This window comes from Diabrotica virgifera, chromosome 2 (assembly GCF_917563875.1).
Source record: "Diabrotica virgifera virgifera chromosome 2, PGI_DIABVI_V3a".
NCBI classification, from domain to species: Eukaryota; Metazoa; Arthropoda; class Insecta; order Coleoptera; family Chrysomelidae; genus Diabrotica; species Diabrotica virgifera.
In genome coordinates this window covers 65,390,228-65,534,406 of record NC_065444.1, presented here as the reverse complement: position 1 = coordinate 65,534,406, position 144,179 = coordinate 65,390,228, and the positions used below count along the sequence as shown (strand labels likewise).

Sequence of the window (144,179 nt, the reverse complement as noted above, 5' to 3'; positions counted from 1 at the left end):
CTGCTATTGCATTACTTTACAAGTAACTCTTAAACGCATAATTTGAGAAGTGTTATAAATAGGGCAGTATGTCTTCTTTTGAATTCGGATAAAAAAAACTATATGATCAAGTATGAAGTAATGTCAGATGAAGATTGTGATTTATCAGATTCAGATGATTTTTCAAATGATTACGTTGTTTCTGATGGAAGTTATTCCAGTGAATGTGACATGGTGCCAAGAAAAAAATTAGGAAGGATAAATATCGTCGGTCTAATGAGCAAATTGCCTAAGTCATAAATTGAAAATTTTACAGGAGAGACAAAGTACTTTTGAACAAAAGTAAAAAAAGAGAAAATTGCTTAACTCCATGCAATACATAATTGACCAAAATTATTTATTTATTAGACGGGAAGCCCCCATTACAAAAAAATAATAGTACATTTTTGATTAAAGGCTATATCAAAACTAGTCTAAATAGCATCCTATTAAGAAAAGCTTAAAAGATACATATAGGTACATATATATATACTCATACAAAATTAACAAAAAGTTACTTAAATAATAAATCCATTATGTATGTAAGTTATCACTAGTAAACTGGCACATACAGTTGAGTCCGCGAGTCTTTACCCGTGCGTCATCATTTAAAGCATACGAAATAAGTCGGAAATCTATTTCACGCAACAACAAGTGACAGAAAGTGGCTGCTGTTCCGATTACGGGTTTTATTATAAAATTTGACGTTATCAAATATATAGAATGTCAAATGTAAGTTTTGCTTCAAAATTTTTGTGCAGAATTACAGCTATGTTTGAAGTAGCTTAATAAATTTTTTATTATTATTGAGTAATAAATAAATAAACAATTTATAAAAAAATTCAATAACATATTTTATTTTTGTTATTTTATTCACTTTGACGGAAATCTAAACACAATCATTTCTTTACTGTGTGAATGACGTTAGCTTTGTATGTTTTAAATATTAATTGCCAAAATATAATTATTTACCTTAAAAGTTCAAAGCCCAATATAAAATTAGTTGTGAAAACAACTGTTTGTGTAATATAAAGAAACTTCAAAACGCAAAAATTCGACAAAAACCGCAAAAAATTCAACTGACTGACAGCCATAAAAGTAAACAAAGCAGAAATGTCAAACAAATTGTGCTTAAAATATGAAAACATACCGAATCATCTTTTTTTGTACCTATCTCTTTTCAATGCACTGAGTCTAGATGGCTCATAAAAATAACATGTGTTTTTACTTAATAACAAACGGCAGCTGGTTTGTCATGAGTTTCATGCGTGGAAGAGAATGATGCTAGATAAAAAGTATGTGTTTTATCTCGCCAGGTATTAATGACGCACGGGTAAAGACTCGCGGACTCAACTGTATGTAATAGCAATATAACATTAACATATTTCCAAAAGAGTTCTCTTAAATGACTGCAAAGAGTTATTAAACACATCCAATCTATCTTCTCTATTCGTAAAACTCTAGGGATCGATCCATGAATGAGTGTCTACCATAATTTGTTGCATGAAAGCCAATAAAAAATAAGTTATTTTGTCGAAGCATTCTCTGTGGAACAGCAAATTTGATTTGTGAAAGAATTTCTGGACATGATATAATTCCATTCAATAGTTTGAAAACAAAGCAAATATCAAACATGGTTCTTCTCTTCTCCAATGTATCCAGTTTAAGATACTTTAAAATATGAGAATAGTTGTGGTCAGAAATCATATTCAGTTTGAACATATAATTATAATATCGTAGAAATTTATGTTGCACACTCTCCAGTAATGACTTATAGACATTATACTGAGGAGATCATATAATTGACCCATATTCAAGCTGTGATCTGACATCATCCTAACCTAACATCCTGCTCGCTTTTACTGTTAATCTATCTATATGATCACTAAAATTCAGTTTGGAGTCAAATGATATACCCAAGTCTTTAGCTACCTCATTTGTTTTAAGATTTTGCCCATTTATAGAATAAAATGATGGTATTCTATTTTTTTTCCTATGAAATGAAATCTGAAAGCATTTATCAATATTAAGATCTAAGAGATTATGTTCACACCACTGAGAAAGGCTATGCAGATCTTTTTGTAGTAAACTAATGTCAAGTTCATTACGTATAGTTAAAAATAATTTGATATCATCAGCAAACATCAGAAAGTCACAATACTTCAAGACATTTCTGAGGAACCCCTGAACATACCTCAATTACTCTAGATATAAAGTTACCGATTTTAACTACTAGCCTTCTATCGCTCAAAAAACTACGCAACCATTCCACCAATTTATCAGAGAAACCTATATTTCTTAGCTTCTCAACCAATAATAAGTGATTGACCTTATCAAATGCCTTGGAGAAGTCAGTATACACAGCCTCAACTTGATACCCCCTCTCCAAGGCATCCAACAACCTACCATGGTATAGAAGCAAGTTGGTCATTGTGGAATGACCTTCTCTAAAACCATGCTGTTCATCAATAATGATCTGTTTGCAATGCCAGTTCAAATAACTATACATGAGACTATCAAATAATTTTGGGATAGATGATTGTATGGATACACTTCGATTAAAAATTAAAATTAAATTAGTTAAACAAAATATTTAAACAAACTTTCTACTTATACAGTGCGGTGGAATAAGTGTTGCCCCCCCTGTTAACTTGTTTATTTTAAGAATATAAGCAAAACGCTCGGACAGGTCGATTTTTAAACTAACCATAGTATATTATAGCATCAACGTTTCGAACTTTACGCGATCCCTCTTCAGGTGACAGCCATAACTTTGATTTTTTTTAATGGGAAAGTACATCATGTGACAGCTCATGTGATTTAAAAGCTCTTAAAATACTGAGTTCAAAAATGTATAATACTTTAATCCTGTTTGAGAGCGTAGGCGAAAAATTTCTGTCGAATTCTTTCTAAATGCAATCATTTTTTCTAATCCTGAAAAAACCAATAAATATTTTTGAAAAATTTAAGCGCAGAATGAAATATTACAGTATTCTCGATGGTCCAAAGTCCCTGAGAACTCCTATAATGTTTATTTTAATAAGTCACAGTGGTGGAAAAAAGAAAAAATTTAGTGTGATTTTTAATTTCAAATATATCATTCAAAAGAAACTTGTTGTTTATTCTAAGGGAGTGTCAGCCCTTGGTAATAATCTAATCTTTCATTCTGCGTTTAAATTTTTCAAAAATACTTATTAGTTTTCTCAGAATTCGAAAAAAATAAATGCGTTTAAAAAGAGTTCGACCGAAATTTTGGGACTGCGATCTCAAAAAGGATTAAAGTATTATACATTTTTGAAATCAGTATTTTAAAAGCTGTTAAATGAGGTGTCACATGATGTACTTTACCATTTAAAAAAATCAAAGTTATGCCTGTCACCTGAAGAGGTATCGCGTAAAGTTCGAAACGTTGATGCTATAATATACTATGGTTAGTTTAAAAATCGACCTGTCCGAGCGTTTTGCTTATATTTTTAAAATAAACAAGTTAACAGGGGGGGCAACACTTATTCCACCGCACTGTATACTATATCCATATTAATAATAATAGTCAAAATATATTTATTTACTTACATTTTCTTACTTTTTCAATCAAAACAACTTTAGAAACACTGACATAGGTAATATTCGTCTGAATGGGAAAGAACGTTTGGACTTCAGCAAAATTCGTTTAGCAAAATTGGCGCGAAATAAAAAAAATAATGGCGCTTGTGGGAATTCTCAGGCGGTAGCTTTTACCGTCTACTACTAGATAATAAATGGACTTAGGCAATTTGCTCATTAGACCGACGATATGCTACATATGGCTGCTTTTTTTATTCGTAACTTGATATCAAATTATCCTGTTTTGAAACCGCAAACACTGAAATGTTCCCTTAGACCGGCATTATTCATTGCTATAATACATAATATTGCACCATATCTCTTAACCGGCTCACGCGGTCTGATGTAAAATTTAGCTGTGAGACACACCCGTAAGCTCACCTGGTCCGGCAAGATCACAACACTGTGAGCAGCATTTGTCTCACGTGGGGCTGAACGTGTTAATAGTTTCTGTACTCTTAATTCCAACCTCTTTTTCACCTATATGCAGTTTTTTTTTTCGATTAGTGACTGCTATTAACTGATCAATCAGTTTTGGATCAATCCATTTCCTTCGCAGGCGTCCAATATCTCTCTATGACTAATCTGCTTGTTCAATTTATATTCTCTGTTTTGTCCTCGTTATTTATAATTTCAACTAAGCACTTTCTTATAGGTACCTTGTTCTCATTTTATTCTATTCATTCTTCTTCTTATGGTTACTGTCCGTTTGGGATATTAGTGATCTTCTTTGAGTGCCACAGCATGAAACAGGATCAGTAATAATATCTCAGAATCCACGAGCTGATTTATAGTGGCCACAATCAGTGATATTTCCTCTATTCTGTAGCTGTAGAGCATAACTGTGAACAAATGTATATATCATTTCAGTAGACAGCATTGTTTTAAATGATACAACCCAGCTCCCATTTTTTGTGTTGCAGATTTGGATTCTTCATAAAAAAATATGTAACTTACTTTAAGGAACATTTTTAAACGCTTTTCTTTAGTTCAATCGTTTGGGTCAAATCTTTAGACGTTAATTTGACTGCCTTTTCTTCAATGCAAATAAATGAAAATTTACAGACATATGCATTAGCGGGAACAATACACGAATAGTCAATAAAAATTTTTTATGTTTATTAATTGTTTAAATAAAAAAAAACGATTTTAATGGAAAATGCTTATACCCTATTCCACGAATATACGTCTGTTTTGGATTATTTTGACAACGAATATTTTATTGTGCAAAATATGAAGAACAAAAATAAATTGCAAATTACATTGCTGTTTATTGGAATAATTATTAGAGCCATTTACTTTCGTACTTCTTATGTTGCACACTGAAATATTCGTTGTCGCGATAATCCAAAACAGACGTATGTTGGTGGAATGAACCATAAATTCTCTTGTTTTTTACAATGTAGAAACTTGAAACTTTTACAGATTGTAGCTAATTATATGAACTATACATAATTTCACTTTTTATGTTACATCCGAGCAGCACTTTCTATTCTGGAACTTATTTCAGTTTCTTCAGTTCCTCTGCTCTCTATTTGTACTCCCAAGTATTTGTAAGTATCGACTTGTTTGTAAGTGTATTTCCGTTAATTGTTATCTTCGTTTGTTTTCTATTTTTTCCACATACCATTACTTTCGTCTTCTCATTATTGATCCTCAGATTTCGTTTAATTAGTGCAGCGTTCCATACTTGTAAATTTCGATTGAGTGCTTCTTCATTTTTCCCAAATATCACTAGATCGTCTGCGTATGCACACTCTGAGATCCACACTGCTTCTAAATTTCTATGTCCGGCATATAACTTCAATGTTTCTGCTCTAGTTTCTTTAATTATGTCATCCAAGACAATGTTAAACAGTATGGGACCTAGGACTCCTCCTTGACGTAGACCCTCATTTACTATGAACTCTTCGGATTCCATATCATCGGTTCTGATTCTGTTCTTTGTATGTCTATATATACTCATAATGGCTTACCTGAGTTTGATTTTCACACCTTTCTTTTTTAAACATATGTCAATCACCTTCCTTGAAGTACTATCAAATGCCTTTTCTAAGTCTATAAAGGCTTGGTATAACTCGGTGTTTGAGTTCCGTGCATTTTGTATTAATTTTTTAACGAATGTGTGAGATTTTTGTATATTTAATCTGTCTTAACAGTTTTTTTCGAATAATCCTTCGAGTTTGAATTTTTTTATTTTTTGCTTTTTGGTTGATTTTTTTATAATATTTTTAATTTTAGTCACTCGTAACTAAAGAAAAGCGTTTCTTAAAATTTTTTTCATATTTTTTTATTTATCATTGTTGATAGATGACGCTATAATCGGAAAAAACGATTTATCATCATACCTAAATCATCTTGGAGGAGATTACTAACTCAGTGAGCTTTATTAGTGGACTGTTTAGCATAGGGTGAATTTAAAATAGAATAAAAAAAATAACAGTAAAAAAACCAGACCTTAAAGTAAATTGTAATAAAAATATTTCCTACCTTGTCATTTCTCGTTGCACAAGCTGGAGCAGGCCTGCTATTTTTCGTACTGCTATTGCTGAGTAGTATAAAGTATAAATCACTCGCGAGGACTATATTGAGTTTCTATACACTTTTCGGAATGATTGTAAGTGACTGTTAACCAAGAGAGTTGGTTGGCGAATTGTCTTTTTAAAATGAGGCGAGTAGGCAGGTAATTACATACAAAAAACTTTAAGGTTTTTACTTGAAAATAATGATAAAAATTAATACATACTCACTGAATTAGGTATTGGCCTACTCGTATATACGGGGTGTCCCATAATATTGAAAAGAAAATGAATTAAAATATTCTTTACAAAAACAAGAAAATTAAAAATTGTTATTCCTACTTATGTGGACGAACCACAACCGCCCACCACAATACGCAGTATTGTTACGGCTCAAAAGGCAAAGGACATAATTTTACTATAGAGCGTTTATATATACCACTATTAGTTTTCACTGTGGCCACTCTAACTATACCATCAGATCCAGGATGAACCTCAATTATACGGCCCAAAGGCCATTGTAGCGGGGGAATATTATTTTGGCGGATTACCACTAAGGTACCTAGTTGGACGTTTGGAGACGGAGAATTCCATTTAGCCCTTTGATGAAGAGTTTGGAGGTACTCCTTAGACCACCGTTCCCAAATCTGTTGGTGCAACTTATTTAATAATTGCCAACGATTCAACCGATTGTGCGGAACATCGAGCAACGTTTCTTCGGGCGGAGCACTCAAAGGCTCCATGGTCAAAAAATGTCCTGGAGTTAACGCACTAAGATCGTTTGGGTCTGAACTTAACGGGCATATTGGCCTCGAATTCATGATGGCCTCAATTTGAGAAAAAATAGTATGTAACTCTTCAAAAGTTAGTACTTGTTCTCCAATTGTGCGAATTAAATGACCCTTTACCGTCTTAATATTAGATTCCCATAAACCTCCAAAGTGTGGAGAAGAAGGGGGAATGAGATGCCATTGAATAGATTCATGAGAAGCAGCTTGTGATGCCAATCTGTTAAGTTCTGCTCTGGCTCCAACAAAGTTAGTGCCATTGTCACTATAAACATGTTGACATCGGCCTCTACGACTGACAAATCGCTTAAACGCAGCTAAAAACGCGTCAGTGGATAAATCAGATACGAGCTCTAAATGAAGAGCTTTTGTTGAGAAACAAATAAAAAGCGACAAATACGCTTTAAGAGTTTGAGACTTTCGAAGTTTGGAAGCTCTTATAGGAAAAGGGCCCGCAAAATCAACTCCAACATTACTGAAAGGTTTTAGTTGAGATATTCGAGCTAGCGGTAAATTTCCCATTAACGGAACTGGGGACAAAGGATTCACCTTAAAACATTTAACACATTTAGACAGTACTCTACGAATGGCTCGTTTGGAAGATATAATCCAAAAACGCTGAGAAATTAGGTATTGAACAGTTTGAAGCCCGGCGTGTAGATATTGCAGATGAGTAGATTCAATAATCATATCAGTTAATTTACAACTGTTAGGAAGTAATGCCGGAAATTTGCGATCATACGAAATGGGCGCATTAGCTAGGCGACTACCTACACGTAGAATTCCCTTTGCATCGATAAAAGGTGAAAGCTTTCTTAAATTTTTTGGAAGCAGCTGTTTATCTTGGATAAAATTTATTAAAGTATTAAAAAAGATCTGCTGTGTTCGTTTAACAAAAACCAGTAAGGAGTTATGTTGCTCCAATAAACTTAAACAACCTATTTCCAGATTACCATATCGGTTTTTGGTTACATAATGGAAAAAACGAATAATGTAACACAAACATCGAACACACCTATTTAAAGACGAATGACGATCCAATAAAATATCTAAAAAATTATTGGGAATTTCAGCAATCAATGCGACAGTCCGCACTTCCAAATTTACATTAGTAGACTCCTTTGAATTAAGTTCAAAGAACGTTAGCGGATCAGATTGTAAGAAGGTTGGCCCCGCCCACCATTTGGAACAGTTAATTAACTCAGAGGGTAAGCAACCCCTTGAACCAATGTCAGCAGGATTTTCTTCAGAAGGAACATAGTGCCAACATGAAGAAGTTACTCGTTCCTGCACATAAGCTACTCTATTGCTCACAAAAGTTTTCCACTGATAAGGGGAAGATTGTAACCAACGTAATGTAACAGCAGAATCAGAATAACAGTATATTTCCTTGATTTCTACTTTATCTTTAATAACAGAAGAAACAAAGGAGACTAGTCGAGCCACTAAAACCGCAGCAGACAATTCTAATCTGGGAATAGTAAGTCCCTTATTAATGGGTGCGACCTTAGATTTAGCTATAACAAAAGAAACAAAAGGTTGGCCTGAAGGTGATAAGCATCGAAAGTACAAGACAGCGCAGTAACCTTTCTCGCTAGCGTCACCAAAACAGTGAACTTCTAAGCGTAAAATATCGTCAATTAATAAACGACGAGGTAAATTTAATTTACTCAAATATGCTACATCATCAATGTATTTTTTCCACAAACGGATAATTTCTTTTGATGGAGCATCATCCCAACCAATCTTTTGAGTCCATATTCTTTGAATAAGGTGTTTAATTAGAAATGTTATTGGAGATAAAAATCCAAGAGGATCAAATATTTTTGCTAAATTGGACAAAAGATGACGTTTTGTACAAGAAGAGTCTAAAACTTGAACTTTAAAAGCAAATGTATCCGAAGAAGCGTCCCATTCCAACCCTAATACTTTAAGTGTTTTGGACGAAATATCATCATTAAATGTAAGAGGTTTTATTGCTAAATCTGATACAGCTAATCCTTTCAATAAATCGGGTACATTACTGGACCATTTTTTCAACTCAAAACCTCCTTTGGCAAGTAAGGCAATAAGTTCGTCTCTTAGTGCTAAGGCATTTTCGAAACTAGGACAGGAAGAAATGATATCATCAACGTAGGTTCCAGTTTTAAGTGCCTCGGCTGCTAGAGGAAACGAATCCCCGTCATCATTAGCCAACTGATGTAGACATCTAATAGCAAGATAAGGAGAACAAGAGAGACCATAAACAACTCTGTTGATACGAAGATCTCGAACAGGTTCAGAATTATTAGAACGCCAAAGGACTCTTTGATAATCTGTTTGAGTAGGATTAATTAAAATTTGCCTATACATTTTAGAAATATCGGCCGTAATTACATAACCATGCAATCGAAAATTAATCAAAATTGTACAGATGTCAGTCTGAAGCTTAGGACCAGTGAATAATTTGTCATTGAGTGAGGGTTGATTTGGAAGATGCCCGGAACCATTAAAAACGACCCTTAATTTACTTGTTAGACTTTCAGGTCTTAAAACACAATGATGCGATAAATAGTAAACATAAGGTGAATCGAAGTTATTCAATGGGACAGGTTCCATGTGACCGAGCTCAACAAATTCCTTCATAAAGGTGCGGTATTGGTCATAAAGTTCAGGAGATTTTTGAAGCCTTCTTTCTAATGAATAAAACCTACTAAGAGCAAGTGATCTAATATTAGGAAAGACAGGATTTTCTTCCTTAAAAGGTAGATCTACTACAAAGCGTCCTGATTGTTCACGCTTATAAGTATTCATAAACATATTTTCCACTTTAGCGTCATCAGGAGCTAAGCAAAAAACTTCAGGGACTGCTTCTAATTCCCAGAATTTCTTTATTTGCTGATCCAAAGAAACCGTATCTTCAACTTGGCAAAATAAAGAAGTAAGAGTAGGTGCCTTTGAAATATTTACTTTTCCCATAAGCACATAGCCAAATATAGTATTAATTGCATCAGGTTGATCTTGATTGCCGTAAATACGTCCATCCAAAAGAATTGTAGAGAATACATCAGCTCCTAAAAGAATGTCGATGGATCCTCTACGAAAGAAGTTATCATCTGCTAACTTTAAATTAGCAATATGGGGCCAAGTATTAACTTCTAAATTACATAAAGGCTGATCCTCACATATTTTTGTCAAGACTAACGCATCGGTTGTCAAAATAGGAGAAGATTTACGTACTGGTTTAAAAGAAATGGTAACCCCACCTAAATTAGTGGTCGACTGCATAGAACCTAATCCTTGGATGTTAGCTGAAGTTTTCATGGGACGTAAACCTAAACGCCTAAGGGTCTTTTGACAGATGAAGGACGTCATGCTTCCCGAATCTAACAGACACCTAACAGGTTGGTAGTTACCGTGACAATCAAGCACCTCAATACATGCAGTGGAAAGCAAAGTACTTTTATCAGCGGAAGAAAAACACACAGAAACGGATGATCCAGTCGTTGAATTTAAAGTGGATGCCGCCGAATCTTGAACATTCTCTTCTTTCTTAGAAGAGGAGAAGCAAAGGAGTGTATGATGTTTTTTATGGCACGAGTGACAAGTCCATGTAGATTTGCATAGGCTAGAACGATGTGATCCAAGACAGTTAATACACATCTTGTTCTTTTTTATTAATTGAAATCGATCTACAGGAGATTTTGCCAAAAAAACGGAGCATTTATAAATGGCATGGGTATCATTAGTTTTACAGATAGAACATTTTGGTTCAGGTTCTGTTTGAGCAAGCAATGATGTAGATTTGGAAGAATTAGGTTTTTTAGAAAAGTTAGATTTTGGTTTAGTGTGAAAATCAATATTATCTAAAGCGAGACAACTTTGATTTAAAAAATCAATCAGTTTTTTATAGCTTGGGATGGTTGAATTATTATGAAAAAGCTCAAAACGTGTTACTAAAGAAACAGTTAATCGTTTTAAAATCATTTGAACAAGTATAAAATCCCAATGTACTGTGGGTAGTCCTAGCTTATTTAGAGATGCCACATTTTTCGAAAATGTATCTAACAACTTGCGTAGTTCTTTTGGATCTTCTGAAGTCAGTTGTGGTGAACTTTCAAGGTTATTCCATAAATTGGCAGCGATTACCCTAACATTATTAAACCTTTCACAAAGCAGATCATAGGCAATTGGATAATTGTTTGCTGTGATGTCAATATGATCCACAGCATCGCGCGCTGCACCCTTTAAACACGATAGTAACAAATTAAATTTGTCAATTGGTTGTAAGTAAGTAAGAGTATGAACGCGAGCATCAAACTGATCTATAAAACTTCTAAATTCAGTTATTTTTCCACTGAAAGATGGCAATTCCGGTTTCGGTAAATTAAAATAATTTATAGGTAAAGGATTTTGAGACTGTGAAGTTGATGTAGTTTGCTGACTTGATGTTGAAGATTTTCTAAAGGCTTGCACGTATGTTAATTTAATTTTATAATATAATTTGTCAAAATTACTACGGCAATCATCTTCGACTTTAAATAGCGCGTCCTCATTATCTTGCTCAGAAACTAACATAATTATTTTATTATGAAGATCATAAAAATTGTCACGAATTTTTTCCAATCCTTCATACATAACTTCCAAAACCGGGTAAAAATTCTTATCGTCAGCAGCTACCTTTAAAGCAACAGCATGAATTTCAGTCATTTGTTGCACTTCAACTTGTCTTAAAGATTGATATTTTTTAATTTTATCTGCCATTTTGTAAATTTAAATGTAGAATTAATAAATTTAGAAAAATATGAAATTAGCGTTAGGAAATAAAATAGGTTCACCACACGAAAATTAATAAAATACAACCGAACTTTGTGCTAATAAAATAGAAAACTATGTCCTCTGCTATTTGAATATTTATAGACAAAAAATAATTATAAAACATAAACCCTTTAAATAAAAATTACTGTGTAAAATAAACACACAGTTTCATCTATAATAGAGTCAACCTGTATAATAATTATTATAACAAAATTTGTCTATTGGCCGACGTTGACAATTTAATAATAATTACTTTTACATTAATGTGTTCCTTTTTTACTTAAAAAACAACATTAACTGAGGTATAGGTACCACTAACGACCGGCACAAACAAAAAACCAATGTACTAATTGATACGTGATTTTAATTTTGTAAAGAATATTTTATCGCCTTATGTTAAAGAATAACAAAAAATAAAGTCAAAGGAAATGCGGTTAAATAACCTGAATTTGATTCTGATCTTTGTAAATTAGCAAAGTATGACAATAAAATCAAACAATTCAGGTTTAAAAGAAACTTTCCCCGACTATATTACCCTCTTAGAAAAATGAAAAATGCAAGAAAAAAATATAGAAAATGGATCTATCAGGCTCGTAACGGATCAATAAATCATCTTGGAGGAGATTACTAACTCAGTGAGCTTTATTAGTGGACTGTTTAGCATAGGGTGAATTTAAAATAGAATAAAAAAAATAACAGTAAAAAAACCAGACCTTAAAGTAAATTGTAATAAAAATATTTCCTACCTTGTCATTTCTCGTTGCACAAGCTGGAGCAGGCCTGCTATTTTTCGTACTGCTATTGCTGAGTAGTATAAAGTATAAATCACTCGCGAGGACTATATTGAGTTTCTATACACTTTTCGGAATGATTGTAAGTGACTGTTAACCAAGAGAGTTGGTTGGCGAATTGTCTTTTTAAAATGAGGCGAGTAGGCAGGTAATTACATACAAAAAACTTTAAGGTTTTTACTTGAAAATAATGATAAAAATTAATACATACTCACTGAATTAGGTATTGGCCTACTCGTATATACGGGGTGTCCCATAATATTGAAAAGAAAATGAATTAAAATATTCTTTACAAAAACAAGAAAATTAAAAATTGTTATTCCTACTTATGTGGACGAACCAATACCATTGATTAATAACCCAATGTATATTTGGATGCTTCAGAAGTCAAACGGTGTAAGTCACCTTCTCCTTAAAAATGTCTTATGAGATGTAACACATATTATTATATACAGGGTGAGTGGAGAGGAACGCACCAAACTTTAAAACTGTATAATATATGTAATAATAACTAAAAATAACTTATATGTTGTTATTCGATTTTCATTTGTTTTCGAGATACGGAGTGTTAAAATTTTTCTTACAAACTGATGATTTTTAAAGAAAAAAAAATTGTACGCCACTGAGATATTTCAAAATAAAAATTATTTTTGAATTCCCCGTTCAATTTCTGACAAATCTATCTTCCCGTTTTTTCAGACCACGCTTCGTTTTCATGTAAAAAATAAAATATCTTAACGCTTACAAAGTATTCGAAATAACTTTCTACATGTTCATAAGAAACTTCGTCGAATACTTTGTAAGCGTTAAGCTATTTTATTTTTTGCATGAAAACGAAGCGTCGCGTCGTATGAAAAACGAAAATATAGATTGTTTGTCAGAATAGTCCTGTCGCCAGTGGGGGTACAACGGCCTCCTTAATTCAGATGGACTTACCCAAGTTTTTTTTATGTATTTTGACCCGTAGAACACGAATTTTTTTCAATGTTTTCAATGCATTTCTCATTTGAAATCGAACGAGTAGGCGCGCATACAGCAATTTCTACGTAGATTATGTACATTAAAACGCATGCATTTGGCACATGAAACACTATGTGTTTATGGCTTTGTTTAACAAATAAAAACTTAATTTTTAGCAATGCAAATAATCAAAACCGATAGAATTTTACTTGAACTTTCAAATGCAATAAGCAGAATTGCTATTTTATTTTTAACTCAAAAGTTATTCGGGTTCAAAAATTGCACTTTTTAAATTTTTTGAAAGTTTAACCGCGTTTATCTCGAAAACTATGCATCCTACCAAAAAACTTGTAAGACCATTTTTTGCTCAGAATCACCCAAAGAATACAGAAAAATGTTTTGTTTTGCGAAAAATCGATGTTATGTAATTCCTTAAGTTCTTTGTTTATAACAATCTTATCGACATCCGGATCAACTGTTACCAAAAAATTCGTGTTCTACAGGTCAAAATGCATAAAAAAAACTTGGTAAGTCCATCTGAATTAAGGAGGCCGTTGTACCCCCCCTGGCGACAGGACTAGAAATTGAACGGCTAATTCAAAAATAATTTTTAATTTGAAATATCTCAGTGGCGTACTATTTTTTTCTTTAAAAATTTTTATACCATTACCCGTACGCGCGCCAATGGTGAATATAAAGTTCTTAATTGTATGTCAAAAAATGCGCTATAACTACATCTTAAAACACACCAAATTGAATTTGCATATCTCAACCGGTTTTAGAGCAATAAATAAATCAGCAGTTGGTAAGAAAAATTTTAACGCCCCGTATCTCGGAAACACATGAAATTGGAATAACAACATATGAGTTATTTTTAGTTTTGTTCTGAAGCTATTTCCTTGTGGCATTTTTATAATTGACTACATATTTAGATGGGAAATAAGCCACAATTAAATTGAAAAACATTTTTATTTAATTTAGTAGTATTTTGTATTTTGACAACGACACCCGATTTGGGCGTCGAAACGTTAATAAAATTATTTTTTTTTTCAATTTAATTGTGGATTATTTCCCATCTAAATAGTCAATTATTTTTAGTTAATTATTACGTATATTACACAATCTTAAAGTTTGGCGCGTTCCTCCCCACTCAGCCTGTATAATAATATTAGAATTTCCTTGTTTGTATTTATAAATATAGTACTTATAATATGATAAATAAAGAGGGTTTATTTATTTTTAATGACTCTTTATTTTTCTGCAGCTACTTTCACAAACGTCTTATTATCTCATTTTAAACACTTATTGACTTACACCGATTCGCTTCTGAGGCATCGATTTATCAATCAATGGTCATACCATAGGTAAAGTATTACGCTTCCAAATGAAAAACCAAATACACATATTTGATATTTAAAAATCTATCGAATGGCATGAAAAACAACCATATACTCCCATCCCCTAGGCATGGGTAAGTCCAGAAACTAATTTTTATGATACTGAATACAGCTTTTTTTTGTGAACTAGTACACAGTTTATCCAGAGAAAAAACAAAAGAAGATGCAGTTTTTTAAGAATGGTTTGTAGAATCAGAATCTACAATTGGAATAAAAGTACCTAATAGGATAAGGAATCCAAATCTACAACAAAAAATGGAGGGGCTGGAGTAGTCTTATTCAAAATATTCAACTGCCCCGCTTATGTTCACACATCCTATAGCTATATTACAATAATAGAGGTATATTATTTGTAGGATATGACAGTGAACAGTATTAATTACTCATTTTAAAAGTAGTCATGTTGTATCCCAATTACTTGTTTTAGGATAACAGAGAGTGTATCATTAGCTATTACGAGATCCCAGTCAACAGTACGCTTTAAGCATGAATTGGACAAACAGCACCACCAGAGTTCTATTCAGTACAAAGGAAGTATACCGTTTGATGCAAGCGACTACTACCTTGGCATTTTTATGATACCTGAAAGTCATTCTGATATCCGTTCTAGTAGTACCATAGAAGAAGACCTTAAGCCAGTTCAAACCATGAAACCTATGCCTACAACTATCAGTCTGATATTAAAAGAGACGCCTACGTTTTTTGTGCTGGATTTGCCAAGTTGTACAGCCATTAAAGATACAGATGAAGGTTAGTTCTATGGCAAAGGCATCGAGGGCAAAAGTTTACCTGTATAGATACAGGGTGATTCATTGTGAATGTCCAATCTCTGAGTTGTAGATTCCAGACCTCAAAATATTAAGATTTAACCCAAATCACTGTGTTGATTTAACCCAAATAAAATGTGGCTCGTTACAGAGTGTTTTATTAAAAAATGTAATAACTATTTTTACCTAGTGCTTTAAAACTATTTGTCATATCCTACGAGAGGCGTACCTCAGGGGACAGTGAATGGTTAACCCCTCCCAAATTCTACGCTACTGGCGGAATTGCTATTTTAGCGCAATATTTCGATTCTCCAATAACACACCAATACTGTCTATGTAAATAATACACTCTTCATTCGTAACGTTAAAGTCCCTTCATTTTTAACTTGAAATATTTCGAAAACCAATGATTTTATCAGTACAAATTAAAAGTATACTAAAAAAAAACTAAGTTTTCAATCTAATAGCACATAAAACAACATCCAAAAATGTCATTCTACATCCTACCAGACTGAAAACAATGGGAACCTTCTCTGGTAACACCTCCGAGGCCTCTACAATTTGCAAGCCATAAAGGATGCTGAGACTAAGGAAGATGAGGGAATTTTACAATTTATAATTCACGTCCCATCTGCTCAGCGCGGTAATTGAAAATGGTTATTCATTTTTTTTTAAGTATATTATTTGCACAGAAAGTATTGGAGAATCGAAAAATTGCACTAAAATAGTAGTTCGCGTAGATTGTGGAAGCCATTCACTTTCCATGTCGTACACCTCTGGTAGTAACCATAAAGGTTTATTTAAAATATTTTAGGGTGTACAGTACCTATATTTTCTACCAAGTATGATAAGGATATGTCAAATACTTTTAAAGTACTGGGTACAAATAGTTAATATTTATGAAATAGGGATGTTTGATTTAAAGATTTAAAAATTATTTATACCCAGTACTTTAAAAGTATTATCATACTTGCCAAAAATTGAAGGTACTGTACACTCTATATGTTAAATAAACGTTTCTGGCTACTACCAGAGGCGTACAGGGGAAAGTGAATGGTTGACCCTTCCCAAATTCTACGCCACTGATGGAAATGCTATTTTAGTATAATTTTTAGACTCTCCAATACTTTCTATGTAAACAATATACTCTTCATTCGTAACGATAAAATCATTAGTTTTAGAGATATTTGAAGTTAAAAATGAAAGCGCAATACATTATTCAAAATAGCTGTGCCGTTTCATTTTCAACTTCAAATATCTCGAAAACTAATGATTTTTTCTTTACGAATAAAGAGTATATTATTTACCTAGAAAGTATTGGGGAACCGAAATATTGTGCCAAAATAGCCATTCCGCCTCTGGCGTAGAATTTGAGAAGTATAAATTATTCACTATCTCCTGTCGTACGCCTCCTGTAGTAGCCAGAAACGTTTATTTATCATTTATCAATATTTTGAGGTCAAGAATCTACAACACGAGATTGAATATTCTTAATGAATCACCCTGTACAGGGTGATCAACTTTTGTAACAAAGTTCGATATTTCTGGTATTATATACAGTGGAACCCCGTTAACTCGGATTAATCGGGACCGCGGCCGATCCGGGTTATCGAAAATCCGGGTTAGCCGGAGAAAATTGTAAAAATTAATAAAATATGGTATGCTTACAGATAAAACCCGTTATAATTGGCACACAGACACTGGTAAACCACGTTCGCGTTCCGCACAAAACCACACATACAAAGCGTCGCGTAGTCGAGAGTCTCATTTTTAGCTTTATTAGCTTTGCACCGATTGTCCAAACTGTCTTTTGTTATCACTTTGAAACAAAAACAACATTTTTACGTTTTATTGCCATTACGTAGACAAAAAAACACGCAAACACAAATTCTGAATAGATTTACGAACGATTACAGAACGGAAGCGAACAGTGCGACTTTACTACACACAATACCGTCTCAATCGCAACGAAGTTATGTTATTTAATAACAGTGAAGACTGAGACCATTGTTTGAAAAAGAATTTTTTTAATAGTCTTTTATATCTTTTCTAAACAATGCTAAGACAGTTTCAAATAAATAAAGGATACTACAGGTGCCTGTTGTTTTCGATAACACGACAATGAACGTTGTGTGCCATGAGTCATTTTTACTATGGTATATTATGTAGTTCAAATTACACAAATACGCATTATCTCTCAAATATTATATTACATACATTTTTATTGGTGAAATGTTTGTCTGATAAAAATCGGTCCGGGTTAGCCGGATTTCCAGGTTATCGGGGGCCGACTTATCGAGGTTCCACTGTACATTGTTTTACGTTAAGAACGGAACATTGCGCTTATGTAGATCAGTATTGCCAAACCTCTCGGCCACGGGTGGCTACTCGACTGCCGATATACGATTCATTCTTATCAGTACGGCGTGGCATCGGCGCGCTTCTATGGTCCTAAGAAATACATTGGCCTATCTAAGCAACCTTCCATTCTTAACGTGAAACGCTGTAAGGAGATGTCAAAAAAATATTCACATTTTTAAATTAGTTACTAATATACAAGATCTTCCATAACATTGTCCCGCATCAAAAATATTATTAATTATCAACGTTTTGTTTACTTTCTTTTTTTGGCAAAAACACATTTCAATCTTGAAATGTTATGGGTTTGTAGATAGCTAAAGAAGGCAATAGACAAGTATTATAACATTCTGCTAAAAATTAAAGTTTACTTTAAATTTTTTTCTGTTTTAAAAATTATGCGATGCTTTTTATGATTATCTAGTATATTTGGTGTAATATTATTTTTTGTAGGAACCCAAGTCCAGGAGGACAACGCGCTATATGAGCATCTTACAGTCGGTAAAGGCCGCAATAGAAAAATATTAAACGCCGAATCCCAAACAGTGCCAGTGGTTATGAAAACCCGCACTACTTCTTGCGTAAAAACAAAAACAATAGATGGCACTGCTTTCGCTTCTGCCTGGGACATGTACGACACGTTTCAAGATGTCCAAGAAGAATCTGAAGAGAGTGAGACTTCCGATGAAAGCGATTATGAGTTAAATAATAACGACGAATCACCCTCTATAGACAGCTACAAATTGCCAGCAGACGAAAAACAAATGAATAAACTAATGAAAAATCCCAGATTTCAAGAAGCTCTATGCGTTACGGAAAGATTGTTGGCGAATAACTGTTTTAATGAACAACAAAAAATATTCAGAGGTTTGACAGTTCCTGATCCATTTAGAGAGAATATTGAGTATAACTACCGATTGAAGTTGCTATGGACTTTTGGAAACAATGATACAGTTGGTACGTATAATATTTCTACTTATAGTACATTGTTTGAAGATTTTTGCTCTAAATTTTAAAGAACCAATTCGATTGACATGAAATTTGGCATATACGTAGGTAACATGTCAAAGGAGAAAAGTGATATTGTGCCAATGTGTTCTTTTGCCGTGGGGTGAGTTTCACCCCTTCTCGGGGGTGAAAAAATATGTGTTCAAAATAAGTCTGTAAATGGATAAACTGACTAATTCTAAGCAACTTTTGTTCTATAGCATTTTTTCACTAAGTTAATATTTTTCGTGTCATGTTTATATAGTAATAGTTGGTCAGCCCAATAGGTAAATTTGTTTGATCCAATTGAGACAGTCACCAGATATCACCACCATTTCTGTCAGAATCGCAACGTCACGCGTAACTAAAATACATCCAAAATGCATAGACATTAAGTTGGATACGATCCTATTCATAACACCAAAACTCGCATACATATTAAAAAAAAATAAATATATGGAAGACTGTATTTAGAAATTGAATTAATCGAGGGGATCGAGCGAAAACCCGATAAATACCAAAATTATGAAATCCGGTATTTTTATTTCTGCTGTAGTAAAAACACGTCTCCTACCACTGGTAAATGTTTTTATTTGATATTAACATTTTTAAGCACAATAACTAATAAAAACCAAACATGGTAAAAACCCTTAAATCATACAGTCGAACCCGCTTATTAGAGTACCGTTTATAGGAATATCCCGGTTTAAGGAATAGAATTTTGAGGTCCCGAAACATTTTCATTTACTCCTTAATAAATTTAACCGCTTATAGGAATACCTTTTAGTAAAATAATATCGCTTTATCGAATAATTTTAAGTTACCAAAAACTTTTTACGTACAATTTCCCACAAATTTATATGTTTTCTGGTTTATAGGACCTGTCGATAATATATTTTATTACTTATTTTATTATGGGCACCAATTCTACCTTCCGCCAAACATTTACCGATCATAAAGTAGGTATTACCTACTTTTTCAATTGTGTAAATATTCTTATTACTACCACCCACGTCGTTGTCTGTTTAGATTTTTAGAAACAGTTTAGAAGTCATAACCGCTTTATAATATGTAAGAAGTTTTCTGGAGAGTAAAACCAATGTGAATTTTTTATTTATTATATTTTAGAGCTATAAGTGACTAATATCTTATGTAACAAAACTAATAGTCTCAGATTACCGATTATTTTTCCAGCAAAAAAGGAAGTCTGTTGTATGGATGTTAATAAGAAAATATGTATACCTATATCTACATATTGCATACATTTCATACTTATTTGTGTAGGTATACATGCACAGATAATGTAGTTTGGTGTTTTAATAAAATAACTAATAGTTACTCTAGGTACTGTATTATTGACATAAAACAAAATAAAACCATATACATAATATATGTACATACATACTATGTATAGTTACGATCATTGAATAGTTTACTGGCTTACGTATCTAAGAGCCGATTTTTTTAAATTTTACCTCGTTTAAACGCACCTTTTACGTCAAAGTGACGTTACCAGTGGTGTACCTAGGTTACCAGTGGTTGATTAAAATTAAAAAATCAAAACAATATAAATATATTTTACAAAATTTAACAAAAATGCCAAGGGCCATTAGTTGCCGAGGCATTAAGCTAAATAAAAAAAAATTAACAAAATGGGAAGTATACAAAGAAGTTTTTTTGGAGGAGTTTGATATCGTTTTATTTTATTTTTCAACACGCGAAATTTTTGACAAGTATTGTCTTTTTGAAATTTCTTGACTTTGACATTTATCAGATTCGTACGACACTGCAATTTTACAGTATTACAATATAAAAATTAATGTGTAAACTATTCAGTGATCGTAACTGTACATGTACAGTTACGATCACTGAATAGTTTACACCTTACTTTTTATATTGTAATACATACTGTAAAATTGCAGTGTCGTACCATAGAGTTATATATTAGCATAGAGAGAGTGTCATTCAGAGCGAAGTGACGACACCATCTTTTTTATTTGGATTAGTGCTGTTTCACTCTTACGCATAGTAAAGCTGCTACAGTTGTCCTACTCTTCCGTGCCTATGTTCACACTGAATGTCATCATAGATTTTCCATACAATGTGAAATGGGGCTAGTACACGTTGGGCCAATCAGTTGGGCCAACGTGTACAGGACCACTTGGCATGAGTTTGCGATTGGCGGTCAGCGTTGGTCTACAAACCGAATCTTGTCGGTATTTGGTGCACAAATCAAAGGATTTTTGGGACTTGCGCGATCTGCCAAACAGCTGTTTGATTATGAACACTGAACACGTTGTTGTCGTTGAGTTTAAAATATTTGCTTTCTCTTCTCACAATACTGATACTGTTTATAAGTATTAATTTTAAGGTTGTGTTTTAATATGAATACTTTTTTCGGTGTAAAAGCACTGTCGTTTGTGCCATTGTTTTTTAATCACTCTTGTTTGGTACACTTTTCTATAAGCATTGAACGCATTGTACAAATTAATTGCGGCAGCTGCTACAGTCTCCACATCCATATCCATAATCAGAGTTTGTTTTTTATTTATCCACTAAGACAGGACAAGGTTAATGCAGACTGATAACTCCACCAACGTGTAATCACCATGTATTCACTGTTCTTACTTGGCCCAACTTATTGGCCCAACTCATTGGCCAACTAGTTGGCCCAACGTGTACTGGAGCCATTAGAAAGAGATGCAGCAAACCAGTCCATGAGATCTTGTCGTCAGGAAGCGCGGAAGGTAGGCTCCCTCTATGTTAATATATACCTCTATGTGTCGTACGGATTTGACAAATGTCAAAGTCAAAAAATTTCAAAAAGTCAATGCTTGTTAAAACTTTCGCGAGTGTTCAAAAATAAAATAAAAGTATATCAAACTCCTCCAAAATGGTTAGAATACATTTGAATGATGCGCAAAAAGCAAGAGCAATTGCCAAACTCGTAGAAGGTTGGTCACTAAGGCAAGTTGCTGCTGATTTGAACGTGAGCCGTATGTGCTTATGGAAGATCAAACAAAGATGGGATAATGTTCACTCTATAGCATGGTTGGGCGGTTCAAGAGGGCAGAAGATCTCCACAAATCAACAGGATGTGATGTTAGTAGATTATTTGAGAGGATCTCCTTTTGCCACAGCTCAAAAAGCAAGAGAAGAGACAGCGTTTCCAGGCAGTATCTGCACTGCACGTAAAAGAATTAAAGCAAGTGGACTGCTAAATTGTGCAGCTGCAAGGAAACCTTTTTTGAGTGAGGATCACAAGAGGAGACGAGTTGAATTTTTTAATGAATTTTTGAACTATTTTTTATTATTTATCATTGTTTATCATTATTTAATATAAAATAGATTTAAAATAAAATGCATATTGTAAAACCAGACTTCTTTATTTTCGTTATGAAGACTATAATCAATTTTATTCAAAAAACTTCTTTCTATACTTTCCATTTTGTTAAATTTTTTAAAATATTTAGATTTTTTAATTTTAATCAACCTATTCTAGCTAGATACACCACTGGCAACGTCACTTTGACGTAAAAGGTGCGTTTAAACGAGGTAAAAATTTAAAAAAGCGGCTACTAGATACGTAAGCCTGTAAACTATTCAATGACCGTAACTGTACATACATAGTATGTATATGTACAAAGTGTGCTGTACTATTATGACGTATATTCGGTACATTTATTTCTGCTAGTCACCACTGATCGGTTATTAGAATATCCCGATTATAGGAATATTTTTGCTTGGCACGAAGGCTATTCTAATAAGCGGGTTCGAATTTATAAATAACACCAACCCGATATATTTATAACTTTACTGATAAAAATACTTTGTTGTAAACATATTTATAATATGAGAATCCGGTTGAATCATTTATCTTCTTTTTCCTGTGTAAAGTTACTAATTTTATTACAAATTTTTCAAAGTTAAAAACTGATAATTAATTTTATCGGAGATGAAGATTACAAAATTGTTCATTTTGACAAAATATATTCATGCGAAAATCCGATAAAAATTTTTAGACTATGATAGTTTATTAAATTTTAGCACACTTTTTCCTTCGAAAACCCAGTAAAAGATGGCGTAAATTGACAATTGAATATTACGAAAACAAAAAAGCGGTTTGAATGGGGCTATATTTATAATGAAAAACAAACTCAGAGCTTCCAAGGTACCACAGCAAAATAAATTATAGTAAATTTAAATTTAAGTGTACTGAAAAGTTATCTGAAGACTATTGAAACTCTGTAGATATTACTGGAGTCTAGTAGTAGTAGTTTAGTCTAGAAAATTTTTTATTTTGTACAATATAACTGTTAAAATAATTAGGACTAGACTTGTCCCTAAAACTTCCCAAAGAAAGGAACGAACATTTAGTAAGAAATGTTTCTTTCCACTAGCTTACCATGGATGAATTCCAGTGTGTCAAAAGTTTTTTGAAAAACGCTGTGTATATTCTCAAATGATATAATAAATGCTGTAGCTAACAGTGATTCTACTGGATGATATTCTAAAGATGACAATAGCGGAAAACGGTAACCAGTTAATAAAAATATCAGAAGATATTGGTTTGAATAAAAAAAACTCCTACTCTACGCCCTAAAAGGCTAAAACAAATTTCATCCCAAAAAGCAACCATAGACTTACCAACTCCGGGCAATTTACCAAAGTTGTATCAAAGTACCTTTCTAATAAGTGAAGCAAAGAAAACCGATTTGATAAAGATGTGCCAAGAAAATATTTTCCAGAAGAGGTGCATGCTTGAATAACAAATTTAAAAACCGGTAATTATATCGTAGATCGAATTCCAGGCATAATGATGTGAGAAGAATCGGAAGAAGACACATTTTACCTTTTAATTTTCTAAAAAGAATGCAGATTAATTTAGTTTTGTTGGAATAATATACAATTAACTTTTATTTTATAATTAAAAAAATTCAAAATAAAAACCAATAAAGTCAAAAATGTTATACTCATTCAACGAGGTAAACCCCGATAAATATCACGTTTTATTTTTTTTTGTAAAGACGTTTTTATAAATTAAACTTAAAATAAATTATTCTAACTAAATATTAAATTCTCTACCATTTGGCTTTAACAAATATTTGATAAAACTTCCTACGACGATTTAAATCTTCTTCAAACTTCCTAAAATCTTTAATCGCGATTATCTCTAAACAATGGTTTTGTTAGTTATCGGGTTTTCGCTCGAACCCCTCGTAATGATGTCATGCTACTATACATTATACATATAATAACATATCATTAATTTAATTTCTAAATATATTCTTCCATATTATATTAATTTTTCTTAATGTGTATGCGAGTTTGGGGTGTTATGATTAGGATCGTATCCAACTTGGTGTCAATGTATTTTGGATTTATCATAGTTACGCCTGACTTTGCGACCCTGACAGAAGTGGTGGTGACATTTAGTGACTGTCTCAATTAGAATCAAACAAATTTATCTATTGGGTTGGCCAACTATTACTACACTGCGCATCAGAGAAAACGGGCACCCCAAAAAATGGGCCATTGTCATGTTTTTTATTCATTGGCTTATGTTGGATAATACAAAAGTTAGGTACTTTAACAACTAACCATGTTCTTCATCAGTACAAGGTGTTTCTAAATAAATGCGACAACCTTTAAGGGGTAATTCTGCATTAAAAAATAATGACCGTTTGCTTTATAAATATATGTCCGCAAATGCTTCGTTTCCGAGATACGGGATGTTGAATTTTTTCTTACAAACTGACGATTTATTTATTGCCCTAAAACCGGTTGAGATATGCAAATGAAATTTGGTAGGTTTTAAGACGTAGTTATTGCACATTTTTTGACATACAATTAAGAATTTTATGTTCACCATTTGCGCGCATACGGGTAATATGACCGATCATATTACGCGTATGCATCCCAATGGTGAATATAAAATTCTTAATTGTATGTCAAAAAATGTGCAATAACTACGTCTTAAAACCCACCAAATTTCATTTGCAGATCTCAACTGGTTTTAAAGCAATAAATAAATCGTCAGTTTGTAAAGAAAAATTGAACATCCCGTATCTCGGAAACGAAGCATTTGCGACATAGGATTATTAACAAACTGTCATTATTTTTTAATTTAACCCCTTAAAGTTTGTCGCATTTATTTAGAAACACCCTGCACTGATGAAGAACATGGCTAGTTGTTAAAGTGCCTAACTTTTGTATTATCCAACATAAGCGAATGAATAAAAGAACAGAATGTTAAGAAAACCTGAGGCTATAGTTGGGTTTTAATTTCAGTAACCAAGTATATTCAAATGGGAAATAAGCCACAATTTTACCTAAAAATGATTTTATTAACGTTTCGACGCCCAAGTCGGGTGTCGTTGTCAAAATATAAAATAATACTAAATAAACAAAAATGTTGTTGCTTAGTAAAAAATTCTTCTAATAATTTATTTAATCTGACTCATTTATATCGGCAATTCAGACACGTATTATACATTTCAAAGTAGACGACTTTAAAATGATATTGCCAATATTGATGAGTTGCGTTCCTGGGACGACTTTACTAAAAATACTTTACTTAATACCAAAAGGCTTGAGGTTACGGCCAGCATACTCAAGCAGAAGACTCCAAAATATTTTACATAGAGCCAGTGTGTCAATGATCCGGGAAAGGTTACAATTTCATAGATCAAATTTATTTTTTATTGAACAAGACATCGTAAGTATTGAAGATTTGCTTTACGGAATGATATCAAATTCTGATTTTGATCGAATTATTTTTAGTTTACACATAATTTATCAAAATTCATATCAGAAACAAAGAAATATACATTTAAATAAATTTAATATTCTTTTAGAACAAAATAGTATACATACTTTTGATAACCTAAATAGAAATAATGACATATTAGCGACAGTTGTCAATCTATCAAATAGACATTTAAATGCAACGGAAAATTTGGTATTGTCAAAAGGTTTAAACTGTGCTGTCACTCATCCATCTATTCCAAAATTAGACATAATTAGCGCAGTGGAAAAAATATCCCAGTGTTTACCAACTCATGAAAAAGAACAATATAGGGTACTATGCAAACTTGAATTGGAAAAATCTAATAAAATTGAACAGAACATCAGCAAAGATAAAATGAAAGCTTTAAAAACTTTAAAAAATGATGACTCCATAACAATCCTACCAGCGGATAAAGGAAAAGCAACTGTAATAATGGATAAAGTACAATATGAGGACAAAATTACAGATCTAATTACAAATGGACCTTATGCCAAATTAACGAAGGATCCAACGAAGACACTGGAAAACAAAATCTATAGAACTTTATTCAAATTTAAAAATTACCTAACGTACCATCAAAGAAAATTAATGACACCTCATTACAGTAAGACACCACATTTTTATGGAGTACCGAAAATTCACAAAGCAAATATTCCACTTAGACCTATTTGTAGTACCATCAATTCTCCTTGTAGTGAACTATCAAAATTTTTATTAAATATTATAAAACCATTTGCAAATAATAATGACACATTTATAAAAAATACACAACATTTTTTAAACAAATTATCAAATATTGAATTTAATCCAAATAATATTTTAGTAAGTTTTGACATAAACAGTTTATTTACAAATGTGCCATTAGATAAAACTTTAGACATAATCAAAACGAAATTAGAAAATGATAATACATTAACAACTAGGACAAGACTAAATGTATCAGCTATAATGGAGTTATTGACATTATATACTAATAATACCTATTTTCAACTAAATAATGAATTCTATAAACAAAATTTTGGTCTCGCAATGGGCTATTCTTTATCTCCATTATTGGCTAATATATTTATGGAGGATTTCGAAACTAATATCATTTCTAAACAAAATTTAAAACCCACAGTATGGTGGAGATATGTAGATGATGTGTTTTCCATATGGCCTCATAGATCAGAATTGTTGGATACATTCCTGAATATTATAAACGATCAAGAAGAGACAATAACATTTACAATGGAAAAGGAATACAATAACACTTTGCCTTTCCTCGATGTTTTGGTCTCAAAGAAGGGTACTGGATATGAGACTCAAGTGTATAGAAAACCAACACACACCAACAGATATCTCAATTACAAATCAAATCATAACATCAACGTTAAAAAGGGAATCATTAAATCCTTATATGATAGAGCCAAAATTACTTGTTCTAACGAAAATTCATTTCTAGAAGAAAAACAATTGTTAACATCTGTGTTATTAAAAAATGATTATCCCATATCGTTTATAAATAAGGAATTGTCAAGATTGGATCGAATGGAACAGAACAACTTAGAAAGGGATCCTACAACATTCACAAGAAATAATACGAGGAAAATATCAATACCATATGTAAAAGGACTATCCGAGAAACTTAAAACAATAGGAAATAAATTCAACATATCAACAACATTCAAAACAACAAACACATTGAGATCTATTCTATCTAAAACTAAACCTAACAGTGAACAAGAAAGAACAAAGAATTGTATTTATAAAATACCTTGTGAATGCGAACAATTTTATATAGGTGAAACGTCAAGACCATTAGACGTTAGAATAAATAAACATCAGTCTTATATAAAAAATAGAGAATTTGATAGATCTCAAATATGTCAACACGCATGGGATAATGAACATAGAGTTCAGTGGAGAGATTCAAGTATAGTCCTAAAAGAAGCAGATAGTAAAAAGAGAAAAATCAAAGAAGCGGCTCTAATTATGCTAAATGAAACCAATTGTGTCGCAAATTCCTCGGTAGAATGCAGTAGGATGTGGTTACCCATATTAAAGGAGGAAATCAATAGAAAGAAAATACCACAATTAGTAAATCAGTAACATATCGAGTTAGTACATATTTAGTATTTTAGTATTATTTAAAATATCAAGTCAGAATTTGGTATTACTTTTGAGAGTAAACTAAATGTAAACCCAAATACTTACGATGTCGGGATAGTATCACGAGGTTTTTCCTGGTTTTCCCTCGTGATTTACTATGGAATCTCTAACGCGAGAATTTCAGTGCCACCGTTGCATTTGGTTGTCTTTTTAAAGACAGATCACATGCTATGATTTTTTGTGGCGGATATTCTTGAGTTGGGATTGATTTCATGTAATCGAATGAACTATCTTTTAGTAAAGTCGTCCCAGGAACGCAACTCATCAATATTGGCAATATCATTTCAAAGTCGTCTACTTTGAAATGTATAATACGTGTCTGAATTGCCGATATAAATGAGTCAGATTAAATAAATTATTAGAAGAATTTTTTACTAAGCAACAACATTTTTGTTTATTTAGTATTATTTTATATTTTGACAACGACACCCGACTTGGGCGTCGAAACGTTAATAAAATCATTTTTAGGTAAAATTGTGGCTTATTTCCCATTTGAATATACTTGATTATAAAAATGCCACAAGAAAATAGCTTCAGAACAACATTAATTTCAGTATTTTATAAATGCTAGAATATTCCACAGGGTGTTGCGAACTTTAAGAAAAAAGCACAGTTTGATTCGTACACCCGGTATACAATGAAAATTTACCTGTTTAGCAACAATATTATTACAGCGATATTGTTAAAGAATAAGGCTATTGGGACCGTGCAAGTTCGGCAAAGCGACACCTATTTCTACTCTCTGCAACTTTATTCGCACTTTTAATTATATTGGCCAACTATATTAGTCCTGGTTACTGAATAATTGTCAAGGCCATAGTCCAAAAAAATAATAAGAAAAAATACGATTCTGGTTATGTTATTAAAACGTAAACAATTGTATGTAGTAAATAAAATTAGTTATTAAAATACAGTACTGCAAGCAAAATACAATTAATTAAATTTACCGTTATATAATAATTGCATATCATATCAATATTGTGGAGCAACATATAATTTTTCTTCTTCAATGTCTTCAATGACAGTAGATATGAAATGTACGTCAATTTGACAATTTCAATTGACAATATGAATTATTTAAGAAAGTTGCAATATTTCTCCGCCATTCGCGCACGATCGTTTCTCAATTCCCTTCCAAGTACTTGCACACTGCGAATAACATTAAAAAAATTACGTAAATCGGACAACAAGTTTAGGAGATACGAGACATTAAAAATGACCCATTTTTTGGGGTGCCCGTTTTCTCTGACGCGCAGTGTATATAAACAATGGTATTATTATTGTTCTCTGTTGTTTTCTCTTTTCAAATTTACGAATATATTTCCTTTATGCAATATACACTGAACCAATACACAATTTAGATATATTTTTTTGTTTCATCAGGTCTTGCGGTAAACGCATTCAGTTGGAATCCCAAAAATAAAGACCTGCTGGCAGTTGGATACGGCAAGTTCTTCTTCCACGACACCTTAACAGGCCTAGTCTTGATATGGAACATAAAAAATCCAGTCCAGCCGGAAAGAAAGTATAGCTTCGCAGAACCTGTCACTACTTTAGATTTTTCGAACAGCAATCCAGTACTGCTAGCGGTAGGATTCTATAACGGGTCTGTAAAGGTTATTAATATATCCAATAGAGACGTTACCATTATCGGCGAGAATGTACCTACGTTTGAGCCGGTATGGAGTATCATTTGGCAATTTGGTAGGAACGAAAAGAGGAACGAAGAAATGGTGATGGCGACGTTCGATGATGGAAGGATTTGTGCTTATTCTGTACAAAGGAAACTAGAGGTAAAGGAATTGGATATTTCTGTTCTAGAAGTCGACTTGCCTAATTGTCTTGTTATCTTTCTATCTTGGATTATATCAAAATAAATACTTCACAGGTATTAGCCTAGGAACCGAAGCTTTTCACCTCGCAATTTTTACAAAATGGATCGATTTGTTTGAAAATTTGAGAATAGGTAGTGGATAGTCCAAGGATCAAAATCTATATGATACCGAAGGTCGCTTTTACCACGGGGGTGGTTGCCACTCCATCTAGGGGTGGAAATTTTTTATTATATTTTGACCGCAAAAGTTGATAAAAACATTCATTCTAAGCAAAAAATGTTCTATATATTTTTTTGATAAAATTAACAGTTTTCGATTTATTCGTTATCGAAAGTGTTAGTTTAATTATCGAAAAAATCAATGTTTTTCGATAATACTCATTTACGATTCACTCAATTTTTGCCGTGGAAAATTTTTTTTCAAACCAAGTTCTTGGGAATTAAATAACCTACAATTTCATAATTAAAGATTTTTTCGTATCTCTGGTGCTAATCTTTATATTCTGAAAAAAAGGGCATTTTTTACCAAACTACAAAAATTCGTTATTTGCTTTTAACTCCAGTTATTTAAAAACTAATTATTCTAAGCCAGTCAAACTTCTAGAATCTATTAATAATACATAAATAAAGAAGAATGAATAAGGCCAATGACTAAAAACACCGCTAACTTACATTATTATGCTTCCAATTGGATTTATCCTTTTTTTTCAAAAAAATATATTGATTTTTTACCCGTAACTTTTTTATTTTCAACCTAGAAAGTTTATTAAAAAAATAATTTTGTAGGTTTTTAGAAGATCTATAAGCTTATTAAATATTTTTAAAATCGTCAGTCGCAAAAAGCGGTGACCTTTAAAGGGTTAGTAAACGTGGTTTTTGCATGTTATTACAAGTTTTAATTGTCAATAGCTCACTCAATTTTTGCCTTAGAAATAGTATATTATTCAACGAGCATGTAATGATGGCTATTACTTACGATGATGAAGTTTGCGATACGAGCCGTAGGCGAGTGTCGTAATTCATCAGAGTGAGTAATAGCCATTACATGCGAGTAGAATACTATACTTTTTCTACGACCTTTTTTTTATTTTAATTAGTAAAAAATTTAATTATCAACTATTCGAGCTTTGAATTATAATAATTTACATGAATACCTAAATGCTACTTACCCCTAGTACGTGGCTGAATAATTGGTTGCCTACTATTACCAAATTATTATTTATTGTAAAAATACAACTAGAAATAGGCCATAGGCAATATAAGTTCTATTCGTTTCCGAAAAATTATAAGCTTAAATTTGTACCTACTGTCAATTAATCTAATAAACAGGAAATGGCTGTTGTTGGTGGACGTATTTCAATAGTTATAATGTATATTTACATTTAACTATATATAATATAATACAGTATTGCCCAAAATAAACAGTACTGAAACTGAAACACAGATGTTCCTTTGTGCGCGCTGTCATATTCAAATTAACTAGTATGGACCTATCAAGTAATCCTTAAACAATTAATTATTAAGGCCTAATTGTTAAAAATGGTGTTAAGTGCAGAGGAGAAAGTGTTTCTTGTGGAGCATTATTTTCGCTCATACGGAATCGGCCGACGTAATAGTGCAAGTCTGCAATACGTGTGTGATCAATTCACACAACGGTTTAATAAGCGTTGTCTAAGTAATGCTGTAACTTTCAACAACGTTGAAAATTACAGCATTACTTGGAAAACGTTTATTAAACCGTCGGTCGTGTGAATTGATCACACACGTATTATTGCAGACTTGCACTATTACGTCGGCCGATTCCGTATGAGCAAAAATAATGCTCCACAAGAAACACTTTCTCCTCTGTACTTAACACCATTTTTAACAATTAGGCCTTAATAATTAATTGTTTAAGGATTACTTGACAGGTCTATACTAGTTAATTTGAATATGCCAGCGCGCACAAAGAGACATCTGTGTTTCAGTTTCAGTACTGTTTATTTTGGGCAATACTGTAATATAACTATACATAATATGTTATAACATATTAAACACAATATAACTTGAAAAATAAACATAATATTAGTTATAAATTCCAATTTACATAAACAAAATGAGCTAATGTCACTGTCACTAAAATAAATGATAAACGTCAAAATTTTTAGTAAACAAGATATAAACGTACAAATATACTGACATTGTTACAGTTAAAATTCCTTTAAAAATTTTTCGAAGTTAATTATTGATATAAATTACAATAATTATTGTATTAAATAAACAACTTTAAGTAATTTTATTTGCAGTTTATATACGATTAATATTAAAAGTGGCATGCGTCACTTGAATCTAACTTCAGCCCGTGAGTAATGACCCGTGAGTAACTTCAGCCCGTGAGTAATGAATTATTACTCACGGGTACAGTAATGGGTGCTATTATCTATGAAAAAATAGCGAATAATAAGCATGTTATTAAACGGTCGTAGAAAGACATTTTTACAAACCAGGTTCTTGAGAATTAAATAAACTACAATTTCTTATTTAAACGTTTTTTCGTATCTCTGCTACTAATCTTTCTAATCTGAAGAAAATGCCATTTTTTTAAAAACTCAATAATCTAAGCCGGTCAAACTTCTAGAACCTATTAATTATACATAAATAAAGAAGACCAAATAAGATCAATGACTAATTTTAATACGGGTGGTGATTAGGATGTTGCTTCGGATCACTTTTTCGCTGAAAAAAATAGGGACTGACATTCTTTTCATTATAAGTCACTTTAATTTTTGAGCTAGAGACTTTTCTTTATTTCTGAAGATAGATATTCTTAAATAATTTAAATTAGTTTAACAAGTTATTCTCGAAAAATGCATAGTTTTCTCGTCTTTTGACTTTGAAACTACAATATTTAGCATTTGACGAAGAAGAGCTAAAATATAATAAAGTATAGCTCGATTAGTGTTGGTCTTAAAGAAAATAAAAAAAAAACGGTTTTTTTATTTTTTAAACGGTACATTTTTGTTAAGTAAAGTTGTTTTGATAAAACGAAAACTTTTGGAGTTATTAGCAGAAAACTTATTAAAAACATTAATTTTTCGATATAAAACTAACACTGTCGATAGCGAATAAATCGTAAACTATTAATTTTATCAAAAAAATGTATAGAACGTTTTTTGCTTAGAATGAAGTTTTTACCGACTTTTGAGGTAAAAATATAATAAAAAATTTCCACCCACGAGATGGGGCGGCAACCACCCCCATGGTAAAAGCGCCTTTCGGCATCATATAGATTTTGATCCTTGGACTATCCACTAATTATTCTCAAATTTTCAAGCAAATCGATCCATTCTGTAAAAATTGCGAGGTTTTGTAATATTTTAAGCTTCATCACTTGGACTATATGTCTAATATTTATCTCTCGATATGTCTTTCTTGACATCTATCTTCTATCATCTAGCATATTGAACGTACTCTCTCTTGCACGCTCTCTTGTTGAATATCTGCCTATATCCTATTTTGATATGGATATATATTTCACTCATACACCTTATAGAATTTTCCCCTCTGCCCTTTGTATCCGTCGTTCTTCTTTCATTTTATTTACCGACATTCAGTGCCGTATATCACAGCTAATCTTACAATACAGCGATCGTTTTCTTTCACGCATCCTACTGTAATCCTAATTAAAAGAACACAAATGGCATGGGCCGCTTTCAGTAAACGATATTATTATACATAGCATAATATATCTTGAAAACACCTTCATTCCTATAAGCATAAAGAAAAAGGTGTAAACACATGCATACTACCAGTTTTACGAGACCGTAGCCCTTATCAGGGAAATCTGCTAAAACACCAGAAACAACTCGAAGGGCAATGGAACACAACATGCTTGGAATATAACTGAGAGAAAATTAGGACAGAACGAAGATCTGGGATATTGTGGAAGAAATAACAAAACTAAAATGGCGTTAGGTCGGTCACATATGATAATAACAGGCGGACACGGGGATCCTAGAATGGAGATCAAGGGGGTGACAAGAAGCATGGGAAGACCTCAGAAGAGCTGGGTAGACGACATAAGACTTCTTTTTCGGGTTCCTTCCCGACAGTGGCGTAGCTAGCCCCACAGGGGCCCCGTATCAAAGTTTGTCGCGGGGCCTTTTTCCACGACTGATATGGGATAGTGCTAAAAAAATGTTCAACAAAAGCAGCAAAAAGGCGTGTATAGAATAGAATAGAAATATACTTTATTGCCACTGAAAATTTTACAATTTTATAGACAAAGCGTAGGTACAAAGAGTAGGAAAAAAAACAACAACAAATACAGTTTACTGAAATTAAACAAATCGTCATTATTATTACAAAATAAAAGATAATAAATAAAACAAAGCAATACAGGGTGCTTCATTAATAATTGGAAATATTATAGCTGTAGATTCCTGGGTTCAAAATATTACGGTTTAACACAAATCACCTCCGAAAAGGCTTCCTAAGGGAGCTGGAGCTCTTTGAAGATGGTGCCTTTTAATTAGTTTTTTTTTGAAATACCTCTAGACATCTATAATGCCATATAATGACATTTTTGCGTCCCTTCTATTAAAATATTATGTTTTTCATCGATACTTTACGATAGAAAATGCAAATTTGTATAAATAAACACCAAATCACTGTAAAATCGCATAAAATAACATTTTGAGAAAAAAAGAAGAAGAAGATTTTTTGACCTTAAATATCTCATTTTTACGTCCCGCAGAAGCTATATACCAATTTTCAGACAAATCGGAGGTCCAAATTTTTTTTTGCTCCAAAATTGAGTGATTTGAAATGGAATGACCCGTATACATGTTGTATTATGTACTGTAAATCTTCCATGTCACTTGCAAATATGACCGTATCGTCCGCATATCTAATATTATTAATGCTATTTCCGTTGACCAAAATACATTCCACAATATCCAATAAAGCTTCTTGAAATATCACTTCACTGTAGACGTTGAATAAGAGTGGTGAAAGTATGCACCCTTTTCGAACTCCTCTAAGTATACTTACTTCCTCTGTCAGTTCTCCTTCGACTCTTACTCTTGCTTTCTGATTTTGATACAGATTCGATATAATTTGTAGATCTCTACTATCTATGTTTTTGTCTTAAGAATACTTAAAAGCTTTTAATGTTGAACTCTGTCAAAATCTTTTTTAAAATCTATGAACCAAGCATATATGTCCTGATTCATATCCAGACATCGTTGTGTCAGAACATTGACTCCGAATAATGCTTCTCTAGTTCCTAGACCCTTTCTAGACATAAGACTAGTGGCAGGCAAACGGTGGATTAGATTGGCGTAAGATAGAGAAATTTACTGCTGCAGATTACTGCTCTTCCGGAGTCAAGATGGCTGGGGAAAGGTGTCAGGGGCACTAAAATGCACACAATTCTATATAGTGGGAAGAAACAATTGCACCCACTTCTTCAACCTAACAATGATAAACATTCATTGTCCAACAGAAGAACAAGAGCAACATACAAAGGAAAGCTTCTACCAACAGCTGGAGATAGTATATGATAGTGCGCCAAAAAACGACATCAAGATTATAATGGGTGATATGAATGCTAAAATAGGCAAGGCGCCGCAGTTTTATGGCACAATAGGAAAACACTCACTGCACAATAAAACAAGCGAGAATGGAGAGCTTTTGATCAATTTTACCACAAATAAAAACATAGTTTATAAGTTGGTTATAAGTTCCACATGCTTCCCACATAAAGACATACATAAAATGACATGGATTTTACCAGATGGAACAACAAATCAAATTGACCATGTGCTGATAGACAAAAGGGCAGCCAGTAGTATCTGCGATGTGAGAACACGACGAGGAGCATGCTGTGGATCAGACCATCTTTTACTACAAACCAAATTTAGATGCAGAGTTAACAGGGAAAGAAACGAAAGACAACAACAAAAACTGGACCTGGAAAAACTGAAGATCCAGGAATGTAAAGAGAAGTTCGAACAAGAAGTAGCAAATGAGTTAAGGACGCTAAAACTGCACTCCATAGAGGGCAAATGGAGTAATATCAAAACAGCAGTACTGACAGCAGCAGCGTTCACCCTGGGAAACAAGAAAAAGGGGAGCATGGTTTGATGCTGAGTGCAGACAAGCAATAGAGAAAAGAAATGAAGCACACAAAATGTACATAACAAGAAGAACACGGGAAAGACGAACATTATTTGAAGTCGCAAGACGGAAAGCAGACAAGATATGTAGAAAGAAAAAGAGAGCCTATGAAAATAGACAAATAGAAAAAATGGAAGAAAATTTCAAAAACAACGAAATTAGAGGAGCTTACGAATACCTAAAAAAGATAAGAAGTGGGTATAAACCTCAAACAAGTATGTGTAAAGATGAAAGTGGCAAATAATCAGTGACCAACAGAAAGTCACAGAAACCTTAAAGCATTATTTTCAGACCCTACTTGGAATACAAGTAGACATGGAAGATGAAATGGGTATGAACTACGTAGAAGAGAATGAAGTAGGTAATGGAGTAGAAGCTCCAACTATAGAGGAAGTTCTCGAAGCTATTAAGGCCCATAAAAACAATAAAGCTCCGGGAGTTGACGAAATACCAGCAGAACTGTATAAGGTAGGTGGCGACTACCTGGCAAGTCACATCCACGCGCTCATCAAAGACATATGGCAAGAAGAGAAAATACCCGACGACTGGAAGAAAAGTATAGTATGCCCGATCTATAAAAAAGAAGACAAACTCCAGTGCAAAAACTACCGTGGAATCTCTCTACTATGTACAGCATATAAAGTCCTCACGTATATTATAAACCTGCGGCTCCAACCACTAGCAGAAAATATTATTGGAGAGTATCAGATGGGCTTCCGACGGGGAAGATCGACACTGGATCAAATATTTACAGTCAAACAGATCTTGAGCAAATCATGGAAACACGATATTAATGTTCACAACGTGTTTCTAGACTTCAAACAGGCATACGACTCAGTCAAAAGGAACAAACTGTACTATATATTGGCTGAATTGGCAATACCACACAAGTTAATAAGACTCATTAAAGCCACAATGGATGAAACTCAGGCATGTGTACGAATACAAAACCACCGGACAGACTTTTTCAAAAGTTTAACCCCAACAAAGTAGCCCCAACATTGTTTAACCTGGCACTGGAGTATGCGGTTAGGCAAATGCAAACTGGACGAGGAAACCTACTGACCAACCGAACGGTTCAACTGGCCGCTTATGCCGATAATATTAATATGAGTAGAACATCAACAGGAGCCCAAGAAAGCATACGCAGAGTTAAAAAGAGAAACAAAAATGCTAGGTCTGGAAATGAACACAGAAAAAACAAAAATAATGACTCAGACGAGAAGAAATATAGTTCCACAAAACATTATACATGAAGATGACACTGAAACGGTTGGAAAGTTTACATACCTGGGAGTAGAAATATATGCCGACGGATCAGAAGATGGAGAAATACGGAAGAGAATAACGCAGGCAAACAGAGCTTATTTTGCCCTCTCCCATATATTTCGGTCTAAAAGTGTCCACCGAAATACAAAGATGAGAATCTATAAAACTTTAATTCGACCAATAACATGCTATGGCAGTGAAGCCTGGGTCCTGAAAGAAACATCCAAAAACAAACTCGACACATTCGAAAGGAAAGTACTTAGGATAATACTAGGACCTGTGAGGAAAACGGAATCTTCAGAAGTCGATACAACAACGAACTTTATCAACTTTATAAGGAAGCACCCCTGTCAGACTTCATTAGAATACAAAGATTGCAATGGGTCGGACATGTGATAAGAATGGGAGAGGATAGGCTACCAAAAAGAGCACCGAACGCTAGAATGCAGGGAAAGAGACCGGTTGGAAAGCCAAGAAAGTGCTGGGAAGACACAGTAAACAGCGACGCACAAGCCCTTTTAGGAGTCCGTGTATGGAGAAGAGCAGCCACAGACAAGCAAAGGTGGAGGCAAAAAATAAAGGAGGCCAAGGCTCAATTTGGGCTGTAGTGCCGTAGAAGAAGAAGAAGAAGATAGAGAAATATGGAAGCAAATCGGAGAGACCTACATGCAGGAGTGGATGGAAAATGGTTGACAAAGAACATGAAGACTGTAACTTTAGCACATATACCGGGTGGACCAAAAGTCAGTTAACCGTTTTGTATATTAATAAAAGCAAAAATAATTGAATTAAAAAAACGTTTATTGTTTATTGTAAATAAGTAGGTACAAACAAGTGCATGCTTTACATTGTATGTTCAAAATGTAAACTACCTTCATCAATACATTTTTGGCAACGCTTATACACAGTGAAACAAGTCTTTCTACAGACTTCCAAGTTGGCACGAAGAACTTCAAATTGACAAAATCTTTATCTTTAAGTACTCCCCACAAGGCAAAATCAGAGGGGGTCAAATCTGGCGAACGCGCGGGCCATTCACTTGTGTCTCTTCTCCCTATCCAATCACTAAACTGGTCATTTAGAAAGTCACGACCGGACCTTTAAATCCGTAATGAGGCGGTGCTGAAAATATCGAATACCTTTGTAACTGTGGATTATTTGCAAGGCCCTTCACAGAGCATGATATATTTTTTTGGAGACGCGCAAACTTGCGCGTAACTTTTTTTGATAGTGTGAACTGACTTTTGGTCCACCCGGTATATACACATTTCACTATTACCTACTCTAAATTACCTATTATACTTTTCAAAATTAACTAATCATTTAACTTTACCGCCTTATTTGTAGTAGTGACTCATCTTAAAATCAACTCTAAATAATTTATAATTATCATATTATGTCTTAAAATTTTATTCTTCGTGAGAAATATTATTTTTCTATAAATTTTGCGATTTTACTTCAATTACACTTCTTTCAACTTTTTTTGGCATGGATTCCTTCATTGTTTTTACCATCTCTTGTTTGTATCATACAACAGATTTTTCATAGTAACTTTTTTAGTTCCTCTGGCACAGCGGTTCTCAAACTTCAAACCATAGAACTAGATACTTGGCGCCGTCATATCATCTTGTTTTGAATTTGGCTCATCATCCAAGCGAATCACTTATAAAACCTTTTGAGTGATTTTATTTTGATTATAACAACTTAAGCAAGCCAATGCTCTATTCTTCTTTAACACTAATTTGATTTGGTTAGTTTTGTGGCAAATCTCTTCACGCACGCAATACAAGAATTTATAACCACTTTGAGCAACGTGGGCGGACTTACAATACTGAGTATTACTGAGTGTTGTACGAGTAAATTTTGCAGTACGCTTGATCGTATGAAGAACATGACAAAATCATACTGCAGAGGATTTAAAGAAGTGATATAATAATATGAAACTGTGTTATTAGAAGCAAATACATTAGACTATAATACATAGGGGAAAGGCGGGCAAAATGGGGTACTTAAGGTTTAAATTGGGATTTAAAAAAAATCTGTAAGTTTTAAGGTCTTAAAGTAAGACATATATCATTGTTATAGTAGTAACTATTTATTAATATAATTTAAAGTTAAAAAAAGTAAAAGTTTTTTCTATTATATGAAAAAACAGAAACTAATGTAAATTACCCCATTATGCCCGTCATATAGGGTAAAATGGGGTACCAAATTGAAACCAAGAAAAACCTATTGACAAAATTCGCATACAAGTACTGCTTCATCATCCTTATCTTCTACACCTGCACATGCATTTTCAGCCCATTTATGGTAACTGGATCAGCTTATCCATCCTTCTGTGGAACTTGAATAAAAGTCTCCGCAGAACCAGTCGGTGTCATTATCTTCGCCTTCTGAATCTAACTCTACTTTTTAGTTTTTTCAATTGCGATTTTTTACTCGTCTGTGATTTGGTTTGATCATCGGCTATCTTACTTGGTATGGTAACAAGGGTAAAGACTACCAATAGGTATGGTAAAAAGGGTACCCCATTTTACCCTACCTATTGGTACCCTCTTTTGCCCAAAGAGCAGATTTTCAGATTATGACCTGTTTAAATTATTGCTAGTTTTTATTTTTCAACATAATGACAAATGAATACTCTAGAACACATTCACTATTAGTTGGAAGTAATGATATTAACCCTCCGTTACACGCGTCTTCTATTGTGACGTGGTTGCACGCGTATGAGCGTCGCCCTCACCTACATAAATTCGACTTATTTCGAGGAGAAATGAATGTCAACATGTATAAATATAAAATGGGTTGTACTCACATATTATAGAAAGTCTCGTAAACCATTTTTTAATTAATTTCACAAAACAAAAGTAAAAATAATATAGATCAAAAGCAAGTTTTCGTAATTTTCAATTTCAGCAAGCCACTGAAGAAATTAACGTTCTTTACGCGAATTCATTTTACTAAAAATACAAATTAAAATTAACAACTGTTCTGAAGCTATTTCTTTGTGGCATTTTTGTAATTAACTATTAATATTTTGTATTTTGATAACGACGTCCGAGGTGGAACTCGAAACGTCAATAAAATCAATTTTTCAAGTTAAATTGCGGCTTATTTCCCAATTAGAATAGGTAAATTTAAAAATGGGTTCTTAACCAGTGGCGCACCTAGAATTTTCCTCTGGGAGAGGGGGGGTTTGCTTGGGCACCGAAAGTTTTTTGTATTATTTGTGAAAGACAAGTTACATTTTCCTACCTTCTTTTATATATATTTCTATATGCTCTTGGTGGGATTTTAACCCCCCAACCGCCCCTCGCTTTGCCACTGTTCCTAACCTAATCCAAACAATAATATTTTACCTACCTAATTAAACCTACCTAAATATTAAATAAAAACCTAAAAGTTTCTTTGAGATAACAGAAACGTGATTTCACCGTGATTGCACGCGCAGTGAGGAATTCCCTCACTTGAAGAGGGATGTCTCTTCTTTCAACTATCACACAGCACACTGACCGCCTGAAATATTCTATAACTTTTTCATACCCTCTCATGAACCATGCCAAAGGCATTTCTGGGTGCTTAAGGTTATCGTACTAGTTTACACAATTTCATTGGTTATAAACAAATATGGTGAGGGATTCCCTCATAGCGCGTGTAATGGCGGGTTAAATAATAAATTGGTTTAGTAATACTGACGATGGATTATTTTTTCGGCTGATATTATAACTTGGTTAACTAAAAACGCACATGTACTGTTCACAACAGTCGACTAGCAGTTAATTATATCTGCTTTATGACAGAAGCCGTAAACAGGCGTCTATAATATAATTTCATTAACGTTGTGTAGATGGTGCGAGTGATATTGAAAAAAGGGGGGTACCCCGTTTTAGGCAGCTACCCCGTTTTGCCCGCCTTTCCCCTACAACTCTTGACATTTCGCATTAATTTTATGGAAGCAAACAAAATAGCGCAATCTATTGGTATGAGTTGATAACCACAAACTATGCATTTAAAAGAAAGGTATTTTTATAAGATTAAATCAAAATACAAATTTAGTTGTGAGCTATTTTCTTTAATTTTATATTCTTACTTTTTAATTTACATAATTTTTCCTTTTTACTATCGTCAATTTTATTTACATTTTTTTACGCTTTTATTAAAAGATCAAAATATTTATCTATAAAAGTTTTTTGACAATTTGTAGGTACATACATTTTGGAGAGTTTCTTGTAAGTAACATTTTAATTTTAAATTATATTTAACATTTTCAACACTCTCTGGTATATAATTTTGAAAATACCTTTTAAATATATCATTAATTTTATCTGAAGCTCCCTTTATAAGTTACAACTAAATTTCACACTATCAGGTGTATCCTTAGCCCTAATAATAGAAAATAAATTTTCTTTACAGTATGGGAACAGTCTGGGGTTAGCCTTCTTGTAAAAAGAAATTGCAGCTAAACACTCTCTCATTGGGGTGAATGGAGGCAAAGTAATACATGAAATTAATGTCGACACGATTCAAGTTCTCTGTTAACCCAGTCGTGTTAAGTCGAGAACTTAAATCGTGTCGACATTCATTTCACTTATTCCCCGTTAGAGGGCGTTCTAACCTTACTACCATGATACTGTAAATAACAAGATAATTTATTGCACATCCGGAAGTCGTGACGTAACTGGGCAAGTTCGTAATGGTTCGTAATCATTCGTAATGTCCGATTACTTTGAATTGTTCGCGGTTGTATTTTATATTTTATCTTTGACAGTTATTTTGACTGGAATCTCGACACTAAATTTTTTTCGAATACATTGAAGTTTAATTTTATTTTGCTAATTGAATAATTTCATCACATAATGCATACAAATCCCATTTAACTTTAACAAGAATTCAAATTCAACTTCCGGTCTCCAGTTACATCATCAATGCGCGAGCTCGGACGTACTTGCGATACGGGAAAATACTATCTCTTTATTTATAGTATCATGCTTACTACGGTACAAATAGTTTTATTTTGTACCGAGAATTATGGAAGTTTTGATGTAAATTTGTCTTCTTGCATAGCCTCCTTGACAACAGGTGGACCTAGAAATGGCAGCTATCGGGGAATGGCAGGAGACAGATTTAAATCAAAACGGAACCGTCTATTTTCTATTTTTACAAAGTAATACACTTTTTAGTTAATTTTGTTGCCATCCTAGGTATTTGCTGAGAATCCATTTTACTGTACCTATTTTATAAGACATTTTGTGTAAAAATACAAACACAATTTACCAAGATTAGCTAATTAATTATCCAAAAATTAACAAAATTAAATTTGTATGTTTGCGTTGAGAAAACGTAGTTCAACTCAAGTCGGCAGAGGTGCTAGTGGTAACGTGCTTCCAGTTTTCTGTGGGAGTTGGATGTATTATAGTCTAATGTATTTGATAGAATTATTGCTTTTAAATTGTGTATTGTATCATTGTTTTTGCAGATGAGCCAGTTAATGAGGGTAGGTAAAGCAGATGGAAAGCTTAAAGGTTATGATGCAATGAAAAAATGTACAAGTTTAACAATCCCTGTTTCAAGATATGCTGCAGCCCTCTTCATGAGGTTTCATCCTATAGGTTTGTAAATTTGTTTATATGAATCGGTTGCACGACGATGTAAATTTTCATAGAAAGATGAAATAACTTACTGGTATCACAAAAAATGTACCAACCTATAACTTTTGTAAAACACGTTGAAAAATTGATCTTTGACTCGCTAGGTATATGCTATGAAATACATGAAAAAGCTATGTTCAAGTGCTTTTTGAAGATAAGAGAGAAACCATACAACCTGTCAACTTGGAATAATGGTCTGGCCCTGAAATTCTGGATTACCAGATTCAGCAATGTATACAACTAGTAGAAATTGTGTGAACATGTTTAAAATGCTTTATCTATCTTTAAGCGAGGTTCGTACAGCCTCTGTGGCTTCTCGCATTTCGACCGCCATCGTTTTCTGTCCATCCATTCGTCTTCTTTGATGGCTCTATCTCTCATTATGTGCCGTACATTTTCTTCCGAGGCAACTGAAGGCCTTCCATTCTTCTTTGTTGTGGTATGTAATTTAAAGTTTTCTTTGGCCATCTATCTTCATTCTTTCGTTTCACGTGACCATACCACACTAGTTGTTTCGTTTCAATTCTATCTGCACTGGAATATACAGTATTTGTCCTCCTTCTAATATCTTCATTCCTGATGTGATCTTTGTTGGATATACCACACGTTCTCCTTAGATAATTCATTTCTACTACTTCTATTCTTTTTCTATCTTTTTTCGTGATATGTCAAACTTCTGCTCCATAAGTCACAATAGGCTTTATTCTTTTTCTCATGATCATCTTTCAGTGCGTCACAGTTTTTCGATTTCTCTCTAACGCATTAAATTGTATGTGACAGAAAAAAGGCACGTCTTTGAATACTTTGGTAATTATTCTAGTTCGGTGATTATTCTAGTTGTCGATAGATGGCGCCATAATCAAAAAAAAATTATTTATTAAATAAAATAATAATATTATCAATATAATCAATACAATTTATAAGACTATACAAATGAAAGAAAATACCATTTTATAAATGCAATAGACACAATTGATTTGGTTTTATTCCAAATTGAAAATCAAATTTGACAACTGTCAGATTTAACTAAAATGTCACGTTAGAATAAATGTCATAAATGTGTTTTATCACGGACTTACCTTTTTTTCTATAATTTGTGACGCACTGAAAAATGTTCATGAAAAGGAGAATACCAAGGTTCGATTGTCAAGTTCGTTCTTTGTCTAATATCTTTAGACCATAGTAGAGGGCTTACACCGCTTTTTTTCCCTGTTGCGTTCTGTTTTCGATGTCTCTTTTGGTAGTGCCTTCTTTAGATATTATATAGATGCGAGATATTTATATTCTTTGCATGTTTTTGTGGTTCTAATTTGTTACTCTGGATTTTCTTCATTATCAATTATTTTAAGATACTCTGTCTTTGACATGTAATCCAGTTGCTTTAGTTTCCTAAACATGTAGTCAATCTCTTCCTCATCATTCACTACGACTACCTGATCAGCTGCGAAAAACAAAGTTTTTAGACATTTACCACCGCCTATGCCTATTCCCATTCCGGATACTTGTTTCCTCCACTGCTCTAGCCATGATTGAATATATACTTTAAATAAGGTCGGAGATAGACAAACTCCTTGATTAAGCTCCTTTGTTATTGGAAATGATTAAGATATAAAGTTTCCTTCTTTAACAACACTTCATGCATTTTTGTATATGTGATAGCCTCCACATACTCTCTACTGAGACCTACTTCGTCAATGTTCGAAACAGTTTTTCAAAGGTACCGTATCGTATGCCTTCTCTAAATCTACAAACAATACGTGGGTAGATAGATTCCTTGCCTTACGTTTTTCTATTACCTGCTGCAGAACGAATTTATTATCACTGCACGATTTTCCTGCACGAAATCCATTTTGTTCTTCCATGTCTTCGTATTCTGATTCTATTCTTTCTTTTATCAGTTTCTATTCAATGATCTGGTGACAGTTATTCCCCTATAATTAGAGCATATGCGTTTATCCCCTTTCTTGTATATTGAGCTGATGTATCCAACATGTTTTAACATGCTGGTAAAAGAAAAAAATGAAATAAGCAACACTGGAACGTTTATAACAGTAGGTACAGTTGTCAAAGCTGATGAAACGTATTTGGGAAACGTGTGTGGGGAACGTCACGTAGATATAATTATTGAAAAATTAAATATTTAATTCATCAATTATTCTTATGACTAATACTGTCTGTTGAACCAATCCTGGAAAAGGCGGACGATTAAACATTTGAAATAACCGTTTTTTAACTTGTGTTTTCTAGATCCCAGTATTTACTTCGTCGGAACCAACGAGGGCACCATCCATAGATGCTCGTTGAACTACCTAAGTCAACATTTGGACCTCTTCCTTGCTCACGAAGGTTCAGTCCATGAGCTAAAATTTTCTCCGTTCTGCAAACGTATGTACGCAACATGCGGAGATGATTGGCACACCAGAATTTGGGGAGAAGGTAGCTTTATTTCTGAATATTGAAGGCTAATTTTATTTCCATATTTTTTATTTTCTTACATTTTGTTTTATTTTTCTAGTTATCTCTTTCCCGCTTGTTGCTGTTTTAACTTCTTTTTAATTTATTCGCTCGTTTTCCTAATTGAAATCCCATTCATTATACTTTTTAAACTAATTTAGAATTTTTGTAGGTATAGCAGAGCCAATTCTTTCGTTTGCTGCCATGCAAACTGTTCAAGGACTTGACTGGAGTCCGACGCATTCGACTATATTGGTGACCATTCGTGCTCAGTTCATTGAGGTTTGGGATCTCCAAAGAAAAGTGTACGAGCCCCAATCTATAACGAGTCTACCATGTAACGAGAGATGTACAGTTGTTCAATTTACTGAATCTGGAAGATGTTTGGTTGTAGGTAAGCCTGAAATAAAATGACCATTTTGCATAACTTATGCTTCCTATTATATACAAGAAATGGACATGTTAACAGTATTTATTCAATTATAATTAATGACAGTGACAACATTATATTAATCTAGAAACATAAAAACATTAGTAACTAAGGTAGATATTAGTAGCCTTAGATCTTAACTACTAAATATATAACAGTCCTCCGCCCCAATTCCCAACTACAAGACTAGAGGTGCTGGCAGCAGCTGATCTAAGTGACGTTTCCAAAGTAGACCATCATCTGTTCGTATTTCATAATGTAAGTAACCTATGCGTCTGATTACCTTTCCAAATACCCATCGTTGATCACTGCAGTACTTTCTAGCCTGAACTCGTGTCTCCCAAGGCAAATTCCCTACCAGGTGTAGGCCTGTCTGATGGAAAGGAAGTTGTGTGTTTGCAAGGTTTTCTTAACATTGCATGAAGATCCGTTCTAATTTCTCGTCCGAACATAAGCTCATACGGGGTGAAACCGTTAACACCTGGTGTACGACGTAAACGTGTTCGTACTTTAAATAGTTTATCAGTTAAGCTATTGCTCTCCCCCGCTAAGCTGCGCAGGGTCCTTTTTATAGTTTGTACAAATCGTTCTGCTTGACCGTTCGTTGCTGGGTGATATGGAGCAATAGTTCTATGGGTGATACCGCAATTGGATAGAAATTTGTTAAATTCTGCTGAAACAAATTGTCGGCCGTTGTCAGATACCAGCACATATGGATTTCCGAACGTGGCAAATATTTGTCTTAGCGTTTGTATACACCACGAGCTAGTTGTTACCTTTGTAGATATAATTTCCACCCATTTTGTATATGCATCTACCACAATGAATAGTTGAGAACCAGAAATTGGTCCAGCGAAGTCAATATGGATTCTTTGCCAGGGACCTGTGGGCTCTTCCCAGTGATGTAAATGTGTCTTTGCTGGTTCATTTTGTTCTAAACGGCATGATCTACATGATTTCACTTTTTCTTCAATATCTTTATCAATATTTTTCCAGTAGACATGACTGCGTGCTAGTTGTTTCATCTTTAATATACCAATATGTCCCGCGTGCAGTTCGTTAGGAATAAATTTACGAAATTTATGTGGTATTACGACCCTTGTTCCTCTTAAAATACAGTCATCTTGTAATGGTTGAAAATTAACTTTTGGTAATTGTATCTTATGGTCTATGTTTTGAATTTTCTTACTACATAAAACATCTTGGTCGTTTGATCCATTTTTCTTTCGCAAAATTAGGAGTTTGGTCTTTATCACTGTATATTTTTCTTCAAATTCAAATCTTTCTTGTGTTTCTTGTTCTATATCTGCGTCTTCAGTTTCTTGTTCGATATCATATTGTATATTTTGAAATTTCTTTATGGTTTCGTCTAACGTATGTAATCTGGATTCAATTTCTTCGTTTGTGATTTCTCGTTCATGTAAACAGTTTTCAGTTTTTGTCAGAGTGCCTCGTAAACAGGCTCGTACTTTTTTTAGCTTTTTAATGTCCATTCTACTAATCTCGTCGCCAATATTATATACAAGAAATGGACATGTTAACAGTATTTATTCAATTATAATTAATGACAGTGACAACATTATATTAATCTAGAAACATAAAAACATTAGTAACTAAGGTAGATATTAGTAGCCTTAGATCTTAACTACTAAATATATAACACTTCCGATAAGAACTTAATAGAAAAGAGTGTTGAATATAACAATACATTAGTTCTGATATTTGTTGACTATGAAAAAGCTTTCGACAAAATTAGTTATCAAAAATGTTAAAAGCCTTGACAGAGTGCCGTATCATCGCTATATAAACATGATCAAATACATCTATCAAAATGCTACAGCAAGCGTGAAACTGGCAGATAAAAAGATCAACGCATTTAAAATAAAACGGAGAGTGTGACAGGGAGACACAATTTCGCCAAAATTGTTTACAACATTATTAGAGCATATGTTTAAGAACGCAAATCTGAGCGAAGAAGGAATTATTAATGTCAACGGAGAAATACTTAGTCATTTGAGGTTCGCTGACGATATTGTTCTTTTTGCTGACAGCATCGATGATGCAGTATCGCAACTGGAGAAAATATACCTAGCCTCCCCACAAGTTGCATTAAAAATCAACCATGCAAAAACACTAATCATGACAAATCTTGTCTTAAGCGAAAATATTTCAGTAAATGGCATGCATATTGAAAAAAACACCTCTTATAAGTACCGGGTGTCCCAATAAGAATGGCTCTCGGCCATATCTCAGGAACCGTTTGTAGTGCAGCTTTTAGAAACAAATTTTTATTAAAAAAAGTTGCCTCGGGAAAAGCCTGGAAATTATTTTCATAATTGTGGGTCCACCGTTAGAGGGCGTAATTGAATATCAAAAATTAAAAAATCTATATTTTACATAATTTTCCTAATGAAGGGGCACTGGAAATTCGATCATCGTATTCTTCATAAAATTCTGCGCATATTTGATTTCACAAGTTTAAGTCTACCTTTGCAAATAAAAGGTGGGGGTGAGTGGGAACCTTGTTATGAAAAAATGGCTGTAAGTCCGGTTCTACTAAATCAAATTTTGCAATATTGGTCTTGTTGAAAACAGATCTTTTTCATCAATGTAAGAGTTATAACTTCGAACCAGCCTACTGAGTAATATGCCAGCTAGGGAGGCGTTAGGAAAATTTTGTAAAATTTAGATTTTTTACTGATTTATGATGGGTATACCAACACAAGTGTTAAACTGTTTCTGGCTTCCGAAGGACTTGCGACTAAGAGTGAAGATCTAAGAAAAATTCTTCTAGAATTCAACGATGCTTATGGAATTGGTGCAGATGAGGTAGACGCTGATCTTGCTGCTTTTAGGTTTTTTCTCACTTCGGAAAGAATTATTCACCTGCAAAAATCAAGGGAATGTCACCGAAATTATTATTCCACTAGCTCTCCAACACGAAATTTTTAAATAATACGGCGTGTTCTGAGGAACTAGAAACCTCGAATAATTTTAGTGATGACAACTTTAGTATGGTTCTGATTAATATTCGTTCTATAAGAAATAAAACTGACGAATTATTTTTGTTTCTAGAGGAATTAGGATTTCCCCAGATAGTTGCTGTTACAGAACACTGGCTTGAAGTCAACGAGCCTTTTTTTGTAGAGAAATATACCACAATTGCTAGGTACGATCGTCCAAACTCAGCTCATGGAGGCACCCTAATTCTTTCTGCAAACAATGATTTTTCTCTGATAACAAAATATGACTTTTTGTTGAATGAAGCCTTCTTTGAATTTTCCTTAGTTTTTAATAAAAATCTTAATCTTTACATTATTTGCATCTATAGATCACCTGACTCTTCCGTGGAACTATTTTTTCAGAACCTGCTAAATTTGTTAGATGACTTGCCTCACAAAAGCCGAAAAATTCTATGCGGAGACTTCAACATAAATTATGCTGCTGCTTGTGCTACCCAAATGTTCTTGGTCAACATATTTGAATCATATGGTCTCTCAATGCACGTTAATTCTCCTACAAGGATTACAAAAACTACATCTACCATAATTGATTATATTGTCTCCGATTTCTCACCTCTTGATGTCTGCTCTACAGTTATTAACGCGGAACTATCGGATCATGAAGCAGTATATACGAAATTTAACATCTTCAGCAAATCCTCCTCGAAAACCCGACGTTTAGGTAGGATTTTTTCCGCTCGGAATTTTCATAAATTCCAAAATTTATGTTTAACTTCTGACTGGCATTTGCCTTCTACGGACGTGGACTATAATTTCAGTGATTTTTTGGGAAGCTTGTCTGTATCTTCAATAAGGCATTTCCTTTAATTACGATTAAGCCAAAACGTCGCAAACCCTGGACTACCAAAGGTATCCGCATATCAGCAAAAAATATGCGTTCACTACTTTATATCAAGAAATTTACTACCAACGTCTCTGTCACTCAATATATCACCAATTACAGAGTCACATACCTAAAGCTCATCAAATCAGCTAAAAAAGCCTACTATCAAAATCGTCTGGGAAGCTCCAAAAGTGTTGCAAAAGAAACTTGGTCCATAATAAACGATCTTCGAAATAAAACCCACGCAGCTCAAACATTTGCCCTTCCAAACCCTGAAAATCTAAACGAATACTTCATTAACGTGAGTAAAAATATAACATCAACTATTCAGTCTCAACAAGATCCCATTTCCTATCTCCCTAATTCAGAAATTGTCTCGAATTCATTTTTTATAAGACCAATCTATAAATCTGAATTGATCCAAACGATCAATAGTATCAAAAGCAAATCATCTTGTAGTACTGATGGACTATCCATAAAAATCTTCTCAAATCTCACAGATAATGTGTTAGAACTCCTCGTGTCACTAGTTAATGATTCCTTTGAAAACGGTAAATTTCCAGAGTGCCTAAAGACAGCCATTATTATTCCTCTTCATAAAGGTGGCGAAAAATCTAATGCCTGCAACTATAGACCTATTGCCCTACTACCGGTACTCTCCAAAATTATTGAGAGGCTCATAAAAACCCGACTTATGTCCTTTCTCTTTGATAACAATATTTTATCACAAAATCAGTTCGGCTTCTTAACTAATAAATGTACAACTGATGCCATGTTTTCTGTACTTCACGAGGTTTACCAAGCACTAAACAATAATCTTTATACTGCCACTGTTTTCTGTAACTATTCCAAAGCTTTTGATTGTGTAAATCACAACATTTTGATTAAAAAACTTAATTTCTATGGAATTCGAGGTATTTCTTTGAATTGGTTCAAATCTTACTTAGATAATAGGAAACAACTGGTTAGAGCAAATGATACTAACTCTAGTCTCAAAAACATTGTATGTGGAGTACCACAAGGTTCAGTATTGGGTCCTCTACTTTTCCTTATCTTTATAAATGACATCACTAATTTAAAAATCGATGGAAAAATTTTTCTTTTTGCTGATGATACGAGTATCACTTGGAGCAACTCAACTATTGCAACTCTTCATGCAATTATAACTTCTGATCTTCTTACGATAAAAACCTGGTCTGACTCTAATTTACTCTCCTTTAACGTGGATAAAACGGTAGCATTATCATATAAAGGTGCTCTTCAACCCCTGCTTGTGAATAGCAGCCAGATCTCTACCGTTGATTCTGTAAAATTTCTTGGTATTCTTTTAGAGAGCAACCTCAAATGGTCCCTTCATATCGATTTGTTAAGTAAGAAACTCGCCTCAGCCTGCTATGCCATAAGATCTGTTTCGAAGGAACTCAATTTAGCATCTTCTAAAATAACATATTTTTCTTTATTCGAGTCTCATCTTCGATATGGTCTTCCTTTTTGGGGGTCTAGTACAGCTGCCCAATTTGATGTTATTTTCAAATTACAAAAAAGAGCAATAAGATATCTGTTTGGCCTCAGAAGAACAACCCATTGCAGAAGTTACTTTAAAGATCACGAAATTTTAACCCTTCCATCTTTGTATATTTTAGAAACTGTTTGCTTAATTCGTAAACACATGCATGTCTTTCCAGCAAGGCCTCATCATGACTACTCCACCAGAAATTCAACTTTTGATGTCTATTTACCGATCCCGTCTTCTGAGTTAGTAAAGAAATCTATACTATATTCCGCAAAAAAACTATACAACCATCTCCCTTTACAACTCAAATCTGTAACATCCTTTCTCAAGTTCCGTAAAATGACAAAAGCTCATTTATCTAAAAGACCATATTATTCAGTAGAAGAGTTTTTTAATGACTAACTAAGAAATCACAGTAATGTACAAGTAACTAAAGTGTATTTATCTATTTTTGGGTGTCACATATAGCAGCTTAAACTTATTAGTTCCTTTGTTTGTGTTTTATTATATTATGTTGTATGTTCAATTTTGCAATTTATAGTAATTTTGCAATATATTGGTTTTTGTTTTTTTACTTCACTTTTTTAACTTGTTTATATTTTTTTTATTGACGATTTATCTAATTTTATAAAATTGTATTTGTTATTGTTATGTATATCTTTTTCGTGACTCTATGTTAAGCTTTGTCCATAAAGTTGTATAATTTTCAGTGACAATAAAGCATATTTCTATTCTATTCTACGCCCTCTAGCGGTGGATCCACAATTATGAAAATAATTTCCAGACTTTTCTCGAGACAACTTTTGTTATAAAAATTTTTCTCAAAGCTGTACTATAACCGGTTCCTGAGATATGGCCGAGAGCCATTCTTATTGGGACACCCGGTACTTAGGGCATGAGATACGCATTATGTGTAACGCATAGGAAGAGATAATCAAACGTGCGAACTAAGCCGCCGCTCACTTGGGTGGCATTCGGCAAGCTGAGCTATGTCCTTAAGTCAGAATTACCTATGCATCTCAAAAGAAAAGTCTTTGATCAGTGCGTGTTGCCAGCACTTACATATGGTGCAGAAACTTTAACAGTAACCAAGAAAATAAGAAATAAAGTTTGTGTTACACAAAGAGCCATGGAATGCTCGATGTTAGGCATTTCTCGTAGGGATTGGATTACGAACAAGGAAATAAGACGGAGAACAGGAGGGAACATGCCATAGAAAGAATTATGACCCTTAAGTGGAAACGGGAAGGGGCACATAGCTAGGGAAAAGCGCAAGTTGGTACCATGTCACTTTTGTTCCATGAGGTATCCGATAACCACTCACCACTTTTCATGAAAATCGATGAAGGTTCAACGAGATCGGAGGTAATAATCCACCTTCAGTAACTGCGCTATTTCTCGAATATTAGTATGCACTTGGAACTAGACAAGTATAGTATTTTTACTACAAAAGCGATATTACGTAGGTCAAAATTTTTGACGTAAGAGAACTGTCAAAACATTAGAATGTGACTTTTCATTATTGTTATGTTTATAATAAACATGGCAATAATGAAAAGTCACATTCTAATGTTTTGACAGTTCTCTTATGTCAAAAATTTTGGCCTACGTAATATCGCTTTTGTAGTAAAAATACTACAAGAATAAAAAACCGCTAAACGCCGTAAAAATGAGTGGCGCATAAAATATTCCAGCTACAAAAGATCTGATATGAATGTTACGTGGCGCGAAAATGGATTTTCATTTGATGCAAAACAAAATTTTAGTTTTATTTTAAAATATTTTTCCATAATATTTGCTAAATTTGAAGTAAACGCGCCACAAAAGAGTAACTTTGATACAGTTTGAATTTTGAAACTCTTTTGTGGCGCGTTTACTTCAAATTTAGCAAATATTATGGAAAAATATTTTAAAATAAAACTAAAATTTTGTTTTGCATCAAATGAAAATCCATTTTCGCGCCACGTAACATTCATATCAGATCTTTTGTAGCTGGAATATTTTATGCGCCACTCATTTTTACGGCGTTTAGCGGTTTTTTATTCTTGTATCAGGAGTTTTTCAAAGGTATTTATAAATTAAATGTATGAAGTTGCATGCAATGTTCCTCTATTACACGTCAAGCTTTATAAATTGTCACCTTTGTTGCATTATCTCCCAAATGATCTAGTGTCCATCGAATGTACACTAGATTTTTTTCTATTCGAAATAGATTGAAAAAAAAAATATATTAAGATGGCCGGTAAATGAAGTCGGATTGCCCGTTGCCAGATCAAATTTAGCGTCGTAACCACTACAACTACATAAACCATTTGGGGAATAATTGTTAATTGGATTATACTTTTGTATCTTAATAACTTCTAAACGGCTTAACCGATTTTGATCAGTAAACATGAGTTTGAAACGTATTAACCAGTAGTATCTGATGGATCTAAGGTCAAGTATGATAACTGAAGCTATTACAGGAATTATTGAGCTTTCGAAACCGTTTTTCCCACAGGAAATAGATTTTATCATATTTATGAAGCCTATAACCTAAAAATTCGAATTTTCCCGGATATGAGGTATACATCGTTACATTCGTCTTGAGTCCTTCTACAAAGGCAAGTTATTGGCGCAATTCGTACGTTGAAATGTTGAGTAATTGTCGAAAAACCAAAATTTTCAAAGTTTAGTTTTTCAGTTTTTCGGCTATACTGAGCCGTGTATATGTCTGATCCTGACGGCTTAGACACCATTTGAAAGCTTAAGTCAACACTATTGATTTGATATATTTGCGGTTCTCCTGCCTCTTCGTGATCCGAATATATATACCCCCAAAAAATATGCCGTTTTGTACCTACCAAGTCCTATAGCTGGCTTATGGGTGGTCAAAAGTAACAAACTACACCGATTCTAAATCGGCCCTGACCCCCTCTTTAAACACAGAGAAAAATATCAAATCGGTTTAACTTTCAAACACACATACATACATAGCCACAAACATTTTTCCTTTTTTAAATAAAAATTGTGTCACATTTCTAAGCTCTATAACTTTTGAATGGTATAACCGATTTTCACAATTAGACATGCGTTGGAAAGGTAATGATCAGTTCTATTAGAAGCCGCAAAAGTTGGACCAATTTTTAAACTTTTTGGGAGTTTTGGTGACGAGAACGAAAAAGAGGCCCTAAATATGAAGGGCCGTAAAATCTACACCCTTGGACCAAAATCGATGGTTGACATATAAATGGGTGAGTCTTTTCTGAACTTTAAGATGGGAGTTGGCCCAATTTTCAATTCAGTCAGATTTAGAAAATCGAAAATTTTGTGTATATATAGTATCGCGTGTAGGGTGGTGTGGGTGTGCGCCACTGGCGAGAACTGCCGTTCTCTGGTAATGTTCAAAATTAGACATACGTTGGAAAGGTAATGATCAGTACTGTTAGAAGCCGCAAAAGTCGGACTTAAATTTTCGAAGTTTTTGGGAGTTTTGGGGACCAGGACGAAAAACAGACCCTAAATAGGAAAGGCCGTAAAATCGACACCCTTGGACCAAAATGGATGGTTGACATATGAATAGGTGGGTCTTTTTCTGAACTTGAAGATGGGAGTTGGCAAAATTTTAAATTCAGTCAGATTTAGAAAATTGAAAATTTCGTATATATAATAGTGTCGCGTGTAGGGGGGTGTATTTCTGCGCCACTGGCGAGAACTGCCGTTATCTGGTAATCTTTCCGATATAAAACTAACAGCTTCGATAACTAATAAATCGAAAACTATTAATTTTTTAAAAAAATGTATAATGAACATTTTTTGCTTATAATTAATATTTTTACCAGCATTTGCGGTCAAAATATAAAAAAAAATTCCACCCTCGAGATGAGGTGGCAACCACCCCATGGTAAAAGCGTCTTTCGACATCATATAGATTTTGATCCTTGGACTATCCACTACCTATTGTCAAATTTTTAAGCAAATCGATCCATTCTGTAAAAATTGCGAAGTGAAAAATTTCAGTTCCTGGACTAATTATACTTTTGGAGCTCTATAACTTCTGAACGGCTTACCTGATGTTGATCACTAAACATGAATTTGAAACGTATTGACAAGTAGTATCTGATGCATCCAAGATCGAGTATGATAACTGAACGTATTACAGGAATTATTGAGCTTGAAAAACCGTTTTTTCCCATAAGAAATAGATTTGATCATACTTATGAAGCCTATAACTTAAAAATTCGAATTTTCCCAGATATAAGGTATACACCGTTACACGCGTCCTGAGTCCTTCTACAAACGCTCAGTTAATGGCGAGATTCGTAGGTTGAAATTTTGAGTAATTGTCGAAAAACCAAAATTTTCAAAGTTTAATTTTTTAGTTTTTTGGCTCTGGTGAGCACTGCGTATGTCTCAGCTTGATCGCTTAGGCGCCATTTGAAAGCTTAACTCAACCTTATTGATTTGGTGTATTTGCGGTTTTCATGTCTTTCCTTGAACCTAAGATATATACGCCCAAAAAATATGCTATTTTGTATTTACCTAGTCCTCTAGCTAACTTACGGGTAGTCAGAAGTCAAAAATTAGACCGGTTCTGAATCGGCCCTCACCCCCTCTTGAAACACAGAAAAAAAAATTCAGATCGGTTTAACTTTTCCACACACATACATACATACATACATACATATCCACAAACATTTTCCATTTTTTAAATAAAAATTGAGACATATTTCTGAGCTCGATAATTTTTGAATGGTATAACCGATTTTCAAAATTAAACATGCGTTGGAAAGGTAATGATCTATGCTATCAGAAGCCGCAAAGTAGGGCTTAAATTTTTGAAATTTTTGGGAGTTTTGGGGACGAGAACGAAAAACAGGCTTTAAATGGGAAGGGCCGTAAAATCCGCACCCTTGGACCAAAATGGAGATGTAACATATGGATGGACGAGTCTTTTCCTAAACTTTAAGATGGGATTTGGCTCAATTTTCAATCCAGTCAGGTTTAGAAAATCGAAAATTTCGTGTATATATAGTGTCGCTTGTAGGGGTGTTGTGCGCCACTGGTGAGAACTGCCGTTCTCTGTGGATAGTCTATTTTGATTATCGTTAGAAATAAGATTCAATCGAAAGCATCTCCATCATTATTCAACCCGGATCTATTCACTGCTTTATCCTCCCTCAGTATTTTCCATGTATTAATATTTTGTGCTGTTTGCATCCAATTTTTGTCGATCCGTTTTATGTCATCAGAACATCTTGTTGGCGGACGACCTTTACTCCGATATGCTTCTTGTCTTGGTCTCCAGTGTATTATTCGCTGTGCCCATCTATTATCCGACATTCTAGCTATGTGCCCTGCCCAGTTCCAGTTAAATCCACCCCCAGGGTAAAATCGCAAGTTGGCACAATATCACTTTTGTTTCTTGAGGTATCTTCTAACTACTAACTACTCACAAATTTTCATGAAAATCTATGGAGGTTCAACTAAATCGGAGGTAAAAACCTTCAGTGATTGCACTAAAAGTTTCTACAGTTTTTAGTATGCACCTTTATTATTAAAACTAACATTGATTTTGTTGTTGTAGGTGATGTTAATGGGCACGTTCATGTTTTTTCTTTTGAAGATATGCCGTTTGAACCATTTTTTCAAGAAAATTTATTGTTCGATTCTCTATCGAGAGCGTTGATCACAGAACCTCAATTATTATCAAATATTAAAAAACTGCGCAGAATGGCTCGAGATGACGAATAGCTAAATGTCTGATAATGGCCGAAGAGAGAACTCTAACAAATATAGATAGGCCATGGGAACTACAAATTCGATAATAATGTACAATTCATCAACGAAATAACGTAAAACTTTTATTAATTATATTTAGGTTATTTATTGAATTTTTTATAAATACAATATTAAGGAACATGGAAATGTCTATTTATTATTCACCAATGGAATATTGTAGTGGGATAATTGCAAAAACCTTAGATTCTAGTAGGTAAATTCAACTACACTGTGTTTCAAACATTAGAATCGGTATGGTTGTATATTGCAAGCGGCTATGCCATTCTGTGAATTATCATAAATAAAAAATAAATCCTCCTTTAGTATTCCACAGCAGTTAACAGCAATAATCATCTACAAGTACCTGCCTAATACTACCTTTCACGGCCGCTTCCGTGATGATCGGCAACATTGCCAAGAAGATTCTCATTTAATTTGTCTGAAATACGCAGGTAAGTCAAAGATCTTATACACATAGGTTTGACCAACTCCGAAAAATAGCGTAACGCGGAGCAGTTCGGGTCGGTGGTCTATCTATCTCTCTCTACTGGCGCTTAGCTTTCTCTCTCTACCATATGATGGCTGCCGCCTCTGTGTAACTGTCGTTCCTATGTCGTTCCATTACCCAGCTCTTGGTAGATACGCTCACACTCGCACGACAGACAAAGATAGCTAGACCACCGTACTTGATATCGACGTTACACCCCGATGCATTGTTTAGCATATCCCTAGCCAGATCTATTCTTGACATATCTCTGAGGTAGGTACATAACAACGAATATTCGCTCTGTGTATGACTGACGCGACACCTAGCGTAGTTGCCTGAAATTTTTGGCGAACACAATTTGACGTTAAACATATGATACACATATGACATAGGTATTTGACCATTATTTGACGTTAATGTAATATTTTTATTTACCATTTTTGATATACAGTGCGTACATCGTTCAGCTGGACATAGGGAACATACATTGTATATATTTAGATACATAAATACGTACATTGTATTATATTACTCTCAATGACAATATAGTTGTTAGCATTAAGGGGCATTAACGTCAAAATTGACAATTATTAATTTCGGGTGACACAAATAAACGTCAAAACACGACATTGTAGTAGAACTATTTTTTACCTAATGGGAAAACTGTGTCTGTTTAATTTGGAAATTAATTTTTAAATAAAAGATATTTTAAAAATTAAAGTAAAATTATTAATTCATCAGTCATAATATTTGTTTCTGATTTATTTATGGACTGCCTTGCATGTGTTAATATTAATTAAGTGTACATCGAAAGCAATAAGGCAGTGTGGATTATTATTACCAGATTTTAACATTAGCTGGGTCTATTGAACTATTACTTTTGTGAACACAAAATGGAAATAGATGACGATAGGAATATACCACCAGATCGGAGAAGGAAAGAAAGTCAGTATGAAAATATAAATATAAATAATAAAAATCAAAACGACAATACTAAGGTAAGCGAAATATATATTGAAAAAAATTATTATTCAATCATTATTCGCTACAGTTGTCATATTTCTCCGCTACAGGCGCTGGCATAGTTTCGTTGGTTTTGTGTATCCCCACGGAGCCCATAGACGTGTATATGCGAACTATCTTATTTTGAAGTGAATACTTCTTACCGCTTGAGATAATGTTTTTGCACGTGCCCGAAATAGCCCAATAAATGACCGTTTTGGAGTGTAATTTCCAGGGGCAACTCCGAATTGCATGAAAATTTGGATTTAGATTCTACTTACCCTCCACTTCAAAGTTGAATTTGTGCCGTTGGTTGCTTTTACTTGGGGGGTGACATTTACCCCTTCTCGGGGGGTGAAAAACGCGTGTTTAAAATTAGGCCGGAAATGGATAAATTGACTTATTTTAAGCACCTTTTGTTTTATAAAGTTTTTTACGTAAGTTAATACTTTTCGAGTTATTCGCGATTTAAAATGTTGATTTTTCGACAAAAAAACTACGTTTTCAGACCGTTTTTCCCAAATAACTCAAAAAGTAAATATTTTATCGGAAAAAATATTTCTAGCAAAAGTGTAGCCTATAAAAAACGAAAAAAATGGTGTACCAGTAAAGTCTACAAATTAAGTAGAAGCAAAGTTGTAGCTCATGAAAAATACGTTCTTATTCGTCTAATTCCAAATCGAATAATTCAACGCGAAATCACCGAAGAAAGAAGCGTTTTTCGGGAAAAACTTATTAACATTTTTTAAGTATCGAAAAAAGCTTATTATTTGTTTGTTACTAAAGTTTACAGCATCAAAAATAAACGAGTTACACTGAAAAAAAAGTTGGCCCCTTTTTTTGGTAAAAAAAATCGTGAAAACCTCCCTCTATTTAGCACCCTAAATGAAATTAATCGTTTGGCTTTACCATCTATTTTAACTGTATGTGTATTGTTTATATGATCTGTAAGTTTAATTGGTTTGAAGTGCTTATTTTTAAAAACATTTGGTTTTATAGTAAAAAAAAATTTCTAAAAATGTTTGAAAAATTTCATTTTTTTAAAATAACTTAAAAAGTATTAGTGATAAGAAAAATCTTAAAGAGTAAAAAAATATAGGTTTTGCTATTATAAATATGCTAGTTTATTTTGTTTCTCCGTAAAACAAACATTGGTTAAGATATGGCTGTTCAAAATTTGCATACACTCGTGATTAGACCCATTCAAGCTTTCTCAATTATAACCCTTTCAAAAATAAACACTTTAAACCGGTGAGACTGACAGATCATATAAAAAATAGATAGGTAAGTAAATTGTTTGTAAAGCGGTAGCGATTAATTTTATTAGGAGAGCTAAACACGGCGAGATTTTCATGATTTTTTACAAAAAAAAGAGGGCCAACTTTATTTTGAGCGTAACTCGCTTATTTTTAATGCTAAAACTTTTGTTAACAATTAAAACAAAGCTCTTTATAAACACTTTAAAAAAGTTTAAACATGCTTTTCCCGAAAAGTGCTTAATTTTTCGGTGATTTCATCTTGAAATATTCGATTTGGAATTAGACGAATAAGAACGTATTTTTCATGAGCTACAACTTTGTTTTTATTTAATTGATAGACTTTACTGATGCACCAATTTTTTTTTGTTTTTTATAAGCTACACTTTTGATAAGAATATTTTTTTCGATAAAGTATTTACTTTTCGAATTATTTGCGAAGAACCGTCTGAAAACGTAGTTTTTTGTCGAAAAATCAACATTTTCAATGGCAAAACCTCGAAAAGTATTGACTTACGTAAAAAACTCTATAGAACAAAAGTTGCTTAAAATCATTCAATTTATCCATTTCCGGTCTTATCTTAAACGTATGTTTTTTCACCCCCGAGAAGGGGTGACTGTCACCCCCTAAGGAAAAGCAACCATCGGCACAATTTCAACTTTGAAGTGGAGGGTAAGAACCTAAATCCAAATTTTCATGCAATTCGAAGTTGCCCCTGAAAATTACACGGTATCGCCGAATTTTCCGTTCATTTACTGGGCTAAAATCCTATTTAATGTTTGCAGTAACCTTGTGGTATACCGTAATATACCTACATAATTAAATATACATATAGTCCGTCCGCTATAACTTTTCCCATGCGGTACGATTCATTTTCAATCAAATTAAGTCAGAACATAAATTGAAACGAACGTCGATGTGTATATACATTTTGTCTACTGTATACTACACACATCGGCGTACGTTTCACTTTCTGTTTTGACTTAATTTGATTGAAAATGAATCGTACCGCATGGGAAAAGTTATAGCGGACGGACTATACATATACACTTATAATGTTATATTCCGGATCTTTGCACATCATCATTCGTATTATAGGAAATAAACCAAAACATGTGAGCCAAACGTACGTCGCGCCGCCCAAATTGAACTGCGAATATCCTATGTGGGCCAAAAACCGACAGGCTGTGGTTCGTGACGAGCGACGAACGAACAGCTCGCAAGCGGTTCGTTCCGCCGTACAAATTATACGAATATAGCGTTCGCAAACAGTTCGGCTCGCATATGTATCCGGCCTTCATAGGTGCGTCCATTCATTTCTGTTCGTTATTTTTGCATCAATTCGTGACAGCCAGTCAGCTTCTGGCCATCTGGTTTGAGGTCTGTCTCTACTTCTCTTATTTGTTCTTGGTCTCCATTCAACAATTAGCTTCTTCCAACTGTTCTCTTCCATTCTTCCAATGTGTCCTGCCAGTTCAATTTTAGCACATCCAATAATAATATTTGCATGGCAAAAACTTTCGATGTAGAAAAGAAAGGCAAAATGTAGTAGGTATTACATGGTATCGTTGATTGATGTATATGGTATTAAGACCAAGACAGTACACACATGCTTTATTGATTTAGAAAAAGCATTTGACAAGGTCCAACACGGTAAACTAAGTAATATATTACTGAAAAACATTGACAGCCGCGACATCAGAATAATTTCAAACCTCTACTGGAACCAGAAGGTCAAAATAAAAGTTATTGATGATCAAATGTCGGAAGAAATAAAAATTCTTTGGGTGTAAGACAGGGCTGTGTATTGTCACCACTGCTGTTTATGTAGCTATGCACTCTTCCAAAAAGCTTTAGGAGATTATAAGGATGGGATGATCATAAATGGTGAAATCCTTAATAAGATATGATGATGACATTGTCATATTGACTTCAACTCTACAAAGTCTGACAAGCGTACCGGAACGGCTGAACGAACGGTGTACCTACCATATGGTATTAAAATGAACTTAGAAAACAAAATTCATGGTCATTACAAAACATCTACCTACTTAAAACACGAGACACTCCATGTTAATATAAACCAGATAGAAACAATAGACAGATACAAAAATATGTAGGAACATTAGTTAGTCAAAACGCAGATCAAACATTAATGCCTGGTTGCACCAACAGATCTTAAGCTTCAGCTTAGCTAAGCTCTGCTTATACTTTAATACTGAGGCCACACCAGCATCTAATACCATTAATTATCGCATTATTTGCATTAGAAATATGTCAAATAATGTGATAATTAACCCGGCATCCGACAGGTGAACTTTTTTGCCACTAACAGACAGGTGGGGTGTGACAAACCCCAGCAATTAAAAGAGTTAAAGAATCTCAAAAAATATATTTCCGTTTAGTTTTCTGTGATATGTGGAACATCAACATCTTGAAGCTGGTCAGGATAGTCACTATTTACACTAACATTGTATTATATTTCTTCACTTACTTTCGAATCACTCTTGTCAATACATTCGTCATTGTCTGCTTCATCCCATAAGGCCTGAAGGCGTGCATATTCTCGTTCGTAATTCATTTTAGCTTAGACTAATAAAAACATATGTTAAAATATGTAATAAGTATTATTCGCTTACCTATACAGTGGAACCTCGATAACTCGGATTAATCGGGACCGCGGCCGATCCGGGTTATCGAAAATCCGGGTTAGCCGGAGAATATAGTAAAAATTAATAAATAACCTCCATTATAATTACAAAAACATGAAATACATATGCACAGTACACATCTAAATTACGTATAGTTGTATAGAGTGTAGAGTTTTGTTCATTTCTTGGTAAAAAACTCAGTCATACTGTAGAGATGTACCGACACCATAATATGGTAGGTCTGGATCCAGCGTACGAAAAAAAAGTTGATAAATAGCAAGCTGAAAATTTGTTATTAGCTTAAGGGTGTCTAGTCGGACAAACATTAATATATGGGACACATAGGGGACACTGGAACAGGGGAAGTTTTAACTGTGGAACAGGTTAAAACTTTGGAACGGTCAGACCACGAAAACGGCACATGTATTTTGTCCGACAGAACAGACTAAACTCTCCGAACAGAGATTAAACTGTCATGCAAAAATCAGACTGCTATTTATCACCAAATTGGCGTTTTAATGAGTGGAACATGTAGAATATGTCAAATGACAGGAATTATGACAGGTGATAAATAGCAGTCTGATTTTTGCATGAGAGTTTAATCTCTGTTCGGAGAGTTTATGTCTGTTCTGTCGGACAAAACAAATGTGCCATTTTCGTGTTCTGACCGTTCCAAATTTTTGACCTGTTCCACAATTAATACTGCCCCTGTTACAGTGTTCCCATATATCAAAGTTTATCCTACTAGACACCCTTAAGCTATTAACAAATTTTTGGCTTGCTATTAATCAACTTTTTTTTCATACGCGGGATCCAGACCTATGGTATCATAATATATTATGATGCTGCAATAAATTTATTTTAAAGATTCGCCTTTATCAATCCTACCTAATGTTTCTAGTTTCTTTTCCATTGTCACTACAACATTTTTACGTTTTGTTACCATTACGTAGACAAAAATCACACAAACACAATCTGAAGCACGATTACAGAACGGAAGTGATTAATACGACTACTACACACAATACGGTTACAAGGAACAATGTTGTTATTTAAGAACAGACTAAGCCCATTGTTTTAAAAAGGAATTTTTAAATAGTCACGTCTATTTTAAACAATGCTAAGACAGTTTGGCATAAATAAAGGAAAAGGAATACAGACAGGTTATCTCTCAAATAATATTTGGCCTACATACATTTTTATTTGATAAAATTGTTAAATTGTTTATTTGTTAAATTTTTGTCTGATGAAAGTCCGGGTTATCGGGGGCCGACTTATCGGGGTTCCACTGTACTTACTTATTTATAGGAGTAAAACAAAATAAAGACAATTCTGTAGAAAGTAGAAAATCTGACTCGTGGGGTGTGACCACTTTCAATCCAAATGTACTTGCTGAAACTAAACACACCACTAAAAACTATTTGTCATCGCATGCAGATGAATATACAATAGAAAGCTATCTGGCCGTTAGTTCCACTACATGCACAATTTCCTTATGTTTTAGGCGCCTCAACATTGTTGGGGTGTACTACACCCCACCTGTCGGATGCCGGGTTAACGGTGTAGTGTGGCACCAGCATAAGGATTTACATTTATATTTAAGCTTAAGGTACGTCTTAAGCTTAATATCTGTTGGTGCAACCAGGCATAAGAGATTAAAAGCTGTATGGAGATCATAGACGGAGAGGCAACGCTGAAAAATCTGTTTGAATTTACTAAAGCTAGATTTCTCACAGTTGATTACTGTGAGTGTGTCGAGAAACATACTGCGGTCGGTCAAGCGAAACGTAGAACAGGGGTTACTGAGAGGGTATCAAAGTTGCTTTCCTACGAAGGTAATTATTTCCATTTACTAAGGCTGAAAATCAGTACACACATTCTAAATTAAATATAAATAAAAGTTATTATAGTCGGTCAGCTGTATGACGGGACAGAGCCGGTCGGTCGGCCCCAATAGTCGATTGAGGAAATGAAGCATTTTGGCTCGCAATTTTTTCGTCCAACATAGATTTACTTGACATTTTCACAGAAGGTAGAGAATAGTCCAAGGATCATTTTCTATATCATGCCGCTATCATACGCTAAAACCTTGGGGGTGGTTGCCTCCCCATCTCGGGGGTGGGATTTTTATTACATTTTAACTATGTAATTCGATGGAGTAAGTGATTCTTAGAAAAAAATGTTTTTTACATTTTCTTCGTAAAACTAATATTTTTCCAGTTATTCGCGCTTGAAAATAACAGTTTATCGACGAAAAAATCGACTTTTTTAGAGGGTTTTTTGAGAATACCTCGAAAAATATGCATTTAATAAAAAAACTGTACCGGGTGTCCCAATAAGAATGGCTCTCGGCCATATCTCAGGAACCGTTTATAGTAGAGCTTTGAAATAAAAAATTTTATAACAAAAGTTGCCTCAGGAAAAGCCTGGAAATTATTTTCATAATTGTGGGTCCACCGCTAGAGCGCGTAATTGAATATCAAAAATAAAAAAATCTCAATTTTACAAAATTTTCCTAATGAAGGGGCACTGGAAATCCGATTATTGTATTCTTCATCAAATTCTGCGCATATTTGATTTAACAAGTTTAACTCTACCTTTGCAAATAAGAGGTGGGTGTGAGTGGGAACCTTGTTATGAAAAAATGGCTGTAAGTCCGGTTCTGCTAAATCAAATTTTGAAAACTGGGTCTTGTTGAAGACAGATCTTTTTCTTCAGTGTAAGCGTGATAATTTTGAACCATCCTAACAAGTAATAAGCCAGCTGGGAGGCGTTATTTAATTTTTTTCAGAAATCTAGTTTTCTTTGGAAAATATTAAATACAAGTATGCATTTTTAATCATACTTTATAAAATTAGATTAAATTAGCAATAGAATAGCGAAAACCGCATGTCGATATCTTTTTTCTATCTCAAGATATCTCGAGAAACGTGTAAATTTTATACATAACTGTTACTATCACCGGTAAACTAAGTTAATGAAAAGTAGTGTGCTGTGGAAAAAACAAAATAACATTTTCCAGATGTCAACGGATAAAAATATAATTAATTAAAACAACAATATAAAGAGAAACAATACTATTAAAATTAAATATAACACAGAACAAAAAGAACTACTTAGTGACGACCTAAATATTCAAATTGTTGCCATCATACACTACTCTAGAATACATTATCCAGAGAATACTAAACGCCATTCAAAGCATATCGAGAGCAGAAATTGAGACTGCTGTTCAATCTACTCTTGAAAGAGTAAATGTTTGCAACGAAAATGATGGGCAAAAATTTGGACGTTTATGTCATCACTAAATAGTTGTTTTTATTTCTTTGTAATAGGGCTTTTCAACGCTTCTCATTTGTTTCAAGCCTCTGTCATATGCCGTATAATCCGTGTATAATATTAATATACGAGATATGAACGAGGCTCGAAACAAATGAGAAGCGTTGAAAATACCTAATATACGTTGACAGCTGGAAAATGTTTCTTTGTTGTTTCCATAGCACACTACTTTTAATGAATTTCGTTTACCGGTGACAGTAACAGTTATGTTTTTAAATTTACACGTTTTGTAAGATATCTCGAGATAGAAAAAAGGTATTAACATACGGTTTTCGCTATTTTGTTGCTAATTTTGTCTAATTTTGTAATATGGTATTAAAAATGCATGTTTGTATTTAATATTTTCCAAGGAACACTAGATTTCTGAAAAAAATTAAATAACGCCTTCTAGCTGGCATATTACTCAGTAAGTTGGTTCGAAATCATAACTTTTACATTGACGAAAAAGATCTGTCTTCAACAAGACCAAGTTTGCAAAATTTGATTAAGCAGAACCGGACTCACAGCCAGTTTTTCATAACAAGGTTCCCACTCACCCCCACCTCTTATTTCCAAAGGTAGACCTAAACTTGTCAAATCAAATAATATGCGTAGAATTTTATGAAGAATACGACGATCGGATTTCCAGTGCCCCTTCATTAGGAAAATTTTATAAAATTTAGATTTTTTAATTCTTGATATTCAATTACGCCCTCTAGCGGTGGTCCCACAATTATGAAAATAATTTCCAGGCTTTTCCTGAGGCAACTTTTGTTATAAAATTTTTTATTTCAAAGCTCTACTATAAACGGTTCCTGAGATATGGCCGAGAGCCATTCTTATTGGGACACCCGGTACATATCAAAATTGTATCTTTTAGTAACACAAACCAAATTCTTTTCCAATAATATATTTAAGACCAATACAAACCGAGATACGGCATGTTAAAGGTTAGCTTTTTTCGTCAAATGCATACTTTGAAATATTCAAAGCCAAATAATGGGAAAAATTTGCATTTTTCGAAGAAAACTTAAATAATATTTTTTCAAGTATACAATTAGAGCTTTCAAAAAAAAATAATAAAAAGTTTCTAGCATGAAAATTAAGCGACTTTAATCAAAAAAATGTCGGTACCTGCTTTTCTCTACGAAAAAATCAGTGAAAACAACACCCCTAACTATCTTCCTAATTCAAAATTGGTCTTCACCTTTCTGTAGTTCCTTTTATATTTATATTATAAATACACTTACGGAGTTTGACCTATTTAAAATGCCTAATTTTGGAAAAATATTATATCTCACTGTGTACTGATTTTCAGCCTTAGTAAATGGATTTAATTACCTTCGTAGGAAAGCAACTTTGATACCCTCTCAGTAATGAGACTCCTCAAAAATGATTTTGTAGGATTTTTAAAGAGCTATAAGACTGTGTAAATTAAATTCCGTAAGATGCCTTAGATTTTAATTGGGGCGGGTTTAAAGGGCTCGAATAAGGGGGTGTTTGCTGGTAAATAGAGGTTTTAAACCGCTATATCTGGCTAACTATTCACTGTAATGAAAATCTATGCACAGGGTAATTTTAGTCATTAAAAAGCTACAATTTAGTAGTTTATAATTTTTTTCATATCTTCAGTATTTTCGGAGATATTTTGAAGTAAAAGGTGAAAAATACCAAATTGCAAAAAATCACTTTTTCTTTAAACTCCAATTTTTCCAAAATTAGGCATTTTAAATAGGTCACGCTCCTTGAGTGTATTGATAATATAAATATAAAAGGAACTACAGAAAGGTGAAGAGCAATTTTGAATTAGGAAGGTAGTTAGGAGGTTGTTTTCGCTGATTTTTTCGTAGAGAAAAGCATATAGCGACATTTTTTTTGTAAGTCGCTTAATTTTCAAGCTAGAAACGTTTTATTATTTTTTTTTGAAAGGTCTAATTGTATACTTGAAAAAAGATTATTTAAGTTTTCCTCGAAAAATGCAAATTTTTCCCATTATTTGGCTTTGAATATTTCAAATTATGCATTTGACGAAAAAAGCTAACCTTTAACATGCCGTATCTCGGTTTGTATTGATCTTAAAGATATTATAGGAAAAGAATTTGATTTGTGTTACTAAAAGATACAATTTCGATATCTACAGTTTTTTTATTAAATGCATATTTTTCGAGGTATTCTCAAAAAATCCTCTAAAAAAATCGATTTTTTCGTCGAAAAACTGTTATTTTCAATCGCGAATAACTCGAAAAATATTAGTTTAACGAAGAAAATGTAAAAACATGTTTTTCTTAGAATCACCTTTTCCATCGAATTACATGGTTAAAATGTAATAAAAAATTCCCACCGCCGAGATGGGGTGGCAACTACTCCCAAGGTTTTAGCGTATAATATCGTCATGATATAGAAAATGATCCTTGGACTATTCCCTACCTTCTGTGAAAATTTCAAGTAAATCCATGCTGGACGAAAAAATTGCGAGCCAAAATGCTTCATTTCCTCAATCGACTATTGGGGCAGACCGACCGGCTCTGTCCCGTCATACAGCTGACCGACTATAATAACTTTTATTTATATTTAATTTAGAATGTGTGTACTGATTTTCAGCCTTAGTAAATGGAAATAATTACCTTCGTAGGAAAGCAACTTTGATACCCTCTCAGTAACCCCTGTTCTACGTTTCGCTTGACCGACCGCAGTATGTTTCTCTACACACAATCACAGTAATCAACTGTGAAAAATCTAGCTTTAGTAAATTCAAATAGATTTTTCAGCGCTGCCTCTTGGTCTATTAAGGACAGAATTTGTGAAAATGAAACATCTATTACTTATTTAGTAGAGACCTATATAAGGATAAGGGTGTTGTTTTTACAACTTTGCTCTACGGATCCGAGGCCTGACCAATTAGAGATTAAGAAATTGGAAGCTTTTGAGCTTTGGTGTTATCGAATAATGCTACGAGTATCAAGGGTAGACAAGTTTAGCAATATTGAAGTCCTTGATAGGGTTAATAAGAGGACATACTGAAACGGCTGAACGAAAAGTGTACCTACCATATATGGTATTAAAATGAACTTAAAGAAAACAAAATTCATGGTCATTACAAAACATCTACTTAAAACACGAGACACTCCATGTTAATAAACCAGATAGAAACAGTGCACAGATACAAAAATATCTAGGAACATTAGTTAGTCAAAATGCAGAACAAACATTAAGATATTTATGCCTGGTTGCACTAACAGATCTTACGCTTAAGACGTGCATTAAGCTCAGCTTACGAAACATGTATGTGTGGCACCATTGAGTCTTAGATAAATTTTTCAGCTTGTCACAATATGGATTGCTTAGATAAGAATAAAAAATTATGGTTCAACGTAAGTGGGACTTAAAGCGGCCATATCTATAAGTTGAGCTGGGCTAAGCTGGAGCTTAAGATTTGTTGGTGCAACCAGGCATAAAAGCTGTATGGAGAAATATCAAGGGCAAAATTTGTGAAAATGAAACATCTATTACTTATTTAGTAGAGACCTAAGGATAAGGTTGTTGCGCTGCTACGTTTTTACAACTTTGCTCTACGGATCCGAGGTCTGACCAATTTGAGATTAAGAAATTGGAAGCTTTTGTGCGTTGGTGTTATCGAAGAATGCTACGAGTATCAAGGGTAGACAAGTTTAGCAATATCGAAGTCCTTGATAGGGTTAATAAGAGGGAAGAAATTATACAGACAATTAAGAGACCTAAGCTTGATTATTTCGGTCATGGGTCATAGTAAGAGTTCCTCGTTATAGTCTGCTAGAGGGCAAAATAAAAAGATAAAAAGGAAAAAGGCGAACCTCCTGGTTACGAAATCTAATGGATTGGTATAGTCTGATGAGCTCTAACCAACTATTTAGCAATGGAAAATTAGAATTGCCATGTTGATATCCAGCCTTCGATAGAAAATGGAACCTTTAGAAAAAAAATTGGTATAAAAAATATTGTTTTTCTATGGATGCTATACAATATGCAACTTCTCTCACTACTTACGTACATACATTCAAAATGAACAATTCCTCACGCAGTGAGAAAAGTCGGCCATTGCAGTGAGAAATATTTTTTTCACGGGTTCTCCTACGGTCTTCCATACTATGATCGCTGTTTCCATGGTAACATGTACAATACAAACACAATTAATGTTGTCAAACAATAGTATATTGTACAACAAGTGAGAAAAAAGACACATTTCTCACGAGCGCAGAAGTTTGTTCAAATGAAGCGAGAGAGAAATATGTCATTTTCTCATGTATTGTGCACTGTACTTTTTCTATAGATGAGGTTTTGTCAAGAGTTCAAACTTCAAAAATAAATAATTTAGGTGCTTTTATGTATATTATATGCATAAATTGAAATAAAATACATATACATGTAGGTATTTAATATTCTTGAAATTATAATATACGTTATTTCCTTAAAATTCTAATTAGCAGTTATTTTTGAACAGTTTTGAAAGGTAATTCCTGGTAAGCTTTGCTTCAACACATTGTTTTTGGCAATATTAATTGTGTTTGTATTGTTCATGTTACCATGGAAACGCCGATCATATATAGAAAACCGTAGGACAACCCGTGAGAAAAAATATTTCTCACTGCAATGGCCGACTTTTCTCACTGCATGAGACATTTTTCGTTTTCAATGTATGTAAGTAGTGAGAGAAGTTGCACATTGTATTGGCCATGAGCCGATGGGTAGAGGGGATTTGACAGCTTTCTCCAGCGCTGTTAGTGGCAGTTTTGTGCATTTATCTGATAAATTTAAATGGCGCGCCATGGGTAGAGGATTGGGGATTTGACGGTTTTCGCCACAGCTGTTAGTGCAACGTTGCCACATTTAGTAGAGTTCTACTTTTTTGGTAGATTTTTGATATTTTTTAAAAAATTCTAGTAGGCAATATTTTTTAGTAGATTTTTGGTATATTTCAACATTTTCTTATGACTAAAATAAAATTTGCTTTTTAATAGTATTTACCCCATTTCTAAATTAATTTTTAGACATTTTGTTACAATTTCCCAATGTCATTACCGAAAATAAGATTCAGGGGTGGGATTCTGTGTACAATCGCTACGCCGACCGCTTTCTATCAATGTCAATATATTTGAATTTTTAGTTTTAATTCAAATATTTTCTTGTTTTACAAGTGTCACTTCAGCATCAACTAGCAAAACTAGAAAATAATTCAATTAAAACTAAAAATTCAAATATTTTCACGACAATTGACATCGATAGAAAGCGAAGTGTAGATATCTACAGTGCACGGAATCTAGCCCCAGGACGTAGATGATGAATATTAAACAGAAATGAAACTGGATTCTGGTGTAACAAACTTGCAGATTTCAAGTAGCAGTGCAATCAGTACCTATTTCAGGTGTTATTGAAGAGTTCTGGTATTCGGTGGTCGGTGAGCCTGTTAGAAGCTAACGATGGAAAACTAAAATATCTAAGGCCCGGTCTTTTCACCTCCGAATAAAAGTTATTCGGAGGTTATTTGACAGATTTACATGTAATCTGCCGGATAAACTTCCTAATAAATATTTATTCGGAGGTGAAAAGACCGGGCCTAATTATAATATATTATGTAACTTTGCGTTTGTAATATAACAGTACTGTATCAACTAAATCCTTTCCTTTTTTGGTGTTGCTGATTGAAATTGGATATCATGGGAAATAAGACTGAATCCAGTATAATGTTTATTATCCATTTTGATAGAATTCAAACAAATTACAATTCATACAAATTGCAAATTTTAATAATCAAAGCAGTAAGCACACAAAAATAAACAGAGGTAACCTTTAAAATGTTAAATAATTCATATAAACTTATTCTTTTTCTCAATGGTCTCTTGCGTAAGCAGTCATCCAGTCTCACGAACTTATATATTAAATATTAAAATTATAATGAATAAAATAAAAAAACATAATTAATTTTACTATTAATTCTGTGTATTCGTTTAGTAATCAGGTAACAATAATATTTCAGTTCATAATTTGTGTCTTTCTAGATAAGTATCTATTTTTCTCGTTTTGTATATTTCACATACATAAATTTTATCAGAAAAGTATAAGTTTCAAACCGCGAGATAGCGCTACCGTCGAAACTCACAGCCAATAGGCTATAGCATCCACAGAAAAATGTGTTAAAGCAAAACTTACCAGGAATTACCTTTCAAAACTGTTCAAAAATAACTGTTAATTAAAATTTAAAAAATTAAGGTACCTATATAAATTTTAAGAATATATTAAATACCTACATGTAGGCATATGTATTTTATTTTAATTTGTGCATATCTATAATATACCTAAAAGCACCTAAATTATTTAATTTTGAAGTTTGAAGTCTTTACAAAACTGCATCCATAGAAAAAGTATATACAGTGTACAGCACATGAGAAAATGTCAACAAACTTCTGCGCTCGTGAGAAATATGTCTTTTTTCTCACTTGTTGTACAATAATGGTACAATATACTATTTATTAATGCTTAGCTCTTTCCACTCCTAGCCTTTTTTAGTTTTTATTTCACCAACTCCACGCTAAAATGGTTTTTAACATACATATAGGGTTTTTTTTATAAAACTCCCTGCCTTTGGGTATGGGCGCCTATGAGCAAAATCTTTGTGCTTCCCCCCAGGTTGGCCGCAGCCAATGGCGGATCTACGGGGAGGGAAAAAGGGGAAAATTCTCCCATAACAAGGTCCCAAATTAAAGAAAAAAATTGCAAGGGAACATAATGAATATACTTATTATAAGTTATTATTTATGTCTTTTATGTAGTTTGGGTTTATCTTTTTTATGTCTTTCGGTATTTCGGTTGGTGTTTCATGGGAAGTTCCCCCCTAAGGCAATTTTAGATCCGCCACGTTTCTTTCCTTGTCATAAGTAGGTATTAATGATTGTACATTTATACGCTGTGAGCTCGTACGTAGAGGGGATATTTACAAATTCGCGAACGCCAGTAGTGACAAGTCTGTAAACCTTTACCGGAAATTTGACATAAATGTCAAATTGATTAATTTAAAATTAAAATTAAAAACATTAATTATAAAAAATATTAGTTGGTCAAAGCTGTGGTATATATTTTTACCTTAAATATGCTTACGTTTTAAATACTGAATTTAAGTTTTTTTTTAATGTTCTATTAATCTATTAATCCATTAATCTTAGCGCCATCTACACGATAATTGTGAAAGTATCCGAAGTAAGAAATTCATATTTTGTCAATAGGGCTTTTCATCGATTGTCATTTGTTTCGAGCTTCTGTCATGTGTCACATAATATTAATATATCTACGCCATACGTCTTTGGTTTGTATCATTGTTATATGCCAATAACGTATGACGTAGATATATTAATATTATGTGACACATGACAGAAGCTCGAAACAAATGACTGTGAATGAAAAGCCCTATAGAACGTCAAAATGATTAGCAAAATCTTAAAAAAATCGATTACAATTTAATTACTTTTTGCGTTGTAAAAATATTAAGCGATAACAATTAAATAATAAATTTAAAAATTACCGGTGAAAGTTGAATACTAGTCCGCTAGGAGCGACACCAGCGAAGCTCACAGCCAGTGATGCCACAGCTACCGATTTTTCGGTAGATCTACCTGAAATGTCCGAAAACCTGTAAAATCTACCGTTCTACCGAAATCTCCTTTTTTCTACCGCAAAAACAAAATTATTACAAAATTTCTTTAGTGGATAGATTTGGCAACAGAGTTTGGTCAATTTTCAAGAATTCTTGATTCACTTTACTTAAATAGCTTGTAACACATGTGCGAGCCAGGCAGCAGATACGGATTTACCAATACTTTTATGACCAGTCCTTTGTGCTTTTATATTAAATACGATTTTGGGGGAAAATGTATCTACCTGAATGAGTGAATAGTGAAGGATTGTGGCTTATTTTGATATAGAAGATAATTCCAAAATAAAAGCAGTATTTATATTAAAATCTTAAAACAGGCGAAACTTCTGTACCACCTTTTAACTTTATTATTTATGCTGAAATCTTGGTATTTCGACATAACTAAAGAACATTAAAAATTTGTCTCGTTATCAATGGGTGAGTTCGGACGACGACCATAGCGGCTGGCTGGCAGCAGAAATCGGCTGAGTGGTTGCATCCAGCCGTGATAGGGAAAGCTTAGTAAATCTCTCAGCGGCTGGCTTCCAGCGGTGACGTCTGACAGCTACTGCTGGCTCAGCTGTCCAGCCGCTGTGGTCGTCCGAACGCACCCAATAATGCTTCAACATACGACATATTATGTACGTATATAAAGACGTACAGCTAATAATTTTGAATCAATTTTATTCAAAATAACTCTTTTTCTATTACATATTTCCATGGTATACTTTACATTTTGTAAAATAGATTAGTTTTATTTAGATTTTTTAATTTTAATAATCTTATTCTGGGTCTGCCACATTTAACAGTTTTGAAGATACATTAAACGTGAACAATGTTTTTATTTATTTTTATCGATTTTTTTTAGTTCTTGAACATTTTATTGATTGCATTTCTTGTTATTAATTTTGAGAATAGATTGAAGGTTTAGGTTATGTAGGTAGGTATGTATAGGTATATAAAATGAAATTGGGATTGACAGTAAACGTAGACAATATTCTTGTATATTTTTATTAACTGTTGTTTTTTTTTTTGTTAAATATTTCATTGATTTCAATTTGTTATTGATTGATTTTCTTTTGTTTGTATGTAAAAAATACCTAGGTATTTGAAATAAAGATATCCAACTTATTTACTTTTTTTTCTACTTATAAGTACCTATCTACCTATTTAACCTACTTATCTACTTAAGCAGGGGCGTGCGGTGAAATTTGAAACAGGGGAAGCAATTTATAAAAAAAAATTGTAAAAACACCTATTTATAATGTAATTCAGTTCTTCTACCATTTTTCGAAAACTTGTCTATAACTTCCTTGTACAAACATGGATATTGTGACATTTCTTTAATCAGATTATATTCAATTGGAAAAGAAAACAAGTAAAATCCTTTATAAAACGGATACATACTACTAGGTATACTCCCTAGGGAGTAAAAAGTACCTTGTCTCCCTAGGGACGAAAAGTAGGTACGCCTTTCCTCCCTACAATCAGGTCAGAAATGTATAGTTTCGGTAGAGGTAGGTGGAAAAAATATTAGGAACTTACTGGCAGTATTTTTTATGTCAATACTCAATATCCTCAGTCTCATATAAAGCTGTTAGGTCTGAACTTAATGAAATCAAGTCAAAATATTGTCCATAAAGACGCATCAAAGATTTTGTTTGTTTTTCAGGAAAATGTGTTTTTTTAATGTATTAAAATTGCACAGCTAAAGAAAGTCTCGGTCATCAAAATTCTTAAACCTATTTTCCATTCGTTGACATATTTGATCGAAAATCTGGTAAATTGTATAGTTGGCGGTAGCACGATTCGACATCTCCAACATTATCAGTGCGTACCTATTCGTTTCCTTTTAGGCTTAACTTAACTTCTTGCCATCATATTATTCGAGCATTTTTCAAAGTCATCCCTCTCTTTTTGTTAATAATATCTTTAAATACGCTAATTTTTTTACACAGAAACCAATCTCGTTTATCTTGCATTGCAATACATTAAATAAATTATCGGAGAATGGAAATATTTCTGAAAAAAGCTAAGTTATAAAGTAAAATTCAAATAATCTTTTAAACTATCCAAAAATCCTCTCAAGCTATTTATGGTTTCTGTATCCCACATTTCACATTTTCACCATTTTCCAAAACACACATATTTTATAATATATTTATATAAATAATATTTATATTTAGTATTTATAATATAAATAATTCTATGTACTTATTTATATAAATAATTCAATAAAATCCATCTTCATACTTTCAAAAAATCAGTCAACGAAGCCCGTCATTGTCAAATGCTGGTAAATCCCATTTAAATTCACCAAAAACATCTTCGTATGCAATTGACAAAACTGCTTATAAGCTAAAGATATGCCCCAAATTTGAACTCGCCGCTCACCATCTAACCCCGATGATTTTTACATAGGCTTGAGTCGCTGGAGAGAAGCAACTTAAAAATCAGATTATTATGCCGATATAACTCCGAATACCACCGTAGAAATACGATCATGGTCCGAGTACGGAAGGATGCAGCATACAGCGCTGCTTATACTAGTATGCACGGTACACAGAGAACCGGTATGCCGATTGTCGTCGCTAAATTTGGTTTCGGCCGCGCAGCACGTCACGTGGGAACCTAACAGATATTTGCTTATTGTTTGGATGCATTGTTTCGTATGTGGTGACGTTGAAAGTGAATAGATTGAGGCGATTTTAAAATATTAAGCTGTTAACGATTGAAGTAATTCTATATTATTTTAGTTAAAAATTGTTGTTTATTAGCATAACTATTAGTTTTATAGTAATTTATTAAAACCGAAACTATAATGCCATTTGAGGTGATATTACGCATGTGCAGAATACGAACATATATTAGAATGAGGGATATTAACAGAAAAAAGTTTTAAAAACTGCCAGAGATCCCTTGACAAAAAGATATCTAAATCTTCTAATTTTAAAAAATGATTTTATTTATAGATATTAACTCTAATATTATTAATAAAACTTTTCCCGCAAATTTGTTTTTTTTAATAATATACATAATATGTATTATACAGTAGGAAAAATGAAATAATACCCATGAACGAACATATAAAACACTCTGTATTTTCCTGTCACCGTGCCACACAAAAAATTGGGCAGCGCAAGTACATGTAATAATTATTATTACATGTATTTGCGTTGGGCAATTTTTTGTGTGACACGGTGACAGGAAAATACAGAGTGTTTTATATGTTCGTTCATCGGTATTCTTTCATTTTTCCGACTGTACATAGTATTAATATACATAATTGATTTAAAGTTAAACCAGGTTAGGAATCTAAAAATTTAAAGTGCGAACATTTTATACATACATATACAGAGTGGGCCAAAGAAAACAGTCCACCTCGATATTTGGCAGTATTTATTAGATTTTAAGGAAATGAAGAAACAGGTCGATTTTTAATCTAAGGGGCATACATTTTTACGGTACATACATCTGTCATTTGTCAACTCCCTCCCTTCCATTTCCCCCACCCCTTATTTTTAAATAGGGAATATGGGTCGTGTGCTACCTCATTTGAAATGTTATTAAATTCTTTATTCAGTAATATTAACATTGACATAATTATTTATACAGGGTGTCCGAGAAAAATTATTTTGAATTAAATTAATTGACACAAAAAGAAGAATGTATGCAATTTATTTAAATCAAAATACATTCTACTACTGACAGAAAACAGAGAAAAATGTTTATTTGATAAATAAATATTGTTTTTCGCTTAAATTCAATATTCAACCTACCAAGAGGCAGATGGGTGGCAGCTTGAATATTGAAATTAAGCGAAGAGCAATGTTTATTTATCAAAAAACATTTTTTTGTTTTGTGACAGCAGTAGAATATATTTTGAATTAAATAAATTACATACATTCTTCTTTTTGTGTCAATTAATTTAATTAAAATATTTTGTTCTTGAACACCCTGTATAAATAATTATGTTTATGTTTATATTACTGAATAGGGAATCGAGTAACATTTTAAATGAGCTAGCACACGACCCCTATTCCCTATTTAAAAATAAGGGGTGGGGGAGTGGAAGGGAGGGGGTTGACAAATGACAAATGTATGTACCGTAAAAATGTGTCCCACTTAGAACAAAAATCGACCTGTTTCGTCATTTCCTTAAAATCTAATAAATACTGCCAAATATCGAGGTGGACTGTTTTCTTTGGCCCACTCTGTATATGTATGTATATTACAGTCTAATAAAATGTTCGCACTTCAAATTTTTAGATTCCTAACCTGGTTTAACTTAAAATCAACATTTTTCTATTTTGTAAATAAAATTTGAAAGCCATCAAGTAATTGGTTCTATTCATCTAAAACTTCAAATTTCTTAATTGATTTGTGGTTAAGTTTTTATTTTTAGTCAAATATTTTTCAACAATCTAGAATAACAGTAAGTAGACACAATTTTATGTGAAACATTTTTACAGAGCCAGTAGTAAAGTGAATGTTTATATTATTTCTGTTTTATTTTTTTAATATACTATGGTGAATGTATATTGGACAACAGATACCTAAAATCTTTATTTTTCAACGGAAATTCATGTTTAAATTAAATGCACATTGGAAAATGACAGTAAAAAGAATATACAATAAAATTTCTTATTTAAAAGGCACTGATAGGTACATAATTTTAAAATTCAAACAATATTACCGCTTCATTTAGCATTGCCGGATGAAAATTAAGGTTCCCATATGACGTCACGCGTTCGCCTTCCATGCGTGCGAACATACCGGTTCTCTGTGTACCGTGCTAGTATGTACCTATTTCATTGCTTAGTTATTTACTGTATGACAAAAATAGAGTAAAATACGTTTGTCTTTTCTTATTAGGTAGGTACTTGCTGCTTGTACTACATAATTAAATATTCTCGTACGCAACTTAAAATCCTGCTTATTATGTGTTTGTTCAATTTTTTTAAAATTATCTCAGTTACTCAGATGGTACGGCATTACTACGGAAACCAAGGGAAGCAATGCTTCCCTTGCTTCCATGGACTGCACGCCCCTGTACTTAAGTTACTGTTTTTTACTAAAAAAAGGTAGTTTATCTTTCAATACTTGCTGCTTGCTGCCCATTCCTAAAGTATCACTTTTTTGCAAATTAATAGCAAAAAAAGCAAAAAATAAAAACTACCGAAATTTGACGATTTCTACCTAAAAAAATCTACCGCAATTTGATGGATTCTACCTGAAAATTAGCAGCAGCCTACCGAAATTTGTCCAAGACCTGTGGCAACACTGCTCACAGCGTATATACGAAATGGCCATTATTGAGAAACAGAAAAAGAAGATACTTTATTTTATAACCTACAAAATTCGAATTTATATGTTTACAAATTTACAATCAGAACATCATCAAAAACAGGAATATCGTTTCATTGATTAACTAAACTAAATATTTTGGCTAAAATGAGCCAAAGTACTAGTACTGGTGCTGGTGCAGCCACTGTGGTGCGAACTGCACCACAACAGGATTTGATGAACGAACTAAATTTCTTCTTAAAAGGAGCTTCTAGGAAGGAGCCTTACAGTCAGGTGGATCTTACAAAATCAGCTTTGACTCTTTTAAAGTGTCTTCCACCTACAAAGGATGCAGTTTTCGAATATTTCCGGGGAGTTTTTGAAACCGCCGCTAAGAGCTATGTTCAACGACTTGAGGTGAGTGGATATAATACGAGGATGGTCTTTTTAGTTTTGCATATAGCCATAAAGACAAAAAATATATAGACTTAAAGTACTTTATTGCTTTTCAAAATATGTTCCACCAAGATTGATACATGTTTGCATACGTTCTAACTAATTGTTAAAACAGTTATTCCAGTCTTACGTGAAGTTGTTGGGGCTATACAGGGGATGGTTTAACAATTCAATGTTTTGAAGCTCCAAAACTCTATTGGCTTTTGGGCAGTGTTGTGTTTTCTTTGTCAGAGTTTAATGATAACTTCTGGTAAATAAATGGTTATATACAGTAGACTCCCTCTATATTGAGAACTGAAATGGCAGACTAATTACCTCATTATAAGCGGATAATAAGTTTTCCTATTTTGTTCACATCATTTCCAATGCATTCTTGACCTGTTTCCCGGAAAAGTCTTACTCTAAAAGAAAGGGTCAGGCGGGTGTGGTGAGTTGGTTTAATGATAGCTTGAGAACAATGCGTGATAATATTCAATTTTTTATAGAACTTAATAAACAGCTTGATGCACCAAATTACCTACAGGAATACATAAAAAATATTAAAAATGAATATCCGACAGCAATAAAAGCAGCAAAGAAAGCTACCAATGACCAACTAATTTCAAACTCTCATAACCCGATTAAAACAATGTGGAATATCATTAATGAGTATAGAGGCAGCACAAAAACTGAAACTAATTCTAATATAACACCTGATCAATTTAATCATTATTTTCTAAACATTGCCTCCGAGCTGCATAGCCGTACTCCTGCACCCCACAATGACCCACTCAACTATGCACCACCTTATGCTGAACAGATGTTTGAATTCCAACCAGTCTCTTTTAATGAGGTAAGAGATATTGTGAACTCTCTCAAAAATAAAAAAAGTAAGGACCCATTTAATTTAACTGTCAGCTTAATCAAAGGGATAAAAAATCTAATAATATGTCCTCTGACCAAGCTCATAAACTTATGTATAACTGAGGGGGTTTTTCCTGAAGTTTTAAAAACTGCGGTGGTCATTCCGGTTTTTAAAAAGGGAGAGACAGATCAAATGTCTAATTACAGACCTATCTCTCTGTTACCTATATTCTCGAAGATATTTGAAAAATGTCTTGCTGGAAAAATAGCAAGTTTCTTTGAGTCTAACGGGCTCTTCGTTGAATCTCAATTTGGCTTCAGAAAGGGTTTGAAGACTGTTCAGGGTATTTTGAATCTTGTAACATATATCCAAGATGCTTTTGAACAAGGTAACTATGTGTCTTCCAACTTTTGCGACCTAAGTAAAGCCTTCGATTGTGTGTCCCACGAAATTCTTACTGCTAAATTGAGTAAGTATAACTTCTCAATCTCCAGTATATCATTGATAAAAAATTATTTGACGGACCGATGCCAGAGGGTGAGATTTGCAGGTGTTGAATCGGAGAGAGGATGCTTGCGCATAGGAGTTCCTCAGGGCTCTGTGTTGGGTCCCTTATTATTCTTGATATACATCAATGATTTACCACTTTCATGTCAAACTGCGCATTTCACTCTCTTTGCAGATGACACAACAATCTCATCCTACAGTAAGGATTTGGTAACAGCAGTGGGGAGTTCGTGGGGTTCAGTGTCGGAGGCAGAACAATGGTTCCATTCTAATAGGCTGTTTCTCAATAAAACCAAAACACAGTCCTTACTTTTTCCAACTAGAAATATTCCTGATAAACTGGACAATGCATTCTGTGCTAAATTTCTTGGTGTTCAGCCGGACCCTGGTCTGATATGGGATGCTCATACCACCTCTTTAGTGGCAAAGCTATCATCAAATACATTTTTGCTTCGTGGACTTTCATCCTGTGTTTCCGCTTCCATACTAAAGCAGGCATATTTTTCTTTGTGTCACTCACATATCTCCTATGCTATTCTCGCATGGGGCCATAGTGCAGGAGCGAAGGATGTATTCAGACTGCAGAGAAGGGCCATTCGCATTGTCGCAGGCTTGCCATATAGAGCCGATTGCAGACAAGTTTTTATAGATTGGAAAATATTAACATTACCTTGCCAGTATATATATGATAATCTTATATATGTAAAATGCAATATGCATAAATTCCAGACTCATGAACAGATTCATAATATTAACACACGCTTTAGAGGGAACCTTGCCCCAAAGTTTCGTAGGCTGGAGAGGTTCAGAGATGGCCCATCATGTCTGGCTATACATTTCTTTAATAAATTACCCCTAATCATTCGAGAACTGCCCTTAGATACATACAAAATAAAAATCAAAGAACTTCTTTTGGTGGGTGCTTACTATTCTCAGGAGGAATATCTCGGGGCTACCCTGTTGTGATAGTCCTACAGCTCTCTTAAATGTTCTGTGTGCTCTTGTGTTTTTATGCTAATATTCTAACTTTGTGTTAAGTATTTAGACTAGGTGATAAAAAATTTATAGATTTTACTTATTAAGTGTTAGCTTGCCAATGTATTTCAATGATGCATTTTAACAGACTTTGACTTATGTAAATACTTTGTATATTGACATCAATAAACTGAATTGATTGAATTGATTGGATCTCGTTATATCAGACAACAATAATATTGTGCATACATATGAATATATGTATAGTTTTCTAAAACTAAAACATTAACTTCCTATATTGAAGCCATTCGGAGCAATATAAGATGCTACATATTGTTCCCTCAACAATAAGGCTTCGCCATCATAAATTGTAAATTTTGTTACAATATTCTTTCGGTCGATAGATAAACAGAACAGGAAGAAGTTTATTATAGGCGGTGGATTTTATTACAGCACTATCCTCGATAACCACACAGATGTTGGGGATTTCTGTATACAGGTAGTTGGGGTACTTATTTATAGCCATTACAGCGCAAAGAAGTGAAGAATTACAAAGAATGATGGAAGAACTAAATAGAGAATCGACAAAGATAGGACTGAAGATGAATTACAGTAAAACAAAAACCATGACCAATCAACAAGAAGAACTAGTAATTACAGTGGCACAAACAAGAATAGAACAAGTAAAAGAGTATATATATCTAGGACAAATCACTAGATTAAATAAAGAAAATCAGACCAAAGAAATAAAGAGAAGAATAAGATTGGCCTGGGCATCATTCGGAAAACTGTCTTATATTCTAAAGGACAGAAAATACCCGCAATACCTAAAAACAAGAGTCTTCAATCAATGTATACTCCCTATTTTAATATATGGCTCTCAGACATGGACATTTACAAAAGAGAATATGGAAAAAATAGCAAAGACAGAAAGAGCCATGGAAAGACAAATGCTGAACATTAAACTATCAGACAGGAAAAGAAACGAATGGATCTGTAACAAAACAAAAGTGAAAGATGTCTCTACCCAAGTAGCAAAGCTTAAATGGAAGTTCGCCGGACACACCCTACGGCAGAAGGATGAAAGATGGACTAAATTGATTATACATTGGAGACCGTGGAACCACTAACGAAAAAGGGGAAGGCCACAGATGCGATGGTCAGATGACCTGAAGAAACACACTGGGTCAAAATGGATGCAAATTGCCCAAGATAGAGAGGCATGGAAGAACGAAGAGGAGGCCTATATCCAAGGATGGACGTTTAGGGCTGATTAGATAAATAGATAGGAATAAATCCAAGATTCATCGCCACTAATAACACTATAAACATTTTAGAGCTTCCTTTGTTGAACCGTTCCAATGTTTTTTAACACCAATTGACATGAACTGCTACTGTGAGCAAATGAGGGATCCAACTGGAAACCAACTTCGTAACCCAGTTCTTCATGTCGGAGTTTTTGGATCGAGGTCTTTGAAATGCTCAAAAATGCCTCTATCTCCCAGTATGTTAAACAACAGTCATCCTTAATTAGCTGAAGAACCTCATCGTTGTTTTGTTGTGTGACTGCTGCTTTGGGGAAACATTAGGTGAAACAGAAACTGTTTCAGCAAGACTTTGCTGTTGGGATAATCCTCTCCAAAAATTGTAAAACATTATTGCTGGAAAATGTTCTCTGCTAAGATCCATTTTTCAACTGACTTGCTAATTTCAAAAATTAACTGTGTCTAATGATTTGTTATATCGCAATGAAACTCTGGATTTATGTCAACAAAAGATTGAGGTTACATTTGTGTTGGAAGGTTTTATTGGTGGTGCCCTCTAAAGGTGGCTCCACACACAACGGAAAAACCGAAGGCATGCCTTGAAGCGCCAGGCCTCGAGGCGAACCCAAAAATGTGGGGTCTTCACACACTACAGAATATACGAAGGCCAGACTTAAGGCACTCCGGTGAAGGCTGGAGTGCCTTAAGCAGAGGCCTTGAGGTAAGACGAATGATATTTTGCATTGAAATTTCCGGCCTCCACGCATCAGATCTGCAGGAATACCTCAACAGAATTCTCCATACACACACAGAGATTTTCCTTGAGGTCTTTCGCCTCAAGACATGCCTTCGGTATTTCCGTTGTGTGTAGCCCCCTTAAGCAGCCATATGCAAAACTAAAAAGACAAACCTCGGATAAAATAATTTCTCAATTACTGTTTCCCATAATACCATTATTTTTAGACTGAAATAAATACAGGAAAGTTACCACCACCTTCAGAAATTGATGAATTGATGGTCTCAGAAATACATACAGTTCTCTCAAACATAATTGCTGACAATCCTGTTGTTTGGGCTCCAACTATAAGTACCTGGTCACTGGAGTTACTTGGAGAAATTTCTACTAAATATTGTGGAAGAGCTCATTTCTCATCAAGTAAGTATCTTTATTAGAATAAGTTTGAAATTGTTTCTATATCTCATTAGGTTTGTTCCAATACATAATTTTTTTATGGTCCAGAAATCGTCATTTGTACCATCCCGTGATGGTAATTCCGATCCAAAACCAAATTCCAAAACCGATCCTAGTGCGCAGGTCAGCCCGAGTACTTACATTTATCTGATTACTGAAATGATCATCACGAAACTGTCACTGGAAGATCACAATTTTTGTTGGAACAATCAGAAGGACCATGCAATAAACGATCAGAATAGAATAGAAATATGCTTTATTATCATGAAAAATTGTAAAATTACATAAATCGTCAGTATAATTTAAAAAATAATAATAATAATAATAGCCAGGGAGGTAGTGTCAAATTTTACCTGAGCATTTTAGCATGGCTGTTTTCTTTTTATTTAGGTAGGTGTTCCAAAGCTTATTAACAAATGATGTGTCAGCTGGCCCAAAACCGGGGATTTTAGACAAGAAAAGGTAAAATATGAAAGTTGATGGACAAACACTACAACTTAAATGTCAAATATTTATATACGTTACTCAGAACATTTGATAGACTTGCTTACTTTGCTCCTACCTTTCACTCAGGAGATCCGGGTTCAAATCCTAGCCAGAAAATTCTTTTTGTTTTTTAAATTGACATTTTATTTTGAAAAATAGTTATTTTTATAATACCACAGCATGTCCACTTGGCCAGCTAACATTTTTTGCAACGTACATGATGCAGCTGACGTTTTTTATTACAATCTAAAATTCATAAATTATTGATTTATACTTTTTAATCTTTGCCACACTAGTCCAAGAATATTTTTTTATTATTAACTAGCTGACCCGGCAAACTTCGTACCGCCTTAAAACTAAATAATGTTTGAAAGTTTAATACCTAAAAATTACCAGAAAGCCAAAAAATACTAAAAAATATTGCGTACCTATACTTTTTTCTACCAAATGCATAGTTTACGATTCTATAAGGGACATAGGTACAGACAAACATTCATTTTTTTTGTATTATAGAGAATAAAGAAATATTTAGATTGCTATTAAAAAATGGAGGTTGGTGAGAGAAAAAGTGAAAATTTAGGGTTGTATCTTTCGGTTCTACAATAAAATTAAGAAAAAACAGTTTGTCCAAAAAAATAACAAATAATGTCTCCCTTTCCACTTAGATTGTTGGTCTTACCAACTCCTTCAGAGGTTCATGTACAACAAATTTGCTTATTAAGATCAATCATAATATGACCAAAAATGCATAGTTTGCGATTCTATAAAAGACAAACAGATTTTTTTATATTGTCTCGTATAAATAATAAAAACGTGGTATTATAAAAATAATTATTTTTCAAAATAAAATGTCAATTTAACAAACAAGATAGAATTTTCCGCGCCAGGATTTGAACCTGGATCTCCTGAGTTAAAGGTAGGAGCCAAGTAAGCAAGGCTAACAAATGTTTTGAATAACGTGTATAAATATTTGACATTTAAGTTGTAGCGTTTGTCCATCAACTTTCATATTTTACCTTTTCTTGTCTAAAATCCCCGGTTTTGGGCCAGCTGACACATCATTTGTTAATAAGCTTTGGAACACCTACCTAAATAAAAAGAAACCAGCCATGCTAAAATGCTCCGGTCAAATTTGACACTACCTCTCGGGCTATAATAATGAAGTTAAACAGAAAGAGTCAATTGCAAAATTTAAAAATTTAAATGAATTGCAAATTGCATAGTCTACCCAGTAATTAAGTTTAAAAGTTAAGCTGCTGCATATGACATCCAAATATAGATAAAAAAATAATAATAAAAATACTACTTGCGCAAAGGGTGCTGTAATTTCTTAGTTATTGATTAAGAAAATCTTCTACTGCATAATATGGTCTTTCAGATAGGTAGGCTTTTGTCAGTTTACGGAATTTGGGAAAAGATGCTGCAGATTTAAGTTGTAGAGGGAGATGGTTGTAAAGTTTTTTTGTGGGATATAATATAGATTTCTTTACTAACTCAGATGACGGGGTCGGTAAATAGACGTCAAAGACAGAATTTCTCGTGAAGTAGTCATGATTAGGTCTTGGTGGAAAGACATGTAGATATTTACGAATTAAGCAAACAGTTTCTAAAATATACAAAGATGGAATGGTTAAAATTCCGTGATCTTTGAAGTAACTTCTGCAATGTGTTGTTCTTTTGAGGCCAAACAGATATATTATTGCTCTTTTTTGTAATTTGAAAATAACATCGAATTGGGCAGCAGTGCCAGAACCCCAGAAAGGAAGACCATAACGAAGATGTGACTCGAACAAAGAAAAATATGTTATTTTGGAAGATGCTAGGTAAATTGAGTTCATTCGAAACAGATCTTATAGCATAGCAAGCTAAAGATAGTTTCTTCCTTAGCAAATCGATATGGAGGGGCCATTTAAGCTTGCTGTCTAAAAAAATACCAAGAAATTTTACATAATCAACCGTACTGATCTGGCTGTTATTAAGAGGTAAGGGTTGAAGAGATCCTTTATAAGATAATGCTACTGTTTTATCTACGTTAAACGAGAGTAAATTAGAGTCAGACCAGGTTTTTATTGCAAGTAGATCGGAAGTTATAGTAGCATGAAGAGTTGCAATATTTGAGTTGCTCCAAGTGATACTGGTATAATCAGCAAAAAGAAAGATTTTTCCATCGATTTTTAAACTAGTGATGTCGTTAATAAAGATAAGGAAAAGTAGAGGACCCAATACTGAACCTTGAGGTACCCCACATACAATGTTTTTGAGACTAGAGTCTGTTTCATTTGCTCTAACCAGTTGTTTCCTATCATCCAAGCAAGATTGGAACCAATTCAAAGAAATACCTCGAATTCCGTAGACATTTAGTTTTTTAATCAAAATGTTGTTATTTACACAATCAAAAGCTTTGGCGTAGTCACAAAAAACGGTGGCAGTGTGAAGATTATTGTTCAGTGCTTGATAAATCTCATGTAGTACAGAAAACATGGCATCAGTGGTGCATTTATTATTTAAAAAGCGGAACTGATTTTGTGATAAAATGTTGTTTTCAACGAGAAAGGACATAAGTCGGGCTTTTATGAGTCTCTCAATAATTTTGGAGAGTACCGGTAGTAGTGCAATAGGTCTATAATTGCAGGTATTAGATCTTTCACCACTCTTATGAAGAGGAATAATGATGGCAGTTTTTAGGCACTCTGGAAATTTGCCTTTCTCAAAAGAATCATTAATCTAAATCATTCTTTAGTTGGAACATATTTTGTTTACTGTGCAGAAGCGTGATCGTCACATGATGGTTTTTCGTTGTATTGAAACAAGCCTAATGTAAAAAGTTTTTAATCTGTTTCATAAATCATTTTGTGTTGTTTTAGATTTAAATGAAACTTTGCAGCTGTGGATGGGTTGCAGAGCTACAAGAACTTTAATGGATATAAATACAAAGTGTCTATCTAGCCTGATTCATTCAAATACCGAAGCATGTATTAGTGCCCTTCTAGGTAGTTACAATTAATAATTAATTTTATTGGTTTAAGAAATTAATAGGTTTGTTCTAGCATCAGCTTCAAACGGTTTGAAATTAAGAGAAGCATGCGCATTTGTTTGATGGCCTTCAAGCACACAAATTACTAGTTTCAAACTACTAGTGGATAGGGATGGTAAAAACCTACAGGTTATAACCTAAAACCGTTTTTTTTTACTTCGCAATAACCGGTTTTGTCGGTTGTTTTTATAATAACGAATAATATAAATCGGTTGTTATAAATAACGAATTCCCAGAAAAAATACTGTTTGTTTAAATTTATCAATAATTATTTTTATTATTTACTGTTTATATTCGTTAGTGACTCGTTATGTTTAAGAAATGTGATAATCTGAACTAGCTATTTTGATGAACTTGAGAATAAGCAGATCATGTTTGCTGAATTGGGGATCCTATTAAAAACAGATATTAAAAGATATTAGTATTAATATCAATCAGCTGTGTGCTGTGCAGAATGTGCAGTCATAGATGTATTATTTATAATAAATGCTATACCTACACAAGCGAGCATGTGGAATCACTTAAAAAAATGAAAACAATATAATAGTTTTGTGTATCTTGTATAAAATGTGATTTTTTTTCGGATATACATACAACAGTTTTGCAAAACATTTAGGACAATGATACATCCAGTTCAGCATTTTAACAATGATTCATTATTTTACTAGTTTTACTATTTTTGATGTTATATTTTGGTTTTTATAATTCATATACATGTCTACATGTTATAGTCTTATTTACTTCATATTTATTACGTTTATAGTCTTAGAAATAAGTACCTAATTTCACTACTTTTGTATTTTTCAATTATTTGGTATTATTTGGACCCGAAACTTTCATTGGGTTAGTTTATTATTATAAAGGATGTAACAAAAAGGTAGGTCATAAACTAAATCACATATTCTGTGACCAAAAGTAGATCGATTTAACCTAATTTACCTTAGTACAAATGTGCACTTAAAAAAGTTACAGCTCTCTGAAGTTATCAAATGAAAAATTGATTTTTTCCAATATATTAAAAACTGTGAGATTTTATATTGAAATTAGACATTATGGAGTATCACAAACTCAAGTGCAATGTAAATGTGACGTTGTAACTTATTGGGTATTGGATATTGATTCGAAAAACCTAAAACCGGTTCTTAGAATAACCGGATTTTTTGCCCGGTTATAACCGCGAGGTTAAACCGTAAGTTAAAAAAAAACAGTTTAACGGAATACCAGTGTTGTTAACAACCGCCATCCCTACTAGTGGAGCGTTTTAAGAAAAGTAAATTTTGATTTGGAAACTTGCTTAACTTAAAACTTAAACTTAACCAAAACTTAAAACGGCCAAAAGAGTTTGCGAATTTTGTTCAGATTTTTAGTTTGTGACTTGAGCAGTGGAATTGACTATTACCATTATTTACGTTTACCTATAACATTAATTTTCAATATTTAGTGTATCTCTTGAAAAAATTTGGATTCGCTATGTTAAGTCACAATGACGACCTGTCGTGGATTTCGGCTGAACTAGTTTCAAGGGAGTTTTTAATGTCAAATGCTAAGCGCACATGCATTAGAAACAGGTAGGTAATATTCATTATTTATTTTTACTTGTTTTTTTGTACAAATTTTATACAGTGTGTCGCATTTAAGATGAAGACCCCCCTATATTTCGGATATCAAAATAAATACACATTTGAAATTTTGAACAGTCATACAGGTTGATGGTTCAAATCTTTTAAGATAGTCAACTGAAATTTAAATTTTATATGTGGCCTACTATAAATCCACAAACAGGGTGGATGTTTGCTTCGTGTTACAGATATCGAAAAAAGTTATGTGGAAAAGTTGTTCCAAATATTATTATAACCCCAAATACCAAATTTTATACAGTGTGTCGCATTCAAGATGAAGACACCCCTATATTTCGGATATCAAAATAAATACACATTTGAAATTTTGAACAGTCATACAGGTTGATGGTTCAAATTGTTTAAGATAGTCAACTGAAATTTTAATTTTATATGTGGCCTACGATGAATCCACAAACAGGGTGGATGTTTGCTTCGTGTTACAGATATCAAAAAAAGTTATGTGGAAAAGTTGTTCCAAATATTATTATAACTCCAAATATCAAATTTCATGACAAATTCGCACTTTTAGTTTATTCATTGTTTGTAGTCAGGACCCTAAAATTCCGAGATGCATCTCAGTACAGCTAATCTTAGCTTTTAGGATCATGACTACAAATACTGAAAAAACTAAAAGTGCGAATTTTGCCATTTGTTATGTGGGGTTATAATAATGTTTGGAACAACTTTTCCAAATAACTTTTTCTGATATCTCTAATTTCCGCAAAATATCGAAAATTCACCGTGTTTGTGGATTCTCAGTAGGCCGCGTTTAAAATTTAAATTTGAGCACTCTGTATGACTGTGCAAAATTTCAAATCTCTATTTATTTTGATAGCCGAAATATAGGGTGTCTGCATCTTGAATGCAACATACTGTATACAACATTTTTTTATTGACATCCCAATTTATGTCCTGGAATAAGAGAGATAAAGATTTTCATAAGTATTACAAGATAAATTAATAGATGTAAAATAATATCCAATATTGAACTGGGTCAAGATTGTGTAATATCGACTAACATTTACCTTCATTGTTTATTTAAATATTTAGTGTACGAATCCTTGAGCCACGGGTGCTGAATAAGCAACCCGTGTATTTGTAAAAATAACACACATTGATTGTCAAAAATAATACAATGAGAAATCAGAATAAACTTGGTGTTCGTCGAGTGAAGATGTTTCATTCTCCCTTAACTACTTAACATTGAAAAGAACCTGATGTATTACCACCCTTAGCTCCCAGGGTGACAGTAAATACCAGTTATATTAGATGGCGTTCCACATACCACTATATGGCGATCCGGAAGGTCTTTGTTAAGTAGTTATTGTAATTAGTTAAGTGTAAATTTTAAGAAGAAGTTAATTAAGAAATGAGAAGATGAAAAAAAAAAGAAATTAGAATAAGGGAAACTTAAGTTAGAAAAAGTAAATCTAAAGTAAAACAATGGGAGCGACGAGAAACTGGAAGAAGAAAAGAAAATTGGGATAAAGTATCTATCCCCCATAGATATGCATTAGCTGATAGATGGAATTTGCGATGCCCACCAGACTAGACATTGGAGACACGTCGACATGGACGAAAATTGGGAATTCTGGAACCATGGAACCAGCCGGCGCGGCGTCAGGAGGACGCACATCCACGAAATGGACAGTGGTGGACAAGGACAAAATTATGTGATGTGAGTAATTTGACTATATTGTATTTATTGTTTTAACATTTCTCATATTGCATATAGCCTAACATAAGAATTAAATTTTTTAATTGAATACAATTAATATTAAATTAGGTCAAGTTTTCGTATGTTTACTAAGTATAGAAGTATAATATTCAATAATTTAGATGATTTTTGTTTAACTAAGTACATTGATAATATTAAGTTTTATTTTTAATGAAAACAAGCATTTTCTTTTCATTCTTTTAATAAAAAGAATAAAACTATTTTATGATACTATGATAAGTAAAAATAATGATTTAGTTATCAATTTTTTTTTCTATGAAGCAAAAATATGCTATTTAAAAATTTTTATTTGTGCGAAGGTATATTTATATTTACGTATTTTCAAATGTTGACGTTATTTGACCGTGAAAACACCGGTAAAGAAATACTATGATAAGGAATTTTGCTGACAGAAGATATATACACGATTTAAAATTACGAATTGTATTATTATACACTAGAAAAAGGTGTAGAAACAGTTTTATGATAAATCAAGATACCTATTGAGAGTATAATAGAAGGAATTATTATTTGGAGTATAATAAGAAGAGAAAAGGAAATATTTTTAAGAAGTTGGAACAAAATGGAAAATTTAACATAATGAACAAGAATAATTTTGACGGAAATATGAGTTCCCGAATAAACTTAATGATTAAGAAACAAGTTAGACAGAATTTTTATTTACCGATGATATGACAAAGACATGAAACCTAGAAAGTAGAAATGTAACAAAGAAACTATGAAATGATGTAAGACTGAAATTATTGAAAATTGATATGATTTTAAATGAATAAATTTTGAAACTACAAAGAGTATTATCCCAGATAGAAAGACTAATCAAGATTCGATTGATTAAAAGCATTCATAAATGCAATCGAAATAAACGATGAATATTTGGACGAAACGAAAATTTAAGGTCAAGTTATTAAGATGTTACAAAAAAATGGAATATTTAATGACAAAAAAAGTTATTGATAAAATAATGAAGTGTCTAAGGAGACATTATTTTGAAACATATGCATATTATATATAAATATACTTTAAGTTCTTATATTATAAATATATTTAATATTTGAATGAATAACATAATTTATGTAAGGCTTTATAGCAGATATAACCAGAGAAATAGAGATAAGACTATTTTGTTGTGACGTTATAAAAGTGTCTATTTTAGCGAAGAAAGTGAACTATTAGTAGTTAATTGGTACCAAAAGTTAATGATCAATAATAAGGTTTTCTCAGTTGTATTTTTATGTAAATTAGGTAAATATTTTAATGGGCGCCCAGAACCAGACGTAGTATTAGTATTCAGCGATAGTAGCTGAGCTTTTTGGTGATTTTTTTTAACAGAATATAGTCTATTTTTATCAACACTTTCTTTCGATTTTTTATGAATTTTGAAGTTTTTTGGATGCCGATAACAGGTTTTTGATTTAAATTTTTTTAATATCGGTCGAATTTTAGTATAGATATGATTTTTTTAAATGTTTTATGATGATGAATTAATGAGATAACTGATTTTTTTTTTAATATATTAGAAGCAAAGCTAATTAAAGACAATTTAGACAATATAAACTAACTCTTGTCAAGAAAAAGGTACAAAATGAAGATCAGAAGATTTTAGCATACCCAGTTTTTTTTTGAAGTAATCCTATTCTCAACTAAGGGGAAGCACTAGGTTGACAGGAATTTAGGGATGCGAGAAGTAGAAAAATATTTTTTTAAGCGCACAACTATCCATTTTGTCTTTTTGGAACAAACCTTCTCACGACTAAGGACGTGCAAAAGGACCGGAAGCAAATTCAAGGGTATAAAGTTGCGGAAAAATACCCACCAAGTAGGTAAGGGTTAGAAAAGGAAGAATTTTTAAAGTAAATGATATATAAATGAATAATTATGAAAAATGATATGAATATGTATGAAGGAAGATATTATATGAAATATGAAGTAAATGATATAAAGAAGAAATATGAATAAGAAGAAGATTTATGTTTAATAGTACACTATGAAGAAAGTACTAAGTATAAAGAAAATAAAGAAAAATATTATTAGTGTGAAGTAGGTACCTGACAAGAAGAAAAAGAAGAAGAAGAAGAAGAAAAAAGAGAGAATTTTTAAAAGAAGAACATGTAAAAATTTGAGTACATCAAAAGGATTGTCTTATAAAAGTCTAGTAACAGAATAAGAATTAAGAGAGTAAATTCAATTTTAAGAATTTAAGTTGTAATTTCTTTTTAAATCTTTGAGTTAAAGTAAAGTATAAAATATAATTTGTGAGTGTAGAATTTCGCGAGATATAAAGAAAAGGAATTATGTAAGAATAGACAATATTTTACATTATTGAAGTTTGTTTTGTAAATTATGTATATGTATGTATATTTAGGTTTAATGTTTTCAAGGTAATGTTTGTGTTTTATTGGCGTATAAAAGTGAAAGTGTAAAATAAGCAAGCTTGTACAAATTGTACATAGTTTCATTTTCATTTGGATAGGTTAGTATTAATATGACACAATTTTGACCGAGGTATAAAAAATAGTATTTGTTAGTAAACACACCGTAAAATTTATCCTAATACCGATTAAGATTTTTTTCATTTCGTAAATCAGATAATAAAAAAAAATCTTAAAGAGAGGAAAGATGGTGTCCTGGAATAAGAGAGATAAAGATTTTCATAAGTATTACAAGATAAATTAATATATGTAAAATAATATCCAATATTGAACTGGGTCAAGATTGTGTAATATCGACTAACATTTACCTTCATTGTTTATTTAAATATTTAGTGTACGAATCCTTGAGCCACGGGTGCTGAATAAGCAACCCGTGTATTTGTAAAAATAACACACATTTATTGTCAAAAATAATATAATGAGAAATCAGAATAAACTTGGTGTTCGTCGAGTGAAGATGTTTCATTCTCCCTTAACTACTTAACATTGAAAAGAACCTGATGTATTACCACCCTTAGCTCCCAGGGTGACAGTAAATACCAGTTATATTAGATGGCGTTCCACATACCACTGTGGCAATCACACATTACAATCTGCCGTTTTTTACAAAGTAATACGCATTAAGTAATATTTATGGCGGCTAAACTATTGACATGTGGCGAACATACCCATTAATATGCCGCTCTTAATGTTAGTCTACTAAACTATTACTGGTTCTGGGAAAACATAAATAAGCACTACACTTGTTTTTAGCTTACACTAGATCACTAGTCACTTTACGTTTTAACCTGCGCACTGTACACATCTGCATCAAGTTCCTTGCTAGTTGGTTTGAGTGTTCCCGCAAGTGGTCCTTGTATTTTTTTATTCGATATGTAATTTCTTCCTTTACATAGGTTACCTCTGCATCTCGATGTACGGTGTTGTTGGTGATATACCACGGTATATTTAAAATCATCCTTAGTATTTTGGATTGGAACCTTTGTATAATTTCTATATTAGAATTTGCGGCTGTTCCCCACAGTTCTATCCCATAGGTCCAAATTGGCTTCAACACCGCTTTGTATAGGAGTAATTTATTTTGTGTTGATAACTGGGATTGTTTTTCTATTAGCCAGTATATGTCTCTTACTTTATGGCCCAGTTGTTTTCGTTTGGAAAATGTGTGTTTTTCCAGGTCAGTTTTCTATCCAGGTAAATCCCAAGGTACTTTACATCATCTTTCTGTGGTATTTGTTTGCGGTTAATACATACAGGTGAACAGGTTCCTCTACGGGTTGTAAATGTTACATGTATCGATTTTTGCTCATTTGGTTTATTTCTCCATTTTGTAACCATTTTTCGACTTCAGTTATGTTATTTTGTAGTACTTAGTTCTGATGCGATGTTTGGATTCTTGTTGGAGCATAAGATCGCAGTATCATCTGCAAATGTAGCTGTTGTTGTGGCAGGTGATGTTGGAAAGTCGGCAGTGTAGAGTAGGTACAGGACAGGACCCAGTACACTTCCCTGGGGGACACCCGCTGTTATGGGTTGGAGTTCTGATATTTCATTGTCGTATTTGACTCTAAAGCGTCTATTTGTAAGGTACGACTTTAGTAGTGTGTAATAATTTAGAGGCAAATAACTCCTCAGCTTATAGAGCAACCCCTGGTGCCATACCGTGTCAAACGCTTGTCCTATGTCTATGAACAGGGCGGAGTATACAACATCGACGCCAGCTTTTATTGAAACGTGAAGATTTCATGTTAATCAATATATATTACCCAATAATTAATTGAAGTCATGTAAAAATAAATAATGAATATTACCTACTTGTTTCAAATGAATGTGCGTTCAGCGTTTGATATTGAAATCATGAAATCCCTCTCGAAGCTAGTTCAGCCGAAATCCACGAGAGGTCGTCATTGTGACTTATCATCGCGAATACTTATAAGAAAAATGTATTTTTAATCTAACCGCAAAAGTATAAATAAAAACAATCAAATTTTATTTGACATTTCACGTTGGTAGAGTTACAACAACACCTAAACTTAATCCTTAAAGGATAAACACTTAACTGAGGATGTTCCTCCAAACTTAAAACCTTTTCAAAAAGCATGAAGTAAATCATTTATTACCAATTTAATAATGTTTGTGTAATACTACCTGTTTTTAACCAATCGATTCTTCTTCCTTCCTGTTGAGTAAGTTCCTTGACTGAGGTGAGCGGTGTCACCACATGGTGAATTTTTCATTTTTCATATCTAATTTTTATTATATTATATTGTAGGTCAGTTCTCTGTTGTATTCCTGTATTATTAGCTGATGATGGCCCGTGATGTGCAGAAACGCGTCCTGTTGTAAGACTGAACTTTTTAAAAAACCTTTTTTTGTGGTACATTCTTAGAGTACAGTACTTTGTTAAATAGATTATTATTAATTGTCACATTTACAAGAAAATCTACACACACAAAATTTCTATTATGTTCTTCAAACTAACGTCAGAGTCGTCAGAACATGTACCATATTGGTTTCCTGTATTATCACGATTAAATTGAACAACCTACAAATTTTGTTTGTTTTACAATCATAAATGTATAACAAATATATTTTTGCAGCCATCTGTTCTCTCTAGACCAGAGGTTCTCAATCTGGGGTACATGTACCACTGGTGGTTGGTGGTACATATCATTATTTGCGCTGGTATACAAAACACAAAAAAAAATTAAAATAGTAGTACTTAGTTAGTCCTGATAATAAAGGGTGATTCAGTGAAACGGTACGATTTGACAACGCTGCTGACGATAAAATAGAGGAGCCGCGGGCTTGCGACGTAAACGTTGTGAATCTAGAGAGTGGAAAGTTTCGTTATCATGGAGGCATGGTCTTGTGAACAACGCGCATTTGCTGTGAAAGCTTATTACAAAAATGGTGAAAGTTTTGTGCGTGTGCAACGAGCATTTCGTTTACACTACCATTTGCCGCCCTGTTCACAAGACCAAGTTACAAGACTTGGGTTAGGAACTTTGAAAGTAGTGGTTCAATATCACAGAAAAAAACTGGCAGTGTCAGAACTGCTCGCACACCACAGAATATTGAAGCGGTGCCAAATTCATTACACGCGAGTGCTCTAAGATCCCTGCGACGACTCGCATGTAATGAATTTGTCACGGTTCTGTCACGGCCACTCTTTTTTGTGATATTGAACCACTACTTTCAAAGTTCCTAAAGCAAGTCTTAATAGCCATGTTAGACGGAACTGCAGCGCGGGGCGGCAAATGGTAATGTAAACGAAATGCTTGTTGTACACGTACAAAACTTTCACCATTTTTGTAATAAGCTTTCACAGCAAATGCACGTTGTTCACAAGACCACGCCTTCATGATAACTAAACTTCCCACTATCTAGATTCACAACGTTTACGTCGCAAGCCCGCGGCTCCTCTATTTTACCGTTTCACTGAATCACCTTGTACAATCTAAAAATATAGGTGGCACCGAAAATAATAAAAATAACTGTAGGTAGTACATGATTAAAAAAGGTTGAGAACCGCTGCTCTAGAATATGCATAATCAGTGCGAACTATGGGGAAAATGACAATACTGTTTTATTATTATTTCATGCAATAACTTATGCTAATATGAAATTTTCACCTATTTTGGTTTATTTTTATAAATATTTATTTACTAATAATAAAATCGTATTCTGTTACTTCCATTTAGCGTGGCTATGAGTAAATTGTCACAATATTGAGATTTCATCTAGACAGTGTCAAATACTGCCAACGCACTACTGCCAAAGTTTCGCAGAAAGTCAGAAAAAAGGTGTGCTACTATCCCCCAAAGTAATATTGATGACGCGCTGATGTGGCCTCTTAACATGTACATTATGTATCAATTGTTTTTATTTTTTAGACACATCTGTAAAACATTCTCCAAACTTTGACTGGGTTGTTGCCCATGTTGGCAGTTGCTTTCCAAACACAGTGATCACTAGAGTATTATCTGTAGGGCTAAAAGATTTTTGCCAAAATAAATCCTATGAACAGGGATCTAACTCCCCCAAATTAAAATCAGTGGTTGGAATTTTGGGACATTTAGCTGGGAGTCATGCTGAGGATATTAGAAAAGCTCTTTTGGATATATTTACAGTAAGCTGAGTATTTAAAATTACGCTGAGTCTTATTTTTTAATCACATAGAACTTAAAAAAATGAAAAAAATTAAATTCTGGGAGTGGGGGAAAGTACCTTTTAATTTATTTATCCCGTCCATAAGTGGAAAGTTTGATCCGCCACTGTCGACGCATCTGCCACTAAAAAGTGACGGCACAGTGTTTGTACGTTTTCTTTTAGGTTCTACTATTTAAGCTATAGGGTCTTATCGTGCCTAAAGTGATTAGCAAATTTCACCTATACCGGCTCTTAGTCTATTATGTTATTAATTATTATGCTTTTAGGCTAGTATTTGTGAAAATGTAAGAGATACTGATATAAGCAGGCTACAGAAGAAAGCAACAGTGCCTTATATTTTACAGCTTATTCATTTATCGTCGACATTATTGTCATCAATATGCCAAGACATTAAACAATTCCGTAAGTACTCAACACTTACTTTTTGTGTAATCAAAATGTATAGTTAGACATTTTTAGTTACCACTGACACTATTACTAGACTATATCATTTTGTGGAAGATTGGTGTAGATATTTTGGGACCCCGGAAGCTTTGCAGGTGAGTTATGCAGTTGAATTGTCATTTTGTGACGGTAAGGGTTGTTACAAGCATTGGTAATAATTAAGTTAAATGTTAAATCCAGATGATGGATGAAATCACTAAGGATCTACCCTAAGGAATTATATGACCTTCCACGAAGCACGTGGGTTATTGAGTTAAATTCTCTGTCTTCTTCTCACTCTGAGTGAATTGACTTTTACCTTTCTCAATGTGAAGACAGACCCACCTGCTTCGTGGAAGGTCATATAATGCTTTAGGGTAGACTTTGAGTGAGTTGACTTTTACCTTTCTTAATGTAAAGACAGAGAATTTAACTCAACAACCCACGTGCTTCATGGAAGGTCATATAATGCCTTAGGGTAGATCCTTGTGATTTCATCCATCATCTGAATTTAACATTTAACACTAATGTAAGACATTTAGTTGACTTTTAAACGGTTTTAACCGATGTATTTTTGGTGGCTTAGCATGTAAAGCTTGCAAGAACACTGATGGTGCTCTCTTTAGAGCAAAAACGTTCTGTATTGTATTTGTAGCTCTTTTTTGGGTTTTTTTTTTTAATAAATATACCTTTTATGCAGAGGATTTTTCTTCAAATTTTTGTAATTAATGGTAGACAGCCAGTTACAGGAAATTCTTCCTTGTGGATTTTAACAATATAACACATCTGTCACTCGGCTGTGCAACTTTATTCTTGATCATTTTACATACAAGTACGTAAATCTTTCAGCTAGACAAGGTAATATACATTAAGGTAAGTATGGCAACAGCGCTGTCTCGACGACACTGCTTTCATCAAGGCCCTAGACATTTTAACATTGACATATTAAGCGTAGACAAAGCATACTCACCAAAAAAGCGTAACGCGGAAACAGCATGGAAACAGTCGATCGGTGGTCTATCTATCTCTTGTAACCAAACGATCCCGCGCATGTGACAGACAAAGATGGCTAGACCACTCAATCCTATGTCGGCGTTACACCTCGATGCATTGAGTGGCATATGACTAGCCCGGTCTATCCTTAATTAACATGTCTCTGCATTTTATCTGCTAGTATGTATCTATTTTACTTTAATTTATAAAACATTTTTTATTTGAAAACTAATTTCAAAATTAAACAGACATAGTTTTTTCTCAGGCCAAAAATATTCAGCTACTACATTCAGCCGTGTGATGGATGACCGAAGTTATCTTTAACGTAAAGTTATCCTGTAGTTAAGTTATAATCCTCGAATTGGTGTGATGTATCATATTTAACTTAACTACATACTTGCGTTATTTCTTGACAGTTCTTGAGTTATCTGATATATCAACTGTCACTTTATAACGCGACGTTAAACCTCAAGTTATGAGATAACTCTGTAGTTATGTAAGATAGGTTCATCTTTTGACTTGTTTTTAGACAGAAATCAAGTGAATTTAGAAGCTAATAATTTAATAATTAAGAATGGAAGGGTAATACAATTTTAAAAATTATACAAAAATCAAATCGAGAGATATAAGTTGAAATTTTATTTTAAGTACCTACTGAGCTTTCTATCTAGAGTTGCCAGATGATATTTTATAAATCCTCCACTTAAAAACTGAAATTCCCTCAAATACCCCAAATTTTTGCCGCATTTTAATAAATTAGTAGTCAAATGAAGAGAACAGTAAACCAAAATTATACTACTTATCAACGAGGGCCCTGGAAATAATTCATAGTTCCTATCGTCTTCGATTATATGGGAGTATAATATACAGTTCTATGTACATTCGCAAATTTAATTTACCATGACCCCTTAAAATCCACCATGATTTTCCGCCCCAAAAAATCCCACTACAATTTCTGCTTAGAAAAATTTCCCTAGACGCTTTCAAATTACCCCAAAATTGTGGGAACATACACCAATCTGGCAACCCTGTTTCTATCTACCGTTTGAAACACCACCGAACCCGAACAGCTGTTTGCTGTTCGGTCATCGGATGTGGCCGACGATGGGTATTTACTTTTACGGTCATCTACCCATCCTGTAGCATGTTCCGAACAATCTCTCGCGCTCACTCCAACTTGTACTATTTCTACATAAGGTTCTCTTTGTTACTTCAAACTTTGTTCCTCAAATGTTATTTCTAATATAACGTTGAAGAAATAACTATGGTCGGTTCGCTAAACTCAGACACAACTGGCTAGTAATTTTAGTAAGTAATTTTGCCAATTTCGTAAAATTGGCAAAAAAAATAATTACTAAATAGTTAATAATTACTAAATAGTTAGTAATTTGGCTAATTTTGGCAAAATTGGCCAAAAACAAAAAAATTACCTACTAAAATCACTAGCCAGTTGTGTCTGAGTTTAGCGAACCGACTCAACTGTGAAGAATACATCACACCGAATTTTACCTAAATAGGTATGGGCATCGTTATACCTGAGAGTAATCTTAACCTTAGCTCAAACGTTAAAGATAACTTCGGTCATCCATCACACGGCTGATTGTCATGTTTTGACGTTTATTGATGAGTTATCAATGAGTGCCCATTTCGGCTGACACAAATAAACGTCCAAACATGACAATGTTACTACATTGTATATTGTTACTACTACATATACTGAATATTTTTGGCCTGAGAGAATGGAAAAAATATGTCTGTTTAGTTTTGAAATTAGTTTTCAGATAAAAAATGTTTTAAAAATTAAAGTAAAATAGATACTAAAAGTTAAAACGTGTAGAGCCTTGACGACAGCAGTGACATCGAGAGAGTGCTGTTGCCATACTTATCTTAATGTATATTAACTATGTCCAGTTGAAAGATTTACGTACTGAATAATGTTTATTTATGAAATATTAATAAACCAATTATTTTAGGAAATACTAATTGGTTTGATTCTTCGTTGCGAAACTGGAGGGGATCAAATTATAATGCTAATGCTTGACTGTATTTTAATTACCAAAACTGAAGAAGAAATAAAAAGTAACATAGTAGAAACATCAAAAGAACTCCTGAGTAAGTAATTCAACTCAATATACAGTATTGGAAATCTTTTTTCGGAATATAGCAACTTTCAACGCAATAAGTTAGATTCTGGATTTGCAACTAACCAGTGTAAATTTCAAGACAACGTCACGATGTTTCATATTTAATTGATTTGTTCGACTGCAGTGAACTGAGGTGCCCCATCGGATTGCATCGTTTGTGCGATAACCAGCGGTAAAAGGATTACAGTCGAACAAACGAATTAATGTTAAAACATCGCGACGTTATAGTGAAATTTACACTGGTTAATTGCAAATCAGATATCTCAGTTCGGTGCAGTCGAACAAATGAATTAAATATGAAACATCGCGAAATTTACTCTGGTTAATTGCAAATCCAGAATCTAACTTATTGCATTGAAAGTTCCTATATTCCGAAAAAAAAAAGATTTCCAATAGATAGTGTATATGTATGTAATATGCCTCTGAAATATGAAAGATTTCAGGTACATGGATGTTAGGTTATGTGAATGTTAGCAGTTTTAATTTTCTTTTGCAAGTAAATATGTATTAATTTGAACCGTATTATAATTAAAAATATTCAGTTTATATTATTTATATTTTTTAAAAGAACTTTACAAAGGTTTTAAATTTTTGGAATTGTATAATATAGTCAGTCTTCCAGTTACAACTGAGAATAATGTTCTTGATGATACGCGATAATTAGTAAAAATAAAAATTTGACCAATATACGTAACGGAACACAAAACATATGTCATACATATTTCGAATTAACTTTTTGAATAGGGCTTTTCATCGTTTGTCATTTGTTTCGAGCTTCGAACAAATGACAATCGATGAAAAGCCCTATTTTGGAAGTATTCAACTAACCTCATATCATTATCATTACCAACGAATATAGACGCATATAGAAGGACACATCACTGTCATTTTCTACTAAAGAAAGTGGAGAAGAGTTGGGGAACTACCACTACGGAGTGCACATGTGATCTCCACTTCATCACCGTGATCGCAACATCTCTTGTCAACAAACTATGCGTCTGTACTCGTTGCCATTACGTCTAAAGAATAAATTAGAATACTTTATTTTTTTTTTAATATGTCAACGTATTTCAGCAACTGTATTACAAGATATGGAAGAATCTGTCCGACATAATAACGCAGTGGACCTTATTAATTCATTTTCAAAAGAAATACCGCAGTTGGTACAAATGCTTTTGAGTTCAGAAAAAATTGTTTCTGACACTGCCGCAAAAATTGTTTTATTATTAGGTAAGTGGTAATAACTTCATTTGAAATTTCAATAAAAAGTAAAAAAGCAACAAGCTGTAATTTTGTCTTTTTTTTCATTATTCTCAATTTTTGTGCTTAATGTGGTTCTCAAACTATTTTCCTGTGTCATTTCTGCAATTATCTACTATATTTAATGGGAATAAACCACAATTTTAATTGGAAATACGTCATATTTAACGTTTCGACAACCACCACGAATTTTTAAAATTATTTCTGATGTGCTTCTTCGTCCTTTTTTATCTGATGCACCTTTCCATACCCTCTTTATAGTTCTACCTTCGCTCATTCTCGCCATATGACCGAACCACGATAACTGTTTCGTTTTCTAAGTCTTAAGTTTTCTAAGTAAGATAAGTCTTTCTAAGGTCTTTCCGATATCGCCCCTTTCATGTATTTCTTCGTTTATTGTACCATCACGTCTGGTCACCCCGTTTACAGATCGCAAATATTGCATTTCGCATGCTTAAATTTTATCTACGAATTTTGTCGTCCACTGTCCACGCTTCACTATCGTAGAGTAGCACCGGCTCGTATACAGTTTTAAATACTTTCATTTTTGTTTTCAGGCGTACTTCCTTTTGTAAAGACTGAAATAGTTTTTGTACACACTTATGACTACTGAAAGACAGGGAGAAGCGTACTTTTGAAGTGTGTAAAATATATAAATCCTCTCTGAGCGCTTTCGGCTTATAAAGCCATCTTCAGAGCTATGCTACAATAAAAAGGTCTCTAATGAATAATTGATCTTAGAATTCAAAAGGTTTAACTTACGTCAATAATTTCAAAATACCACTATGAAGAGAGAGGGATCCCATGTAAGATTTAAAAAATTTAAAAAACTTTTTAGGCGGTTTTTTATTGGTTGAAAAAAAACCTTGTCCGACATTTGGAAAAAATTGTCTGCTGGTGTTGTCGGTTGTTGGTTGGAACATTAAAAAACATCAAATACGGGCACAAAGGACTTTCACACAAAAAATACATTACAAATTACAGATATTTTATCGGTCAAAAAAACCTTACCATCTGAAGCGTACGTTGGCAACATGCAGAATGGTGTCATGGGGCATTTAAGGTCATGCCTTATTTTTTTGACTTTACCATGATCAAATATCTGTAATCTGTAATGTATTTTTTGTGTGAGAGTCCTTTGTGGCCGTATTTGATGTTTTTTAATGTTCCAGCCAACAACCGACCGACAACACCAGTAGATAATTTTTTCTAAAGGTCAGACAAGGTTTTTTTTTTCAACCAATAAAAAACCGCATAATAAGTAGAAGTTTTTTAAATTATTTAAATCTTACATGGGATCCCTCTCTCTCTTCATAGTGGTATTTTGAAATTATTGACGTGAGTTAAACCTTTTGAATTCTAATATCAATTATTCATTAGACACCTTTTTATTGTATCATAGATCTGAAGATGGCTTTATAAGCCGAAAGCGCTCAGCTAGGATTTATATATTTTACATACTTCAAAAGTACGCTTCTCCCTGTCTTTCATCAGTCATTACTTCCTTTTGTCTAATAAAACTTTTTTTAGTGCGTAGTATTATTTTGTTGCACTAGTTACCCTGCTATTTATTTCTGGTTCTATATTTCCTTGTCGATTCATTGTTGATCCTACACACAAGTCCTCTACTTGTGTAATGTTTTCATTATTTAGCATTACATTTATATTTTCTTGAGTTTTCGATATGACTAAAGCTTCTGTTTTTTCAATATTTATTTTCATTCCGAATTTCTTAAAAGCTTTATTCCAAATACTCACATTAACTTCCAAGTCTTTTTATGATTTTGCCACAATTACCAGGCCATCGGCATATATTAACTCTGACACGTATACTTCTTGAAGTTTATACACCCCAACCCTAGTTCTGTTTCTTTTGCCATTTCGTCCATTAGATGGATGAATAACAAAGGCCTTAGGACAACACCTAGTTGGCTTAATCCCAATAGATAAGTATAATAATTGTACCAAAACTAACAGATATACCTTTTCCTACTTAGCTTATATTAATGTCAAAGATTCTTCATATTTTAAATGGTATGTAGTTCTTTAAGGGTCGATTTCTCATACCTGCGTTAATCTATGGTTCAGTTGACTGAGGTTCATGGCAGTGGCGTGCTGGAACTTTTTAAGCGGCCCGGTGATTTTATAGAAAAGCGGCCTCCCATCCTCATTTTACCTTCTATTATCAGGATGCTTCATTCGTTAGTTATAAAATCAAAAAAACAAAAATATAAATTATTTTTAAATAAAACATAAAACTTTGAATTCAACGAGTTTTTTAATTTGCTATATTTTTTTATTTAATAATAAGCAATCTTACAAATAATAAATGACATATATGACAATATTGTATGCAGTAAGGCAGAAATCATCATAAAACGATTTGTCTTGATAAAAGCGTTTTTCGATACTTCCAATAATTCCGTCAAAAATGTGCAAGACGTGTTTTAATTTTTTATTCTACAGAGTTTGAAGGAAATTGGAAAACCATAAATATACTTGTATGTATGAAAATAAATCTGTAGCAATCTATTTATGTATTTACTTAATTAAACTGTATTTTACAATTAAAAAAAAATTAAATGGTGTTGAAATGTTTTAATAATACACCCACGGACAAAAATATTGCATTAATATTTTGAAATTAACGTGTGGAATGAAATTTTTGGTGCTGCCCCCAGTGTCACAGAAATCAGATTTCTTTTCCGAATGCGATGTTTTAAAGTATTATATAAATGGTATAATCGGATTTAAATTTGATGTGGGCTATATGGTGGCCAACATAATTTTTAAATTGAATCTCACCAAGGTAAGTATTCACTCTTCTACCGACATAAAGACCTCCGTTATGGTGCATTAACACGAATTTGTTATCCGATATGGCTGGCAAATGGCAAAACATGATTTTCTAAAATGTTTTTAATGTACACATCAGCTGTCATTCACCCAATCACCTCCACAAGTTCGGTAGTATCTCCTTTCCACGAAATACCACTCCATAGCACTATGCCGCCACCAAATTAACGCTTTGTATGAGGTTACATCTGGCATACCGTTCATTATATGGAAGCAAGATTGACAAAACTTCGTCTACAGAAGAGTTAGTGAACAGTATGCCAGTTGTAACCTCATATAGAGCGTTAGGTTTGATGGTGGCGAATAGTGCTATGGAGCGTTGAAAGGACATACCGAACACGTGGAGGTGATTAGGCGAATGCCAGCTGACATGTACATTGGAAACATTTTATTAGATCATATCTTGCCATTTGCCAGCCACATTGGATATGACATACTGGTTGTGAGATTCAATTTAAAAATTATGTTGGCCAGCATATAGCCCAGATCAGATTTAAATCCGATTATAGCATTTATAGGACACTTAAAAAAATCGCATTCGGAAAAGGAATACTATTGCTATGATACTGGGGGCTAAAGATAGTAGCACCAAAAATTTCATTTCACATGCATATGAAATATTTTTGTCCGTGAGTATATTATTAGCAAAATTAACATTCAGTTAGAAATTAAATATATTTTTTGTTACATCTACAATTTTTTGTGAAAAAACCTATTTGACCGGCCTCAAGAGGCCGCGGCCTCTCGGTGATTGCACCGATTCATTTATATGGCCAGCACGCCACTGGTTCATGGGTGAACTTCGGTTTTGTTTGGAATGCATTTCTCATTGTCAGTTCACGTTCTACAGCTTTCGAGAAATGCCAATAGATGGCAAAAGGTAAAAAACTCTCGCCATTTTGTACGACCTTTTTTATGCTGTTTTTGAATAAAGTTAAATTTAAGTATTTATAGTCAGTCATTTTAATAAATATAAATAAATGTAATAAAAACAAAAATAATGTTATCGTTTATCGTTAGGCTTAATATAATAAAATAGGTTGTATACCGCAATACGCAATAATACAACGCATGCGTAATCCTTGAAATCATCTGAACTGGGTTACAACGGCCGAATTTCGGCGTTCAAGTTGAACGTAGTTTAAACTGCCATCGGTTTAACGTGAATTGAGAAAGACGATTTTGACTTTAAACTGACGTTCACTAAAAGTTCAGGTTAAACTGGAGTTGAACTCGATATGATAAATTGGCCCTAAATACATTATATTTCAGGTCACACTAATCCGTCTATATTGGTAACAGTATTACAATCTTTGTTAAAATCATCTACTACTGATAACCAATTAGTCATATTGTTGAAGTTTTTGACAAGTGACCTTATCGATAAAACGGTGTTGCCGTATTCTGAAAAGGGGGGACATTTTTCGTTAGTCCTGGAAGAGATTTTGAACAGGAACGTTCAAAAGTTTTGCACCTCCAACGAAGAGAACTTGGATCTGTCGCTGATGTGGAACAATTTGTTAAAATTATTAAGGTAAGGTATTTTATTCAACTTTTCATTGCGCCTCCTATTTGTTAACTTACTCTGTTTATAGGATATATTTAAGCATGAAAGAGTAATAATAATGTACTCAGTTGATGAGAGAGTTTTTATTTGATTATTCGTTATTTAGACCTCTTCTACTGTTCTATATATCCGTTATATACAGAGTGGGTCAAAGAAAAGAGTCCACCTCGATATTTGGCAATTTTTATTTAATTTTAAGGAAATGATGAAACAGGTCGATTTTTGATCTAAGGGGGACATATTTTTACTGTACATACATCTGTCATTTGTCAACCCCCTCCCTTCCATTTTCCCCACCCCTTATTTTTAAATAGGGAATAGGGGTCGTGTGCTAGCTCATTTGAAAGGTTATTCAATTCTCTATTCAGTAATATTAACATTGGCATAATTATTTATACAGGGTGTGCAAGAAAAATTATTTTGAATTAAATTAATTGACACAAAAAGAAGAATGTATATAATTTATTTAACTCAAAATACATTCTACTGCTGACAGAAAAATGAAAGAAAATGTTTATTTGATAAATAAACATTGTTTGTTGCTTAAATTCAATATTCAACCTACCAAGAGGCAGATTGGTGGCAGCTTGATGGCAGCTTGAGCATTGAAATTAAGCAAAAAGCAATGTTTATTTATCAAAAACATTTGTTTCTGTTTTGTGGCAGCAGTAGAATGTATTTTTTCTACAACCGTGTTAAAAATGCAATTTTTAGCACTCCATACGAGCGTTAAAAATGCTACTTTAAGGCACTAGTGCTTTAAAATTTTTATGGCATTGCAGTTCGTATTGACCGTATAGGCAATTTTGATGTAATGTCAAAAAAATATAAAAATGGAATGTCAGTCAAGTTCAAGTAAAAGTTTTTGTAGATATTGTCCTGTAATTACGTTTGTAGAAAAAATATTGTATGATATGCGTATTAAAAAGTACATTTTTAAGGCACTCATGTGAATTGCAGAACTCTCTTCGCTCATTCTGCAAACTTCCACATGCGTGCCTTAAACGTGTACTTTTAACACTTATATCATAAATATATATTAAATTAAATAAATTACATACATGCTTCTTTTTGTGTCAATTAATTTAATTTAAAAATGTTTTCTTGGACACCCTGTATAAATAATTATGTTAATGTTTATATTAATGAATAGAGAATTGAATAACCTTTCAAATGAGCTAGCACACAACCCCTATTCCCTATATAAAAATAAGGGGTGGGGGAAGTGGAAAGGAGGGGGTTGACAAATGACACATGTATGTACTGTAAAAATGTGTCCCCCTTAGATCAAAAATCGACCTGTTTCGTCATTTCCTTAAAATCCAATAAATACTGCCAAATATCGAGGTGGACTCTTTTCTTTGGCCCACTCTGTATAAGACGTTTAGTACACTAAGCATCAAAATTAACGCACCACCTTAAAAATGGGACATTTTTGATGTCTCGTATTTCCTAAACCTGTTGTCCAATTTGAGTGATTTTTTTAGTAGGTATAATATAGTTTTATTCTTCAAGAATATCGATGTAATAATATTATTGCTAAACAGGTAAGTGTCATTGTATAACGGGTGTAACAATAATAGTGTGTTTTTTCCTCGAAGTTTGGAACACCCTGTGGAATATTCTAACGTATATAAAATATTGAAATTAAAACTCAACTATAGCCTTAGGCTTTCTTAACATTTTGCTTTTTGATTCATTCGCTTGTGTGTGATAATAAAAAAAGGGTGTTTCTAAATAAATGCGACCAACTTTAAGCTGTAATTCTGCATGAAAAAATAAAGACCTTTTGCTTTATAAGCATATGCCCACAAATGTTGCGTTTCCGAGATACGGGATGTTGAATTTTTTCCTACAAACTGACGATTTATTTATTGCTCTAAAATCGGTTGATATATGCAAATGAAATTTGGTAGGTTTTAAGAGGTAGTTATTGCTCATTCTTTGACATACAATTAAGAATTTTATATTCACCATTGGCGTGCATACGGGATGTATCTAAAATGTTTATACCCGTATGCACGCGAATTGTGAGTATAAAATTCTTAATTGTATGTCAAAAAATGCGCAATAATTACCTCTTAAAACATACCAAATTTCATTTGTATATCTCAACCGGTTTTAGAGCAATAAATAAATTGTCAGTTTGTAAGAAAAAATTCAACATCCCGTATCTCGGAAACGAAGCATTTGCGGACATATGTTTATAAAGCAAACCGCCATTATTTTTTCATGGAGAATTACTCCTTAAACTTTGTCACACTTATTTAGATACACCTTGTATTGATGAAGAACATGGCAGGGTGTTAAAGTACCTAACTTTTTTATTATCACACATAAGCGAATGAATCAAAAAGCAAAATGTTAAGAAAGCCTAAGGCTACAGTTGAGTTTTAATTTCAATATTTTATATACGCTAGAGTATTCCACAGGGTGTTCCAAACTTTGAGGAAAAAACACACTATCATTGTTACATTCGTTATACAATGACACCTACCTGTTTAGCAATAATATTATTACATCGATATTCTTGAAGAATAAAGCTATAATATACTAAAAAAATCACTCAAATCGGACAACAGGTTTAGGAAATACGAGACATCACAAATGTCCCATTTTTAAGGTGGTGCGTTAATTTTGATTCTTAGTGTATAAGCCATTGGTACGCGCCATGTTGGGAATGTGAACTGTTCTACCTGCTTGTCTTGCGCGGTGTCACTTTAGAGCTTTCTCTGCTCAAAGTCAAGCTCTGAATAACTTAAAGTTATACAAGATGGATCTTCATTTACATATGCTCGTTTGAAATGTATTTAAAAATTCTTTCATTTGCCGGTTTCGACATTTTTTTTTTCGTCGTTTAGTTAAATTTTGACAATTATTACCTAGTTGAAACTTACAAAATTTTGCAAGTTTTCTTTTTATTCTTTTTAAGAGGATCGGTACGTATTTTCGGCTGCTATGCTATTCAAATGGGGATTATTTTTTTCGAATCCTGAGAAAACTAATAAGTATTTTTGAAAAATTTAAACGCAGAATGAAAGATTACGTTATTGGCGAGGGCCGAAAGTTCCTGAGAACTTCTGTAATGTTTATTTTAATAAGTTACAGGGGTGAAAAACTAAGAGAAAATTTAGTGTGATTTTTAATATCAAATATCTCATTCAAAATAAACTTTTTATTTATTCTAAGGGACTTTCGGCCCTCGGTAATAATTTATTCTTTCATTCTGCGTTTAAATTTTTCAAAAATATTTATTGGTTTTTTCAGGATTCGAAAAAAATGAACACAATGCCGTGGTAATATTTTCCAAATCTATCTTTGTCTTACAACGCACCCAGCTGAATATAATATTGTCAGCATATAGTGTCAGTCAGACACTGACAATCCGTGACAATTTTAAATATTTGGCATTGCATCGGGAATATTTTGAGTTATTAATTAAATATTATTGATATATAGTGTATTTGATAAATAATTGATTTAAGACAAGGTCATTCTACAGTGCAACAATGCCATCAATATTTTGAGTTGTTAATTAAATATTATTGATATATAGTGTATTTGATAAATAATTGATTTAAGACAAGGTCATTCTACAGTCCAACAATGCCATCGCATATCAAATGTAATTAATAGAGCTTTGGACAATAAACAGTATTGCACAGCAGCCTTTCTGGACATCAGCCAAGCATTTGATAAGGTATGGCACCCAGGATTACTTTGTAAAATCAAAAAATCCCTACCCAACAAATACTTTGACTTATTAAAATCATATCTAAATCACAGAGAATTTGAAACTAAAGTGGAGGATGAACTATCAAACCGTAACAAAATTCAATCAGGAGTCCCACAAGGTAGTATATTGGGTCCACTTCTTTATGTACTGTACACATCCGATTTACCAACCTCTCCACAAACCACCATTGGAACTTTCGCTGATGACACAGCAATATTTGCAACTGAAGAGGATCCAAGAGCTGCAGTATTAAAACTTCAAGAACACCTAGACCAAATTGGACAGTGGTTAAAGAAATGGAAGATAAAAGCTAATGAAACTAAGTCAACACATATAACTTTCACACTAAGGAAAGACCAATGCCCAAATATTAGCCTTAATCAAGTCAACATACCACAACAGAACATCGTCAAATACCTGGGGCTTCATCTTGATTCTAAATTAAACTGGAAACAACACATTTTAAAGAAGAAGAAACAAATTGAGTTGAGAGTGAAAGAAATTAATTGGCTTATACAGGGTGATCAACTTCTGTGACAAAGTCCAATATATCTGTTATTATAAAATATATAAAAAAAAGTTGTTAATAAAAGTTATAAATACCTTTAATGTACACATTTTAAAATTAGTGAGAAATATACAGGGTCCTCCATAACACGGTGCCAAACTAAAGTTATGTTTTTTTAAATGGAACACCCTGTATTTTATTCAAAATCTGGTTTCTCTACATTTTTCTGATTAAAAAGATATAACACTTGTCTAGGGTTATACTGAGTGTTTCAAAGTTATGAGCACTTTTATCAAAAAATCATACTGATTTGATCGCCCTGTATGACTCTAACAGTATAATATAAACTTATTTTTTTACTGCTGTTGACTGTCAATATTAAAGTAGTTTTGCAACAACGTGCAATTTTTTTATCACTACACAAATTGTATACAGGGTAAGTCAAAATGCAAATAAAAGATTTTCTTCATATTTTTAAATGGAACACCCTGTATTTTATATTACCATCGAAAAGTTCTTTCATTATACTTGCATATCTTTTAAATATTCCCTATACCTAAAGTTATTAGTTTTCGAGATATTTTAGTTTTATTGTCGATAACTCATAGATACGTTTATTACAGTAAATTAATTACCCATAATATGAGAAACCTCCAATGAGTTTGTTAATGATAATTAAAATTAGACTGCATTTCATTTTTTCTCCAATTTTATGGTAAATTATATACAATAACGACAATTTTATATTTACTGACAAAATGATATTAATTTTCCGCGAAGAAATGGAAACTATAAATTGCTGCAAGTTTTTGTTTAAGGTGGCTTTGAAATAATTGACACAAGAACTGTCAGATGTAAGAATTTAAATATCTGTACGTTTTTACTTTTGTTATTGATTATAATTGTTTGCCATATTGTTATAATTGTTACCCAACAATGAATTTTAGTCGTGAAGAAATGACAGACATGATATGGTTTTTAGGAGAGTGTTTCAAAAACTCATTAGTTGCCACAAGAATTTATAAGGAATGGTGTCCACAGCGTCAGCAACCAAATAAGATAGCATTTGACAACTTATTAGACAGGTTTAATCGTACTGGCTCTGTTTATGAAGCAAAGGAAAAAACAAAATTCATTATTACGAATGAAAATTAATTAAATGTTTTACTGCCTGTTACAGAAAATCCTCATACAAGTATTCAAAATATTACAAGAGAGCAAGATATAAGTTATGGATCTATCCAGAACATAGTCAAGAAAAACAACAAGCACCCATATCATATACAAAAGAGTACAATTTTGTCAATGGTCACAAAAACAAATAGTGATACTGAGAGATTTTTTTGAGTTTGTCCTTTTTTTTGGAGACGAGGCAACATTCCACAAAAATGGTAGTGTAAACAGACACAATTTTCATTATTATTCCACAACCAATCCGTACTGTGTTCAGACACATAGTCAAACAAGATGGTCCTTAAATGTTTGGGGTGGAATCAGAGGCAATTACGTTATAGGTCCTTCTCTCTATGAGGAATCGGTAAGTGGTGAGGTTTATTTAAATTTTCTAGTGAATCATTTACCTATTCTACTTGAAAATGTACCATTAAACATCCGCCAACATATGAGCCCCTGCTCACCACAACGCACTTCTCAACGATGAACTATTTCCTGAAAGATGGATAGGAAGAGATGGGCCAGTTCACTGGCCACCCAGATCACCAGAATTAAACGAAGGTGACTTCTTTTTTTGGGGTTATATTAAAGACGTAGTCTATAGGGCACCTCCAACAATAGTTGATGATATGAGAGTAAGGTTTCAAAACGCCTTTCAAAGTGTCACACAACAAATGCTTACAAACATCTGTAGGTCTTTTTAAACTCGTCTCCAGGCTTGTGTAGACGTTATGGGAGGTCATTTTGAACACCTTTTATAACATAAGAGGTACGATGAACATTTTTCTTTATTTAATTTAGTTTTTTTAATAAATTTTGATAAATTAAAGTATTGTTATTAATAACTAAGTAATACATGTTGCTATCAACAATAAAACTAAAATATCTCAAAAACTAATAACTTTAGGTATAGGGAATATTTAAAAGATATGTAAGTATAGTGATAGAACTTTTCGATAATAATATAAAATATAGGGTGTTCCATTTAAAATTATGAAGAAAATCTTGTATTTAAATTTTGACTTACCCTGTATACAATTTGTGTAGTTATAAAAAAATTGTACATTTTTGCAAAACTACTTTAATATTGACAGTCAAAAGCATTAAAAAAATAAGTTTATATTACACCGTTAAAACATACAGGGCGATCAAATCAGTATGATTTTTTAATAAAAGTGCTCGTAACTTTGAAACACTCAGTATAATCCTAGACAAGTGTTATATTTCTAGAATCAGAAAAATGTAGAGAAACCAGATTTTGAATAAAATACAGGGTGTTTCATTTAAAAAAACATAACTTTGGTTTGGCACCGTGTTATGGAGGACCCTGTATATTTCTCACTAATTTTAAAATGTGTACATTAAAGGTGTCTATAACTTTTATTAACAACGTTTTTTCATATATTGTATAATAACAGATATATTGGACTTTGTCACAGAAGTTGATCACCCTGTAGGTAGAAAATCTCGACTCTCAATTGAGAACAAACTGCTGATTTATAAAACAGTCATCAAACCTATATGGACGTACGGTATAGAACTATGGAGTTGTGCCAGCAAATCAAACACAAAAATTATCCAAAGAACTCAATCAAAAATTCTGCGCACCATCGCAAATGCCCCGTGGTACATTTCCAACCAAACCCTTCATACAGACCTAAACATCCCGTTAGTCAGCACAGTAATTCAAGAAAGAGCCAACAGACATCACGATAAATTGGAAGACCACCCCAACCAATTAATATTACCATTACTGCAGCCACTAAACAACAGAAGATTGCGAAGATTATGGCCCATAGATCTTCGCTGAAACTGAGGAGAAACCGCTGGGTGATGTACCTCATAACGCCATTTTAGTGTACAATAATACATTGATATATATTATTGTACTTGTTATCAAATTAGCTTATAGAATATGTAATTCTGATTGTTAATAAATGCTTACAAAAAAAAAAAAATTATTGTGTATTATTTGTGGAAGATCCAAGCAGAGAATACATCAGGATAATAATATATTCTGTGATCCAAGTATTTTGTTATTAAAGATGTTCAAAATTGTAAGCGTTCCATAAGAACAATATATTATTAAAAAATCACTTTAACACTTTTCCTCTTTTCTCGATTGAGTATTAGTTTTTGTTGTACAAATAAATTATTACAATCACTGAATACATAGTTAGTGAAAAAATTATCACATTTATTAACTGAATTAATAATTTGCAATTATTCCAATATCCAGTTATCCAAGAACATTCAAAAGCCATCTCTTTAAGTTAATGATGACATTTTCAAGTAGAATGACATGCTGAATTCGCTCTATCGAGATTCACTTTGACACTGACGTTAGTAATTTCTTTTTTGAAAAGTTCAGTTGTCAGAAGTGACTGAAAATTACTACAAAACCAACGCACCTGCTCATATCCAATATTATTAATAGTAAACAGACATAAAATAACATAAACCTTACGCCAATCAATAATTATTTATTTGTACCAGTATAATGTATTGATAACAAATGAGAAAATTATTTATTGTACAAAATAAAAATATTTTGTAGAAATAAACCCCACAAAATTCTATGAGATTAGTAGACACTCCCACGATTTCTAATAATTCTTCTTTTTTTAATGAAAGATTAAGTTGATTTGAGTTGATTTTAGCAGTTAATAGTGTGAGATAGGAATTTTTGTGTTGTATGTTTCCTATTCCGAATGTGTCAAAAAAAAATCATATCCATACCAGTGTGAATTTTACTACACGTAATTTGCCGTGTAAAGACAGAAAAAGTAGGAACACCTGACTGAAGTAACGGTATCACGCGCTGGCGCGTGATCGGGAACAAATGGGTTAAAATAGTAGTCATATACAATTTAATGAAAAATTTGTCTTGGTAAAAGGTAGGTATATTTATTTAAAAAGCCCATAAAAGGGCTACAAATATTAAAACAAAACGTTTTCGCTCTGTAAGAAGAGCATTATCAGTGTTTCAAGAACATGCTAGGCCACCCAAAAATACTAAGGTTAAAACCTTTTAAAAATAGAGTAAATGTCTTACACAAATGGAAACATTATAAAATCCAAAGGATGGGCCTAATCCCTATGGATATGGCCTTGGGGCAACATATGCCTCCCACACGTGGTACATGGGTTGCTAGGTAGTAATTAATTAGGTCATTACGTTAAACGGTAAAATACAAAAACAAACATTACGGTCAAATATAAATGATAGGAACTGATCAGTGTGACGTGTACAAACATAACTAACATTTCAGAACATCAGTTGAGTAATTACAATTGTTTCCAAGGCTAACATGACCAAAGATATGTTTTAATGGCAGCTATGTACGCCGTTGCTCTCGATTGGCGGCGCTAGTGTAGTTGGAGGTCAATGTTTTGACAATTCGTGAAGTTTGTATATGATGTTTTTGATTACGATTTAATAAATAATAAATTATGGCCGAAAAATACGGATCTTGGACTGTTTGTGCGTTGAAAAACGAATTGAGGAGAAGGAATGCAAGAGTTACTGGGAAAAAGGAAGCTCTTATCGAATGATAAACTATATTAATCATCGTCTCAATGTTGTATTTCTATAGCTCAGAGGGTATTTATTTGGTACTGATTCACTCCCCCCACGAGTCTGACAACTGTGTATATAATATATCTGCCTTACTTTTTTGTCAATTTAAAATTTTTTCATTAATTTTTGTGTTTATCTCATTTAAAATTGTGATATTTTTCACATATTTTCAAAATATGGCCGCCATGACATTTGCGCATTTGGTGTAAATTTGGTTTAAGCATGGGTTGAGCGCAGTTGATTCTGCAATGTTGCCTTATTTAAAAAAAATTATAATTCCTTATGTAAATATAGAATTTGTTAATTTAATTAAGTATAATTATTTGGGTGTTTATCTAGGTGAAAGGCGACCGTAAAATTAAGGTGAAATTAGAAAAATTTAGAAGAAGAAGAATTTATTCAAAAAGTAGGTACCCCTAATATACAGTTACAATTGAGATATTTTATAATATGTATATACAATTTAAATTATTTGACAATAGAAAAGTGTTATTAAGATACAATATCCAATTCATAATAATAAAAATAAAACAAAAGACAAAAAACACTTAAAATATTCCATTACAATACAAGCATTAAAAATACTACATTACTCAAAATATTACATTAAACTACACGCAGTTAAAAAACACATTTAGAAGCCCATGAGACATTAAATACAATTTGCAACATAATTCTTTAAATTTTTCCTATACATGTTCATTGAGGTCTTCAACTTGAGTTCCGTTGGCAACTTATTGAAATTATCAAAACCCTTATAGAGAAGTGAGTTCATAGCACCTGTAGTATTGGTTCTGCTGATGTAAATATTATTAGAATTTCTCGTAAAATAAGGGTGAATATCTGAATTGTAACTAACAAGATCGAGAAAATATTTAGGTGCCAATCCATGTACAATTCTAAAAATCAATATCATGGTCAAATAAAAAAGACGTTGCGATACAGAAAACCACTGCAAAGTATTGAACATCAATGTGACAGGTGTTAATCTACTTGTATGTAAAATGATCCTCATTCCACGATTCTGTAATTTTTGTAATTTGGCTAGTTGGTTAAGATTTAAAAGATATAAGATGGATGCACAAAAATCAAAATGAGGTTGGATTATCGATTTATATACAGTGATCCTTGACTGAAGTGACAAATTCTTAGAAATTCTTGTAAAGAAATACAATTTTTTGTGAGTTTTTTACACGTATACTCGAGATGCATGTCGAATGATAGAGTATTATCTAATTGAAAACCAAGATATTTAATTTGTGTCACTAGTTCAATTGATTCCCCATCAATGTTTAACATTATATTGTTAGTATTAAGACTCCTGTACTTAAATTTAGATGTAACTATCATGGCTTTTGTCTTACTTACGTTTAATTTAAGTTTATTAAGTTTTAAGTATTTAGACACTGAACATAAAACGTGATTCATTTTGTCAGCCGCCCCTTCAATAGAACTATCGCTACAAGCCAAAAGGGTATCATCAGCGAAAAGGTTAATAAATTCACAGTCCACAAACAAATTTATATCATTTAAATATAATATAAAAAGCAATGGTCCAAGTACACTACCCTGCGGTACACCAACGTTATTACTGACAGTTTCGGATAATACATCAGAGATTTTTACTCTTTGCTTTCTGTCAGTTAAGAAGTTCCTTAGCCAATTCAGAACAGCTCCATTAATGCTATAGGTTTTTAGCTTATCCAATAAAATGTATCTATCAATCGTTTCAAACGCTCGTTTAAGATCTAGAAAAACTGCAACTGTATAATTATTTCTATCTATTTCTTGTTTAAATTTACATATTGAGAGTTGAACAGCCGCTTCACGTGAATGATTCTTACGAAAACCGGTTTGATGATTAATTAAAATATGGTTCAAATCTATGTGATCAAGAATTTGCTCGTATACAACCGTTTCCAATACTTTCTCCAAAGCCGGTAACATGTTGATAGGTCTAAATTCGCTCGACTTAATAGTATTTGTCACTTTAGGGATAGGAACAACTGTACTTATTTTTAAGTCAGATGGAACAATGCCACCATCTAGGGAAGTATTAATTAAATTTAAAATAACATGACCTATGGTTTCAAATACTTCTTTAATCATTTTACTACAAAGAACGTCTTGTGGATTGTACTTACTATCAAGAGAGTTAATGATGTGTCTAAGGTCAGAAAGTGATATTAATTTAAATTTTGTAAAGGGCATATATAAATTACTATTAACGTTAATCCAAGAATCTTGTAATTCCATACTGTTGACTATATCCTCTATGCTATTAACATAATACACATTAAAATTGTTTGCAATGTCCACCTTATCATGACATACGCTTTTCTGACCATTAAACTCAAATTCTATATTATTTGGAAAATCCCACCCATTCCTGTTAATTAATTTTTTTAAAGTCTTGCACATTAATTTAGAGTTATTTTTATTTCTGTCAATTTTATCAAAGTAGTATTGGTCCTTTTTGACTTTCAACACATTCACAACCTCATTTCTAAGTTTTTTAAAAGTTAACCAATTATTATCCCTCTCTTGACCCAAAGAATTCTTAAACACCTTGTAGCTGCTATCCCTAGCTCTTATTTTATTGGCTACTTCATTATCAAACCATGGCAAGTGACCCCTATAACTACACGTTTGGATGGGAGCTACATTATTTAATGTTCTACCACACGTATCATGTAACTCTTGGTATAAAATATTTACATCAACATTATCCAAAGACCAACGGTATGAAATCAAATCAGTTTTAATTTTATTCATATTAGTACTACTTAAGTTCCTAAAAGATCTTGATAAATTAGTAAAGTTATTAATACAGTTTGAAAAATTCACTGAAATTACCGAATGATCGGTAATTGCTGGTGAAGAATGGACATCAGACACGCAATTATTTTGATTAACTAACACATAATCAAGAAGAGTTTTACTTACATTAGTAATTCTGGTGGGCTCAGCAGTTAGCTGGCTAATCCCATACATTGTTAGTATATTTTTAATTTTATTATTATAAAAACTATTGCTAAAGTAATCCAAATTAAAATCCCCTACTAAAATACATAAAGAATTAGATGCAAAAATTTCACAAATATCCACAAATTTATTCAGAAATATTGCATCAGAGGAAGATGGAGAGTGGTACAGACAACCAACAACCACTAGAGACGAACCAATTGCTATTTTTATAAATTTGCACCAATAGTTTCCCTCCAGAGTAAAAGTTTTAAAAACAGAGTAGTGAAACAGTTTTTTACATAGATATTAACACCACCAGTATGACGACTCGTCGAATCACATCTTACTGCATTGTACCCCTCAATGTTAATTTCGACATCTTCAATGTCATTAGTTATTCTAGCTTCACTTACCAAGATTAATTTAGGATCATATGGAACCAAACATCCTTCAATTTGATCTTTATTGCATAGAAGACTTTGGGCATTTAAATATAATATATCAGCATTAAGACGTATACTAGGGTCATATTTTAGTTTTTTCTTCTAATAAGTCCATTATTATTAACAATAGTGGGTTTGTTATTAATGTATTTAATAGTTTTGGTATTATCCCCCGCTGCAGTGATGTTTTCAAGGTCTTTCTTTATTTTCTGGAAGTATTCTCTTTGAAGCTTAGTTTCATCTGCCGAAATTTTTACTCCAGGAACTTTAATCTCCTTTTTATTTTTTAATATTTGTTTAACATCTTCATTAGATTTTAAAATAACTTTAACTGGCCGAGCTTTGTTGACCGTGAATTTACCAATGCGAAATACTTTTAGATTGTCTTTTTCTATTGAAAAATTTTCCAAAACCTTTTTAACCACTGCATTATCCTCTTTATTACGTTCGCTCTGAATGTTTTTGTTCGATTCATTGATGTATATAATTACAAGAATAAAAAACCGCTAAACGCCGTAAAAATGAGTGGCGCATAAAATATTCCAGCTACAAAAGATCTGATATGAAAATTACGTGGCGCGAAAATGTATTTTCATTTTAATGCAAAACAAAATTCTAGTTTTATTTTAAAAGATTTTTCCATAATATTTGCTAAATTTGAAGTAAACGCGCCACACAAGAGTAACTTTGATACAGAGTAACTTTGATACAGTTTGAATTTTGAAACTCTTTTGTGGCGCGTTTACTTCAAATTTAGCAAATATTATGGAAAAATATTTTAAAATAAAACTAGAATTTTGTTTTGCATCAAAATGAAAATACATTTTCGCGCCACGTAATTTTCATATCAGATCTTTTGTAGCTGGAATATTTTATGCGCCACTCATTTTTACGGCGTTTAGCGGTTTTTTATTCTTGTATCAGAAGTTTTTCAAAGTTATTTAGAAATTAAATGTATGAAGTTGAATGCAATGTTCCCCTATTACACGTCAAGCTTTATAAATGGTCACCTTTGTTGCATTATAACCCAAATGATCTAGTTTCCATCGAATGTACACTAGACTTTTTTCTATTCGAAATAGATTGAAACAAAAATATTGAGATGGCCGGTAAATGAAGTCGGATTGCCCGTTGCCAGATCAAATTTAGCGTCGTACCATTTCGGGAATAATCGTTAATTGGATTATACTTTTTTAGCTTAATAACTTCTAAACGGCTTAACCGATTTTGATCAGTAAACATAATTTTGAAACGTATTGACCAGTAGTATCTCATGAATCTAAGGTCAAGTATGATAACTGAAGCTATTACAGGAATTATTGAGCTTGAGAAACCGTTTTCCCACAGGAAATAGATTTTATCATACTTATGAAGCCTATATCCTAAAAATTCGAACTTTACCGGATATAAGGTATACACCGTTAGATTCTTCTTGAGTCCTTCTACAAACGCTAAGTTATTGGCGCAATTTGTAGGTTAAAATGCTGAGTAATTGTCGAAAAACCAAATTTTTTTTTTAAATAAAACAAAACAAAAGTTTAGTTTTTCATTTTTTCGACTATACTGAGCCGTGTGTATGTCTGATCCTGACGGCTTAGACACCATTTGAAAGCTTAAGTCAACGCTATTAATTTGATGTATTTGCGGTTCTCCTGCCTCTTCTTGATCCGAATATATATACCCCCAAAAAATATGCCGTTTTGTACCTACCAAGTCCTATAGCTGGCTTATGGGTGGTCAAAAGTCACAAACTACACCGGTTTTAAATCGGCCCTGATCCCCTCTTCAAACACAGAGAAAAAATATCAAATCGGTTTAACTTTCAAACACACATACATACATATCCACAAACATTTTCCCCTTTTTAAATAAAAATTGAATCACATTTCTAAGCTCTATAACTTTTGAATGGTATAACCGATTTTCAAAATTAGAAAGTTTTGAATTTTGCGGCTTCTAATAGAACTCTATTAGAAGCCGCAAAGATTGGACTTGATTTTTAAAGTTTTTGGGAGTTTTGGGGACGAGAACGAAAAGCAGACCCTAAATAGGAAGGGCCGTAAAATCTACACCCTTGGACCAAAATCGATGGTTGACATATAAATTGGTGAGTCTTTTTCTGAACTTTAAGATAAGAGTTGGCCCAATTTTCAATTCAGTCAGATTTAGAAAATCGAAAATTTCGTGTATATATAATGTCGCGTGTAGGGGGGTGTGGGTGTGCGCCACTGGCGAGAACTGCCGTTCTCTGGTAATGTTCAAAATTAGACATGCTTTGGAAAGGTAATGATCAGTACTGTTAGAAGCCGCAAAGGTCGGACTTAAATTTTCGAAGTTTTTGGGAGTTTTGGGGACCAGAACGAAAAACAGACCCTAAATAGGAAGGGCCGTAAAATCGACACCTTTGGACCAAAGTGGATGGTTGGCATATGAATGGGTGAGTCTTTTTCTGAACTTGAAGATGGGAGTTGGCACAATTTTCAATTCAGTCAGATTTAGAAAATTGAAAATTTCGTGTATATAACAGTGTCGCGTGTAGGGGGTGTATTTCTGCGCCACTGGCGAGAACTGCCGTTCTCTGGTTATTTTTTCGATATAAAACTAACAGCTTCGAAAACCACTAAATCGAAAACTATTAATTTTATCAAAAAAATGTATAGTGAACATTTTTTGCTTATAATTAATGCTTTTACCAGCATTTGCGGTCAAAATATAATAAAAAATTTCCACCCTCGAGATGAGGTGGCAACCACCCCATGGTAAAAGCGTTTTTCTGCATCATATAGATTTTGATCCTTGGACTATCCACTACTTATTGTCAAATTTTCAAGCAAATCTATCCGTTCTGTAAAAATTGCGAAGTGAAAGATTTCAGTTCCTGGACTAATATAATTATACATTTGGAGCTCTATAACTTCTGAACGGCTTATCTGATTTTAATCAATAGACATGAATTTGAAACCTATTGACAAGTAGTATCTGATGCATCCAAGATCGAGTATGATAACTGAACGTATTACAGGAATTATTGAGCTTGAAAAACCGTTTTTCCCATAAGAAATAGATTTGATCATACTTATGAAGCCTATAACTTAAAAATTCGAATTTTCCCAGATATGAGGTATACACCGGTAGACGCGTCCTGAGTCCTTCTACAAAGGCTTAGTTATTGGCGCAATTCGTAGGTTGAAATTTTGAGTAATTGTCGAAAAACCAAAATTTTCAAAGTTTAATTTTTCAGTTTTTTGGCTATGGTGAGCAGTGTGTATGTCGCAGCTTGATCGCTTAGACGCTATTTGAAAGCTTAACTCAACTCTATTGATTTGGTGTATTTTCGGTTTTCCTGTCTTTCCTTGAACCTAAGATATATACGCCCAAAAAATATGCTATTTTGTATCTACCTAGCCCTCTAGCTGGCTTAAGGGTAGTCAGAAGTCAAAAATGAGACCGGTTCTGAATCGGCCCTCACACCCTCTTGAAACACAGAAAAAAAAATTCAGATCGGTGTAACTTTTCCACACACATACATACATACATACATATCCACAAACATTTTCCATTTCTTAAATAAAAATTGAGTCATATTTCTGAGCTCGATAACTTTTGAATGGTATAACCGATTTTCAAAATTAAACATGCGTTGGAAAGGTAATTATCTGTGCTATCAGAAACCGCAAAGGTCGGGCTTAAATTTTTAAAAATTTTGGGAGTTTTGGGGACGAGAACGAAAAACAAGCTTTAAATGGGAAGGACCGTAAAATCCACACCCTTCGACCAAAATTGATAATTGACATATGAATGGACGAGTCTTTTCCTAAACTTTAAGATGGGATTTGGCCCAATTTTTGATTCAGTCAGGTTTGGAAAATCGAAAATTTCGTGTATATATAGTGTCGCATGTAGGGGTGTTGTGCGCCACTGGTGAGAACTGCCGTTCTCTGTGGATATTGTTTGCTCTATTTTATCTGTCCCGCAACTCCGAAATAACATTCTCCATACTACAATTATTATCAACAGTGTTTACCGGACTGGCAGTACTAGTGTTACGTTGATCTAATAATTTATTAAGATTTTCTTTCATCTCAGCAACCTCCTTAATAAGCATTGGAACTTTGTAAAAACCTTCCTCACAGGCATCACAATAAAATTTCAATTTTCGTTTGGTTTTCAACTGTAAGCACTTGATCTCTGATGCCGTTAGATCACCACATTTCATACATAATAGATTTTTACAGCTATCACAGGAAAATATCTGATTCATATCAAAATCACCTTTACAATTGGAACAATTTTCCATTTTAATGACCGGACACCACTGGAGAAACTAGTTTAGCAAATCCAACAGAAGTAATTAGTTATCTTATCATCAATTAATAATCACTTGTTTTTCTTGAACAGGTTTAGAATCATAAATCACGCTTTAGTTACGTTATATGGCCTTATATGTCGTTAAAATACTAAACAATTTTTATACACAGATTCAGAATTTCAAACTCTATTTATTGATACTAAAATCACTTTTGTAACCCGTTGTAAACTGATACATTTCATTCAAATACCATGACACGATGTGCTTGTTGCTAACGGCGAAAGTGTATATATATGAAGGTTTGATCAGGTTATGTTTTAGTCACTAAAGAATATTTGAATGGTACTAGGTCACTTTAATTTTCGGTTATTATCTTGTTTATATTATTTTCGATGACACTAGGTTAAGTTTCGTCGGGTCATGTTTTAGTCACTAAAAAATATTGAGAACTTGAGAATTATTTTAAATTATTATTTCACATTTTTCTATATTATTATTTCAAATATGTTTTTTTTATATGTTCACTCCATAAAAAGCGATTGTAGATGTGGCAACAGTGTGAATGTATATAAAATTGCATATCTTAATCCGTGCGGTAATAATAAATTTTGATCTGTGTTTTATAGTGAAGTATTCTATTTTTTACAGTCGAATCTCTAGGGGCAATACGTAATCTGTTTCAACAAAATGTTTATTGCAGATACGTGCATTTATTGTCGGCACATATTTATCCCTTCCTATTGCTACAATCCACTTTTTTCTCATCAGAATATCTTTGGGAAACCTGTGTCCTGATGTTCTCGATGACTGAATGAGCACAAATGCACAGCACAACATTGAGGTATTTCATTTTCTCAATTTTAATTCACACAGCGAAACAAATATGCAATATTTACTTAGAAATATATTGATTTGAAGTGTTGACGTAAGTTGACGTGACCTCCAACTACATGAGCGCCACGTACGTTGAGGTTTCCAGATTAGCTGCCATTGAACAAGCTCATACAATAATATACTAAAATTTGCAGACACCCGCCTACAAAAGTGGTCGAAAAGTAAAAATATCGGTCATATATATTGTTTATAATAAAATGATCATATTCTAGATGGGAGAAAAGCGGCAAGGTACCTCTTCTAAACTCCAAGATCATCACGAGGTCTCTTCAAGCCAATTTACCGAGCTTAACGGCTTTATTCAGTAACGAAGTGTTACATATGCACGTTATAGCAGATATATTAGACGCCATTGAAATACCGGTACAGAACGGTCCTTACAATCCTCCAATAGAAGTTGTCCTAAATTTAACGCAGTCCACGGTCAACTACTTTTTTCAATGCTGTAAAGACGACGGTAAGTAAGAATTATTATGCCCGGTATACACGACAACGATTTATCGTAGCGATGTGACTGCGCAGTTCGTTTGTACAGTTTATCGAACGTCCATTGAGTGTCCATACGTCTACAAAATTTGCATCAATCATCAGTTCTCTGCACAAGCTCAGACTATAAACATGTCATCGACATATAAGACGACGATAGAAGACGACGACGCGCTTGCGATAACCTGGTTTATTTTGTGCAAAAAAGAAAAAAAATCACGGAGTGTGGGGTGTAAGGATTGACTTCTCAAAAGAAAGTCATACTCTCACCTAAATTTATTAAATGAGTTGAAATTTTCCCCAAAAGATTGGCATAATTATTTTAGGATGAATAAAGAGACACCGCTAGTATAAAAAACAAGACTTCTGAACTAACTGAACTATTGGCCCAACTTCCGTCTGCACACTACCAACACTGCGATAAAACTGTGCAACTGCGATCGACAACCATTTATCGAATAAATTTTGTTCCTGGCTGCCAATCGTTTGCACCAACCTAAAATTGCACCAATGTTCGTACACACCATCGATAAAACTGCACAAATGAACTGCGCAGTCACATCGCTACGACAAACCCTTGTCGTGTATACACTGTGAGCTTTGCTGGTATCGCCAACTAGCGGATTACGAGTGTAACTTTTGCTGGAAATTTAAGGAGAAAAGTATTGCGAATAATAGCAAATAATTGTTTCAAATTTATTATTTAATTCTTATCGTGTAATATTTACAATGTAAAGAAGTAATTAGATTATTTTTTTTTAAGATTTTGCTTACTGTTTCGACGTATTGACTGGCGAATATTAGTTTCATTCTTTCCTACTGCTGATACATGTACAATTATTATCGTGTAGTTGGCGCTTAGATTAATCGATTAATTATAAATTATAGAATGTAAAAAATCCAAATTTTAATATTTAAAACGTAAGTATATTTAAGGGGTTACATAGGTCTTGCGGGTAAAAAAAGTGACTTTTTAAAAAAATTATATGTCGAAAACTAAAAATTATTTTTATTTATAATTCGAACATGTAAAAGTATAGTACTTAAGGTACTCTCAAAAAGATTTTCAGCCAAAAATATTCATTTTTGTAGAGTTGACTGCAATTTTTCAACAGCAGCCCTTTTTGCGGTGGGCAGCATAACTAAGCCCAGTCTCATCTGAAATCAAAAAATCAAAAAGTTTCTTGTAGTTTATACCTCTGGGTAGTGAATGAACGAAGGAGTTTAAAAAAAAAGAAATTTGAAGATTTTACATAAGTTTAATAGCTATTTGTATAACAAGGGAGGAAAGTGCTACTTTTCCTCCCGAGAATGAAGTTTACTGCCCGACGCGTAGCGGAGGGCAGTAATCATTCAAGGGAGGAAAAGGCACTTTACTCCCATGTTATACATATGGTTTTTCCACCTTCCTCAAATAAGTCCTTTTTTCATTTTTGCTTAATTTATTTATCTAACTAACCAACAAAATTTATTAGAACTAAAACTAACAAGTAGGTACAATATAACTGTCAACTGTCAAATATAAGTCAAATTATTAATGTAAACATTGTTAAATCAGAATAACAATTTACTGTTTTTTACCATTCTGCAAAATACAGAGTGTTTTTAAATAAACGTTAAAATGTATAGATACTTACGTTAATAGAAAATACATATTGTACAGGGCGCCAATAAGTTATATTTCATGAATGAGATACCTTTTCCTCCCTAGGGAAGAAAAGTACAACTTTGCTCCCTACAATCAGGTCCGGAAAAGTATACTTTCCGTAGAGGTAGGTGGAAAACACATTTGTGACCCCAATTTTTCTCATTTTTTTCAAAAATGACCATTTTTAAAGTAGTTTTTTTTTATAAAACAAAAACAACTTCACCTAATAAAAATTCCTTCATTCATTTACTAGCCAGAGGTATAAACTACAAGAAACTTTTTGATTTTTTGATTTCAGATGTGACTGGACTGGTTATGCTGCCCACCGCAAAAAAGGGCTGTTATCGAAAAATTGCAGTCAACTCTACAAAAATTAATATTTTTGGCCGAAAATCTTTTTGAGAGTACCTTAAGTACTATACTTTTACATGTTCCAATTATAAATAAAAATAATTTTTAGTTTTCGAGATTTAATTTTTTTAAAAAGTCACTTTTTTTACCCGCAAGACCTATGTAACCCCTTAAGGTAAAAATATATGTGACAGCTTTGGCAAACTAATATTTTATCATGTTAATGTCTTTAATAAGGCTTTTTATTCAGTTATTTGTTTCGAGCTTCTGTCATATCGCCGCCGTCTACGAAAAGTATAACTCCGAAAAATGCCGTTAAGAGTAGAACTTTCAATAAACACCGCGAAAAATATTATTTTCGATTATATATGATTGTGAAAATTATAATCCCTAATAAAGTGTTAGCGAAAAAATTTATTTTTTGAGGAGTATCAGCAAAAAACATCATTTCTTCTGTGGGTCCACGAAAATTATAATTACTAAAAAGTTCTCAGAAATAATTGTTTTCGTCGGCAGAAACAGAAACAGAAAGGAAAATAATTGTTTTCGTCGGCATCTATTGTGAACTTAATCTTTTCGTTATAAATATTTTGGGAGTTATAATCTTCGCGGACACGCATATAAAAAAGAATTGTATCGTCAACACTTATCAAAGAGTTGTTATTTTCACTGGAAATGTATTACGAATCACATTAATCATAGGTACCAGCGATACGTTGTGTAATCCGTGTATATTAATATTATACACGGATTATACGACATTTGACAGAAGCTCGAAACAAATGACAATCGATGAAAAGCCCTATTTCAATGTTTTAAATTAATCACTTTGACATTTATGTCAAATTTCCAGCAAACGTTCACTGACTTGTCACTACTGGCGCTCACGAACTTTTAAATATCCCCTCTACCTATGAGCTCACAGCGGATACCGGGCAAGTGTTCAACTTTTCATAATAATCACATGCGTCCGTTACATATTTTTATTTTACAGGTACGGCTTTGAAGTTAAAGGGGTATAAAAAGGCGAATACCATGCTGAAACGACTATGTACCTATTCGAAGGTGGCTAAAGTATTAGCTCTCAGAGAGCTATTAGAACGAGCTCTATTTCGCGCCGATAACGTATTATTTGGTGCTAAGAATAACGAAATGGGCAACGAAAATGAGAAATATCTTTTGAAACAAAATAAAAAGATTGTAAGTACATAATATTAGACTTTATACTTCACTATAACCTGTTTTTAAACCAAGAGGAATAAACTCAAAAGACAGATTCACACCCAATAATGTCACTAGAAAAATCACCAAATACATCTTCTTTGTTGATTGATCCTGTCGGCCTTCGACTTTAATTCATAAATATTATATTATATGTACTAATACGCCGAGAAAAGAGTTTTAAAAACAACTGGTTTTTGTATACAGGGTGAGTCATGAGGAACTGTACATACTCCTACCTCGTATAGAGGCCCCTATGGGGGATAACAAATGACCATTAAAAAGTGTCTGTTCCCATTGTTTAATAATATACAGGGCGAGTTTCGCATTTTGACAGAAATTTATATTCGTCATAATTTTTGAACGGTCAGATCGATGTGTCTCTTATTTTGGTCAATCGTTACACTATTACCACCTAATCAACTGATTTATTCAAACTAGAAAAAAATCAGGTCCGGCTTTAAAAAATTAGTTCGTTTGGGTCTTAGAAAAAATTTCACCATGTATACGCTTTTTGAAAACTCTAATATTAATTTTACAAATTAGACAAATAGGCAATTAAAATGACATATTTATTTTTTTCCCCACACAATTACTTAATTTTTTATAAAAAAAATCAAATTTGACTATGAATTAAAAATTTGGTAAAGTGAACCATAGATTTAAAAAAAATTAACTTTTATTACAAAAATTAATTTTTTTAAACAAATATTTGATTTATGTTGCCACCCATTCAAACTAGTAAAAAATCAGGTCCGGCTTTAAAAAATTAGTTCGTTTGGGTCTTAGAAAAAATTTCACCCTGTATACGCTTTTTGAAAACTCGTAATATGAATTTTACAAATTAGACAAATAGGCAATTAAAATGGCATATTTATTTTTTCCCCAAACGATTACTTAATTTTTTATTAAAAAATCAAATTTGTCAAAATCGCAATTTTACCATAAAAATTACCATTTTTTTTATAACACGTCTAGATCTAAAATTCCCCATAACACTTCTCTTTGGACTCGTATAGTTTATCATAGACGTGATCAAATAGATAAATTTTAAATTTTTTCACTTAATTTTTGCGATTTAACTTTGCAATTCACGAATCTGCACCTTTTATTTTTTTAAATTCATAACTTTTACGAGAAGAAGACTGAAAGTCTACAACAATTGTCATAGTCTTCACAATGGTAAGAGATATGTGCTGTAAAAATTTCAGAAAAAAATTTTTTATATGGAACGTTGTAGCGAGTTAAACCGTGATTTCATCTTTTTTTTTTTCATTTTTAGGTTAAAATTCCGATTTTGACAAATTTCATTTTTTAATAAAAAATTAAGTAATCGTGTGGGGAAAAAAATAAATATGCCATTTTAATTGCCTATTTGTCTAATTTGTAAAATTCATATTAGAGTTTTCAAAAAGCGTATACAGGGTGAAATTTTTTCTAATACCCAAACGAACTAATTTTTTAAAGCCGGACCTGATTTTTTTCTAGTTTGAATAAATCAGTTGATTAGGTGGTAATAATGTAACGATTGACCAAAATAAGAGACACATCGATCTGACCGTTCAAAAATTAGGACGAATATAAATTTCTGTCAAAATGCAAAACTCGTCCTGTATATTATTAAACAAGGGGAGCAGACACTTTTTAATGGTCATTTGTTATTCCCCTTCGGAGCCTCTATACGAGGTAGGAGTATGTACAGTTCCTCATGACTCACCCTGTATAAGAAGACTGCAAATCTAAAAATTAAAAGAATAACGCAGAAAACACAAAAAATCGCTAAAATATCTTAATTAACCTATGAAATGCCAGTAGTGTCAAAATTTCATAACAGTGGGGTAAACTTGCCTGAGGTTGAACCAATTACAAACAAGCATTACGGCGCGGTAAATTTGAATTACTCCTCCTAGTTTAAAAACAGGGTATAGTTGATTTTTTATTGTAACTTTATGACAAATTTTAACTAATTTTGTGATTGCAATACATTACAAGTATGATTTGGGCCAAACCTTCTAAGGGAGAAGCGGGTGTTCATCCAAGACTTTCCTGTTAGGCGTCAAACCCTTGTTACGGTCCATCAAAATGGATTTACTCACAGGATTTTGGTTGTAGGTTGCTGATTCTGTTGTTTGTCTCTTGTAGGGATGAAGTTATACACTACACTTTTCTTTACCTATTTATTAACAAAACACTATACGCTTGGTTAAATGAATCACTTTGCCCTTGTATACTATAGTTTATTTTTTAACCAGGAGGAGTAAACTAAAAAGACAGATTCACACCCAAGAAAGTCACTAGAATAATAACCAAATACATCTTTTTTGGTTGATCTATTCGACCCTCAACGGTAATCCATAAATATTATATTAAATTAATACGTCGCTAAAGAGTTCCAAAAACAACTGCCTTTTATATAAAAGCAGACTAACAATCTAAAAATTAAAGGAATCTGTGTTAAAGGAAACACAAAAGTCGCCGATATAACTTAATTAACCTATGAAATGTCACAAGTGTCAAAATTTGATAAATGTCATTAGTGTCAAAATTTTATAACAATGGAGTAAACTTGCCTGCGGTTGGACCAATTACAAACGAGCAATACAGCGCGGTAAATTTGAATCACTCCTCTTGGTTAAAAAACAAACAATAGGCAGCATAAAAGAGAGAGATAGAGTTAAAGAGAACTAAAATTTTTGTGTGCAAGAGAACAACTACCGAGAGCGGTGTTCTTCGTTGAGTAACTTTATGAGACTGTGTGGGTGAGGAAGCAGAAGTATTTTTGTGAGGAAACGGAAATTATCTGAATGTCAAGGAGGTGTGGCCTTTGAACCACAACATAAGCTGTGAGTAACATTATTATGATTATTTTTATTTTCAGAACAAGACCATTCCCCTTACAAAACACTCCACTGTCTTCAACGGCGGAATAATCGGAACAGGAAAGCGAAAGTCAATTTGTTACGATCGTTTTCCCACCCATGTGATTTCTGACAACATTGCGCAACTGATCAACGCAATAAAAGCTTGTTGCGCGCTGCCCGAAGAACATAAATACACTGATATGTCGTGGGATAGCATGACTTTGCTATCTCTTTTGCTAGTTCAATTTGTGAGTCCAGATGTGATGTACAATGGATTGCCATGGCCTGAGGAGGAATTTTCAAAGGTAAGGTAAAGGTAGATAAAACATGTAAACTCGTATATAGGTAGAAAATATGGTTCCATGACGTCTCGTGACGCGACAGTTCGTAAACCCACAAATGGTAACGGGCAATCCGTAACGCCGATAATTCGTAACGGTAAATTTAGCATTACTAAATGTATAAATGAATTTATTTTACATACTTTTCTACACTAAAAGTGGTAGTACTTTTTTTAGATCACTTGTTTTCCCAGAAAAACCAGAAAACTTAGTTTATCACCTTCCCGGTCAATAGGACACTAACTTTGACATTAGCCGTGTCTACAATATACAATACGTTTGGTTTTTGATTAGATATAGGCGACTGAAGGAAGCGCTAAAATCGGCAACATTGATTATGAGAATAGAAAGTTATTGCCAACGTCTTTTAAGTCGGCCTGTAATAAAAGATCCTTTATTTTGACATATAAGCATGGGCAGTATTGCGTCTTTTTTTTTTGTCCTTTAATAAAATACTTTTGTATTTAAGGAAAATTAGAGGACACCGTTCTTTTAATAAAAGTTCCTTTAGTTTGACATAACGTGTCAAAAATGTGAAGAAAGGTCTAACTTCACTTGTATTTGGAATTTATCTTTTATCTTGTGGCTTCTTTGGATTGATAATTTATGTATTGTGGGATTGATTGTGGGAAAAGAACTGTAAGTAATATTCTCAAATATAAATTATTAATGTTTTGACCCAAAGGAATTTAAACAAGAACATTTTATTGAAGCTTGAGTGATTACAAAAAGTTGTAAAAAGGAATATTATGTAAATAATTTTGAAGTGTTACTAATTACAATGATCAGACATAGAATATCTTATTAAACTCAATATATTTTACATTTTTTTATAGAAATAAATATTTATTATAGTTTTAAGATGTAATTTCAATAAATTTTAATGAAGGTTAGGATTTGTTAAAATTCTAGATTCAAAATAGAGTTCAATTCAACAGATATAACAACAGGTTAACAAAATAAAACAAAGGTTCAAGTATTTATTTTTGAAAATTTTATCTTTTATACATTAGAATCTATAAGTTTTTAATCAAAAGTATTAATACACTTTCATTTTCATGCCATCTTCTTCTTTTGGTTCCTATCCGTTTCGAATGTTGGAAATCATATTAGCAATCATAACCTTGCTAGCTGCGATTCGAAACAGTTCCATTGATATTCTCCCTCTACCTGGTCTTCGCTTACCTTTGACTGCACCTTGCAATATATGTACTGCAGCAGGGAGTAACGGTGCTGATTTATCATATGTATCCCAGATACTGCAGTTTTATGCGTTTAATGGTAAACACAATCTCCAATTCTTTCTTCGTTCCTCCTAGAACCTCCTTGTTCGTGATCCATTTCATGCCATTAGTATTTGTTTATTTAAACACTGCCAAAAAAATTATCAAAAAACCACCATAAAGCTTAATTCTTCTATTATATTTTTGTCTATCGGGAAGTTTATTTAGATATTAGAGGTCTTTTCAGATTTACAGATTTACAGATAACTAATTATTGGGAAGTTTATATAACAGTATCCTTAGTATCTGTCTTTTCAGCTCCGGATAATTAGTTAACGGGAAGTTTTTCTCTGTCAGACATCTATTAGTATCTAATCTAACACAACTTCTGTCTGAAAATTCTGCAATGGTGTCATTAGGTAGTTGTAGTTAAGGACTGGATATCCACTATTCCCTAATAATATATTCTCCAGAAATTCCTCATTTGATATACCCATAATGCAAAAGTATTTAAAAGCTCCTAAAATAGTATTTCCAATTGCACTTCCATATTATTGAACGATGAGTATTATGGGATATTTATGTTGTTCTCTAAACATCTTTAAATGACAAAATAATAAAATTTAACGTTTTACTCTTTTCAATTATCTTATTTTAATTTTTATTAACAAATGGAATTTTATAGGTTATTTTTATATTTACAAAAATATTTCATGTCATTTGTCAAAATAAATGATTCCTTAACTGCGTTTGCTATAACACTCTTTTAGACCCGTCCTGTATTTGTGCTTTATTAAAGTATCCTCTAATAAAGGATCCTTTATTTGCCGGTGGCAATAACTTTCTAATGAGTTGCATTGCCATTGTAGAATGACGAATGACTGAATGAATCTGTGCTAATCTAGTGCATTAGATGGGCAGCGGGGAAGCACTGTTTTCATTTATCTAATTTAAAACTAAACAGTCTGTATTATATGATAGTAAATTGCGATAGTGGCGCCATCGGACAGTGAAGCTAAGTGCTTATCGGATTGCAGTGGTATATTATATTAATAAATAGAGAATACTGCCTATACAGGGACGCCACGCTACTGTTTATTAATATCAGCTACGCAGTAAATGTAAACATTAGTTGACAGCGATGTAGCCATCAGTAACGAACGAAATGGCTGTTTTGTTCAGTTTTGAATATTTTTGGATAACAGTTACTTGTATAATCGCTAACATTGTATAAATTATTCATTAATTTGATTAATAGGATATTTTTTCACTCTCTATATATTCAGTGATTACAATAATTTATATACTATAAGTACAATAAAAGCTCATAATCGAAAAAAGAGAAAAAGTGATAAAGAAATTTTCATAGTATACTGTTATTATGGAACGAGTAGATAAATTTTGAACATCTTTAACAACTTAAATCGTTGTTTACATACACTTCATCGCTTATTGGAATTTAGTATAGTAGACACACGGGCACATTGCGCTAATACAGTCCTGGACACTTCACCTGTTGCATTGTTTACTTTTATGTCTATAGTGATGCCTAAAACGTCAGAAAATGTATATAAACATAGAGTTGACGGTTTATAGAACAGTTGTATTTGAAGTTTATAGTTGTCATTGTGTTAAAGTTGTAAAAGTTATACAGTATTGGCTGTGAGTTTCGACGGTAGCGCTCTCTCGCGGTTTGAAACGTGTACTTTTCTGATAAAATTGGTGTATGTGAAATATTCAAAACGAGAAAAATAGATATTTATCTAGAAAAACACAAATTATGAACTGAAATATTATTGTAACCTGATTACTGAACGAATACACAGAATTAATAGTAAAAGTAATTATGTTTTTTTATTTTATTCATTATAATTTTAATATTTAATATATAAATTCGTGCGACTGGATGACTGCTTACGCAAGAGGCCATTGAGAAAAAGAAGAAGTTTATGTGAAATTTAGAGGTTACCTCTGTTTTTATTGGCTGTCAGTTTGGTCGGTAGCGCTCTCTCGCGGTTTGAAACTTGTACTTTTCTGATAAAATTCTTCAAATTCACTGCACAAAACTGCCACTAACAGCGCTGGCGAAAACTGTCAAATCCCCTCTACTCATCGGCTCACAGCGAATTGTAATATTGTTGGTGTTTGAATAAAGCTATTTTAAAACAGATTGATAATACTGTTGTAACTTCACTAAAGGCGTCAATTATTAATGATACTTCTAAAGTTTATATTGTAAAATATGTACGTTACAATATTTTAATGAACAAAACATATTTTCGAGTTGATATATTACACTTGAGTCCAGGATTCTTTATCCGTGCGTCATCATTTAAAGCAGACGAAATAAGTCGGAAATTTACTAAACGCAACAGCACAGAAAAATACACCAACGACAAGAAGCGACAGCTTGGTCGGTTTCCATGATATTAGCATGTACTTAATTTTAATATTCATTTGACAGTTACGTAAATAGTACACCGAGAAAAGTCCCACTTATTTCTGGCGTTTATCACCAAAATTATAGTTGCACTGACAAAAATATTGCATGCAGGGCCGGCTTGGTATGCTAAATTACTATAATTTACCAGAGGTATGGTAAATTTTAGGTAGAATTAGATTTAGAAAAATGATTATGTATGTCTTTGTACTCACTGTCTTATTATTACAACAAAACTCGTGTCGCTATACTGCAGGATTACCATTATGTATTCATAACAAATTTTTCTATCGATAAAAATAATGTATAAAACATTTTACATAATTTATACAATTTTAACAACATTGTTACATACCTTTCCTGATTTTTTGGGATTTAAAATAGGCTTAAACCACTTCCACTTTTTGTGCGATGGCCACAATATATATTATACAAGAATAACCTCCTTTGTTCTTAGCCATTTCAACAGTAAATAAACCACTACACACACCACACAAAAATAAAACCTAAACTTTTATAAAATCTAAATATAAAAGTTTATAAAAAATAACAGATACAAAAACTAACGCCGATTCTGTACTATTACAAATGTCACTGTCACCAAAGCTCTTTGACTTTATATTATAACATATTTTGTTTAAAAAATTTGGTTCATAAAAATCACTATAGTGTCGCTTCTTGTCGTTGGTGTATTCTGTGGCAACAGCAAGTGACAGTAAGTAGCTACTGCTCCGATCACCGAGTTCAAATTTGACGTTATCAAATAAATAAAATGTCAAATGTAAGTTTTGCTTTAAAATTTTGGTGCAGAATTACAACTACATTTGAAGTAACTGTTTGTGTAATATAAAAAACTTCAAAATGCAAAAATTCGACAAAAAACAGCAAAAAATTCAACAGACTGACAGCCACAAAAGTAAACAAACCAGAAACGTCAGAATGTACTTAAAATCTGAAAACATTCCTAAGCGTCTTTTTTGCACCTATCTCTTTTCAATATACTGAGACTAGAGCGTTCATGAAAATAACGGGTGTTTTTACTTAACGGCGGTAGTTGGTTTGTCTTTAGTTTCATGCGTGGAAGAGAATGATGCTAGACAAATAGTATGTGTTTTATCTCGCCAGGTATAGGGCATTTCAATACCAGTAATTTGTTTCGAGCTTCTGTCATATGTAGTTTAATCCGTGTATATTAATATTATACACAGATTATACAACATATGACAGAAGCTCGAAACAAATGACAATCGATGAAAAGCCCTATTAATGACGCACGGGTAAAGAACCCTGGACTCAAGTGTATTTTATAGTACCTACATTACAATAGGTAATTAATCAAAAGAATATAAAAATAAGTTTTCTGATGTGTATTCTTTGAAAAATCTTTCAAAATACAAATTAAGAACGTGACATAACAGACATGAAAGTAACATGTGAAACTAGCCGGATTAGCCCATAAGCCTAGCAATTAGGTACCCGTGTGTCTACTAGCGTGGTGCTTACTGTATACTGTTTCAGAGACTTATAATAGTTTTGTAGTTTATTCGTAACTAGAAGCTCAACCTTACCATTGCATAATTTCATTACATAATTTTTTTATACATTTTATTTTAATTCAATAATGAGGAAACCATTCGTGATATTCTTTTTCTCATGAGCATCTTTCAGTGCGTCACAGTTTTTCGATTTCTTTCTAACGCATTAAATTGTATGTGATAGAAAAAAGGCACGTCGGTGATTACAGACATTTATAACATTTATTCTAGTTGTCGATAGATGGCGCTATAATCGAAAAAAAATTATTTACGAATTATATAATATATATACGAATATAATCTATACAATTTATAAGACTATACAAATCAAAGACAATACCATTTTATAAATGCAATAAACACAATTGATTTGTTTTTATGCCAAATTGCAAATAAAATGTGACAACTGTCAGATTTAACTAAAATGTCATGTTAGAATAAATGTTATAAATGTGTATTATCACGGACTTACCTTTTTTTCTATCATTTGTGACGCACTGAAAAATGCTCATGAAAAGGACCATACTACACGAGTAAATTATTTGCTGCAAAATATTTTTCTCCCTATTGACTATTACTTTTTTTGTCCAACTCACAGGTTACAATGGAAAGGGACCTGTTCATCAGAAGAATGTTTAGCAATACACCTCTTCTCTGGGATCTACTGAGTTTCGTTGCCGTCTACCGGCCGGCTATATGCTATTGCTCCGTATTGATTAGAGCATTAACAGCTACGTTGATTCACCAGTGGAAGAGTATGGGAGAACAAAGTAAAGACGACGATTCGGAGCATTACAAGAATCTTATGGACACGACGATTAGAGTAATAGATGTTATGGCTTTGGGACAGCTTTTGCCACCTCCGCTATCTAGTACTAGGGATGTGTTACCGTATTTAAAATGTTATGAGGTAGGTCTAAAAAATCAATATTTTATTTATTTATTTTAATATCTACATTGGTCTTTGCCTTGTAAATATGGCGCACGCCATCATTTTGTACAGTGTTGCAATATTTTCAGGAAAGTAGAGAACTTAGGGAATTATGAAATAATAAAAATGTAAGAAGGCGCAATTACTATCCAGATTTAAGACATACGGCTCTCACTTCCTCTAAGGGGAAAATTCACTCATTCCAAATACTTTTTAATTCAAAAGCATTGAGCTCTTTGAGAAGGACTCTTTCCATGATATCGAATTTTAGGTGACCGACCTGATCAGACGCCGGAGTATCTCCCAAATTTTCCTTTTCCTCTTTCCCGCTAGATATTACTGTAACATAACTCTTTCTCTTTCATTACGAGGATGATGTTTTTGTAAGTCACTTTCCGCTAGTCCGTTTTAGACCATTTAACAATACCTAGTAGGTAACTAAGCGGTTAACTTAAGCTAATGTAACTAAGATACATATTTATTATTATTCCAGATTTAGCCATACGGCTCTCATTCCCTTTAAAGGGAAAATTTACTCATCCCAGATACCTACGGTATCAAAAGAATTGTGCTCTGGTGGGACTCTTTCCGTGTTATCGAGTCCTAGGTGACTTGATAGGCCAGAGTAGCACAGCTTTCTGCATGGTCTTATAGAGGTGTTCATTCAGACCAAGCTTTTTTTATGTTTTCTAGGTTTCTAGAGAGCATAATAGGTATTGTCTTGGTACTTTGCATTCTCCATTGTCTTCGTATTTGAATTTCCAAATCTCTGTACTTGGCGATCTTTTCAGTGTATTTACTACGCAGGTTATTGTTGTTAGGTATCGCCACATCAATGAGTGTTGTTTGTATCGTTTATTTTATTTCTAGAGAGAATAATAGGTATTGTCTTGGTACTTTGCATTCTCCATTGTCTTCATATTTGAATTTCCAAATCTCTGTACTTGGCGATCTTTTCAGTGTATTTACTACGCAGGTTATTGTTGTTAGGTATCGCCACATCAATGAGTGTTGTTTGTATCGTTAATTTATTAACTAATACGAGATCTGTTCTATTATGTGCCTCTGTTTGGTCTGTGTGCACAGTACCCCAGTATATCTTGTAGTTGTCATTCTCAAGTCCCAGTTTGATAGCTATCTCTTGTTGAAGAATCTTCCTACTGAGTCATACCTTTCCTTATATTCATTTGCAGCAAATGCTTGGCAGTCCCCGGTAAGATGTTGAATGGTCTCTTGGGCTTGACATCCATATCGTCATTTGTCGTTTTGGACCTGAGGGTCTTTGAACGATATATTTCAGGTAATTTTGGGTTGGTATAATCTTATCCTTAATGGCGAGTAATGAACCTTCCGTTTCAGGGAACATCTTTCCTTATGTCAACCAATACTTCGACGCTGTATTGTCGACATAGTCTTGGCTGATCTCATTGGGATGTCGCCCGTGCAGAGTTTATCCATCCAGGTGCGCATTTTTTCGTCCTTTGTAAGGTGGTTTATGCGCATTTCTGGTTGCCTCAGTTTGATCGGTATTGTGTCATCTACTGCGCTGATAGCGCGATATAGAGTAGACGTCTCAGTCTGCATCTGAAAATAAGTTCTTAAATGAGCAATCTGTTTGTCTAATTGCTCACCTATATCCACAAGTCCTCTTCCTCCAGGTTCCGTGGTAATGTCGTTCTTTCTACTGCACTTCGAGGATGGTGTTTTTGTGTCTTTGTGAGGTGTGTTCTTACTTTTCCCTGAAGATTTTCTATATCCGTTTTTGTCCACTTAACAATGCCAAGTAAATAGCTAAGCGCAGAACATGCGTAGGTGTTTAGTGCTTTAAACAAATTTCGACTGGTAAGGTGTTACGAAGCAGCTGTTTTACCCTTCGTATAAACTCCGTAGTTATCTCAGTTTTCATTTGCTTAGGATCAATTATTATTATATTATTATACAGGGCGTTTCATTAATAATTGTCCATATAGTAACTGGAGAAACCTTAGCACAAAATACGAATATTTAACCTAAAACACTTAAATAAAATGTGGTTCCTTACTGAGTTACAGGGTGTTTTATCTAAAAATTTAAAAACTATTTTTGTTCAGAATTTTAATAATATTCGACGGATCCTTTTTATACTTGGCAGGAAGTATAGGTACTGTACATACTACTAAATTATGTTAAAAAACGTTTCTGGCTATTGCCAGAGTGAATGGTTTACCCATTCCAAATTCTACGCCACTGGCGGAATTGCTATTTTAGTTCAATTTTTGGATTCTCCAATACTTTCTATGAAAACAATATACTCTTCATTCGTAACGATAAAGTCATTAGTTTTCGAGATATTTGAAGTTAAAAATGAAACGACACGCACGGTTATTTTGATTAATGTATTGTGTCGCTTCATTTTTAATTTCAAATATCTCGAAAACTAATCATTTTATCGTTACGAATGAAGAGTATATTATTTACATAAAAAGTATTGGAAAAAAAATACACTAAAATAGCAATTTCGTCAGTGGCGTAGAATTTGGGAAGGGTCAACCAGCCACTACCTCCTGTCGTACGCCTCTGGTAGTAGCTAGAAACGTTTATTTATCTTAATTTAGTAGGGTGTACAGTACATACACTTTCTGCCAAGTATGATAAGGACACGCCAAATAGTTTTGAAGTACTGGGTACAAATAATTTTTAAATTTTAATCATAAGAATCATAATATTATATACCCTATTCCACGAAAATACGACTGTGTTGGATTATTTCGACAAGTAATATTTTATTGTGCAAAATATGAAGAACGAAAATAAATTGCAAATTACATTGCTGTTTATTGGAATAATTATTAGAGCCATTTACTTTCGTACTTCTTATGTTGTACACTGAAATATTCGTTCTCGCGATAATCCAAAACAGACGTATGTTAGTGGAATGAACCATATCATAAATTAATCAAAATAACTGTGCCGTTTCATATTTAACTTCAACTATCTCGAAAACTAATGACTCTATCGTTACCAATAAAGAGTATATTATTTACGTAGAAAGTATTGGAGAATCTAAAAATGGCACTAAAATAGTAATTCCTCCAGTGGCGTAGAATTTGAGAAGGGTCAACCATTCACTATCCCCTGTCTTACGCCTCTGGTAGTAGCTAGAAACGTTTGTTTCTCATAATTTAGTAGGGTGTATAGTAGTCGCACTTTCTGCCAAGTATGAAAAGGATACGTCGAATAGTTTTAAAATCCTAACCAAAAATATTTTTTAAATTTTTAGGTAAAACACCCTATAACTCAGTAAGGAACCACATTTTATTTAAGTGTTTTAGGTTAAATATTCGTATTTTGTGCTAAGGTTTCTCCAGTTACTATATATGGACAATTATTAATGAAACACCCTGTATAACAAACTGCGACTAGTTACAATATTCATAATGGCAGAGAAATAAGAGGTCTCTATATTTTTTGCTACCAAGGACTGTTTTAACTAGGCATTCCTCTGTGCTTCCCTATTGGGACCGTGCAAATTCGGAATAGCGACACCTGGTTTCTTCGCTCTGAACTTTTATTCGCACTTTTAATTATATTGGCCAATCATATGGTCCTGGTTACTGGATAATTGTCAAGGCCATAGTCCAAAAAAATAAAAAGAAGAAAAAATAAGATTTAGGTTATGTTATTAAATCGTCAACAATTGTATGTAGTAAATAAAATTAGTTATTAAAATGCAGTACTGCAAGCAAAATACAATTAATTAAATTTACCTTTATATAATAATTGCATATCATATCAATATTGTGAAGCAATATATATTTTTTCTTCTTAAATGACAATAGGTATGAAATGTACGTCAATTTGACAATTTCAATTGACAATATGAATTATTAAGAAAGTTGCAATATTTCTCCGCTCTTCGCGCACGATCGTTTCGCGTATCCCTTCCGAGTACTTGCACACCGCGAATAGTGTTCTCTTTGTGAATCCTTATCACGTAGGGACTTATCACTGTGTTCAAAAGCAATCCAAAAACCCAAACTTTGAGGTTAGTGATAAGATCCGAACTTCACCAGTCTTTGTCTATCATATTTCAGCTACTTTGCCACTCATCTATTACCATCACTCACACACAAATTTCCAGACCCTTCCTACCTATCCAGTTATTTCCGTTCAGCTCCTCTTAAAAGTAAATTAAACAATATTGAAAAATAAATTTCGTAAATTAAACCTTTGGAGCAATAATTAAATTCCACGCACTAACACTTTATTTTTGAAATGAACTTTTAGATTGCTAGCGACACTCACGACACTCTCTTTCTGATGCATCATTAGTGATAGCGTTACGCGCACTAGTATCTGCTTGTTCATATTTCCTTCTATGCCTATGTGGGATGGTATCCACAGGAAGTGGATTCTTCTGAAACTTTCTTGAGCTTCCATTAGTTCGGCCTTGGTTCTTTTCTCAATGGGGTGTTTATGGTATATATTTTGCATAGCTTTGACTGTGCTAAGAGAGTCGGAAAGGACTGGACAACAAGGGAGGTTTTTAATATATACATGTTTGATGGCTTTAAACAAACCAAAGAGCTCTGCAGTATATATGCTGGAATTCAGAGAAAGATGCAGGAGCATAGCAAGGCGATGAAAAAATCCATCAATATTCTTTTGAAGTAGAAACTTGAATCTTAATGTTGGCTTAATTGAGATGTGTCACTTTCCCAGTCCGATGCCTTACTGCCAAGATAACTATTAATTTTTTTCTTTATGAACGTGAATTTTCGTTTTATGGATCCTTCCTTTAAATGGGGGTAAACTTGACTGAGCATATGGGACAAAGCTAGGTCTGTGGTATATTCTTGAATTGTGGTTATAGGATCTGTTGATCCCGTGATATTCGTAGGAGCATGTTAAGTTGATCAAAGTTTAGAGGGAAAGGTAGAGGGTGATTTTCTATGAAGTTTTTAGCAGGGTCAAGTAAGAGAGAAAATGAGCATTCAGAAGGGCTTGCTGAACTAATTTTAGCTTTTTTAGATTTTGCTTGGACTTTAGGTGGTGGAAAAATGTTTTCTTTTGAAGATGGATCTGCTTCAGGTGAAATAATTTCATCTAAGTTACGTTTTGGTTGATTAATTATGTGACTGTCCTTATTGAATGCATCTACTTTGTTCGGTATCTCCGGGACATCAGAAATAGACATTTGTTCACACTGAGAAAGGTTTGTATCATTGGGTGCTTGCAAAGATATATTTGTTGCGCTGGATACCGATGCTTAATTTTTTTGGTTGGGGTTTAGTTGAGCTAGTGGTTCGGAGCACTGTGATGCAATGTGACCTGGCTTCTTGCATCTAAAGCAAACTAAACTGTCTTGAGAAATGAATATTCTATATATCGTGTTGTCAAAAACAAGAGTAAATGACTCTGGTAGCGTTAGACTGTGAGGACTGATATAGATTTGTCTTCTAAAACTAAGGATGTGATTGTACTCAGCCATAGAAGCACTAATTTTGAGGAATGTCGTGGGAGAGACAGGAACTATGCCGATTTTTTATAACTCATTGATTAGCAAGTCGTGCGGTATTGAAGGACATACGCCGGAGAGCACAAGTCGTTCCGCTGGTGTAACTAACCTTCTTGCTCTGACAATTTCACCTTGTATTTCTATTTGACCATGATTATTCATAAAATCATCCACTATTTGTTTATTGGATAAATACATACATATGCGATTACTAGATAATCTAGAAAAGAAGATTATATTTTTCGGTTGAATTATATTTCCAAGTGGGAGAAGGTAGTCTTGAAGTTTGGTGTTTTCTAAGGCACTAAAAATAATTTCTTGAGACTTAAAAGGAAATTGCACTCTCGACGCTGCCAAAGAGTATGGCTGTGATGCGTTTATTTGACTTTGATAGTCTTGTATTGTAGAACTGTTTTGTGATTCCATGTTTGAATTCATTTCGATAAACGTTAAGTGAAAAGTAAGTCCGACCCTGTACACCTGCTAAAACAGGTATATCTGTCTTTACTAAAAGCGGTTATTTTGCTGGTAAAACTGGATTTGTTTATTGACAACAATAACAAATAATTGCAGTTTGCTGACTTTAATGCTAATTTAACTGAATATTATGTAAAGAGTTTGTACACTTACAGTTTATTTCAATATATCACTTAGATTCACAGTTTATAACTTATATTAAACTTTGTTAATATTAAAAATATTCGGAGCCCACATTGAATACCACATTATAGTTATCGATGCAGGACCGGTCTCCCGTCTCCCAATAATTAAATTGTCTCTTAAAAACACACTAAAAAATGATCAAATTGTCTATTTTCAGATCGTAGCTGTTCTAAGAGAATGCATTTGGTGTTACATGAGAGATCACATTCCATCTCCAGCCTTGTTCGCTTGTGATTCCAATGGAGTGCATTGGAGAGATCCCGTAAACGCTCGACCACCTGAAGTGTACACCAACACTTTAAGAATAATAATGCAGAGAAATATCAAGTCATTGGGTCATATGTACGCCCAAATGTTCATTAATGTACCCACACACGAGTCGTGAGGGACTGTAAATTTTTTAATTTCCTTTTGTACAAAGTTTGTTTTGAATAATTTTCTTCTAATTTTATATATTGATATTTTTTCTAATAAATAATAATAAAGATAAGAGTTAATCTAAAACTCCATAATATTTGTTTTGTAAGAACTGGTAACCGTTGAGACTAAAAAGGCCAATTATTTTTCGACAAAACCATTAAAACCATCCACAGAGAACGACAGTTCTCACCAGTGGCGCACAACACCCCTACAAGCGACACTATATATACACGAAATTTTCGATTTTCTAAACCTGACTGAATTGAAAATTGGGCCAAATCCCATCTTAAAGTTTAGGAAAAGACTCGTCCATCCATATGTTACCTCTCCATTTTGGTCCAAGGGTGTGGATTTTACGGCCCTTCCCATTTAAAGCCTGTTTTTCGTTCTCGTCCCCAAAACTCCCAAAAATTTCAAAAATTTAAGCCCGACCTTTGCGGCTTCTGATAGCACAGATCATTACCTTTCCAACGCATGTTTAATTTTGAAAA

General features: G+C 33.1%; 2 protein-coding genes across 4 annotated transcripts in view; both read left to right on the top strand.

Moving 5' to 3' along the window:
• The window catches only part of LOC114335779 (dynein axonemal intermediate chain 4-like), a 58,350-nt gene extending 1,370 nt beyond the window's left edge, over positions 1-56,980 (top strand). For 2 of the 3 annotated variants that reach the window (XM_050642616.1, XM_050642615.1), the window contains exons 2-8: positions 15,301-15,623; positions 18,452-18,955; positions 29,310-29,719; positions 42,665-42,797; positions 45,084-45,272; positions 45,463-45,684; positions 56,646-56,980. In XM_050642616.1, the coding sequence (XP_050498573.1) occupies positions 15,449-15,623; positions 18,452-18,955; positions 29,310-29,719; positions 42,665-42,797; positions 45,084-45,272; positions 45,463-45,684; positions 56,646-56,812 (1,800 nt within the window). In that variant the 5' untranslated portion in view covers positions 15,301-15,448 and the 3' untranslated portion in view covers positions 56,813-56,980. Of the gene's footprint in view, positions 1-11,254; positions 11,384-15,300; positions 15,624-18,451; positions 18,956-29,309; positions 29,720-42,664; positions 42,798-45,083; positions 45,273-45,462; positions 45,685-56,645 lie in introns of those variants that run through there. The other variant, XM_050642617.1, reaches the window with a different exon arrangement.
• A 21,566-nt stretch (positions 56,981-78,546) lies between these two features.
• LOC114335776 (integrator complex subunit 5) lies at positions 78,547-143,772 on the top strand. The gene is made up of 14 exons (XM_028286069.2): positions 78,547-78,917; positions 83,511-83,703; positions 87,090-87,215; positions 96,942-97,177; positions 97,485-97,620; positions 97,678-97,757; positions 100,608-100,746; positions 101,853-102,008; positions 106,167-106,428; positions 124,284-124,528; positions 127,551-127,756; positions 130,656-130,943; positions 136,776-137,087; positions 143,426-143,772. The coding sequence occupies exons 1-14, from the start codon at positions 78,669-78,671 to the stop codon at positions 143,651-143,653; spliced, it is 2,856 nt and encodes a 951-aa protein (XP_028141870.1). The 5' UTR covers positions 78,547-78,668; the 3' UTR covers positions 143,654-143,772.
• The last annotated feature ends 407 nt before the right edge of the window (positions 143,773-144,179 follow it).

Excerpts from the sequence above, each read along its gene's own strand:
- LOC114335776 (XM_028286069.2), top strand. The coding sequence starts at position 78,669 with ATGAGCCAAAGTACTAGTACTGGTGCTGGTGCAGCCACTGTGGTGCGA. Across the intron at positions 102,009-106,166 it reads AAAAATTGTTTTATTATTAG|GTCACACTAATCCGTCTATA; the intron begins GTAAGTGGTAAT and ends ATTATATTTCAG. Across the intron at positions 137,088-143,425 it reads CGTATTTAAAATGTTATGAG|ATCGTAGCTGTTCTAAGAGA; the intron begins GTAGGTCTAAAA and ends GTCTATTTTCAG.